At 42.0% G+C, this 144,179-nt stretch overlaps 4 protein-coding genes across 8 annotated transcripts; 2 read left to right on the plus strand and 2 right to left on the minus strand.

Annotated features, from left to right (window-relative positions):
* The first annotated feature begins 2,875 nt into the window (after positions 1 to 2,875).
* Positions 2,876 to 14,179, plus strand: egfl7 (EGF-like-domain, multiple 7). The gene is made up of 9 exons (XM_080047297.1): positions 2,876 to 3,062; positions 6,379 to 6,703; positions 7,567 to 7,689; positions 8,789 to 8,904; positions 9,124 to 9,219; positions 9,350 to 9,529; positions 11,747 to 11,823; positions 12,550 to 12,712; positions 13,619 to 14,179. Exons 1-9 carry the CDS (start codon positions 3,044 to 3,046, stop codon positions 13,636 to 13,638), a joined length of 1,119 nt encoding a protein of 372 aa, XP_079903423.1. The 5' UTR covers positions 2,876 to 3,043; the 3' UTR covers positions 13,639 to 14,179.
* Positions 14,180 to 15,036: 857 nt separating this feature from the next.
* On the minus strand, positions 15,037 to 31,479 carry agpat2 (1-acylglycerol-3-phosphate O-acyltransferase 2 (lysophosphatidic acid acyltransferase, beta)). Its single transcript, XM_080047327.1, has 6 exons — positions 31,064 to 31,479; positions 24,194 to 24,327; positions 21,158 to 21,333; positions 20,028 to 20,123; positions 18,323 to 18,395; positions 15,037 to 17,855 (listed from the first exon to the last, which is right to left on the minus strand). Exons 1-6 carry the CDS (start codon positions 31,243 to 31,245, stop codon positions 17,701 to 17,703), a joined length of 816 nt encoding a protein of 271 aa, XP_079903453.1. The 5' UTR covers positions 31,246 to 31,479; the 3' UTR covers positions 15,037 to 17,700.
* A 5,981-nt stretch (positions 31,480 to 37,460) lies between these two features.
* Positions 37,461 to 99,607, plus strand: fnbp1b (formin binding protein 1b; the record flags this gene model as incomplete). Of its 5 annotated transcripts, XM_080046342.1 has the most annotated exons (17): positions 56,801 to 56,918; positions 58,640 to 58,755; positions 62,929 to 62,985; positions 63,499 to 63,646; positions 72,873 to 72,935; positions 74,645 to 74,749; positions 79,924 to 80,052; positions 80,623 to 80,769; positions 82,179 to 82,373; positions 84,043 to 84,231; positions 90,209 to 90,244; positions 92,138 to 92,247; positions 92,768 to 92,900; positions 93,639 to 93,760; positions 93,946 to 94,109; positions 94,646 to 94,804; positions 96,653 to 99,607. In XM_080046342.1, the coding sequence occupies exons 1-17, from the start codon at positions 56,820 to 56,822 to the stop codon at positions 96,658 to 96,660; spliced, it is 1,980 nt and encodes a 659-aa protein (XP_079902468.1). In that variant the 5' UTR covers positions 56,801 to 56,819. The 5 variants fall into 5 exon arrangements, with proteins under 5 accessions (XP_079902469.1, XP_079902468.1, XP_079902467.1 ...); XM_080046343.1 differs by lacking the exons at positions 56,801 to 56,918; positions 96,653 to 99,607 and adding an exon at positions 37,461 to 37,725 and having other exon boundaries at positions 94,646 to 94,824; XM_080046341.1 differs by lacking the exon at positions 96,653 to 99,607 and having other exon boundaries at positions 94,646 to 94,824.
* A 1,882-nt stretch (positions 99,608 to 101,489) lies between these two features.
* On the minus strand, positions 101,490 to 102,953 carry LOC307265013 (zinc-binding protein A33-like; the record flags this gene model as incomplete). The annotated part of the gene is made up of 1 exon (XM_080046583.1): positions 101,490 to 102,953. One exon carries the CDS (start codon positions 102,951 to 102,953, stop codon positions 101,490 to 101,492), a length of 1,464 nt encoding a protein of 487 aa, XP_079902709.1.
* Between the last annotated feature and the right edge of the window lie 41,226 nt (positions 102,954 to 144,179).

The following is a 144,179-nucleotide window of genomic DNA, read 5'->3' on the forward strand; positions in this document are numbered from 1 at the left end:
ACCCTCTAGCACAGGAACTGCGTCAGCCCTTGTGGTTGAAAGTGTCGCTTATGTACTTGCGCACTGGTGGTGAAACGCAAAAAAACAATCCAATTGGTAATCCAGTTAATGTGTTCCAAAGAAGAGAGAAAAAAAGGTCCCGACTAGACACAAGGCAGTGTTTGGGCTGGTAACATTTAAAAACGATTGTTGTCGCACCGCCCACTGCATCTCTTGGTCTGGCTGAGTGATCCTCTTAATGTCTGATGCACTGAATCAAACCCCAATCCTTCATTTTACAATGCTATTGAGTGTACTTCTTCCATAAGTAAAAAATCTAAAAAATAAATGAATGGATTAAAACAACACGTTTTGCCTCAGCTGCTGCATCTGGATGCACTGGGGGTTAGGGTGACTACTATACTTAAATATGAGTTTATCTACAAACTTTATGCCAGACCAAAGTTACGTTTGACAAAAGTAGTGGCTGACTAAAGTAGCATGACTACTGCTGCTGACGGCATACACAGTTCTGAGGCCGTGGCCAAAGTATTGGTTCTGCTTTCACACTGTGCTGTGGGTGTACTACCTCTACCTAGCTTGTAAAAAAAAGGTAGTCATTATAGTCCCTGGAAAAGGAACTAAATAACTTCATAAAATAATTTTATCTTAATGAAATTGTATTTTCTTGCCGTAGCATAGGAGTTAAGATAGATGTTGACGAGGACGTCTCAACCAAAGAATGTGAGATATCAATGCACAGGGGGGTGCTTTACCAAAAGAAATTAAGAAAAAAAGGGTGTGACCAAATCATGAGACCAGTGGAATTTTTTTGCCATTAGCCCTGTGTATTGTGTCCCCTACCTTTCCCTTTCATATTATTTCTGCAGCTTTCATTCTAGTCATAAAACATAACTGAATTGTTTAAAGTTTGGACTTTGAGCACCTATCAACACAGTAATGACTTGAAATCTATGTGTTTAAATGTAATGCATGAACTAATTATCTTGTATTTTTTAAGAGTTGTTGTTGGGCACAGCTGCCCTCTTGTTCATGCCCCATCCAGGGTCACTGCTACTGCCCTTTAGCAAAATCTGTCAGGCCCTCTTTGACGCAAATCCGTTTCCTGTCAAAGTGAGATTTTTATTGTTCCAAGGGAGCAGGCTCCAGAATCTTTCTCCCCCAGCCTTTTCCTGTTTCCTCTCAAAGAGGAAGTGCTGCTTTGCTTCATTTTCTTCCACCCCACCTCCCTCCTCCCTCCTCCCTCCTCCCTCCTCCCGCATCTTCTCTGGGACAAATCTGGAACACCGAATGCAAAACTTTGCTTGTGTCCGCCAAGTCTTGATCTCAAAGAATGAAAAGAGTTCCTTAAAAAGAGGATCACCCCTCCCACTTCGGCCTTTCTTACACAAACACAAATACACACACACACACACACACACAAATACATGCCGGCAAATTAACAAGCAAGACCGCACTGATTTTTGCATCCTATATTCTAACGTGCCTCCTGACAGCGATCAGCCTTGATGGTGTGTGGTCACCTGCGACCCCGAAGTGAAGCTTTCCCATGGTGCTTCAGCACGTAGCCTCTTTGTTACCACAGAAAAAAAAAGTTCTTTGTGTGCAGGGTGGGTCAGATCATACATTTAGAAAGCACTGACCCTCAAATGAAGACTGACAGAACACCAAACACTACTTACCCTTTAGCCATATCAATGTTTAAAAGATAACCTGAGCGTTAAGGTCATTTCTCACAAATCACAACTTTAAGTAGCTGAGAAGGAGTGTGTGTGTGTGTGTGTGTGGGTGGGTGCACGTACGACTACACGATTCAGTTCTGTACACACTTAGAATGACAAATGAGGCCTCAGATTGTTATGCTCGGCCTAAAGGCAGAGGAGGAGCAGCCTGTCAGTCAATAATACATGATGTCAGACACGACTACTGAAAAAGCTTTTCAGGTTCACATTAGTCTGAATCCATGGCACGACCCTGTCCGAACAAAATCTAGAACCCTTACAATGGTGAATGTGAAGAAAAAAAGTTCTTGATAGACGAAATTCGACGTTTCAAATAAATTAGCACATCCAAGTTTCTACTAAGTTATTGAACTCTTGTTGACAGGTGTGTCTGATCAAAAAAAGGAATTTGTTTGGTCCTTTTACCACTGAACCAACCAAGGTTCAAAAGTTAGTTTCATAAAATGTGTTACATGGCTTATATCAGGATCAACACAAAAACCCTGTAAGGCTTGATTGTGGCTTTTACATTTCAACAAACTGATTACATAATGGATGGATTTCTACCATGCACTGAGCTGCACTATGAGCACACCATCAGAAGCAGGAAAAAGAAACTTCTTTCTTATCATGCAACAGTTTGGCTTTAACAAGCTGCAATTTGACAGATTTGATCTCACAGTGACCTTAACCATGTAAACACGAGCCTATGTGAGCTCCCAGTGAGCCATTTGCTACAAAGTTACATATATATATAAAAAAAGTTGTGTTGTATTAATTAAGGAATATGAAAAATAACAAATAGCCCTCTAGTACTGATGATTCCTGTGTTTTCTGTGGACTGTAAAGAAGAAGGCCATAAGGTGAGAAGGCTATAGGCAGTTAGGCACTTGCCACCCCTTCAAGATGTCTCCACCAAATTGAGAGGGGGAGGGGGGGGGGGGGTTTGAAGAGAAAAAATGCTTCAAAATCAGATTCGCAAAGCGGTTTAGGCAGGATGGAGAGTGTTTGTGCAGGAGAGGGGTTTTATCAGCGGCAAACACTCACAGGAAGTCCGGTTTGGGATTGTCCGTCCAATTCCTGCGTTCCACAGGAAGCTCTGCATAAAAAGCAACTGAAAAACGCCCGAAGACATTTCATTTGTCGCCAGTCGACTCACGGGGAGCACCGAACATTAACCGCGAGGGTCTTTGATTTTGCAAACCACCAGAAAAACCCCGAGCTTTAAAAAGCAACCGGCACCATGGAAGAGTCTTCTAATCCACTGCTACGGCGGCTCGCGCCCATGGCCGCCGCTCAGCCTGCGCGCGCACTAGCACCTGATGACCCCATACTGCGAGGGTAAGAATGTATTGTTTGTTTGTTTGCCTATTTAACACATTTACACAGTGCTGTCTTCATTTTCAGGCAAGTAGTTAATATTTAACCATGTTTTTTTCAAATTAAATCAATTTTGTAGCTTTTTTTTAACTAGGCCTATTACACAGTAGTAGTAGTAGGCTGTCTGCATCTAGTTGTAATTTAGAGGGCATGGTATGAGAATAATATTTTTAATTTCTATCTTTGGCTTTGTAGGCTACTATATGTATTCATCATATTAGGCAAGTCAGTTCATTCATTCATTTGTATTGGACATATGCTTCAGAGTTAAGGGTCAGTAGACGACAACAATCCATCAAATATAAAAACACAATTAAAGTTCTAAATTGCAGTTATTTCTAATTAACTTGTTTTTTTCTTTTTGCAAAAGACACTAGTTACATTTAACAAGACAAGGAAAGCCTAAATCAACGTTTGGTTTTCCTGTTTGACTTTGTGGCTGCGGCTTTTGTTCACATTTCTCCTTTGATAGTGCAATAAAGAATAGTTTCACAATTTTTTTAAGGGCAGTTTTAAACAATGTCTGCATCATATGAAAATAGAAACTGGTTGTGTTTGCTTCTAGACTATATACTGGCCATTATGAGATATTGCACTTTGGTGACGGGGGAAATAAAATCCACGGTCCTTGTTGCAAAGATTGTCTAGCTGATATGAGGGCTCAACAGTCTGCATTAGCCAAAACAAGTAGATATCTTGTTCAGATAGTTTTTGTATTTTATATAAAAATAAACGCTGTGTGTTTCAATCCTTCACACTGAACACTGTCCAAATAACACAGGGTGGTTTTCACACTATACAAGACAGTTGCCTCACTTTGGAAGACACTCACAATTTGACAAACTCTGGCTCACACATTTAATCCTCCATCACTCACATTGGAAGTGTGTTAGAATTTTAGCGCCCAACAGGACAACTGATTACAATCCCTTAAATCTCTCTCAACTTCCATATGTTGTTTTAAGGCAGCCTTTAAAATATGTTGAACCTACCCTTTAATCACACCAGCCTTCGAGCTTGGGGAGGGGGTGTCAATGGGTTATGATTTGAATGAAAGAGCTAACGTTTTTTGTAGTTATTTTTTCCCCCAATTTTTTTTTTCTCAAAGTTTTGGGTAGTTACGTAGTTATGTGGCTCGTGCGGTGACGTCACGCGCGGTCACCCAGCGTTTAGGCAGCGTTCGCTCCGGGACACCCAGGCTGGAGGAGTGGGGAGGAGGTCCCTACCATCACCCCCCCGTGCTCTCTCCCTCTGACAGTCTCAGCTCCAAAGAGAAACCTGACTGCTATAGCGGAGTTTGTATTATCACTGGACTTTGAACTCACCATCGGAATATAACGGGGACTTTAACTTTGTTGTTTGCTTCGCTTCACTACAGGCTTCTTCCTGCGGTTTAGGACCGTGTGTGATTTTGCGTTTTTCTATTTTGTATTTTTTTTTTCTTGTGTGGGGAATATTTTTTAGGAAAAGCTGAAGGCTCATTCCACGGGTTTGTGATTATTTTTGTATCCATGCATGCGCCCTTTATTTATACTGGCTTCTAATGGCTCGTGCGTGCGTGTCCAGCATCATCCACCACCACTGTGCGCGCTTGTCGTTCCGTGTAGGATTGTGGTATCTCTTTATTTGTGGAGTCGTCCGTTTTTAATGCGTGAGCGCCTAATAATAACGCCGCGTGTGTGTGTGTGTGTGTGTGTGTGTGTGTGTGTGTGTGTGTGAGAGAGAGAGAGGGAGAGTATTGAAATGTTGCTGTGCATGAAGGATGTTGCTCCTAAAACAGCGATATCCAGAGCTGCACACTGCTGTAAAACAGCGCCCTCTCATGGCGATTGTACGAAAGGCGTCTGTTCCAGCAACTACCTAATGTGTCAGTAGGTCAGCACTTATTACATGCTCTGAGTCCTGTGATCACAGATACTCACCTGGATGATTGCAAACACCCTTTTCTATAAACTATATTTTCTTGAAAGTGCTGCTTTTGGCACAAAAACTAACCTCTAGATTTAAACTTGTGCACCCATGAATCACTTCATCTTTGCAGAGGGTCTTGGATATCAATTGTGTAGAATAATTGGTAATGTACTTTATGCATCCCAAAGGAAGGATAAGTCTTTCATATTTTGATAGCCATAACATCATAATCATAAAGCTATTTTCCAGTCGCTAGTATAAAGTTTTTTTGCCCTGCAGCATCCTCACTCACTGCCAATGGTATGATGCTTCATTGTCACACATGTGCACACACACACACACACACACACACACACACACACACACACACACACACATATGTTGCTGCGCGACACACTCTCCGCTGTGCTTTGTGAATGAACCCCTGGCTTTAGATGTTGCGTGTCCCGTCTCCGGGCGTGGGGCCAGCCGGGGATCAGTGCAGACATGCAAGATGTCAGCCGAGGCTTTAGCATCACCCGCATGACGACCGAAGAATCTCCCCCTGCGTTGCTACTGGCATCAGTCCCGTAACCTGCGATCGCACCCGGCTGGCTTTAAGGCCCTGTTTAGAGATTTCCCAAGGGTTTAGTAGGCCTATCTGGTCTGTAAAAAAAAAGAAAAAAAGCACTCTGAAACCACTGCCAAGTCTTCCTCACAGATTCCTCAGTTCTTCTTCTAATCCTGTACAGTATGTAATAATCCAAAATGGTGTGTGAACATTTCTGGGAAGGGAGAGTTATCTGTCCTTTGTGTTGTTATCTCAGTCCATACAGGTGCAGGTCAGAGAGAGAGAGTGAAACTTGCCTTGCCCACAGAAACTTGGGCTATATAATGCATTGTTGGCTACCTGTGTGGCGGTTTGTGGGCTTGTGTGTGTGTGGGCTTCATGTGGCTCAGTGTGAGGTCACAAGTTCAGCCTGAGAACCACTAAAAACCAGTCCAGGTCGACAGTTTCACTTTGCCAGTTGCCGGCCCCGACCATGCACTGTAGACATCTGCCTAGCAACATGCTATCTACTGGGAGTCCAGCATCTCTTTAAAAAAAAGAGAGAAAAAAGCTTTCTGTGTTGTAGGGGGACATTAACTTCACATCCATAGTCAAGCTTCTTCACTGCACAAACTATACACACAGGTCACGTCTTTCAGCTGATCATAAAAACGTTGTAGGCTTTTTGAAATCATTCGCCCACAAAATGATAGTCAGGAATGTGAAGATTAAGTAACCATTTTACTCATGCCAAACTTTAGAAAAAGACTAAAGAAGTTATAACATTGTAAAAGCATTGTATTAATACATTATTATATCTGTATTCTCTCTATACAGGTAGCTGGTGTCGCCCCTCCCCAGAGAGGAAAAACGTAGACATTCAGCGCGAGGAGGCGGCTTTGGCTGGGATCCACACGACCTTTCGTCCCCCCTCTCCTTCCCTCCCTCCCTTCTCCTCCTCCTCCCCCCTTCTTCATCCTCCTCTCCTCTTCCCTCTGCCTGGCACAGAGACGAGTGTGAGAGAGAGAGAGACAGAGAGAGAGAGAGAGACGGAGAGAGAGAACGTGGGAAAGCTGAAGACCATGTACCAAACGCTGCTCCTCTCCTCTTCCCTCTTCATCCTCCACGTGATGGGCACGCCGCAGTTCTCCGCTCACCACGGGTAACTAGCTCACTTAACGCTTTATTCCTGTGTTAATTATGGCCTGCTTCAAAAGGTTTATAAATATATGTTTTTGCAAGTTGAATAAATTGAGCACTTGAGTAAATTGAGCCAAAAAAAGCACTTCATCAAATACAAATACAAAAAAAAAAAAAACATTTGCTCACTTAGTGCTCCTCTTCCTGTGTTTATTATGACCTGTCTTGTTAGCGGTGACCACCACTTTCAGCCGTCACTCAGACCTGTTTGTTTTTTAAGCTGACCCCGTTCACTGGATTGGACATTCTCACCCCAACTGTGAATGTATACAAATTGGTCAAATGACATTTAAAACGTTTAGGAGTTGCACTCTCTCAGGGCCCAAAGAGTAACCCCCCCCCCCTTGTGTCCTAGATTATAAGAGGTGGTGGAGGGGGGAAAAGGGGGGGGGACTTTAGACTCATCTAGTCATTTTCACTTGATTTGCTACAAAAGACCAAAAATAAACTGAGAAAAGCCAAACGAAAAAAAAAGGTCAAGTGAAGAGGTCAGAGATCAACGCTCAACTCTTGACACGTTTTTAAAGAGTGATTGCGCGGTTCAGTCAGTAGCGATTAGACTGCACGCCAACTTTGGGTGACAAACCGAAAAAACTTTGAGGCTCCAAATCTGGAGTTTTTCCAGCTTTTCTGGACCATATGGAAGCCACTAAAGGGCCTTAATAGCTTTTTTTATTCTTCTTCTGAAAATGGACTTTTAAGCACTAAAAAAAACCTACTCGGCTCAAAAACAATTTGTCTTCCTATTCGGACACTCTTTGAAGCCTGAACATTCTTTAGTTTTAGTCGGTGGTTTAATGTTTGGATTCTCTCTCCTCAACACAGGAGGAGGGTGTGCGGCCGGGAGCTCCGTCACGGCGTCGTCATGGCAACGGAGTCCTACGTCCAGCCGGTGCACAAGCCCTACATCACCCTGTGTCAGGGGCATCGACTCTGCAGCACATACAAGTGAGTCACACACACACACACACACACACACACACACACACACACACACACACACACACACTCCTTAACTACTAACTATAACACAACGAAATGTTAATGTTGAAATGTCAATTGAACCGCAAAGTCAGTCAGCATTCACATGGACTACTGGGTTTATAGCTGTGTGTTTTAATTAAGCCGTCACAAGAGGGTTTATTTAGTGAAGGGGGGAGGGGGGGGGGGGGGGGTTGACAATGCTCAACATGTTTTGGGAAGAGGGAGGGTTTGAAGTAGGGTCATAAATAGATTTCGACTCTCTCCCACACACCCACACAAACGCGCACACATACACATACACACACAGTCAGAGTCACACACAAATACACACACAGTTTTACTCAGAACTGGGTCATGGTGGCACATATTTGGGTGTAATCTAAATATCGAGTACTTTGTGTAACTACGGGAAATGAACTGCCAGCCCACAGAGACCGCGGCCATGTTTATTTTGGACTACATCTCCCTCACTACTTACAAACTCTCAACCCCCCCTTCACATTCCCTCCTCTTTAATCTTTTTCTTTTTTTTTCTTATTAACTCTTCCCTCACCACCAAAAGTCATTTTCAATTTTGGATAATTTAAAAGAAAAAAAAATCTTTTGACCCTTGTGTGGGCCTTTTTTTTCTTTTTATCCCACAGCATTTCTCCTTTTTACTTTTTGATTAAATGATTTGATCCTGCTGTTTTCAGACAACACGCTCTCACTTTTCTTCCACTTTGTGTTCTAACTTTTCACTTATCACTGTGTGTATCCCTCCTTTACAAACCAAACATACCAGAGACTCAGCAGACTACAGCCAAACCTCACACAACTCAGATCTTCAGACTCATGCATGTCTTCTCCTCGCCCCTCCCTCCTAATCTCATCTCTGACACGCTCTTGGACGTCAGTGGTCCGTGGTTTCGATATGCCACAGTAATTCTCTCGCTGGCATTCTTTCACTATGACAGAACATGGAAAGTACCCCTAAACCCTAACCCAAACCACCACGCACATGATGGCATTGCTAAGCAGGAATCCCTAACTGTAAGTTTTCTGTCTTGTGTTCTTCCCAAAGGACTGTGTACTCGGTGGTGTACCGGCAGGTGAGCAGAGCAGCAGCAGCTCCATCACATGTCTACCCAGAGTGCTGCCCGGGATGGAGGAGATTTCACTCCCACAACTGCAACCAAGGTAACCATGAGGGCTACAGTGTGTACCTCAGTTACCTGTATCTGTTCAAATGGAGACACTTCTAAAATGTTAAAAGAAAACTTTTACTTGATGATTTGGTACAAATGGAATATAATATTCACATGTATGTTTTACTTAGTGTATACTTGCTTGAAAACAAATAAGATAAAATGTGTTACCCTCACCATTAAACACCAGCCCTCTTAATGTCTCTGACAGCTGTGTGTGGACAATCCTGTGAGAATGGAGGCACCTGCTTACGACCAAACCAGTGTGCTTGTCCGCTGGGCTGGACGGGTCACCAATGCCAAACAGGTACACACACACGCACGCAGGCAGGCAGGCACACACACACACACACACACACACACATACACTAATTTACCTGCACAGCCTCACACTTCTTCACATGTAAACACATTTCTTTGTTTATTCTTTCAATCAGATGTGGATGAGTGCAGCGAGCAGCGACCGTGTGCCCAGCAGTGTATGAACACAGCCGGCAGCTATCGATGCGCGTGCGGCGATGGCTTCAAGCTCGACAAAGACGGCCGATCCTGTCAAAGCCTTCCCTCTCCTCCTCCTCCTCCCTCGACCACCCAGACCAGCCAGGCTACAGATGCAGGTAAATAAGAAGCACAGGTCAGGTGTATGTGTGTGTGTGTGTGTGCGTTCGCCTCGTATCATTTTGTGTCCTGCAGCCGCAAAGTGTCTGGGGAAGAGAAGATAAAGAACCTAGCCAGCTTCACGGTCCATTATTACTTTTGGTACGCGCTATGCCACTCTCAACTCGTACCGTGAGTAATAATGCACTGCGACTGGTGCCCACTGCAGACAGACATCTTGTGCTCCACTTGCTCTTTGACAGTCCTGCTGTGAGTAAAGCAAACATCTGACTCTGCTGCTCCCATGATGGTAATACAGAAATATTTGTATCCTGCACGCTCCATTAGTTCCCTTGAAAAATGTTGCAACGTTTTCTCTCCATACCGAGGGGAAAAAAAAGTTGACTTTCACTTGTGTGTGTGTTTTCCGGTATCCAGGCAACAGAATAATACAAACCCTCCTCCTCCATGTCCACAACCGTGGCCGTTGACCCCAGGATGGTTCTTTTCTGTGTCAGCGTTATTGTTGCTTTAATGCAACTTGAAACCTTAAAAGACTCGAGATTTGTCTTGTTTTTTTCTCCTAAATCTTTCCACTTTTGGGGATTTTTAGTCTGAGTCACCCCCTACTGTAAATCTTTTAAGGGGGTTACAGTCTCATGTACATGTCAAATAGGAAATTAAAGAACACCATGTAAATGTCAGATTGCCAAATTTGTCTCAGGGCTCTATTCCAAACTCCCTTCTATTTATCAGCGTCTATGTGCAGAAAAAAGACTTCAATTCCACACACAGGATGGAAGTCCTCAGCTAAAACGAGAGAGCGTTCACTCCTGCGCATCGACTCCACTTGAGCGTTGGTGTGCGAGAGAGAGCGTTGCTGAGTCGGCAGAAAAGACTACGAGAGGAAACGCACGAAAAAAACAGGGATGAAAAAAAAAAAATAAGACAAAAATATGGCAGATCCTTCCGCGTGGTGAAAGCGATTGGGGGTTATTATATGTGTGATAGTTCCAAGGCCAAGCTAAGAGACTGTGTTCCATTCTTTGGCTAATTTTCGTATCATGTCAGTGCCACGTTTGATGGAGGTTTAAATGCTCAAATAGTAGAAAGGCTGTGACTCTGCCAAGCTGCCGTGGAGGAGTGCTGGACTACATTTGTTTATCTCCATCTTCCTTTTCAAAATCACTTTTCTTTCTTTTTTCCACTGTGCTCTTGGCCCGCACTTGTGTTCTCATTCCAGCTCCATCAAATCCTGTCTGCTGGGGGTCATCGCCAGACTCCCCCTCCCCCCCACCACCACCACTACACACACACACACACACACACACACACACACACACACACACACACACACACACCTCCTTCTCCTCACCCTGTTTCTCAACTCTCGTTCTTGTCTCAGTAATGGAGCACATCTGGGAGAGATTGAGCCGCGCTAAGTCTGTCTACTAGAAAGCACGAGTCGGGGTCCCTGTTTTATTTTTTTTTGCATCCCAGGGACAATCCCCCCGGGTGGAGCTAAGCCAGACAGACACTTCCCCATAGCCCCCCGATCCCCTGATGCGCGTTTTTGAATGAGCGCTCGTCTATTTCTGGTGACCTCTCCTTCAGCTCGTGTGTCAGCTTTTTTGGTCCGTTCCCATATCCACAAAAATTACCCCCCCCCCAGCCTTTCCCTTGTGCCCTAAATTCCGCAAATCTCCTCCCAGCTCTTCTTCTGCCCTCTTCCTCTTCTTGGTTTGTAGTTTGTAGACACGGCGGCCATGAATCATCTTAGAGAGGGGGCAATGACCGGGGCAAGGGATCTCCTGAGAAATAAAACCTGAGAAGGGATTAAACACACACACATCATTCTTCACCCTCTGATCTATCTGTGTCCTAACCCGTCTCTCTGTCTCTCTTCTTCTTTTTTTTTTCTTTTACAGATTTGAGCTTTTTTTTGTATTTTTTGTTTGTTGTGAATTGGTCTGTCTCTCTTTGTGCTTTTATTGTAAAGTTTTCGACTGCTTTTGCTCTAGATATTTATGTTTTCTTTGCAACCCATTGTTTGATATTGTAAATTGTTTTGTATTCTGTATTCTATGTACACATTCATTTTAATACGCCTGTGTACCATGTAAAGCACTTTTGTAACGGTTTGTTTTTAAAGTGCTATATAAATGAAAAACTAACTTAGGTAGTTTCCACAAAATTCCGACGCATCAACTCACCATCCTTCTATTTGGTCTCTACAGGTGGAAGGTTCGGCCTGGCGGAGAACGTGACGGAAGAGGTTCAGATCCTGAGGAACAGAGTGGAGCTGCTGGAAAAGGTACCAGCCAGAAACACACATGTTCAAACACACACACAATGCACACGCTAATAAAAAAAGCCACCACCTACCCAGATACCTCCCAGCACCACTCAACAGGAACACCTCTATTCCTCGTATGACGGCATGGTTTAAATATCTGAGCCGCTAATTAATGTCCTAGCCAAGGATTCTTTGAAATGCCAGACCTAGTAGTACACGGCGGCTTTTTCTTCTTAATTCTTTATGGATTTTATTAGAGTTTAGTGTAAAGCAGACGGATACTTGAAGATTAGGCGTTGATATAATTAAGAACACAGATTTCTTTGGGTTTGTTTACGAGGTGATTGATAGTCGCCTTAAACTGCTAAACTTCCTGCGCTACTTAGGAAGACTGCAGGAAGTTTAGAAGTCGAAACATGTAACGGTACTAAAAGTTAATACAAGTCTGTATACAAGAACAAACAATCAAGTTAATGTATTTATCATGTTAGCCTAAATGAACCTTTTTGTATTAAAGGAGAAGTAAGTGATATGGTCCTTTTTAGCTAACTTCCTGTCAGTGACTGCATAAAAATGAGAGGGATACTCTAAATTTTATCTGCCAATTACTGCAAAGCTGAATGACTGCGAGACCTTTGTTTTGAACTGTGAATAGAGTTTAAGTGATTGCTGTATGAATATAGAGTGATATCAGAAATATCACTTACTTCTCCTTCACTTTATTTCCTTCTATCTCTTGTGCAGAAGCTGCAGTTGGTGTTGGAGCCGTTCAGCAGTTACTTCCCTCTGTCTCTGGACGAGGGCTTGTCGGAGAAAACCACCTTGCTGTCTCACTCCTTCCAGCAGCTAGACCGCATCGACTCCCTCAGCGAGCAGATTGGCTTCCTGGAGGAACGCCTCGGCACATGTGAGTGACCCACAGACTCTATATAAGGAGTGACCACAGCCTAACAGGGCCATTGTTTAAAGTTCAGAGGAGTATGCATACAAAGGAGAGAATCTATTTTTTTGTTGAACACCATTTGTGTCCCCCGGGAAACCAGGAACAGTCAAAACGTCTTCAAAACAATCCGATTAGTAAAAGCCCAAATGTAAAACAATTGACCATAATGTAATAAAAATGAAACGCATCACATACCATGTTAATAAATAGCTTAAACCCAATAAAATAATGAAATCTTTCGGCCTGAAATGTAATAATCTTTTTGGCTAGGACATAAAAAGTTGAGTGATACAGTCTATGTGGATCAAATTGTAACAATTTTTTCTTTTCTTTTTTCTTTTTATATTTAACCCAATAAAGAAATGAATTATCACAAAGGTAATGAGTAGGCCTACTTTACCACTGTGTTGCTTTGAGCTAAATGCTAACGTCTGCTCCCTGTGCACCTTCAATCATCTACGGTAAATTGGCATTCATAGTTTAACGCTGGGACGTGTCAATTGTATGCCACATGATCATCTGCTGTGATTATTAATACACTTGTCACAAATTTGAGTTTTTCATATGTTTCTACTCTACTTTTCAGGGGCTCTAAATTTCATTAGATATATAATGGACGTCCCAACCCATAACTCCACTTTGTATTATGAGATTTGTATTATGTCATGAGCTTTAACCCATTTGCTTTTATTACATTATGGTCAATCATTTTATTTTGGGATTCCAGATCATGAGGCTGCAACTATGAATATCTTAAAACAACAATGTTTTGGATTTGCAAAATTCCCCTCAGTTGTGGACAACGCATTGTAATAACCATAGATAGTATATAATGTAATAACTAACTATTCCCACTCTTCTCCCCTCTAGGTTCTTGCCAGGAGAATTAGCCAGCGAACAACGTACCCCCCCGCAACAGTACCAGACACCTTGAAGTTAATAATAAACCCAAACCTGCATCCTGAGATTGTACGCACCAAGATTGATGCCGTTTTGTAATGAAAGCAGAAACACTGCCTCATATTTTCTTTGTTTTACTGTGACGCAATCATCGCACAAATCATCTGTTATTTTGACTGTTCCCAACGGCACCATTAACCTTTCTTACTGGATCACTGTCAAATTCTTGATTTTGTAACCGTACCTGTGGCAAGGGCAGTTTCACCATTACATCATCCCTGTAACATCTGAATGGACCCCCCCCCCCCAACCCCTAGAGGGGTCAGAAGGTCAAATTGGCCACTTTGTTTTCTGTGTTTGTTTTGCATCAGTGCAGCTGTGTCCGTGGCTTTGTACCAAGCCGATACTGCCCCGAGGCATATGTGGACATCTGTATTTATCTATTTAAGTTATGATTTACGTTTAGTTATTTCTCAGTGCTCCAATAGAAATTTTTACCTAGTTTTGTAACATTTTGTAATAAAAAAAAGTCTTAATCGAATACACCTTGTGTGCTCACTATTATGAAATGATGACTGAATGTGTGTATAGATTATGTTCTGTATTGGTGTGTGAGTAAGGAAAAACTCAAAATGGGATTTCTTCAGTTTTCCTCCACTATATACGTATAGTAATCAGTGGTGGACAGAGTATTCTCATATTTAAATTATTAAAGTACATCTGATTAAGGTAGAGCTGATTTTAGCTAAGTTAAATGATAATTGTATTGTTTTTCTTAAAATAAGTTTAGTAAAAAAGTTGGTCTATTCTAGTGTTTTCCAAGAGAAATAAACTTCAACAGCTTTTTGGAAATGAGTGCGATCAACTTTAAAGTAAAGTGTCACCTAGGTTTTTTTGTCACTCGCTTGAAGAAAAAATTACTTTTAGTACTCCATAAGACACAAATGACCTTGTAAGACGATTTTCTGCCGTTTATGCACTTTGCAAAGTGAATCAAAAATAAGCCATCAGATAAGAAGTATAGTGGAATTAAAAAAGTACAATAATTATCTTTGAAATAAGTTTATAAAGTAGCCAAAAGTGGGAAACTAAAGAGAGCTACAATTATCTCAACCAGAGGAAGGCAGAGCAGGTTCTTTAGCCAATTTAGAAAAAAAACAGGAGTATTTATTTATTCTGTTACAAGGCATTCACGTGTACCCAGAAAGGGTGAAGTTAGGAACACTACATCATCATTAATGACTATAATGGGCGTCTATAGCATGTGTGCGTATTTACACACATACAGTAAAGGGACCACACACACACAAGGCTCCGCAGGATGTCAGCTCTTGTTTTTCCACTGTTCCACCTAAAGCTAAATTACTCTTTAATATCATTGGTGAAAATCAGAGAAAACTTGAAAGTCCTTTTTATTTATTTTCCCACCTAAACTCAGCATGAAAAGTGCTTTATTAAGGTTCAGAATACTTTGAATCTTTTCCAAATATCTTACATATTAGTTCGTAAACAAAAAAAACAATCAACCGGCAGGGTTGTTGCTGAAGCTTATGACACAAGAGATTACAAATCACACGTTTGTATTACAAAAATATGCAAGAAGAACCGAACAGGAAAATACATGGCTTAAAAACACTCTATTGGCAAAATGTATATGGTATAAGTTCATATTTTTTTGGATGAAATCAATTTGGTACTTTTTTTGGAACATTCAAACCACTCGCTGCAAAAGGTGGACTCAACTTTTACAGAGAAGAAGAAAAAAGTAAATACCTATATTCAAATTAAGAGAAAAAATATATAATTATAATTTGATTAATTAGTTATTAGTAGGAGCATATATTCCACACTGGCCTTGAACATAAACTTAAAAAACCCTGACCACCAAGTACATGTACATGAGCCCAGCAGGTTATCACTAGTAACTACTGTTGCACTCAACTATGAACAGCTGTGTACAGGCTGAGTGCACTCCTCAAACAGGTTGGCCTTAATTAGAAACATTAAATGGTCAAATAAATAAAGTTTCCTAGATCTTATGTCAAACTGTATGCAAGACAACATCCCACTAAAGAATTACTTTTAGAACAAATAAAAAAATAAGCAGTACAATAAGCAGTACACACACATATCCTGAATGCTGATATCCTGAATGCTGAAATACATTCTCAGATGGTGTTTCCATGAGCAAAATGAGCGTAAAGGCAGTGAGCGATGACGTGAAATGTAAGACCTGAATGTAAACTAAAATAAAAATTTAAAAAATAAAATAGTTCAGTCAGTTCTGGTTGGAAGCCGTTGTCACTATGTATTACAACAAAAAAAAACATGAATTGATCATAAGCAAAAATAGCCGAACAATCCAAAGAGGATCAACAACAACCACCACAAATCAAACTTAAGGCCAAAATGTCCAAATAATATTATGTCCATTAAATGACTTCCACTTAAATAAAGTAGTACTGCTATGAAGTTACCTGGATCTGGACATCACAACTGAAACAATGTTTTTCACTTTGATTTTTTTCACAGTGATACATTAAAAAAACAGGAACAACCCTTAAGCTCCTTTGAGATGTAGACTTTCCTCAGCCATGTGTGTTGGTTAATTAGTAAATCGTCAAGTTAATCCAAACAAATAAAAATCAGAACAAATCAAAAAAACATGCTTCAGATCTTAATTCTTTTTTTCTTCTTCTTTTCTTTTACATTTCTACACAAATTGTACCCTCTTCCCTACAGCGGGAACTGCCTTAGATCATTGGTAAAGTGAAATCCGTCACATGGACGACTGATTTAGCGCAGTGAGATAATAATATACAGGCTTTCATTGGAAACTCACCAAGAACACTTTGTCATGGCACAGCAGGTAGCTTGCACTTTGGAACATTAAATGATGAAACCGATTCTACATTGCACAGTATGAGATCACCCTTTTTGACACTTTTTATTTTTTTTCAAAAATAGTTTTGCTTGTGAGTTCTATCAGAGGAGCAAAAAACCTGTGATCACTCTTTAACATAAAAGCTAAAAAAAAGAGATCATTTGATGTAAAATAAATAAAGATACAGCGTAAAGACACTTGCTGCTCAAAAGCTGCACGCAGGTTATTTCTAATCTTCTTTCTAGTGAGTGACAAACTTAAAAAAGAATGCACAATGATACACTGGCAAAAAACTGAAAACTGATCGGTCCTCCTTGGGTCCACTAAATCAGTACAGATGGGCGCCATTGTTACACACTGCATGTCGTAACCTTGTAACCTTGAAATTGCCCTTTGCTTTCTGACATCATGAATCATGTCATGGAGCGCTTGGCCGTTGAGTTGAAGAGTCAATGGCGGATATGGAGCTGAATTCGTAGCGACAGAACTAAAAAGAAAGTCCGCGGCCGACAGGTGCCGACCTCTCACCTCCACACGCTCCGACGCTCGCGCAGACAGTTTCCTTTTGTCTTTAGGCAAAGAGACTGGAATGCAGAAACGGGGGGGAAGAGACACTCAAAAGGAGAAGAAAGAAGGAGATGGGAGTACTTTGAGTGAATGTGTGTGTGTCTCTGTGGATTGAAAGATAATTAAAAGAAAGGCAGCATGAGATATCAACTTATTTGAGAAAAATTCAAAGGCTTATCAGAAAAATGAGGAGGAGAAAAAGGCTAAACCAAAAAAATTCAAGGTACAAAATGGTGATTAAGTAAACAATAATAAGACCCTTATAAAGCCATAGAACAAAGCAAGATTGAAGGTGGACAGGGCCATCCCTAAAAAAGGCATGCATGAAGAAGAGCAACACACATCCATACTGTCCGGCTTGCCGTCCGTCACTCCGCTCACGTCCCCTTGCAGAGGCACAGTGAGGGTCAGGACTGACTGTCAGACTGTGCTGTATGGTTTAGGCCAATGGCGAACTTGAGATTTGATGACATCACAGCTGTGTCATGTTGTTTCCTATAGGCCAGGTAATAATGTGGGGGCAACCTTTGGGAGAGCGGGGAGCGCGCAGACAGAGACATAGGAGGAAGTAGTACAGAGGCTGGATTTAGCAGTATGTGTTTCAGTGCTTGGCGGGCCCATTGCTATGGGTATACGGTGAGATATCTTTGAAGGCGGAGAGCATCACGTCAAAGGATTTGTCAAGGACGGAAGATATATCGTCCGACGTCATCCCCTTGGTGTCGATCTTTGGGAGGATCTTCACTCGGATGGTCCCTGAGGACGCACAAAACATCTCTGTCAGAACACTCAAGTGGCTAATTGCACGCAGAAACAATACTAGTCAGAAGTTATAGAAAAACTGTTAATTGTTACAGTTTGTATTGTAATTTATGCAGTTTAATGTCTCTGTGTATGCTTATAGTAAAATGATCTATCTAATCTTATCGAACAGTGGGGAGTTGGGACACCCGTACAAATAGTTGGCATTTGATTTCAAGACATAATTTAAAAAGCTGGGAGTAGCGAAACAATTCTTTTTTTAGCTAAAAAAAAAACCTTCTAGAGAACTCTGACATTTATATTATTTTTACATTGTTGGTAACCTAAGCTTTTTCTTTAACCTCTGGCAAGTTAACTACGTTTTCAATAATACTGAAAGAATGTTGTTGTTCTTTTTAAATCTTTTGATTGGTAGTCTCCTGATGTAAAACCTTATGGCAAAACTAAGAAAGGTGATTTACCCGAGTTGAACTGCTTCTCTTTCCGTAGGTAGAAGTTGCTGTAGGAGGAGAAAACGATGGGGATGATGGGGACCTGAAGAACAAGGAGAGATCAAACACACTTATCACATCTTACTCTTTCAGGTTTAGCACGGCAGCACAAACCAAATCTAAAGTAATCTCACAAAACTTTACATTTGACCATTTAAGGCCAAATAAGGAGAACCGAACAAAAATGCTTGACTGAGCAAAAAATCACATTCTCTCTCACACAAACACACACACACACACACACAATCAGCAAAGCACGACATGAGCAATCTCCATCTCCTCCTCTGCTGCTAATAGAGGCCTATAGTTGCTCTCCCGGGGCCCAGAGTGGCCCTTTAACGGGGCTGACTGAGCCAAACGTGGCGCCCCCAGGGGTCTGTCCTGCTTCCACTCACTGGCCTGCTGGATACCAATGGAACAGCAGCGCTATAACTCAGCAGAAGCAAACACACAGGGAGATAGGAATACTCCATGTTCACACAGGAACAGTCTCCAGTGTAAGGCAAGGCCAAACAGGGAGGGAAAAACCAAAACAGATTTGTATTCGCCAGGCCTCAAACAAAGTTATTCCACGACATGACGCCAACACACACACACACACAAAGCAAATTACAAATTGAGTGAGTCTGTTAACATCCAAACACTATTTGTAAAACATATAAGCACATGTAAGCAGCCTCTGAACTGCAGAGCCAAATACAGCCGCCTATAGAAATATTAATAATGAAGAACGTAATAAGAAACAGCAGGGCTTTATTTGTGTAGCCTCTCTTGCCTCAGCGCATATCTGAACCAAACTGATATTAATCTTTAGCTGCAAGGATACAAAAAAAGGACTCACACACACAAGCGCACAAACGCAGAGCGCGCACACACAAACGCCCCCTTACATTTCATCCTGGGGGGGAACCCAAGTTGCGGTTTCTGGCTGACGATGCTTCTTTTTTTCTTTTCTTTTTTTCCTTCTTTTTTTAATTCATTCCACCTGTCTGACCCTGACTGGCGCTACGCAACATCAAGTCAAGTACAGAGACCTCCCACCTGCACGCATGCAGAGATAGAACTCATAAACGCACACAGGCCGAGCTGCCAATTACGCTGGAGTCACTGTGCCTCTGCTCTCCCATTAGATTCATTGGATGGCAAGGAGAAGTTACATCACACACACACACCACACGACCGAGAGCAATTTAACGGGGAAGAAGCGAAACAGAAATATCACGGTGAAAGTGCTCATGTGTGAAACTATTTTTATTTTTTTTATCATTTCCAAAGCATTCCTGGCTAACAACTCTGGCTGGTTGAGCGCTGTGTGGATGCGTGCCATCATCCGTGTATTGGATATGGTAAAATCATTAAGTTTCCTTGTGCCATGTAAGGATGATGGCTCCCCCATGTGTCTGGAATCAGCATCTCCCCCCTCTCACTCTCACTCTCTCTGAGGAACAAAAGTTGGCACAAATCTCCTGGAACACAGCCAGTATTGTCACAGGCATTTCTTTCTTTTCTACCAGATGGGTTAAGTGAATGAACAGGAGGGGGGTTTGCATTACAGTATATTAAATGTTGACCCAATTCAGCTGAATAAAAGTATATGGATTACATAGTTCACAGGTGCTCTATTGAGCATACAGTAAGGGAAGGAAAGTGAGATGTGATGAGATGAGATACTTACTTGCGCCTGCACTGCCAGGTGAAAAGCTCCTTTTTTGAAGGGCAGCAGGTCACCCTTCTGGTTCCGCGTTCCTTCTGGGAAAACCCACAGACGAAGCTGTACAGGTGAAAAGAACAAGGGGTTGACTTAAATAGACATTTAGTCAAACAATGATTAGCAATCAGACACAAACATAACTTTGGGAAAGATTAAGTACAAAGTATCCCCAGGGATCTCCAAGTTAAATTTAAGACTTTTTAAATGCTACTTAAAATGAGCCATACTGGCAAACGTATTCTGACGCAGTTTAAGGTACTTTTAATGAAGAAAAATATTATAGACTCAAATTAATACTGCAACTATAGCTTTGTGAAGTGTGTATACTCTTAATAACGAAATATAAAAGTGCTTATTTGTCACACAACAACCTTTCTCCAAGTAATTATTTCATCCTACAAAACAGCAATCAAAAAATGTAAGACCTTTGGAAAGGACGTTCAATACTTTGTCGGTGAAATTCAGAACCTTTAATGCCTTTGTAGTGAGAAAATGAGATCATAAGGCTGTAATAATCAAGCAAAGAGTATTTAATCAAACAACAGATGCTTCATGTTCTTGGATCCTGTAAGAACATGGAGGTCCATCCAGAACTCCCCCTGCTATATCTTCAAACTGTCCCCCCTACTGCCCCCCCCCCCCCCCTCACATGACCAATTGAGAGCATTGCATTGTTGTTATGGTGAACTGAAGCCATTGTTGTTACCAGGATAAGACACCTGAGCCCTGTACTGTTCCTTGCCATTCTTCTCAGAAAGCCACCGTGGGGCTTCCTGGATCGGGAGGACCTCCATGTTCTTACAGGATCCAAGACTTCTGTTGTTTGATTAAATACTCTTTGCTTGATTATTACAGCCTTATGATCTCATTTTCTCACTGCACCTCATTTTGAGAATATTAAATCCAATGCTTTTTTTCCAATGCTCTTAAGACTCCGCCGGGTACAGAAAACCCACGACTAACAGATTTAAATGTCATATAATCTACCCTCAATAAAACAACAAGGTGAATGTCAGCACTGTAAAACCATTTGGATCGCCACATGAACGTCAAAAAACTGTTGTTGTACTGTATCCTATGTTGACCAGTATTACGTTTTCGTCCAACATGGTTTTGGCGGCTTCCACCATGACACTCTTGGCGTCGCTGGTCTTCTTGCGGTTGATGAAGACGATGCCGCCCAGCCAGCAGATGATCCCCACGGTGCCACAGTACATCAACTCCTTCTTGGCGATCATGGTGCAGCGGTCTGGTAGGATCTCCATCAGGCCTGAGAGAGAGAGAGACGCATAGGGAGGAGACAGCAAGCTCAGTCACCCGGATATATCAATTATAGTCAGTTTGAGCAACGGTTTATAATATATACTGTGCTATTAGTTTAACAGTAGTGATAATTTTTTTAAACATAACCGAAGAACCATGATTTTCAAATACTTGTAGCTAAAAGGCTCCAAGTCAAGTCAGGTCTGCCACTCTCCACGAGAAGGAAGACTCAATTAATGAATATTTTAGTCTTCTATAATAATGTGAGTTAAAAGTAGCAGCAAAAGGAAATACATTTAGGTGCTTTGTATATAAAAATAATCCTTTTTTTATCTGGAAAAATTGCAAGACAAATAATACAAATCTAGGAGCATCGTAACTTAACAAGTGACATAAAATAAAAGCTATAAACAAATGGGATTCACCGTGTGTGTATGGTTTGGTTTCTACGATAAACAGTAGCCAAACAAATGACTACATGTAACCTCTATGGGGTGACTTTGGGTTGTGCTTTGGCCTCTACATCTTATCTCTCTATGAACTCATTTAAACCTGGATATCACCAGGTTTAAAAATACATTTTCACTTTATGGGCGTTATCTCCATTAATAGTGCATCCATTATGAAATCAGACGCATTTAGTTCATCTTCATCCACAGCCAGCTTACACACACACACACACACACACACACACACACACACACACACACACACACACACACACACACACACACACACACACACACACACACACACACACACTGAATGGCAGAGCAAATACTGTATACGTTTATATGGGTGAGAAGGACAGAGTAGACAGATCCAAAATGACATCAGAGAGTGCTTAACACAGTGGTAGCTGTCGAAGCCTCATCACGTCAGCTATTAATGGCTAGGTGTAGCAGTTGGCATGGAAACTTGGATGCCCAATCAGACACATGCTGAGTTTTCTCAGCTCTAATTAGATGCCTACATCTCCCCCTGCTGTCAGTAACCTGGCTCCAGCCTCCAGCCTGCACTCCCCAGCAGAAAAATACTTTCTCCCAGGCACTGATGGAGAGATTAGCATACCTCTGCTAACTAAGTGTCCTTAAGTCTCAGATTTAGGATCAAGAATGAGGCAATGCTAAAAAAAAAGGCCCTCAAGACACTAAATCAGAAGGCTAGTAGATAAGACAAGAGTCAGACAACGTGCTCAGTCTACCCATTTTTAAAGGGTATCCAGGATTTTCTTTTATGGTTCTGTGAGGCCAGTAGTGTAAGAAACAAACTGATCAAACGGTTGTTATTTTATCGTCCAGGCCAAATCAAAACAAGGCCTGATGTTAAAATTATTTCTGCAAACGGCTGCCAATCATTCTTCATTTCGTTAAACACTCTTCAAGAGATTCAAGAGATATTTATCGTCATATGTGTAGTAACCAAGCAGTTGCACTGTACAATGACGAGCGCACACACACACACACACACACACACACACACACACACTCTCTCTCTAACTATGACTTACAGCCACAGTCTGCTCTCTGTGATCACAAATACTGTCAAATTTACAATATAGTTGTGCTCTTCTACAAAGGAACCAGTGAACGGTAACAGGATACTTTATTGCGGCTCATAAATACTATGCTGACCTGCAGTCGTTTCAGAGCTGCTGAGCTGCAGATAAAATGATCATGAATCCAGACAAAATAGGAGAAGAAAGGTACAGGTAAATGACAACAGCTGTGCTTGTAAATTGGCTATTCAGTTGAAATGAACGATCATATCTATAACAGTCGATAGGCATCTGCTACCAGATGTAAATGAGCAAAAAACATGAAAAAAAGGGAAGCAGTGAGTATACCCTGCTGGGCCTTTTCTAAATGATGGACTCTGAAACCTGAAGTTAGTTCCGTAGCTTTGAAGTTACCATGAAGAAAGGTAATATCAACACAAGAAATGGTTAAGTCTTTAACTGAATAAGTCGACTGAGGACGTTGTCTGAGTTGGAGCAGGTCAGGGGCGTGTCAGGGCCTATCAGCCCTACAGTTAAAGATATTGAGGTCATCAGCCAGTTGTTAATTGTCTTCAGTGTAAGAAAATGTGTCACATGGTCAGTGAGCTCCTCCATTAAAATCCTCCAGGATCCTGATGAGGGAGTGAAGACACTAGACAGGCTCAGTTGGTCTCACAAGCTTGAGTTAGGATAACAACACTGAGCTAAAGTGAGCTGCCTTCTCAACTCCTGAGGTGATAAAACAAGCAAAAATAAACTTAAAAAAAGTCTTCCACATTGAACATCTACAAAAGCAGATTATACCTCTCCATGTTCTCTCTGATGGCACAAATGCATACTATCCTGGAAAAACTTTTCATAGCCAGGTTGTCATGAAGCACTGACAGGGCAGCAGAAATGATCCCTGGTAGTTCCATTGAACAGTCGCAGCGTGTTCACTTTATATGCCAGGGAGTGGAGCCAGGCCACATGTATATTCGGGAGGGAGCGGACTCACAACTCTCCACTGGCGGGGCCTAACCAGCGCAACAATACACTTCTTTCATCTCCGACTCCTGCATCTACTGCAGAGGACTGCTGCTCGGACGTTCAACTAAAAGTCCCAGAGTGACTCAAATTGTGTGTCAAATGGCTCAGGGTGAACTGCTGAAAGTACAATCTGTACTAACAGTGCAGCATGGCAATAATAAGACAAAGAAAACAATATATACCCTCAAATTAAAGCTGCAAAACTTGGCTGCAAATTCACCGTTTTCATTTGGACTTCATGCAAAGTACGTTTTCTGGAAGCTGAAGAGGGTAAAAATGACAGCTGTTGTATTGAGATGGAAAAACATCTTCATACATACAAGTTAATACAGTCACTCACCCAAGACATCCAGGGAGCTCTGGTGGTTGGAGACGATGACATAGGGTCCCTTTGTCTGCAGATGCTCCAAACCGCTCACTTCATACCGAACACCAAGGTAGTATTTCACATGGCGAACCACGGCACGGATAACCCTGAGGAGAAAAAGGTGGATTACAGTAGGTATAGGGAACCATTCACAGTAATGTGGCTGCAGTATGTAGGCTGGGGTATTATTAAACAGACCCCTATGTTGGAAGTTTAAAAAGGTAACACTGGAACGTATAAAGCCTTTGAAAGGGTAAGTTATTACAGGAAATTATAAGAAAACAAGCTTGGATATTTTTGATTCCACCAAAAATCGGACAATATAGTCTTGAATTTGTCTTCAAAATTCAAGAGATGTGGTAAATAAACCAGGTGCAACATCCTAATTAGAATTGTTTGTTTTTTCGGTTGGCTGAATAATTGCCTGTGGTTAGTACTACAACGCTCCAATAAGCTTTGAGAAAGTGCGACCATCTGCCTCTGAAGAACACCAAACACAACAGCAAAGACTGGCTAGATCTGACAATGTGATTTCACACTGCCCATCCGGGGATTTATCAGCTCTAATCAATCCTTTGATTTGTATGGAACTGAACTATCAAAAAGTGGGATCACAAGGCAGCATTTGGTTCCTTGAACAGGTCCACTTCTACTACAGTGGATGTAAATGTACATTTGGTAAATAAAACATGTTTCAAAACATCTAAAATAGGAAAACATTTCTGATATAGATATAAGGGCTGACAAAAAACGTTTTTTTTCATAATCGATCTATATTTTGTTTTCTCGATTTCGATATCGTTCTACCTAGAAAATGTCAGAAAATAGTGAAAATGTCTACCGTACATACATTTCAAGGTGATGTCTTCTAATGTCTTATTTTATTCAACGAGTAGTTCAAATTACAAAGATATTAAGTATCAGATCCTCATTTGCCCACTTATACATTTAGCAATCATGAAGCCGCAAAAGCATTACAGTGTTGTATTTCAGTTACCTGGCAAAGTTAAGTCAAATATTTATCTTTCTAGCTCTGTTAAGGTCTCTGAATCAACATCTGATTTTTTTATGATTCCAGATAAAACATCGATGTGATTAAATGTCAAGATCGAGTTACTTAACAAAGCATTGAGAAATGTGCTCTGATTTAAGTTAAATATTAATAAAACCTGATGAAGATACATCACCTCATCCCAACTGACGTTTCCCATTAACACTTTCTGTTCAAGGTTTATCTTTTGGGACATATAAAACTCAACCTTTAAAAGAGACGGATCAGATAACAGCTCTTAACTCTGTTAGGACTTATCTAAATTGACCTCGGCCCCAACTTGTAAATTTCAGTGTAATCCCAAACAACCAGCTCCGGGGTGAGACTCGTGTCCCAACATGATAACGCAACTATTCCTGGTTTGTGTTCACATCTAAGACGATCCTTACTCACATTTCGATTTTAGTGGGGAAGGAATTATATTTCCCCTTTGCTCCAATAGCACTTTTTAAAAAAAATGCTTTGTCCACAACCAATACACTTTCTCACCTCAAACTCTCTCTGTAGTATAACAGCCAACTGCATATTTAAACAAGATCTGGTGTTGATGTGCAATGCTGGAAAGAGAGCTTTTGAATTTTATGTCCAGGCCAATTTCACACTATAATCAGGTACTAAGCGCTCCATTCCAAGCCATTATCTGATCATGATCTTATCAAGACGGACCTCTCTTCCCACTTGGAGCCAAAGGCAGCAGTATATACTAGCAACAAAGTAAAGACACAGTGAAATAAAATGAAGAACAACTTAAACTGGGAGAAGGGCGAATTATGTAAATGATGAGTTCATTGCAAATCTGTGCTGAACATTTAACTGAATTTGCATTTGTCTAATCCAATGGGGTCACGAGGTCTGCAGAGAAAGAGGCTGCCTGACACAAATCGCTGGGCCGCCTAACCCTCCCCAGGTTCTGTTGCGTTATTCCTCACAGAAATGTTCAGCTGGTCATCTTTTGTGTTAGAAGCATTTGTAGTTTGGATGGACATTATCAAAGCTGAAGTTATAAAAGGTCTCAAAGACAGATCCCCAGAGACAATATTTGCATTATTACCCTACCAGCAAAGGCAGAGGGCAGCAATACATTGGCTTTCATTTGATCTTAATTTGCTAAATGGTTTTCCAGGTTTGGTGAGAAATTGGAAGTAAGAAATGGGACTCCACTTCATTGGCCCAGAACACAGCACGGTACGGGGGCAAATTCTACACAGACCTACACCAGCTCCTGAAATCCTCCAGAGACACAGGATACACTGGAGAGATAGTTTATCTAATTTAGTTTGGGATGGAACCCCCTGGGATTCCCCACAGGAGTAGCTGGAAAACGTTGCTGGGTAGAGGGATGTCTGGAATACTTGGCTTAGTCTGCTGCCACAGATACGTGGCAGAAAATGGATGGATGAGATCTAACTGCATTATGTTCTATATAGTGCAGACTGAGATGCTCAAAAAGGAACTGTTCATATGGGATTACTTAAGATTTAGGAATCTCAACAAACTAACTGAAATATAGAGATCCTAAAATAAACATTTTATATGAAAATAACTTTACCGTGCCGCAATAGCCTCATGATGAACAACTTTTGGATAACAGAAGACCTTCCCTCTCAGGGAATAGCAACAGAGTCAATCTTCATCTTCTGTCTTATACCTCATGTACTTTCTAATCATTGAATTATAGCTCCTCAGACTTCTTCCATTTTTATTCTCCTAAAATATCCTCATTTTGAAAATGTCTTCCAACAATCTCCTTTGAAAATGTAAAATGAACAGATAAAATGATCAAACAATTCAAATCATATTTTCCACCATCTTGTTCCAAAAAGTAAAAAGTAAATTAACTTATCAATGCTCTTGCGGACGTAATTCTGTACGGCTACGCTCTCTGCAATAATAGGATTGAAAGCAGCAAAGATGCAATTAGTCCATTTTAATAGCTTTCATTTCACCCAGATGTCAGAGCCGCTTCTCTCGTTACCCATTCACTGAAGATGGAAAGGAACATAAAACACTTTTGCAAAGGCAGCTGAAAATGATTTGCCGTCTTATCTGCCACTGTTTGGGTCACATGAGTCTGATTGGTCACAAATGCACAAATCCCTCATGGATTTAAAAAAATAAAATAATTTTAGTTTTGATCTAGGAAAGAAGATGTCTTCAAACATTTTTTAATCCCGGTAAAGGGTTTTTTACTGGGAGTTTTTTCTCAGCCGAGCTAAGGGTGTAAGGGCAGGGTGTCATATTGTATCATATTGTATGGAATGTAAAGACCACTGAGGCAAATGTCAATTTGTGATATTGGGCTGTACAAATAAAACTGATTTGATTTGATTTGGATGTTGCCATTACTGTAAAGAATGATAATCGAGACTACGAAAAAAAAAGATCCAGGTTGTTGAAAAAAAAATATATAATTTCCTGTGCATTCATGTGTTACATATAGGCTTGTTTTGGGTGTGTTTTGTTCTTTTCCCCCCTCTTAGGCCGTGTCTGAACTGCCATACTAACGTCCTACTCATACTCATTTTGACTTCAATTTGAGTATGTGACGGTTGGGTATGCGAGTTTGGGTATGTGAGAAATTCCCGGATGAGTACTAACTTCCGGGAAGATTTTGGGTATGAATCGATCGTATACTTTTCCTACTCAACCGCCCCACAATGCACTGGGTCAATTCTACCCGCCCAGGAAAATGAAATATTTTCGAGCAAGTTGCTAGGCAACAACATTGTTTGGGGTTCCGCGATCTGACAACTGTACGTGCAGTCATTCATACACTCTTACAATAGATAAGAGATGAAGATAAATACCTAACAACATTAGAGTCACTAAGTGAAATGAGTGTTGTGAGTCTGATAGTGGAGAGAGATCAGAACAGATCGCTGTTCCACACGCCGCGGCTCGTCCAGCTCAACTCACAGACAGCTGAGTGCTGATGAGCCGGACAGAGCGTCGGAGGGATCCTCCGCCTCAAAACATCATTATTATAAAACAAGAGGTCTAAAACACAGATGATGAACACAGGACTGTAAAAATCTAGTTCAATATCTAACCTGTAGAGGGCGGTTATAAGCTTAACAGTGTCTAAACTGCCTGAATCTTATAAGAAGAAGAAGAAATTCTTCATTGCTTGAGTATACTTCAACTGAGAACGTTTCAGACGCAGCTCGCATACACAATCGATCTTTGAGTAGAGAGTATGCAGTATATAGATGGTGAGTATGTAGGATGTAGGACGCTAGTATGGCAGTTCAGACACGGCCTCTATTTGCCACTGATTGAGTGAGCAGGTGTGCTGCCTCACTCAATCACGCTCAGGTGTTTAATCAGTGAGCAGCATAAAATCAGGAGAACCTCAGTCTCCAACGTCATGCTTTAACAATAACCCTACTAACTCTAGCCAAGCTTTCACTTCTGTACTCTTTGTAAAATGGGCTGGGCTATGATGAACCAGCAAAAAGGAAATTGCCTTTGTAGTTGTGGTAACGAACTCAAAAGGGAATTTAACCGCCATGTCAAAAAAAAATAAAAAATAAAAAATAAATCACAATGTTGCAATAATCAAAAGAAACAAAAGAAACGAAAAAGCTCTTAAACTCATCAGTTGTGATCAGTATCCTGCGTGTAAACCTAATGTAATCATCTCACTCTACTGGCTAACTTGATGCCAAGTCCGCCTTGCACATACGTATACGTTTGACTGCTATACGACAGTTAATAACTTTGACCTTTACACAGGAACCCAGTCTTTGGGTTAACTTACAACACAGTGGTATGGCGATAACACAGTGCAAAAGCAACTGGTTATGCAACGACTCTGTCGATGTTGCGGCAATGCATTTGGTTCAATAAGTGACCTTTAAGTGGAGGTCGTTCATATCTTGTAAGTCAGCTGTGAAGCAAGCAGTCAACCAAAGGATTGACGTGTTTGAACCCGGTCTGTGACTCACTGCCCTGTCATCAAGGAATCAGAGAACTCTTCCTGCCAGAGCTGCCAAGTGTGTCAAAATGTGCACCCAAAACTCTGTCCACTGTCTGTGCAAGGTCTGACCCCCGATACAGTCCCTTTGTCACAATCAACAGGTCAAGATAACCTTTGAGTTGACTAAATGGTGGTGCAACATGAAACCTGTACACCACACCACCACCACCGTGGCTAATGTGACTGTGAAACAGTTATTCCTAGGGCAGCGAGGCAGGAAAAGGGCTGCTGTGAGGTTGCATTATGGATGGATCTCCAAACTACTCAGTGGGCGAACTCATAATCAGACAGAACTTGCCATATGGCAACCGTCTCTGCAAGGTAATTAATGACTGGCATGCAGTCATGTGTGTCCCCCCAGTGACAGAGACACAGAAATACATTTATATCCTAACAGGCATCACCTGATTTGGTCAGTGTGTCAAGGTTCCTAGCTTAAGGAAAGTCAGATTTTTTATAATGCTACTTCGAATACAAATTCAGATCAATTTTACTACAACCAAAATTGTAGAAAGAAGCAGCTTCAACAATTTTGCCCAAATGATGTCATTGTTAAATAAAACGTGACTGATTTGTTTAGTGAAGAGGTTTAATGATCTAAGTGTTGCTTAAATTACCCGAAGGACCCAATGTCCCAAAGTGACCATATCGGATCATGCCACGCTGATATGTGTGACGTTGCATCAGATAAAATAGATGATGCTACCTAATATGTGGAGATTTCTAATTGCAACATAAGAAATTATTCATAAAACAATACTTCTCATGTTGAAGCATTTTTTGAGGCGATTGGAAAGATACGTTTAAGATTTCTATACACATCAAGGTACATTTTTAAAGAATTTAAAATACTTTTTTTAAGGATCTGCATTCTGAACCCTGGTGAGTGTGTTTAGTAAAAAAAAAAAATACTGTCCAGGGTGTTATTATTCCCTGCTGCATCCAGTAAACTACTGACTTATTGTTAGTGGTGTTGGATTACAATGTGTTGTTTCCATCAACTTACCATACATATAATATGTTAATACAGGTTGACCAGATATTAGAAACACCCTTTTTAGAATACAATTTAAAACCACAAGCAAGCTAGCCTACTAAAATTGCCTCAAACCCCTTATTTCACACACTTTCAACGAAACACTGGACATTAAAAGCTTAATAAAGATTTATTTGAGGGTTACTGTGCTGGAGTGCACACAGGTAACGGTCATCTCAGTGTGTGGTTACCTTCCACTATCAGTGGCATTATAAAAATATGTTGAACCGATTTGGCCGGCGTTGTTTTCTACAACTTTTTAAACAATTAATTTATTTTAAATGTAGCCTAATTAAAGCAGATCTGATACAAAACACAATGTGAATTATTTTTACCTTGTAACTTGGAAAAAATAAGTTAAATAGCATATTTTTAGATACTGTAAGAAAGATAATTGTCTATATCTAAGGCTTGGAATTCCTATAGTCATGTAAGTAAACATGAACGCCGGTTAGCCTACGCCACGTTAAATGTTAGCATTCCTACACATACTGACAATGTTAGCATATGCATGATTAGAAATGCATTAAGTATTCAGCTTTGTTTTCCTTTATGGTGCCAGACAGTTTGGCAAGCCCATAAGCTCCCCTGTGTCGCGTTGCTGTCGTGTTAAAAAAATCAAAACTTCAATAAGTCTAAGGTAATGTTTTAACTTTTAACATCAACTACTAGGCTGCTATGCCTACTGCTAGCCTGCCAACCCCGGCTAGCAGGCTAACGTGGGCTAGCTGTCACAAGGCTACATGTATTATGCAAAAACAAAAATCAAAAACTCACCTCATGTTTTCAACGTCTCTGCCTCCGCTTTTCACTATGCACATAGGGATGGTCACTAGAGCCAAGCACATCATGTAGCCCACGTACCAGCACTTTTTGAAATAGTATACAAACGTGCTGCTGATACACAGCAGGAGCGGAATCAACAGCAGTAGCGCTGGCATCATCCACAGCACCTCCATAGCGATACTAGCCCAGAACGGAAAACCCACCACTAGCGACTACAGCACGCGACGCTTTCGGAGGGAGAAGCCACTGAAAACAGTGGCCCAGCTACCGCGCGAGAGGGAAGGCAAGCCTCTGCACCCTGACACACATTCCAGGGACAGTGAGTATTCCCCCAGGGCAACCTCTAGTCTAGTGTTTCAAAATACTTGGCTCTAGCTCTACACAAGGAGCGAACGTGCAACGCTGCTCATCTGTTGCTAAACGGCATCATGAGGTGGAGTCAAGTCGTCAGCGGTGTGTGTGTGGATTTTTTTTTCTATATCCGGTTGCTGAACCACTCTTGAACAAGCTACAGTCATACAGTCCCTCTTTCATTAGGTCCATGCATGGACGTTTTATAGGAGGTCCATGGCTACAGTGAGCCCTGTATGTAACTTTAGCAGCCTATTCAGGATCAGAATCACACTTATACTTTATTGATCCCTTGATACATTAATTTAGGTTACAGTTGCTCCTGCTCGATTACAGAAAATAGAAGTTGGTAAAAAAAGAAAAGAAAAAGAATGTTACAAAACAATAGTCATTATATTTTGATAAATAGCCTAAACAATATGATGTAACAAAAATATGATTAGTAATATAATGGTAATAGTCGTATTAATGTGTAGCCTACATTAGCCTATACTAAAATGTCTAGACTGACAAAAACTAGAAAAGCAACTTGGTTGAAGGACTTCCTGTGACACTCTGAGGTGCATCTTCATTTTATAGTAATTTTTTCCACTATCAGAACTACTTTTTTTTAGGATATTTGAGTATAAGTAAGTTTATTTTCCAGCCTGTTATAATAGGCCTATCCGGATTCACTTAAAATGACACGCGTTTGTCAGCAGATTACAAGAGCAATACGTGTAATTGGATTAGCAGTGATAATCCAATCCTTGGCAATAATCTCTTCACTGCCCAGTAGCCTTGACTGTGAGGCTTCAGCTATGTCAAAGAGCTCTACTTGACATGAGTTAGAAGATTAGGATCAAGCTCAATTTGATATGTGCACTGCTCCTTATCATTGGATGGCTCTAAACTTGGCATCCGTTCGCACAGCAAGACGGGTAGTATTTTGACACGGAAGCAAATTATAAAATTCAGTATCTGGATGGATGGATAGATAGATAGATAGATAGATAGATAGATAGATAGATAGATAGATAGATAGATAGATAACGTAAAATGTAAATGACTATCGATGTGGGCAAGAATTACCTAAGGTTCCGGTCCTATTTCTAGCATACAGAACTGAATCAATCTGCTGTTACGACCAGAGTTTTGTAAGGGATGTGTAGTGTGGTCTATTAAATTGAGCAGCTTGTGCAATATCCTTGCAGTACTCCCTGGTACTGCAGGATGACCACATATCATGGTGTTTTTATTCAACCTAAAGGGTTGCAGTAGTGGATCGTTAAAACTTTAATGGCATAACTTGGTCCACATTTCATACAATAACTTCCTTCCCCGAAATCTTTATGGCCACAGCTCTGAGTTGAGCTCAAGTTGCATCGATCGCAAGAGGAGACAGACCTGTCAAAACAACAAGGCACAGACTGTCCTCTATAAGGCAAAGGTCAACACAAAGTTGGGAAGCCTTTAAAGTAGTATGGCAAGATGGTGCCTGAGGTGGAGTTCAAGTCAACAAACTGGAGCCTAGGGTGTTTGAAGTGTTAAGCACAACCCACTGCGTCAATATTTGTTGTCCTGTAACACTCAGTAATTAGCCTGGTCCAACCAGACCATCGTACTTAATTTAATTTGTACAGAAGGGAAAATGAAATTTGAGCTGAAGTAGGTAGGCGGGCGGAGCCAGTCTACTCAGTAATGTTGGTAGCCTACAAAGTGTACAGATATCTGCATAGAATAATATGAAATGGCTCCTGTTTGCTCCCCATTATCTAAAGTAGTTCTTTAGTTAAGGCCCATTCACTCTTCCAAGAGTAAATGCCTTTGATGACTTTTCACCCACAGTCTCTTGGGTAATCTTTTTCTTTTTCCAATCTGGGATTTCACCTTTTGTGTGCAACAAATTCTTAGAAACTAGCTATCGTCTACGTTTTCATCTGGCTAAAGTGTTTACTGTTGAATAAAACAAATGTTAATGGCTTGTGTTGTGCTCTGCTGTCTAAAGACGATTGAATAAGCTTTGGGATAGCTGCAGGGTGTAGGAAGATGATGTGCAGTGCTACGTGCTGCTATAAAAAACAATGTTTGGTCATATTAGACAGCCTTCTCATTTGGAGTCGCTTCAGGAGGTGGTTGACCAGAGTGGGGACAAAGAGACAATTGTACCTTGCAATGTCGTCTCTTTTATTTCTGGCTCAGACCATATTAGATTGGTCTCCGGACACAAGGCTTTTGGGAAATGCTTTTAGTACCACAATGCATTGTCAGAAATAAAATACAACCTCCCTTTTGCTTGACTGAAGAGGGTAAAGCCACAGTAAAAATGCTTTGTTTAGGAAAACAACACAGTTTCACACAATGATTTAACTGATATCCAGTGCAGTCAGTGCCCAAAAATGCATATATACTGTACATAATATATATTAGGCTTAAGAGATGATAATGTCTCACATACTTTGTGCCTTGTAACTCAAGTGTCATAAGATATGATATGTGGGAAAAGGAGAAAACTCAGGCAAATATACCGTAAACTGATTTCTAACAAAGCCTTGTATTGTTTGCGTAAGTGTGTTTGTCCTATGGTTAGACACATGGGTGTGTTTTCACTATACGGTGGTTGTGGTATTTTTGCACTTCAGCCTGTTTGTGTCTTGTGGTTGGGAGTTAAGGGGAACAATGCACCCATTTGTTCTGTATACATTTATATGTGAATTTTAGAAAATCACAGAAAAAAGGGGCAATAAAGGTTCGAGGGTTCAAACAAATCATATTAATGTGTTGTGATGTGGCATCCACCCATGTCACCACAAATATATACAAATATAAATTTGGAGAAAATCTGATCCAAGTTGCTGTTTCCTCTTCTTCTTACTTTCCAACTACATGCAAGCTGCTGAATAACTTCTGCTTATTTTAAACAAATCTACTACCAGCAAAAAACTGACAGCTTGGCAAAGTGTAAAAGCAAGCTATTCAGGGAAAGTTTCCGAAATTAGGATATACATGCTCGTTTCAATTAGCATAAATCGTTTGTTTTTCCTGCTTTGCTCTGTAGACCGAAGATTTACTATCGAACTTGGGGAGCATTTAAGCCACATGATGAATTTAGGGAGTTGAAACAGGAACAGCTCTGCATCCAAGCCCTGATATGCTTCAAACTTTGGAAATCCCATGTAGCAACAAAGGTGAGAGTCAGCAGTGAGGGTACAGTGGAAATTGGAAAACCTGGCCACTGTCTGGGGGGGGGGGGGGGGGGGGGGGGAACCAGACATTGTATGATAGATTGAGAGGTTGGGGTTGCATCCAGGCTTTTGATTCAAACTCCTCCATCTGGATAGTTTAAAAATCTAGTTCAGAGTTCCCTGCAACCTTCAATGTCCATGTTGGAACCTATACCGTTAAACCTTTGAGGATGAGAAACAGAGAGTATGTTGTTATTGGACATCAGTGCAGGCCATCAATCGTTCAAGCTAAACATCAACCCGAAACACAAAAGGATTCACTAACGTCGATGGTATGAGAACACTTGGTGCCAAAGGAGGATGTTGAATTGGGAGTTGTTGTTTTTTGATCAGACCTGTGCACTTGAATGAATGAGGAGGCTAAAGTGTCAACTGATCACCATCTGCTGGTGTGTTGTTGGATCAGAGGAAAAGCGGAGACTCCTGTGATCTCATCTGGTAAATCACAAGCAGGAGGGGAAAGCTGTTGATGCAATGTAAAGTACCTCATCACTCGCTCTCCTTTTTAAGTCGTGCCAGGGGGGAAAAAAGAAAAAGATTTCAGTAGTTTGTTATTTGCAGATTGGTGGATGGCATTTACAGTGATAGACCTTTGGCGCCCCCTGTAGGTGAAACTAAACACACAATCTCAGTAAACCACGTATTAAAATAACAAAAAGAGTTGCTTGGAAACTGCAGTGACTATAAAATGGATTGACTAGTATTTTAATACATGGACTTTTACTAGACAACAAAGATGGTTTCTAATTCTGCTAAATGTTTGTTGTTGCTTTATTCCAGTAATATTTGTTTAAGAAAATTACGAAACATGCCTATAATCTAAATCTGGAACAATTAAGAGGTAGGAAAATGGTAAAATATTCAATTATATGGACAAATAAACCTGCTAATCCAAAATACACTACTCTTGTTTTGTTTTGTATTGCATGCACCGGCATGTGCACTCCAGATGCTCTCACTGCAGTAAGCCCAACAGTTACATCATATTGTTTTGTTTTCTTTGCCTCTGCTATCTCCAGAGCAGATACTGTAGCTAGGTAGTTCATCAAAGATAAACAGGCTAAATGGAATCCAGACTTATTTAAGTATAGTAGAACAATATGGTATCCGAAACTGTCAACCTTTTTTTAAACTCGTTACCCAGTCAAGTTTTTATTGTGTCGTAGTGGAACTGTAAGTACAGTGGTTTGAAATCCCTGCACAACAAAAATGTGACTTTAATAACACTTAAATATGTTCATTGTGATAGCAAGTTGTGGGGGATACCTTAAAATATTCCAAAATAATATCAGATACTAGTATGTTTCAACCCCTTTTATTTATAAGCATAACCAAGAAAAAAATCTAAGATGGTATCTATTTTGTTCCCTATGTCCTTTTTGATGTTTTTAACAACAGACGCTTTCACTTGATGTCACTGTAGCAAAAGTACAGGTGCAACTAATTACAGTGTCTAATTAAGCCAGGCAAACTCCCCGGACACACCTGGAGCTAGAATAACGACATAGCTAATTAATGTTATTTATTACACCCGTGTTAAACAAGTAAAAATGTGTGCTGTGAGAACGGTCCATATATTACAGAGGCTTCAATAGGCCCTCACTGAGAAAGGCCTAGTTTTTCGTTCACCCCAGTGGTCTCACTCTGTTGTTCAATTCCAACCACTAGGTGGCAGTGTTGTTATAGTAATACTGCAGAGGCTTGATTATTAAACTAATTCGCATGAATGATGGCAGTTATCATTATCATGAGGAACATGATAATGATAATTGCTGATATGCTGAATTATGTATGTCTGAATGAGCTGTAGGTCAGGCAGTTTATTTTGTGATAAACCCCACCAGATACCTCAGTACTAAGTAACGCGTTACCGGCATCACTGTCTATAATAAACCTTGCTTGACACTATTGAACGCGTCATTTCCTTTTCCTTCATACTTCTTGGAAAGAGTCGTTGAGTCGGAAATCTAATTTTCAAGAGAAAAGGTGGAGACTGTTGCACAAACACCATTAACAGACTAAGACACCTGTAACGCACTGCAAAATAGTTTACACAACATCCAGTAAATATAGACAACATCCGCTTTTGTTTATTCTCCAGACCAAATCTACAGTCCACACGAGGAATAAAGAGAGATGTAGGCTACAAATGTATTCTGAACTTGATACTTAAAGCTTTCATAACAAAATCACTAAATCAGGATATAAATATGATCAAGATGATTTTTGATTGCTCCACTTGTGTCTTCTGATTCTTGGTGTGTCAAAGTTTCTCAAACTCTGCCAGTCAACGTAACATCCTGTGTGTGCAAAGTATAGGCAGAAGCTTGTGGCTGCTGTTGGGGCAAGAGTTAAGTAAATGTAGGGTGTTGTCAAACTGGCACGCATGGTTTAGGGTCTTAGAAGAGAGACAAAGAAAGAAAGAGAAGAAAGAAGAAGACGGGTTGGTTGGCCAGAGGTTAGCCTAGTATTAAGCCCTGCAGGGGGTATTCAATGAAACATCTGCCATGAGTGGTGACCTTTGTTGAACCCCTCGACCCCCCACCTCCTTTCAAACCTCCATTTTTCCTTCATAGCATTCACTTCATTTCAAATCAAGCCTTCTCATCAGCTCAAACGTGAGCGAGCACCGATATTTGTAAAGACTTTGTTGGACACCGCTGCAGGGACACCCCCCACCAACCTTTCTCTCTCTCTCTCCCTCTTTCTCTCTCTCTCCCTCGCTCGTTCGCCTGTGCGCGCGCAGGAGCAGCTGTCACATTGGGTCGAGAGCGGGTACCCGCGCGCGCTGCATATAGCGAGACTATCCTGTTTGAAGATTATGCTGCAGCTCTTGGCCATCTTGTATTAGACAGGATGAGACGTTAAAATAATAACATATATATAAAGGCGAATATTAAAAAAATATCAGTATAGGAGGCGCCCTTTTCTTTCTACGGTTCGTTGACAGTCCGAGCAACCGCAAAGGCGAAAACATCACGACTGCCTGCCACTGTGTGTGCGCTGAAAACACAGACGAGTTGTGGATTATTCCGAGGACATCGTACTGAAACCATGAGCTGGGGGGCCGAGCTATGGGTGAGTCTCCAGTGCACTTGTACCGTGTGTTTTTTTAATGAGCGCGTGAGCTCGGACCTAACGGTTTCTCACATAAAGCGAACGTGCGCCAGTGGCCCACTATCATACACAACATGTTTGCCGCTTAAACGACGTTAAAGTATGCACTGCTTTGCGGCTGCTGCTGCTGCTGAGCCTCTGTGACGCGAGAAGGCTAATTTGTAGCTAATTACTGACGCTTATGTCATATTTTTTGCTACATTTCGTTTCCATATCAGTTTGACGTGATGTAGCGAGCTGGCATAGGAGTGCAACCGTGAAAAAACCCGAGCTGGCTAACACAACCATCCATTTTAGTTGACATTTTTCAGCATTTCAACACCACGCTTTGCACACACCCCCTCACATTATTACATAGCTGTATGCCCAGCTGTTAAGGCTCTACGTCCACGGTGCAATGTTTTGTTTTTGCTTTGTTAGGCTACATGTTTATTTGTATCTTTATTCATTTGTAAATGTGTAACAAGCAGGCTGCCATTTACAGGCTGAAGCATCACGTAACAGTTGGCTAGAGGAAGTATGATGAGGTTAACTTCTCTAATATTGATCTGCTAACAATAGGCTACTGTTCAATGAAACACACTGCTGGAATGGTTATTGCACCCAAACAACAAATAATGAAATAACTACCTTTTTTTTAAATTATTAATTTTATGCACACTTTTTTGTATATGTTGCTACTATTTGCAAACACAAAGGGATATTATTTTGATTGGTTATTTCTAGTCAAATCGCATTTTATTTCACTGAGTAACCAGAACCCCTAAGGTTTCACTATTGTCTCAAAATCAGGGTGACTAGGAATACCCCACATCTTTCTAGTGTTTGATTTGCTTCATCATTCCTTGTGAGCAACAAAAGAAGACAAAGGAGAAGCCCAGTGACCTTACTACTATAAATTCCTTTGCAATGATGTCACTTCTCATCCCAATTAAACTCACTTTTAAGAATAGCCGAACCTCTTACAAACTGGTTACACATATTCAGACACACAAGATACCCACACATTAAGGGCAATGCTTTGTAAATGACACCATGGGCATAAGGGAGATTACAGGACTGTGTCGAGGCATTTTTTTACGACTTGATAATAAGCAGTTGCGGTGAGGAGTGTAATTCCAGTTGTCAAGAGTTTTGTTTGAGCGGCTCGTGTTGTCATTTTGTTGTGGAAATGATCCGGTGCAAGAAGCTGTCATGTCCGCTGTCTGTGTGTGCGCTGACAAATTGCCTGGCAGACAGTGTCTCTGGCCTGTTGTTACACGATTCCTTCTACATTTAGCTTGAATGGTTTGGTATGTTTTCATGTGTGCTTATTTGTCAAACATGCACCAGTGTATGCTTGGTGCAAGTTACTACTTGGAGTTGGCATTTGAACCTGCGAAGAAGGGTCACATTGTATTGACTTAAACTCACTTTGCACCCCGTTGTAATGTCAGTGTATGACAACAACTTTTATTGACGTGAATTGTTTGTTTAAAGTGATCACTCTTGGCTCAATTTGGAGTTATAGGCCAATGGTTCTTCTCAACACCACCTGATAACAATTCCTTCAGTGTGGGGCACCTTTTTCCCCTTTCCTCTGATCAAACTGTATGCCAAAGTCAATATTATGATTTTGTCTCTCCCTCTCTGACAACAGCAAAGTGGTCTGGAGATAGTTAAATCTGGGATGTGTTTTCCTTTTCTGAGAAAAAAGGGAGAGGGACGGCACTCCCCCCCCCAAATTCTCCAGTAATTTACCTGGTCCAAAGTTCACGCTGAAAACCAGCAGTTCTCCACATTCTTTGCATTTTCCCAGTGATGTAAGTCTATTTTTACATAACTTACTACTCGTTTGACCAACAAATACTGCTGATAGACATACAAAGCCTGAAGGTATATTCTACAGGTTTTCACGTCTACCATATAAGCTTGGAAAACATTTCAACCCTTGCTTAAACAGAGACTGAGTTTTTTGCAGAGAATCATGTATTACAACCAGATGCTCGCCCCCCCCCCCCCCCCCCATAGCGGTCTGAATGGAATCCAGACACTTGCTCCTTTAATCTTGGCCCCTGCATTGTGGCGGCAGACAAGAGCACAGCAATGCTCTACAGGTGGCTGCTGTTGTCAACGGTGACTGCACACAGCTTTATTTTCTTGTCCCAAACCAGATCAAACAGTGAAACAAACATTATAACACCAGCGCTGTTGCTATAGCAGCAGACGCACATTTATATAGAGCAAGGGCAGGATGTTGTGGGTTTGGCTACGAGTCCCATTTAGTTTGTTGAAGGGCCTGCAACTAGATTATTGTCATCATCTATTAATCCGACAGTTAGTTTCTTAATAACATCCATTTCGTCTATGGCTATGCAATGCCAAAAAATAGTGAAAAGTTGTTCATTTTGTCCAGAGTCCAAGGTGATGTCTTCTTAAGTCGGTCATTTTAACAGTACAAAAGATAATCAGAGATAAAAAGGCAAATTCTCACATTTGAAGGGCGGACATTTTTTGAATTTTTTGCATTAAATTACTTTCTTAAATTTTATGCTCCTCAACAAATCGATTCATTGACCTGATTATTAAAACATATCTGATTAATCAAATTAAAATACAAGTAAACATCCAAAATTTTGGCTTCCACTCTTGTTATTTTTAAGGAGAAGATCCCATATTTGGTCATCAAACTGATTTTTCTGTAGCCACGATTTCTCTCTCTCTCTAAGAGATTATTAAGGCAAAAAAGATGAAGGAGGAAGGATGAGGCCCCTCACGCGCTGCACTCGATTATCATGCTCTCATCCTGTCGCTCAGAACAGAACAGGAAAGAAAACGATGATTTCAGGAAGTGAAGTCACAGTCGTGCACGATTTCTCAACCGCTCACCAACACGAATGTTCTCTGGTGAGGTAGTGTGTAAGAAACAGGCCTTTGCTGTAGTATATTCCCCCATTACTGGTATAGAAGCAGAGCTGCACTGTCAATGTTGGGCAGGTTATAGGTTTGAATGTCTATCCTTTAGGCTTTGTTAGTCATCAAGCATACAGTACGTACACTCAGTTGGTCAGACTAGACGAAATGTCGAATGCCTTTGGTGCAACATCACCCAACTGATTATAGTCTTCTTTGCCGTAAAGACAGGCTCCGGGAATGTTTGCCGCCATGAAAATTATGACCATCACTGGCCCCATGTCCTTGTAAAATTACCGACGAGATACCAACAGAAGTGGTAGACAAGCATTGTTTTCTTAGAAAGACTTGTGTGCTGCAGAGAAGAGTCCAGCGGTGTGCACCGACATATTGAAACCAGACAGGGTTCACTAGCATTAAACCGTACTATATTTTTTGAGATGTGCCGAGTAATGAAATGTACTGGAAGATGAGATGGTATTGTTAAAATCAAATGTTTAAGAAATTCTAAGTAGTTTTTCTATTTGTGAAAAGATAGAATTAAATTCATGTATCAGAATGACATGCAGGCACAGTTAAGACACCACAAGTATACAAATTTAAACGCAACCAAGGAAGAGGGAAGTCAAAATGTGAAGAAACTAGACTAGTTTTTCAGTGAAACAAGGGTCAGAAAAAAATTATAAACAACCATGGTTTAAGTATCTATAGAGGCGTTACACTCTCAATAACCCGTCTAAATCAAGTTTGCTGTGCTTGTAGAATGGTTTGCAAGAAAAGTGAGACCGCAGCATTTCACACGTATTTCCTCTTGGGGCCATAGGTGTCATTGCTAGACACACTGGCACTCTAAGCAGCAGAGGTGCCACTAGCCAGGCTAAAGTTATCTTGCATTGCAACATTGAACACCGCACACACACGTCATTCACAGACTTAATAACAGCATACAATGTAGCTTAAATGAAGACAAAAAATGTAATCTCGTCCTCTGGTCTCTACTTCGAACAAAGGGATTTCGACTATGAGAAACCTTGAATGTTTCACTTCTCTGGTGTGGTTAATTTGGGAACTGGATCTAAGCTACTTTTCTCTCAGTTGCACTCAGGAGTCGGTTAAATATTCTCCCAGTCTGTAGGGTGTATGAGCATATTCTCCTGTCAACTCATTTATTGATGAGGCAACATGGACAAGGTTGAAACTCTTCTCAAAGAGCAGCAGCTTAAGGTGAGTTGAATTGCACAGGGGTCCTCAGCATTGGCTTTAGGGTTAGGGTTAGTTTTGCCTGTAGCATAGTTCAATCGGTGCGTTACTTTGTCAAATATGCGTCCGTCTAGACCTGTATATGTCTGTTGTCATCTTGCCTGGACAAAGGAATGCTCTATTGTGTGTCTGGTATTTTATCATTCTATGCACATGCCTATCTGTTTGCGATCGCTCTTATTGTCATTGAGACGTAAAAGTGGCTATTGTCTGGGGAGGCCCTTTTTAAAAGTCTCTTGTTTTTTTCTCTGATGCCGTTAAGCAGTGCTCCAGACTTTTCCAGAGGGGCTCACACACTTTCAAAAGTTCAGTCGAATACTCAACGTCTGTTTTTTTTGCGGATTTCAGTCATGCATTCACAGCAGTGCACATTAGGTCTCATCTCTCATTTTGAAACTTCCAAAAGCAGCGTGGTGTTACCCTGACAAAGAAAAGTACAGTCAGCCAAGGCCCGTTTTCCTACTATGTAATATGCAGTGAATATGTGGAAAAACCATGTATTTTACAGGTATTTGATCATCTCTGGTTCCCTATAGCTCTAATAAAAACTTGCTAGACTATTCATCATCCGAGCATGATGTCTGCAGCGCTGCTTGAATGTCCTGCCCCCTGCCAGCGACTGCTAGAGGTGGCTGGCAGCGCTATAGGCCTATTTGACACTTTTGGTGTGTGAACCCAGGGTTAGACTGAGATTCCGTCTCTGTTTACTTGTTGTTGTGTCTCATGTTTAGACCTTGGCCTCCCCTTGGGTCCAGCCTGTTGACTTGACATCCAGAGCACTTCCAGGGATTGAAACTTGAGCTAGTTTGTTTCTCTGCTGTCACTGTGCTGGACCCAGGGGAGGTCAGAGACAGACTACCCATGACACCCCTCTTCAACCCCCATCCCCCTCATTAAATCTTACACTCATCGCCACCCACCTGCTGACTCAGTGATACCACCCCCAGCCAATTCACTCTTCACCTCTTTCTTTGAACCTTCTTAGACAGTTAAACTAGTGATGAATGGATCCACATCTGAACTGTATAGGGCCTAGGCTGCACCCCATGGTGTCAGGAGCAGAAAGGAAGGAGGACAACAGGGGGGTATTCAAACACATTCAAGCATGTAGCACATGCAGATTTGACACTTTGTTTGGATATCCTTAAATGCTAGGGGTGTGCGGAGACGTCATTATCTGTATCTGTATCTGTATCTGTTCAACCAACAAAATTATCTGTATCTGTATCTGTATCCGGATACACAACAAGAAGTGGGCGTGGCGTATACCGGAAGTTTCTTTTACATTAGCCTACATTAAAGGAAGTAACACCTAAATTGATTTTCTAAACTAATATTCATTGTCAATGCAATTGTTGTCCCTTCAAAGCATCACATTGATGTAATGTTGACATATAAGTCAAAAAGTCAGATATATTTCTACCTTTTCATCTCTCTCTCTCTCTTCTTTGTTGTCAGAATACGAAGAAATTCAGGGAACGAAAATATTGATAAATAACAGCCCAAATCTGTGCATAGGCTACTCACTGTTAGTAAATGAGGGCCAGTGTTTTACTTTGGGCCAGTGTTAACTTAATTAAGGTATCCCTTTAACTGGGGGAAATACAGCTGTATTTCATGATTATTTTTTTATCTCTATCTCTCCCCCTCCCTCTTTTTTTACTTTTGTTTTACTAAACTAAGATTTAGGAACAATATTTATCAACATACCAATCTCATAAACCCTAAATAATATGTTAGCCTTTCCACAAAGCCACATGTGATTTTAATGAGTCAAGTTTGCAGTTTCCGATTTTATTGTATAGGTCCTGAAGTAGGCCTAGCCGTATACGCATTGATTGACAGCTGAAAAAGAACAGGTCCTAAGCATCAGTTTGATGGAAACGTTGTGGTGTTTGAAAGAGTTTAAGCAGTAGGCCTAGTAAATGTAAATACATCGGGGAAGGGCTGACGGTGACTCGGGGTGCAGCATATTCCATCGGTTCGTCTCTTCTCCGCCACGGCAGCGGCCGGGTTACGAGGAAACTCACATAAAAACGGCAGCAAATGCGATCGGTAGAACCCTCTATTCAAGGGAAAGGGCGAACGCGCTGCGTTTATCAGTGGATAAAAAGAGAGAGACCGCGGGCCACGGGACGCGCCCGGTCCTCTCATGTCCACCGCAGAACAGCTGTTAGTGTAATTCTACCTGTTGTGTCATTGAGGCGGAACGCGCTGCGTCAATTAGGCGCATAATATTTAAAAAAAAATCCCCGAATAATAACGGGACTATTCGGAAATTATCCGTATCCGTATCTAACTCATTATCCGTGCTTATCCGAATACATATTCGGATTCGGGCTCATCCCTATTAAATGCTCCCTCTTGCTTTTCAATTTGGCTGGAAATACTATCCTACGAACAAGGCTTGGTGCAGGGATGGGACTTTACAAATGTTAGCCTATAGTGTGTCCTTCAAGGAAAATAAGCTATTTACCAAAGATGGCATCATGCACCACTGCCTCAAGTCTTTCCACAATATCAAGTGATGAGGTGAAGATGTATTTAGTTATTTATTCTACAACAGTACTTATTCTTCGTCTTCCAACAGGTGCATATCAGGTGGACACTGACTATATATAAATGCTTAATGCCGTTAAAAAATAGCAATCATTTGACAACTTCTTCAGTTTGTGAATTGAATGCGATTTCTTATCTTAACATTTTAAAAAATCCAATATCTTCAGGTTTCAGAGTGTTGGTCAGACAAAACAAAATATTAGAAAATATTTCCTTGGCTTCAAGGAAACTCTGACTCCTCCACAAAATTTTAAAGTGTTATACTTCCAAAGATGAATTGATGTCCTTCCCGTGGTGTTTTCTGACCGCAAATGTTGTCGCTTCCTTGGAACCGAACAACAGAGGTCGGGGGCTACAGTGTTTTGTCATTGTGTCCGAGAAGAAGTGACTCAGTCCTTCCCACCACAGACTGCTATGGCCTCTAATCTTTTGTCGCCGCCTCTTCTGTTATTTGTAAAGTCAGCCTCTAATCACTGCCGTGGACAGTGGGAATTGTACTGCTTTAGGGTCTCGGTCACATGAGCGCTGACATATATTGTCACCTGAGCCTCATAGCACCACTCCATGTTCTCCTAATTACTGCTATATTGCACTATACACACATTTGTTCTTCGGGCTGTGGGAGCATTTAGATTCCGTCAATAGAACAACACTGGCACAGAGGGATTGCTGCACCGTTTTCTGTTTTTTTTTTACGACTACACAAGGTGAAGGATGGGCAACATAGGGCTTCAATCACTTCTCTCTGCTACTTACTGTACATATCCATTTAAAATGCAAACGCTTTTAAGCCTAAGTGTGCCTCGTTGAGTTGTTGTAGGCCAAACTATGGAGCTCATAAACAAGTAGTGATAGCATGTGTATAGAAAGAAAAAAGATTACAGTGTCCAGCTATCCCCCACACATATTTTAGCAGCAGGCACATAGTCTCCTAATGGGAAAAAGAGAGATTTGGTCATGCAATTTTGAAGATAAGAAATATTCCTTGATTTTGGAATATGTTAATAGCTTCGTGTACACAACAATTTACAAGAAACATCAGTATGCATTGGTGCAGATTTCACCTCAGGAGTGCATGCCAAGTCTGTTTTTATTAGCCCCAAGAAGCAGATGGATTTGACGGCAGAAGTGTTCGCTACAGCAAGCATTGCTAGCATGCACACACGTCAACTGCATAGTGTATGTTTTATTGGCTCTCTTATCTCAGTTCTCAATTTTTTTTTATTTCTAAGGAAAACCAGATGCGGCACACACACACACACACACACACAGACACACACACACACACACACACACACACACACACACACACACACACACACACACACACACACACACACACACACACACACACACACACACACACACACACACACACACACACACCTTTTAAGCCGTTACTTTATGACTGCTTAAAGTTTAATGATTCAAAGCCATGATGAAAACGGGCTACTGCAGCCATGCAGGTACCACACATTTGTCTCCATCTGCTTGAATTCAAACGGATAGAAATTGGTCCAGCTTTAACTCCAACTCCCACTCCTGCATTGTTCTTTTTTTTCTTCTTCTTCTCCTTTTTTCTCATTAGCTCTGTTGTTCTTTTCTTCTCTGTGTGCTTTTATCTCGCTGACCCATTGGCTTTTCCCTCTCATGTAATTGCCTTTGTGAAACCAATGCTAATGAACACAACACAATCATGTTTGTTTCTGCAAAATAAAGCTTGTTTGCGATACCAGTGGTGGTTTAAGGGCTGTGAAATAATTAACCACAATTTGGCTGTGTGTGGGCTTAAGGAGTGCTCCTGGCAAGATGGTGCATCATTGTTTGTGGTCTGTTACTGATCTCAAATCTGAAGGAAGCTGTATTAAAACCATTTTATGCTTCAGATGAAATATCATGATTCATTTAGGAGTTATTTATTATTATAGGGCAGTATGTGGGGCATGTGGACATTGATTTAAGTACACATTGCCAGAGAGAAAGGATGGAGGGGGTCATAAAGCATTCTGGTGAATATTTTTGGCTGTATATGTCATTTGAAATTGTATCCATCCCTTATTCTAGAGTGTTCTGGCTTCATTCAATGACAAAGACATATTTTTTCACAAACTTAATAAGATGCCATGCCTCCCTGGGTCGTTATTTCCCTTCAGTATATTGCACATTAGTGCAGAAAACACCAGGGTGCTACTGTCACGCATACAAGAAGTGTATTAAACCCACTGAGAGATCCTAGTCTTCACAGGATGAACAAGCAGCTTGCCATGTCAGGCATTCTTTGAGGCGCTGCCATCTTTACTCATTTCCTGAGATGAGACATGACAGGGCGGAGTGAAAGTGCTGCCACACAATTTACAGAATAAGCCTGAAAGACTGTTAGCGATGCCAGGCAGCAAGAAACCCACCACACTGAGATTTCAGCTCATTGTCATGATACATTGAAAGCACTTATGTATCTCAAGTCCTCTGAGGCCCCCCTTTTACCTCCTTTTAAAAGGAACTGTAAATATTCTAGCATCAGCATAAAACCCTCTGTTGTTTGAAAACCGCAGAATGAATCTGCATTGTCATAGTCCTTGTGGGCTGTTAGCAGGTTGTGCTAGTTGGCTTTTAATCTAATGGAACAAAAGCAGCTTATGGTTGCTCAGACAGCAAACTCTGCGTGTGGTGTGTAAGAGGAGGAGATGTAGGAGATGCCACATAATATCTCCCATCTCTAGAGCCTCTTACCTTCTTACCATCTGTGGTGTCAAGAGTTTTCTTATACTACTAAATCATTTTATTTGGAGTTCATTATTTTTCGGTTAATGTGAGTGAGTGCATGTCCAATACACTGCTGATTCTTAATACAAAAAAAGGAGAACCATCAACCACAGCAGCTATATGTACGTACTGTATGTCTATCTACAATTGCATCAGCAGACCAGTCCAGTCAAAAATACAATGCTCAGGCTTTAAATGACAACTCAGCTAGCAATGTTAGCTAATATATCCACGCTTATATCATATAGCTATACCATACCATTCAAGTGGTCTGAGTCTAGATAACTGAAATATGGTTGGCACTTGGCATATAGCCGTATGGGGTGCTACGGACTGCGGTATGATTTGATCTTCAAGGGGGATATCTGACTCTTCCTCATCTGAAGTTAGTGACATGTCGCTGTAGTAAGTGAGGAGCAGAACGGCCAAAAGGACAGCACGTCACACAGATCTATTTATGAACTGAAACTGTGAGATAGACTTATGGTCTGGTCTAAGTGTAAAACCAATATGTTGAATCTAGTCTCTCATTTGCTCCCGTCATATTTGCCAGCACACTTAATTATATGCTGTGGCTTTTTTTATTTCGTAAGATCCACAGTAGCTACAGTATGATTAAGTTTAAAGACTGACACATATTGGCAAGGAAGTATAGTAATCTTAAAGGTGATATTTTCACCCACTGCAATACAACATGTAGTTATTATGTTGAGATCATGGGTCGTTAATGGAGCAGAAAAAGGTCTGCGTGAGACATGTCATGGCAGTACATAGTTTAAGTGCCAAACCAGAGATTCACCTGAACCATGTATAGCATCCATACTATGAGTGGACAGCTGGGCAGGGGTGTCATTTACAGGAAGTCACTGTTAACTCACTGCTTTTGCCCCTTAACACGCTTCATGCCATGTGTAAATGTTTACCCACTGGACAACAAGAACATGGAAGAATGAACTGATATTGCTAATGAGATATTGGCGGATATATATATTTTTTTATACATTAACACATATCATAAACAGACAATCTTGATATACGAATCCTGTAGATTTGTTTTTTAAAGAATTGTGACCAAGATACGTATACTGATGCTGGAGTTTTACTTATGAAAAATACTATTGTTTCTAAATGAACTGAAACCCATTCAACCAATATGAAATCTATGCATTCTAACCTAATATTTGGCATAATTAGCATAGGTTTGAAAACTTAACTTCATCAACTTAGATATTAAAGTCGAATTGTCGGCCATTTTGATGTCTGCAAACACAGGAAGGATACTGGGATAAGAGAAGGGCTCCCTGAGGAAAATCTTAGCTCCTGTGAAGTTGAACCAAAGCCATGATCTTGGCAAGTTTAGTATCTAAAGTGTCATTGAGGTTCCCCCTTATGGCACATATTCTAAAGATCAGAGTTCTCCTTAATTCTGAATAATGTGTTTGTGTTACATAAGTGTTAAAGAGCTTTATTCTTCCAAAAAGTACAAAAACAGCTCAGCCAGAACAAAGGCTAATGTGTGTTTGCTGGCCTACTGGGCCTAATCCACTGAAAAACGGCGTCCCATTGGTGGGTTCAGGTAGTTAAAGGGGAGCTTTGCTAATCAGATTAATAACAGCTTAATTTAATCAAGTCCAGTGCTGGTGACAACATTTCTCTTGTTCTTTCTTGTTCTGCCGGTATTCAGTGTGCTTCGATCGCTGAATCTGCTCTCGGTTCAGGCATTCCCAGGATATATGTTTGGATTCAATCTTTGCATTATTACACTAAGGATCTAAAAATCTATTACCACTTGACCGGGACTATTTTGAAAGAGTTTTTTAAAAATAAATATTACTTGACTCTTTTGACATGGATTAACATCATTTTCGGCTCCTTTTTTTTTTTGGTTACCTTGTTGTCTCATGGCTGCGACCATGTTGCGCAGGAGAAGTGAGTTTTACGTTTTCCTGGACAGTGTTCGGTCTTTGAATGTGGAAAAGGAAGAACCCAAAGAGGAGCACCCGCCCAGCCCTTGTGAAGAGTACTTGCAGATGCTACTAGAGATGAAGGTGACCAGCGCCGTAAGTTAGCACAGAAGGTTAAATGCTTCTTGCTGAATTATTCTCACCATTCAAACACACAGAATAATTTAGTCAAGCAATACCAGCAACTACGGCTGAGTGCCAGCCAGGCCAGTCATGTATAGCATTGTTTGATATGACAAGAAAAGAGTTTCCGCTTTGTCAAATTAAGAATGTGTTAGACTCCACCTTTTGGACTTTTTCAAGGGCACTGTCTAAAAGAAATCTCCAAACAGTACAAGTTCCTTTTTGGTGTCCATGAATGAGTGGACCACCCTTCCAGTTACAATGACTCACAATTGACAGGCAACAATTTCCGGTTGCTTAACTGCCACATTAAGGGGTTAGTATTTCCCCATACATTTTACTGGTCGAGACTGTTAAGTGACACGGACAGTGGTAGAGTGATTTAGTAGCAACTGGGCCCGGCGCAGAGAATACAAAGTTTCATTGGCAGGAGCATGGTACGCGTGTGCATACAGCAACACACATTCTTAAATTTCAGACCAGCATAGGGGTTGTTTCTATAATTACCTACATGGCATGCAAACAAGAGCTCTCACACATAAGGTCACCCACTGCACCACACAGCTGTTCATATTTTGCAGAAAGTTTGTGAGTGTGTGTCTGTGTGTGTTGTGGGGGGAGGGGGGGGGGGTCTATTCATTTGCATATTCCTCAACGGGAAAGTGTTTTGTTTTGTTTTTTCCGTGGCATGTTTTGCATAGATGTGATCCAACATCGAACTGTTGATATGAAAAGTCTCTTTGTGAAGGTCAACTCAGAAATGAGTGATTGGCCTGTATTTAGCTCAATGACTATCCAGGCCTTGAAATGCATTTTGCAGCTAGTTCTATTGATTCAACTTGATTTTTACATGTTTTTACACTTGTGCAGATTGTCGGAGCCTGTCAGATAAAGAAATAATTAGTTTGCATTCATGTGTCAACCTCATTTAGGCTGGGTGGGCAGGGGGGGCTGACAAAACCCCTTCCCAAACTTTAATGACCCAAAGAGAAATAGCTGAGGGCAGCTATTCAGTGAGTGGAGCACATGATCATCAGCCTTTGTTTACAGTAACTATGTGTATGCACGAGTGGTGTTTGTGTGTGTGAGGCTACTGTCCCTATTTTCCTGTGACTCCTCTCTCGGACATCAGGGGTTACACCGGGCTATGGACGCATTGTTCCGCCTCGCTTTCTTGCACAAAGCGCGATGTGTGTTTGAGAGAGGGTTTGGCATCTCCCCCCCAAATATTTGTTCTTGCGTTGCTGGTCGCCCACCATCACCGGCCAGACACAGCAAAGGGCTGCACGGACCAACTCATGAGCCACTGTAGATTTCAGTGGCTCTCTCTTTACACTCTAAATCATCTCCTCTGGTGTGTTTGATCTGTTATGGACTTTATTGAACTGGACACACTGCCTTTGGATAATCACTAGAGCTTCAGAGCATCATATTTTCTGCCCCCTTTGCTTCATTCTAAGAGGCAGGGGCTAGTTTTGCTAGAACAATCGGGCTATTTGTTTATTATTTGAATGGGCAGGATCCTCACAGCCTAATGAACAGTTATGGATGAATGCATCTTCTTCCTGGCCCTTCTCATTCCCACCGTGGTTCGGGGTTCGTTAGCTAACAAGGCTCCCAGAATAACTCATTCATGTTTACCGTAATAGTTCTAATAGACAAGAGCATGATTTCAACAGTTGTCTAAACTAGTTATCTGTCATACAGATAACAAACCAGACCAAGTCGGTCAAACACCTCTTCAAACATTAAGCAGTGTTAAAACATTCTAAATAAAAAATTAGTATGTCCTCAAAACTTGAAGTTACATTTCATATGAATAAGTTATCTCAACAATAGATCATTAGTTGGGTCAAATGGGCAGTTTTTCCTGAAAACGTAAGCGTTTTAGTTGGCCTCAAAATTCATAAAACTAGAATGACAGTTGCCTTTAAAATTTGAGTTTTTCTAACTTTTAAATTTTACAGTGTAAGGACTCCAGATCAGTACATGCTCTCCATGGGATAGTGAGGTGATACAGGACACGAGCCCATACCCACCAACCTAATCTACTGTCCTTGCTCAACACATTGAACCATAAAAAAGACCAAAGCATCTATAGGCCTCTAGATCCATTGTCCTTCTCCCATGGGGTGGGGGCACCTTTATCCCCTCAGCCTATGTGGATTCCCCCCTCATTCTGGCATGACGTCTGCTTTTCTTTGTCCCAACATGTTTCCTTTCAGGGGCTGTAGACTCATGTAGATACCAGTGACACAATCTGAAAGCTACATGCTGGTTTTTCTTTCATTTTTGTAAAGGTTCAAGATATTTCCGTCCTTGTCTAAATCTAATGATTTTAATACTTGCGGGGATTAACAATTATGTGAGATGAATTCTTTCGGTAATGTTTATTTTCTGCTTTCTATAATTACCAATTTTACAGTTGACAAATTCTGATTAAAAGAACATATTTGATAAATCAACAGTAACATTTCCTATTACATGAAAAAAGTTACTTTTGATCAATTTGAATGCATTCAAAGCATATGTTAATTGTAGGTTTTTTTCTTTGGAAGGCTGAATCACACCTGCATTTACATATTTTAAATGTAGTCAGCAATTTCCTGTTGCCTGTCCATTCCCCCCAGTCTACCAATGAGTCCCCTTCTCTTGTGTTTTAACGGACCATTGACTTTAGCTGTGTGATCATCGGAGCAGCAAACCGACCTCTGTAGAGGTGCTATGGCTGTAATAAAACAAGAAGTGTCCCTAGGAGCTTTTGTCCTAAGGTTTGCAAAACAGTACAGTCCGATTACTAGTCCTATTAGTCATCACCAACCTTGCTTTAAAGTCTTTCCACTCACTCTCTTTGTGTCTGAAAACGTAACACTGGCTCTGTCTTTTTCTGAAATCCACTAACTCATTATCTTGCCTGTACCCTCCACGGAAACAAGAGATGACCATGATAAATTGTTACTTTTCAGTGTTGTCTGCATTCCTACATCCAGAGTCAGCTGGCTTCTGAAGTCGTGAGGTGCATTATTATCTGAAAAACCTATGTTTGCTTAGAGGAAACTTGTGGTCAGGTTGTCACAAAACAGTTCTACCACATGCTCCATTTAGTCCACACTTTGTGTCTTTGAACTGGGTGCAATTGGGTATCATTCTAAAGACAAAGTTTTTTTCGTGATATAAGAATGTAGGCGGGGGGTTGTTCTGATTGTTCATTTGTTATTATTAGTTATAAATGGAATACTTTGTCAATACTGTCTGTTTCCTACAATATTCATGCCAATAAAGCTTTTGGAATTGAATTTAATTAAAGCATCAAGAGAAGTATCAGTACAGCTCCTTAATGTGTCAGAGATGGGGATTTTTTCACCAAGTCGATTTTGTGATTGTGTCATCCTCATTCATTTACTCAAAGATCAGAATCATTATAATAAATGATGCTGTCATTACCCTCTACTGCCTCCTGTGGTAGAACAGCAGAAAAAAAACAGAAGCTAAACGAAACCTTAAAATGACCTGCTTTTAATGTGGTACTCACACATTTGGTGTCAAACCTCCCCAGGCTGTTAAGGATTCTGCCTTTATCATACTTGAGAAGAAATTAAAAGAGAAAGGAAGTTTCATTTAAATCAGATTCTGTAAATAGTAAAATATTCATAGCAAAACAACACAGTGGGATAAATGTATTATTTAGAATGATCACTGTAGGTATTCTGTAGTGAGATCATGATCTGATATTCTTTCAAGATTCAGATATTTACAGCTTTTTCTTTGCTTTTATATGAGACGTCCAGCACATATGATACAAATCCTCTGTGTCATTAGGATGCAGGTCAAAGGACCATCCATGTGGGGGTAGAGAGGGCCAAGAGATCTGAGCTGGAATGGAGTCTAAATAACAAGCATTAGTTCAGATTAACTGGCACAGTGTAATACATTAAAATGCATCATAATCTCTCCGTATCCAGTTGGGAGGAGTTGGAGGTCGGAGAAGCTGATCCCGAAACAATCCTGTGTTTGTTGTCCTACAGCATATGGGCCACCTACATATATTTAGTAGCCGTTAAGTGTCTCCTTTTTTGTTCTCAGCTTGAACCTGTTTCCCATTTCCTGGACGATAGAAAAATATTTAGCTACGCAGTGAATATTTATTTGTCTTTCATGTACTGCCACAATAGTACATGGGGACCGTGTCCTGAAATAACAAGCAGAGAAACGGGGAAGGGTTGGTTTCCTGGAGGGATCCCCCACTTACTCCCTCCTGAAGGGAACAAGGTCAGGTGTCAGAGAGGCCGCACATGACAGAATGGAAGTTAGTTTGAAGTTAGATCAGGAGTTATTGGTCTCCAGTATAGGGGCCATAGCAAGAGGTTTAACCAAGAAATTCCTCATGTTTGAATATAAGCTTAGTAACTGTTTAGCCTACTTTGACAGAAGAGCTGATGCTGTGTAATTTGAATGCAATGCACACGTGAACTTAAACCTCCTACAAGGAACTTTTCTTATGTTTATGAAACAGTCAATGTTTTGCTCTGATGATCATAAATGGCCTGTAACAGCAAACTGAGATCATCAGCTAGAATTTGTATGTAGTTATTGTGTATGCCTTTACAGGTCTGATTTCCCCACCAACTCAGACAAAATGATTTATGGCAGGCAGACCCGAACATCCTGTGTTTCCTGAACGGTACTCAATCAAAGTTTAATCTAATCACCATTGTCATTTACTGTTATTAGTCTGACATGGTCACCTTTAAATGCATTACCTCATCGCGGTGCATCCTGCTGTCTCTCTTTCGGCGCAGCGCCGGCAAGTGCTTGGGGACTGGTGTCGTAAAAACACTATCACTTTTGTCCAAAGGAGTTGCTAGAATCAACAACAACTGAAAGTTCCCTGTAGTCACTTAAACCCAGTATTGTGTTCATTTTATTGACCCACACTTGGTTAAAATGTCTGTTTTCTGTGTCACAGTGCAAAAATAATTTACAAAATGTATAAAACATACAGTGCTAGACTTTTTACAGGTTGAAATGGCAGTGGGTTGATGTAACAACACAAAGACTACAAGGCTGTGTACTTGTGTCTGACACACTTTCACATAATGTCAGGGTTCGACATAACGTATAGCCCGATGGCCCGGGGCCAGTAAAATCATATGCAGGGCAAGTTGATTGGCCAGTCACTGTCCCGCCCGGGCCAGTGACTGGCCAATCACAGTTCAGTATCTTTTTGTAGACTACATCATGGTTCATTGAAATGCGCGTTCTGAGTCGTAATGAAAGCAGTGTTTATTTAAGACTCAATATAATAAACCTAATATAAAATATATTTTTTAATGAAAGGCCAGTGGACAACCGATGCGTGGGCGTTTTGACAGGCACCGTTGGCAGAGCTGCCTACCGTCCGCCTGCGAGTCGACAAATCAATCGACTTACTCTGCCCCCTTTCTTTCTTCCCACAGCAGAGGTTGAGGCGCAGAAAATGATAACTGCGCTTTTCCTTTATCTGCCGCCGTAATGTTACAATATTTGCATCTAAGCCCCAATGGTAATACAAATGAGAGGCGTTATTTAAACGCTGTGAATGCGTCTCCGGTGATTGTGTCGGTTGTAGACAGAAACGAACGGAGGGACTCCGCTCACTGTACAGTTCCTATAGTCGCGCAGTTTGGCACTGTGTTTTCAGGCTCGAGACATTCAATCAGATCGCGGAAGTCTTTCCCATTGAAATCGCTAACGGGGAGAATATCCCCGGTTATTATTTTAGCCACAAACCACAGTTCATCTGCGCGGCGGCTCACTCGCTGGCGAGATCACACGGTGAAACGCTGCTGTGATCGGACGAAGGCATTGTGTGTTTCTAAGGTGATTTAACGTCATAGTCTTAGACGAGCGTTTAACTTATGCTGCATATTTTGCGCTGCATTGTTTTTTATCAATAGTTTGAAAAAATGGTCCCACACCGGACTCTTATGTGAAGCTGACACTTCATGGAGAAGTGACACTCCTGCAGCGCGCTCACGACCAGACGTGAACTCACATACACGGTGAAATCTCCCATTAAAAAAACGGCATAACCCACTGATTTTCGGATTTCTATTCTATTTTTAAAGTCAACTTGAGCGAAAGTGGAAAACCGGTCATTCGGTCGACACATTCACATCCCTAATGCATATAGAGAAAGTAATAAAAACAGCCTACCACACCACAAAGAATGATCAGACCTTCATCTCTTATTTATTTTTTATGTTTGAACATGACTTCTGCAGGTGAACTATTCATTAAACTGCCCAAATTCAAGAATAAAAACAACCATCAAACTACTGGACTTTAAAATACTGGCCGACTCTTTCAACATACTTTCAGTTGTAGGCTTCTAATTCAATATGTTTGCCTGGTTTTATATTATGTGTATGAGCAATATCAACATTTCATATAATTAACTAAAAGAAAAATAACCAAATCTAAAGGGAATATCTATACTGTTACAGTATAGATATTCCCTTTAGATCTGGTTATCTTTCTTTATTTTTCTAATACAGGTATTATAATTATTGACACTAAATTATGAAGAAAAAAAAAGTGTGTGCAGGGCCAGTGAAAATATACAAGGGGCCAGTAAAACTCGGATCCACTGGCCCGGCGGGCCAGTAGGAAAAAAAAGTTATGTTGAACCCTGAATGTGTTGTCGTCTTCGATTGTTCATTCATAATTTATTCATCTGCTCTTTCTCTCGGAGCTGTAGAATTGCTTCGTCAATGACTTTTCCATTTTAAGTCGAGCGACTGCCTTTTCCATCCCAGATATCATACCAGCAAATATTCCAGAGCTCAGAGTGAGTCGTCAAAATGCAGATTATATCATTTATTTTACATTAATTCAGTCAGATAAAGGAGTCAATGAGGTCCCGGTGGAGTACAGTCCCCCATTTTCCCAATTTTAAATCCCCTCCCATGTAATCCCGCCTCTTCTGTCATTTCTACTCCTTTCAAGCCCCCCTTCCCTCCCCCCTTTCGCCCTCCCTCTGTTTTTCCGCTCTCTCTCTCTCTCTCTCTCTCTCACACACACACTATCCTCCTATCCCATCCCACTTACTTCACCTTACGCCTGATGGAGCATTGAGCCTGAATGCTGTGGGCAGCCGTGGCCTCACATTCAGAGTGTGTGTGTCTGTGTGTGTGAACCAGCTCTGCATCGGTTCCTCTACTGCTTTCCCTGGAATTCTCTTTTTTTTCTCCTTCCAGACAATCGAAAGGGATTACTTACCACAACTGTGCGGTTTTCTTTGTTATTGTGTGGGAGCCGGGTCAGCGGACATTGTTCCCAGACACAAGGCACGCTCTCACTAGTCTTCTGCTGCACTTGCTACGTTTTTTTTTGTGGAGGATACCTTGGAAATGGTCTCGTGGATGCCTACTCCTTAACCTGACCTCAGCTGGGGTTTGTTTGTGTGTGCTGCTTTGAGAGAGGTCAGGGGAGAGGGGGGGGGGGGCCGGTTGGATGTACATTTTTCCTGGATTTGGATATTTCAAAAGGGTTCCACACATTCCACACGGAGACACGCTGGATAAGATGGTGCCCTTGCAGAAAAGGATAAATGTGAGTAATGCGTTCTAGAGGAGCGTGTCTTAGAGAGAGGAGGGTTTTACGTGCACGCTGTGGCTGCAAGGACCTGTGCTATATGTGTGTCTGTCTGTTTTCTTCTATAGTGATAATGAAGTACAAGCTCTGGTGTGATTGGTTTAAGGCTGTTGAATAGTGGGAACATTTGAACTTATATCATCATGAATCTTTGTCAGTTGATTACTTACATTCAAACAATACTTTTTTGTATTACAATTTTCAGACATGTTTGAAATAATGTGCAAATTTTGCAATATCTAACTGATTGCACATTAGCAAAATAGCCAAAATTCTAGGGAGACTGTTGTTATGTTAACGTGTCCTACCAAAGATGAGTATTTCAGTGAAATGACTAATTGCTTGGTTTAATCTTGTCATTCTCCTGTTGAGTGGCTTGCTGATGAACGATCGCTCATTGAAACCGACGAACAATGCAGTCTGGAAAGTCCCTCTCCCTCAAAGTGCTCTCTATTGTTTCCCTTCTGAAGGCTTCACTTTGGACTTTAATTTGTGAATGGTGATTAAAAGATTTTAATCACGCTTAATACGACAAAACAACACACACACACACACACACACATATATATATATAGTCCCGAATCTTCACAATGCTGTAATTCTAACGACAAACACAGTAATACTTAAAGATAGCTCAAGGTGCTGAATGGCTGTGTAGGCTTTACCTCTCCAACTTTGTGTTACCACCACAACCGCTTCCTGTGATCCGAAAAAATAGCTTTCAGTGCAGTTATGCAGCGAGCAGCCATTGAGCACATTGCATGGTTCACACGCTTTTAGTGTGTGGTGCGAGACAGAGCAACTCTCAGCTGGACTCTGGAAGACCCCAGACATGGTGGAGGAGAGGATGGGGGGCTGTTGGAGCTACACCAAGGTTGATTTTTATCTAAAATGTTTTGGTTCATCTTAAAACTGACTCCTATTCTTTTGTTAGAAGTTTGGATGTAGCCATATAATCAGTCAGTAAATATTAGCTGCAGTTTTATGTGTGTGTGTGTGTGTTTATACCCCAGATGGAGTGCTCTCTTTTTCTGAGCTGATATATTTCAGGATGTAACCTCAGCCAAGTCGAGGTCTCATTTTTTCCTCAGAAGAAGTCATGAAACAAATGGTGAATAATGAGTTTAGCCCGAACAGCTGTATTTGGTTATCAGTAGTGAAGGCTTGTGAGTGCCTGTTTTCACAATGAAGTAAGTAACACTTACCCTCCGTGACAGACCTCACTTTAAGACGATACTAGGGATATTAATGGGAGCCTCGGTTGAAATAATCATAGAGAAGAGAGTGCGTAGCCATGCGAGTTGGTCTGATGCTTTTACATGAGCAGTGGCTGTAAACAAACACATTGACTGACACACATATGCTTCTTTTACTTTGGTTGAGTGGAGATTGGAGACATGCACAATATCCCCACAACATATGAAGCACAAGGCTGAGTTTAGGTTGGATTTTTTGGAGAAATCTGTATTGGCTGTGCTCATACACTAAGATCGATACTTGGTAACATTTGACGCAACCTGGCATTGCTACAATATTTACCATACAATGCCCTCATCAAGTTGATTAAGGCTTTCCATCATGCCTGATTTTGCATATGCGATAACGATAGTTCCTGATGTCCTTTGTATTTAAATGATTGAATCATTAACGTCTTTTTTCACCTTCCTTCCTATCTGCAGGATCAGTTTGACAACTTGGAGAAGCATACACAGTGGGGGATCGAATATGCCGAGAAGTACACCAAATTTGTCAAGGAGAGATCGGAGATTGAGACCAACTATGCAAAACAAATCAGGTGAGTGATAGTCATAGCTGGTTTATGACCCATATTTTTTTGCAATTTGCAGGGCTGTAATTGGGGTGGCCGATTTCCACCCAGGTGGCTTAGATAAAGACCCCCCCCCCCCATTCTCCCTTCTATTGGACCTACTGAAGTGTCCTTGAAACAGGAGACTGGATCCTTTAGCGGCTTGTTATATAGTCGACCCTGACCTCTGACCTCACCTCCCTGTAGAGGAGGAAACTGAAACCACAATTCCCAAATGGGAAGTCATGCATTACTAGCTGTAGTTTAATTATCAAATAAATCGACTTATTTGTTTCTCTGCCTAATTTCTTCATGCAAAAAAAAGAGAGCGAACTGAAGAATTTTTCAATTATTTTGAAGTGTTTCTGCGCCTGCCTCTCTGTCACTCTCTCGTGCCGTCATGCTAGCTGTCAGCTGTTGTAGCATGGCTTCGGCTTCAGGCTAAAGGAAGTCAGGTTGTGGTGGGGGTGGAGGGGTGGAGCTTGTGTTTCCATGGAGACCAGTAGGTATCAGCATTATCAACCCCATGTCTGACCCAGATTTTTCTCTCTCTCCTCCAACCACAAGTGTCGCCTCCCCTCTCCCTCCCTCCCTCCCTCTTCCTCCTAACACACAAACAGTCAGTGATTTTCAAAGGCAGTAGTAGCAGCATTAGCAGTCCTTCACTGAGAGGATCTATCTTCCTAAGGCCCCCAACCCCCCCACCCTGCATCACAACACAGTAGGAGATATCCCTCTCACAAATCCACAATCCTTATCTTTAAAGAGGCCCGGCAATCTGGCTAATGCCCTAAGTATTGACTTTAACGCCCCCCTGATATAGAGTGACCAGCCAATACCGATGCAGTATTCAGCCAGGCAGCCCCCTGTAACATATCCTCTACAGACCATAATACCTCATCCTCCTCTCTTTCGGAGAATAAAGTCAGCTTGAGATAATAGGACTAGTTGTCTGTGTTTACATGAGATCATTCCCAAAGCAGCACAGCCCAGCACCCATACACTTTTCACATTTAGAAGACGGACACATATCATAAAGAAATTTATATATTTATTCCATTTTGGCTAGCAAACTCTTAAAGTATACCAATTTTATCGCATGTGACGTCAGTACGCTCAGCTTTATTTGCATGAATGTATTTAGAGCACTTAAGATAATTCGATTGTACAATCAGATGAACAATTGCTATGTTTTAATCATGTGTAAAACTTCAGGGTAGGGCATTATTTAATCCACACTATACAACATTTAAGCCAAATTAACAGTGCTTTTTAAACATATGCAGCCCCCCCCCAAAAACATATGCACTCACAGGTTTGCACGTGCATTTGAACACCCACAGATATCCAATAATTCAATTAGTCAGCATCTGTGCATCTGTCTACAGTATGTCTGACAAAAGGAACGGGCTGCGCTCATCTTGCCACAACGGCCGCTCGCTCGGCTTTTATTGAACTTCAGGCTCCACACAGATGGTGCGGATGTTTTCAGTCACTGTGCTTATTCAGAGGGCAGCTGTCAAACTGGGTCTCTTTTATCAACACACACACACACACACACACACACACACACACACACACACACACACACACACACACACACACACACACACACACACACACACACACACACACACACACACTGGCTAAAATAAGGAAATGAGGTTGCAAGGACAGGATAGCTTGAGTCATAGAGTTTTCCTGTGTTTTTCAGCACATTGTGCTTCTTTTGTCATGGCGCCTCTCAGCCTCACCACAGGGCTAATTATCCTTTGTAATCAACTTAACTCATGAAATCAAGGTTAATCTAACAAGCACGCTCAACACAGGCCTCTTAGATCTAATAAAGTGATTGAATCGGTCCCCTTTATCTTGTCCTCTTTCCTCTCATCTGTGTTGCTGGGGAGATTATTCCCTCCTACTTCCTTTCCCTAAGAGGGGAAAACAGGTGCTAGACATTTTGGCATGTCATAACAAGTCAGACACACAGGTGCACTTCACACCTCTGGCTTTGCTCATGCTGGCTCATTAAGACACTATCAACAAGTCCAGATAATCAGGAACTATTTTGACAATCTACAAAGGGATTAAGTAATTTTTTTTTCAAAGGAAAAACGTCAAAACATTTTTGCTTTGGAAATTTCAATGGTGAGGATTTGCTGCTTGGATTTGTCTCTATAAATGTAAATGAAATGTCTTTGGGTTTTGGTCTGTCAATTAGACAAAACAAGCAATTTCAAGACATGACTCTGGCCACTGAAAAGACATGACTGAATTTTTATCGTCCAAATGATTCATGGACATTTAGACAATAGTACATATTGATCTGAAGCCATAGAAGTGCAGTTTAGCACTTTGTTTTTTTTACAATATGAAATAACCTTCATTCCAATCCTCATCCATTTCCAATAGCCATTACACTTTGTACCAATTCTATCACCATACCAACCTCAGGCTGCATTTACTAATCCATGATTAATCCTCTTCAACTGCATTGGTGTAAACATGCACAATGCCTCAGTCCAGTCATTGCAGGCCAGGGCAATGGGGCAATGCAGTAATGCCTCCTCCCCCAAATTCCCTTCTGGAATAATCCATAACACAGTGGGAATAAGGTCGTGCTAACACTGGAGACTGGGTGAGGCTGAAAAAAAAAAACGCTTATAGTATCACCCAGTATGCTGCAGCCATGTGCTGTCCTGCCATATCATCTTCCAGACAGATACACACTTAATACACATACAGACATAGCTAGACACATATGCAGTAACATACACTCGAGCATGTGTGTGTATTTATCCTAATTAAATGCTGGTTGCTTTCGCTAATTTTGAGAAGTTTGTGAAATTCCATATTGAGGTGAGCAGCCGGCAAAATGCAATCTGACATTTGACATCCGGCCGTGAGTGAATGGACGAGTCAGTGTGGAACCAGCGCTATAATTAGAGATGGGGAGAGAGGGAGAGAGATGGACAGATATACAGTATATCTGCCTAGCAACAGTGCAAACAGCGCCGGGGAGGAGGAGAGAGGCGTGGGGGGGGCATGTCTGCAGAGCAAGCTGGATGGAGTGCAGACACACGGAAAACATGTGCTTTTTTTCTCCTTTTTTTACATGCATTATTTATTTGAGCTGGCATTTTTAATGCTCTTTAATATCATGTAGCTACATACTGAGGCATTTAGATTCCATCAGCCCTATAATCTCAAAACAAGGGCAGAGACCACCGTCAACAGATATATCCGCTATTTCAAAGCAATTACCTTCGATTTACAGTTATAGAATTTGTCTCAAATTACATTTCTAATAGGCAGCGGACTGACTTGTAAGACATAAGTATAATTGATAAGAGAATTAAAGGATAGTTCCTATTTAGCTTCTATTTTGGAAAATGATTTGCTGTGTTTTGTGAAATAGACATACAAATAAACACCACTTTGGTTGTTCCTTTTTTTAGCTCAACAACAGTGGCTCTTGAATGGGTCAAAGGAACCCGAAAGGCATACGCAAACAACGTGCAGCCAAATCCATAGTGCCTGTTATTATGTTGTGCTGACGGAGTTTCCATCAAACACAGCACCAGCGCAGAAGGGTGCTGAATGTATCACACTGTCATGATGGAGCGAGACGTGACATGATTTACCGTTGCTGTGCCTGTCAAAGCAACACAACAGTTGCTAGGGTGACAAAGGGACATTGAAAAACCATAATAAGGGTTGTTATCTCTCTGCAGCCTATTCCCGACAACACCCCATTCACCTGGAGTGAGCACATTGACATATTTTCTTTTCATGTCATTTTTTTACTCTCCTCCTTTACGCTGGTGCACTCCTCTCGTGCCACTCCGAGTCAAAACAAGGGCAATGGCCGCATTAAGGAAAAAGCATGCTTGTTTCTGGTGACTGGCTCTGCTTCATGCTTACGTCCCGGGGGGGTAATGATTTACGACCATTAGAGATGAAGAGGGGATAGTAGTAACAAGAGCAGAAAAAGCACTCTGCTGGATTGAATGGTGTACTGTATACTGGATGACCCTTAGGTTGGTCCTTAAAGGCAGAGTGTGTCATTGAAATATAATGGGAATGGCACAGTACGCTGCGTTCTTAAGATAGATACTGTTAAAGAAATATCTGACCAGGCTGCACTCTTTGTCCCCACAGAAATCTATCAAAGAAGTATCAACCCAAGAAGAACTCACGGGAAGAGGAGGAGAGCAAGTAAGTTAAATAATATTTCTTAGAAATTAAAGGAATATTTATATATTTTGGAAAATACAAACATAGATATTTACTTTCTGGTTGTGTGATATAGTCCGGCACACATAACATAAATCTAAAAACCTCAAATTGATGTTCTTACATGTTGGTTTGTGTATAATTAAAAAAAAGAAGAGAAATAATGTGGATAAGTGTGCTTCAGAGGTGTTGGTAGGCAGAACCTGTTATCGTTGGACAGGTTCAGGTTTGCTGCCTCTTGTCTTTAAGTTAAGCTAAGCTAACTGGATCCTAACTATAGCTTTGTAGTTGATATGACAGATATGAGAGAGGTATTAATCTTCTCAGCCTTACATCTCCAGCAGAAAACAAATAAGTGTATTTCCCAACATGTAAAACCTTCAAAATGCTTTTGAAACTATATTCAAACCTACAATACTATTAACATCTATTTTATTAATGATTTGACTGTGGCATCATTTCTTTCCTCTGACGTTGATTCCTGTCCTTCTCCAGGTACAGCTTCTGTCGAGCCTTCTTGACGACGCTCAACGAGTTAAACGACTACGCGGGTCAACACGAGGTCATAGCGGAGAACCTGTCGTCTCAAATCATCACCGAGCTCTCGCGCTACCTGCAGGAGGTCAAAGCCGAGAGAAAATCGGTCAGTGGCACACTCTTTCTGTATCCCGGTTTATTTCAAATTTATCATTTCAATTTTGTCCACACATCATCTTGATATTCTCCCCCCATACCAATGCTTTTAAATGCAACATTTCCTTCCAGACAGTAAGACAGGGATTTCCGTGACAGGAAACAGACACCACTGCCCCCCACAAGATTAATTAAGCAGCCCATTCATTTTGTATAATCTATTTTGCACAAACTTAGATCATCGCAGTTTCGCAGAGTAAATATAAATACGCCGAAAGACCAGAACGTGACCTGACTTGAGCCACGAGTTCCTTTTTATAGAAAGAAGAAAGTCAGTCTCTCTTTCATTACAGGCCTATTTCATCCTCTTAAACCAACTTACGAAATAATAGTTTCACCCAGCGCTATTCTTAAACGCTCAAGTCACTTTCTTCTTTCGCCAATGTAAAGCGATTTGAAAGTGCAGTTGACCTGCAAGCGCTTGAATCAGAGATAACAACAACGTGGTGCCTATTAAAACCATAGAGTCGGTAGAGGAGCAGACAGATAGAGAGAGAGAGAGAGAAAGAAAGAGAGAGAGAGAGCTACCCAGCTGGAAAAAAAGCACTTTTTGAAAAATCTGCCATGGACTCTTGTCACGGAAGTCCAGCTGAGGGAAGTGGAGTGGAAAAACCAAAAAACCAGAAGGCTGCTCAGAGGCAAAGTGACCCCTTTATAGACTATACTGTATGTTCCCGTGCACTGGTGTTGCCTCATGCTCTACTCTAATGAAATACAGGAAGCTGTGGGTCATTTAATTAGTGATCAGTTTTGAACTTTGTTTTTGATTTTTTTTTTTATAAATTACAAATATTTTTTGGGTGATATAAACTTTTTTTCAACATACCAAGCATAGAGTTGAAATGGGTAGAGAGAAGTGGGAAGACGTGCAGTATTGGTCCCGGGTGGGAGTTGAACCTGGGTCATCTGCGACAAGAACTTCTGCCCAAATGGTACATGCTCTACCAGTGAGCCACCGGGGCACTCCCAAGTTCTGAATTTTAACTTTTATTTTAATTGCAGCTAATATAGAAATAAAGAGAATTTCCAGTGCATCTGAAGGGGGAATCATACACCCACTCAAAGCCTGTTTTACTCTTTTAGTTTTTAGCGTTTAGCTTGGTTTGGTTTGACTTGGCCGGGGCATTCGTCTCTCCAGTGTCCAGATGGAACGTCCTTGGAGAATGCCCGGCTTCCCCCGTGGCTGCAGGATGTCACTCTGACAACACTCTTCCTCTTTATTTCTCTGACCGTTTCCTTTTCTTTTCCTCCCTTGTATTTATAAATCTCTGTTGCTCTCCATTCTGTCAATATCATTATCCATCTCCCCATGGAGTCTCCAACACAATCTTTGACCCCTCCAATGGATTCTCAGTGTACTCAGCATCTTGTATTATGAATAGTTTGTCATGTGTCTGCCTCTCTAGACTAAATAACTTGTGTCTTTATTTGGACAGTGTTCGGGGGGGGGTTTCCCTTTCATAGCACAAGCCTATCATTTACAGTATCTCTTCCAAACAGAGGATCACTTCATCTAAAGGCAATGAGCAAATCTTTTCTTAATTGCATTCAGAACAGTGTCCTTGTCCTCATGAATGTAGCCTTTATTTATTTATAACTCAGAAGCACTCTTGAAAGGGAAAGGGACTTTCATCAAAATTGGCTCTTAGACTTGACAGGAAAACATTCATGAATTCCTAGTAAGTCTGTCATTTACACTATTAGAGTGTTTCTTATCAGGGGGATTCGATCATAGCTATGATTAGTTATATTCTGAAGATCACTTTGCAAAGCAGTGACTTTCCCAGCCAGCTTCCCACCTTCCTGCTCTCTGGTTTCATTCACATGAATTTTTCAGCAGCACTCTGCGTCCTCTTTGTTGTAGCAGTTTGATTTGTTTCTGTGTCAGACAAAGCTGTACAGGCCGACCCAGACAGTGGGATTAGGTGAGAGTCAGGGCCCGCCCCTTTCCCTGGGTTTATACAGGGAGCTTATTGGACAGGTAGAATCCACACTGCAAAACCATAAGGAGAAAAACAATTCAAATACCTCATTAGTTTCTCATGTGGGGCTGTTTTGTTACTCTGGTTTCCCAGAGAGGACCTCTTGCTAAGCTCAGCTTGGGGTGGCACGGGAGGCGAGGCCAAGAATGTTGTCTGGAGGGATTTTATTCAAGGGCTGGAACCTGTTTTTGTCTCTTTCTGGGTCAGACTACTCGATTTAATGTGTTGTGGAAAAAAAATTCATACAATGTTAAAATGAAAAATTTAGGAAGATTTCAACGCAACTGTCAGCACAACATTTTTGAGTTTTGAAGCTAAACTAAATCCCTTCCATTTTAAGGTAAATTGCCTACATTTGAACCAACTCGTTTTGTTTAGATAACTCATTCATATGTAATACAAATCCATCTTTCATATGTTTATTTAAAACTTCAATACTTCAACAATAAAAGTTGTGCCAACTCCTTCTATGTCATACAAATAACAAACCAGACCAAGTCGGTCAACCCGTCAAACATTAAACGGTGGTCAAACTGTCTGCAAAACTTTCTGAACGTTTACTTTTTAGAATTTTTTGTATATAGAACCCACACCTTTTAAGTTACATTAGTGTACATAATACATATAAATGATAAGATATCTCAATGCAGGCAGGTTTCCTTAGAACCTATGTGTTTAAATTCGCCCTAAAACACAGTTGCCTTGAACATTTTAGTTTTTCCTAACTTTTTCATTTTTACCATGTACATTTGATGTCAAAATATAAAGGCACATAAGAAGAAATGTCCTGATACATATAATGACCTGATAGTTTTAATTGGCCAGGCGTTGCTTGTTTGTGGCTTAATAGCATAACAGGCAATGATGGAGGGCAGGGTTAATATGGGATGAGGAGCCTTAAGTCTCACTGTGCTGCGATTGTGCTGAAGAAGCATAGAGCTGACCTCACCAGGCCAGGTGTCCTCTCTAATGAGGACATATAAAGACCCTTAAACGCTCCTCCAGAGACTGCACATTCACTGTTACACTTGTAACATTTATTAACATCACTATTCTATACTCGCTGTATACATCCACATTAATGGGTTAGTTCAGAGTGTGCCCCTTCAACCAGCTGGAAAAAAAAATTAAAAGAACACATCTTATTCTATATAAAATAGGCATTATATTAAGCTCAGTCAGCCCAAAAAAAGAATACGCCTTAAATCATCTTTAGGTGTTACTGTCCCCATTTCTCTCTTGGAGGTGGAGAGGAGAGTGTAAAGGCAATGTGTCTCTGCGGAGTGGCCTCACATACCTTCTGGTGTTGAGTGGAATGACACACAGGCAGGAGGGAGGGCCACTTGAGCCAGAAAGCAATATCTTCCCCTCTGTTTGAACCAGGGCCTAATGGTCTGAACAGAATACAGGTCTCAGTGGAGCTTTTCACGAGGTTTGATCATCTCTCTCTCTCTCTCTCTCTCTCTCTCTCTCTCTCTCTCCAATGACTTGTGGCTATATTTTCTAGTGCCTGATGATTATATATGTGTTGACAAGTGTTCAGGACTGCAGGTGCACATTCCTGTGAACCAAGTCACGTCAATGAGCGACTACACACATCAGTCTGTATGTGCACACAGATGTACGGAACATGTGCCTCAGTCGTTTCACATGAGCACACTCATAAAAAGATATAATTCAAGTGGTGGAGCGGAGTTTTTTTTTATGTCTCTTATTCGTCCCACAAGCAAATGGTGTTTTCCCTTCAGGTTTTGTTTTGATCAAAAGTGTAGTTTATGAATATATACAGGTCCTTCTCATATAATTAGCATATTGTGATAAAGTTGATTATTTTCCATAATGTAATGATAATAATTGAACTTTCATATATTTTAGATTCAATGCACACCAACTGAAATATTTCAGGTCTTTTGTTGTTTTAATACTGATGATTTTGGCATACAGCTCATGAAAACCCCAAATTCCTATCTCAAAAAATTTGCATATTTCATCCGACCAATAAAAGAAAAGTGTTTTTAATACAAAAAAGTCAACCTTCAAATAATTATGTTCAGTTATGCACTCAATACTTGGTCGGGAATCCTTTCGCAGAAATGACTGCTTCAATGCGGCGTGGCATGGAGGCAATCAGCCTGTGGCACTGCTGAGGTGTTATGGAGGCCCAGGATGCTTCGATAGCGGCCTTAAGCTCATCCACAGTGTTGGGTCTGGTGTCTCTCAACTTCCTCTTCACAATATCCCACAGATTCTCTATGGGGTTCAGGTCAGGAGAGTTGGCAGGCCAATTGAGCACAGTAATACCATGGTCAGTAAACCATTTACCAGTGGTTTTGGCACTGTGAGCAGGTGCCAGGTCTTGTTGAAAAATGAAATCTTCATCTCCATAAAGCTTTTCAGCAGATGGAAGCATGAAGTGCTCCAAAATCTCCTGATAGCTAGCTGCATTGACCCTGCCTTTGATAAAACACAGTGGACCAACACCAGCAGCTGACATGGCACCCCAGACCATCACTGACTGTGGGTACTTGACACTGGACTTCAGGCATTTTGGCATTTCCTTCTCCCCAGTCTTCCTCCAGACTCCGAATGACATGCAAAATTTGCTTTCATCCGAAAAAAGTACTTTGGACCACTGAGCAACAGTCCAGTGCTGCTTCTCTGTAGCCCAGGTCAGGCGCTTCTGCCGCTGTTTCTGGTTCAAAAGTGGCTTGACCTGGGGAATGCGGCACCTGTAGCCCATTTCCTGCACACGCCTGTGCACGGTGGCTCTGGATGTTTCTACTCCAGACTCAGTCCACTGCTTCCGCAGGTCCCCCAAGGTCTGGAATCGGCCCTTCTCCACAATCCCCCTCAGGGTCCGGTCACCTCTTCTGGTTGTGCAGCGTTTTCTGCCACACTTTTTCCTTCCCACAGACTTCCCACTGAGGTGCCTTGATACAGCACTCTGGGAACAGCCTATTCGCTCCGAAATTTCTTTCTGTGTCTTACCCTCTTAATTGAGGGTGTCAATGATGGCCTTCTGGACAGCAATCAGGTCGGCAGTCTTACCCATGATTGCGGTTTTGAGTAATGAACCAGGCTGGGAGTTTTTAAAAGCCTCAGGAATCTTTTGCAGGTGTTTAGAGTTAATTAGTTGATTCAGATGATTAGGTTAAGAGCTCGTTTAGAGTACCTTTTCATGATATGCTAATTTTTTGAGATAGGAATTTGGGGTTTTCATGAGCTGTATGCCAAAATCATCAGTATTAAAACAACAAAAGACCTGAAATATTTCAGTTGGTGTGCAATGAATCTAAAATATATGAAAGTTCAATTATTATCATTACATTATGGAAAATAATCAACTTTATCACAATATGCTAATTATATGAGAAGGACCTGTATATGTAGTAGTTACAGCTTGTGGTTGTAATGCCACACGCAGCCCCATCAAAAGTGTGTCTGGATCACCTCAACTTAGTATGGTACGAGGGGTAGACTAGAAAGTAGAGAGGCTGGTAAAGTAGATAGCAGTTGGTAGCCATTGTAGTTTTTGCATGCAACACCCACACACGCCTGTTAAAGTAGTAGTAGTGTGTGTGTGTGTGTGTGTGTGTGTGTGTGTGTGTGTGTGTGTGTGTGTACAGAGAAAGAATATCAATTAACCTCATTATATTATTATCATTTATTTCAGTTTTTTCATTAATGTCTGGTTTTGTGTTATGGTACCTGGAGGGAGTCCAGTGGTCTGTGTTGTACATAAGAGCAGGAATTCCTTTGTTATTAAATGGTAGTCATAGCGCAGCAGGGAGCCGCCCCTGTGTCACATTTTTCAGTAAATATTAATACTACTGTTTCTCATCTACTGTGCAGGGACGGTTTGTGATCATATTTTCCAATCCCACTTAACAGTACATGGTATATATTATAAAGATAAAGAATTTGTAAGCGTGTTAAGTCCAGCTTTCCTTCTTTTGTCTCCGTCTCTGTCTCTTTCCCTTTGTCTCTCTCTGTCTCTCTCTCTCTCTCTCTCTCTCTCTCTCTCTCTCTCTCTCTCTGTCTCTCTCTCACTGTGTCTTTCAAATGACTGTGGTAAACTGAGAGTGGCAGCTTCAGGTCACGGACCTGTTGAAGTACCCCAGATGTCCCTGACAGGGCCAGCAGCAGTCACATGCTGTTACTGAGAGGGACGTGTGGGAGGAAAATGTTGTGTGTGTGTGTGTGTGTTTGCTAGTGATGCACCAATCCACTGTTTTTCAGTTCCTATCCGATTCCGATATTTGGCGATGTCGGCCGATTCCAATACTGTCCGATGTCATTATACTTTTTTTTTTGGTGCTGATATTATATGTAAGGTCATACAGGCTGTGTGTGTGTGTGTGTGTGTGTGTGTGTGTGTGTGTGTGTGTGTATGTGTGTGTGTGTGTGTGTGCTGCTCATGAGGGCTGGCAGCTTATCTCTGCAGTCACACAGAGATACACTTCAGAACATCTGCCTGGATGAGCAGCATTGACACCTGCATCAATACAAATTTGCTTTAGTCATAAACAAGAATGCGGTCCTTTTTATATATCGTGTTTGAAGCCATCATGTTTGAAAGCGAAATAGCAAAAGGCAAACATTGGCGTGGTGTCATCCCCCCAGCCGGATCCTGTGAATCTGACGAAGATGTTTGGAGAACGGGTGTCAGGCGTGGTTTGTGTTATCTCTGCAGTGATGGAAGATTTGTTGATGCAGCAGAAGGCTTTTTTTTGTTGCTATTTTCTCAGATATGTTGTTATGGAGACAAATATTTGGTGTAGAGAATGCTAGTCCACAGCAACAGTGACGTCAGCCTGTCTGTTGGTGTGTGTGTGTGTGTGTGTGTGTGTGTGTGTGTGTGTGTGTGAAAAAAGGCTTCAAGGTATCTTTCCCTGTATCTTATCGTCATTTCAGTGAGACATACTTTCAAATTTCATCACTGAATACATTTTGTTTTTATCAAAGAGGAATTTGAAGGTCAGGGTCAGTTACAAAACGGTTGATTATGCATCAGTTCCAAAAAGACTTGAGCCCCACCCCCCCCCCCCCCCCCACACACACACACACAATGTCCCCTTTTTCTGTTAGAGCTCAAATACTTCCTCTGAAACACTGGAGCACTTCCTTAATTCTCCTCAGCTTCCCTCCAAACTGAAGAAGTGCGACTACCTGAGGTGAACCAGGGCGCATTCTCACTAACTAATCTCTCACGTCCACCGTCATTCAGGTGAGGCGTGAGATTCACCTTTTAAAGGCCCTCCTGCGTCAGTGTTAATTCCACATCTCTAGCTTGGGTTGAGTTAGGAATTCAAGAGAAGTACAACAAGGCTTTCTGTTCTGTGTAATGGCCCGGGCCCGTTTATTGAAAGCCATGCATCGATATTCAGCTCAGCTACTGATCCTTGGCTCCCGCAGTAACCATGGGGACACCTCATTGATAGTCAAGTCTCTGAGTCATTTTCATTTCATTGTTTTTTTGGGATTCTTTGGCGGATTCTAGTCACCGCAGGCAATCGAGGAATTATGTGTACGCTTTATAAGTGATCACAATCTAATTTAAAAACAAAAAAAGGTTTAGGAATGGTGTCCAATGTTTCCAGGGGAGATGGCAGTCATCCACAAACAGAGAGCTGTGGAGAGATGTGATCCGCCTCCTGGCCAAGTGTCCCTGTCTCCCTGGAGGGACACAGGCCAAGTGAGGACATTAACTAAACCACACAGTGTATGTGTATGTGCTGCTGTGTGGGTTCAGAGCAGCAGCTGCCACCTAGCCTAGTCTGATACGCCCCACTCTACTTGGCACTGCCAAAATCCATTGAGACATGTCTGCCTCCCACTGAGATTAACTGGCTCCTCGTATACGCTTGTTTTTATCTCTTGGTATGTTCACTGTTGCAAGTCCAGTCATTGTTCTAACTTTTATCATTTCGCCTTTTCCTGCTTCTTTTTCTACCTTCTCATCTAACAGTTGTTACTGTTATATTCTGGATATTTTTGGCCAATAATAACAAACTTATAAAACTAAACTATTAATATTTGTTTCAGTAGAACGGTCAGTTATTCTGACAGTATTAAAGTCACAGTACATGTGTGTTCTTTCTTCAACAATAGAGCTAAATGCTGACAATGACTATGTTAACATCCTGATGTAAAAACATGTGTATTGTTCAACTCATTGCAGTGGGCTGACATGCTAACATTTGCTAATAAGCGCAAAAAACAAAAGTAAAGCTCCAGCATTTGTTTTGCTCTACTGAAGAGAGACTGCCTCTCTTCAGTCATTTCCTGTAGTCCTGCCTGTGACACACTAACAATGACTTGCTTGCAAACAGTACAAATCTACTGAGATGTGGAACACTGTGTCATCTGGTATTTAATTACCTACTCTCATCGACATTAGATCAACTGATATTTCAGTTTAAATGTCTATGTCTCTGGTCATAAAGCAGAGAATTTGATGAAAAGTGAATTTTTTTCTTTCTAAATATTACTTCTTAAAGAATTTAGACATCTCCTGTACTGAGATTATGTAATCAGTGCACCCTTAATGTATGCATGGAGGCCCGCCAAGCACAGGGGATGGTTTCATTTAACAACACAAACCTTGCCTTTGGCACTTTGCTCTTTATATAACATGTGACTTTGCTGCTTTATAACAAAAAACATTGTCTGTTTGGCCTTACCACACTGTTATTGTTCCCTTGGTTGTCATTGTCTCTTGATCTACAGAATGTTTAACCTTTTACATGTATGCATTTAACTTAGTATAAAGCCTTCATTCAGTTCATTTCTAGACAGAAATAGTAACATGTATGTCTAGAGCTGTGTTGGTGCACCTGTGTTGAACTGGTGGTTGATCTTTAATCAAATAGACGTAAAGCCATATGCTGGAGCTTGTACAAATCTCCTGTGGGGGTTATGTGGTCATCATTTTTGAATGTAGCTACAGTATAGTGTCTATTTGGATTTGCCCTACTTTCCCAGTTCACACTAATACCTCCCTGTCAGCGTGAGTAATATTCATAGGGTTTAATGGTATGGTCGGGAGTCTCGGTCCGACCGTTTCTAATTTATGATCCATGCTACTACTTCAAGGTCACTTCCACCTGTTTTTAAATCCCCTAAGCTTGTGAATAGCATGATACTATTTCTAATGTTTTTTTTTCTCCCCCTTTTCCCCAACTCTTCCGACAGCACTTCCATGATGGGCGTAAGGCACAGCAGCACATTGAGAGCTCGTGGAAACAGCTGGAAGGCGTAAGTAACCCTTATTAATGTGCAGCACGACCACAGTTGTTCATTAGTAGAAACTAGGACATGATAAACCGAATTTAAAATAATTCATGACTTACTTCTTCACTTAAGCTCCTCTGCAACTTCATATCTATAATAATTATTAAAAAACAAAAAACATGTAACTGTAGCAGTTAAGTTTTTAAATTGATCTAGATAATTAGATTGAAAATTGTGTTTATGGGTATTTTTTATTTGTATTTTTTCAGCATTTTTTTAATAAACAAATATACATATGCGTCAATGTTCATAATAGCTTTAAAGCCAAAAAATCAGTCGTCAACATCAGTGCCACATGATTCTGAAGCACATGCTGCAGTGGACACTTAAGCAGAGGCTGTGTGACTATGAAGTACATCATCATTAACACCGTGGGATCAAATTGGACTGTGTTTCTAAATGAAAAAAGCCCTGAGGGACCTGCTGTTCGCTCTCCACCAGAAGAACCCTCAATGTGCCATTTCTTGTTGTTAAAAACAAGGCAGCGGTTAGAAGTGTGGTATGAGTACACAGGAAAAAACTTGAACACCAAGATGGAATGATCATAGAAAAATATTGGTGGTTTAAAACTTACTGGCGCCTTAAATGAACTTATAATTGCATGATTTTATGTTATTTTCAGACAGAAAATACTGAAGTAGAGATAGGAATACAAAAGTAAGTTTCACTTGACCATCAGTTGTGCATCCTCCATAGTCGATAGTAGGCCAGGACTAACATTCATTTAATACACTTATCTTTTTAGAGGCCTACAGTAGATTTGAGCAAATCCAGGAGTGTCTGTTACATTCGTTGTATAGCGAAGGAACTGTAAAAGTGAGATTGCACAGAAAACCACTCCTTATCTCTGCCTGGCCCCTTTCGGCGGGGGAGAGTGTGTGCGAAATGAGTGTGTGAGCGAGAGAGATGCATAACATCCTTGTCCTCCTCAAAAAAACTTCTCTGAGCGTTCAATGATCCCATTGTGTGTGAGGCAGATAGGCGCAGTTCAGAGTGCACGGCTGGCCCAACAAACAGTGATTGTTCCGATAGAAGGGGTCGACAGAGGGGTTGGATGAATGCTTGTTTTTCCGTACACAAATGGCCACTATGAATATTTGTTTAATCTGCAGGCTGCAGACTGTTTAACTGCCCCCGGTGCTGTGTCAAATGGCATAAACTGACCCACAGTCACACACACACAATGCGCTGCCTGAAACCTATATGACGTATGTGTACATGTTATGACGTCCATTACTCATGCATAGCAGGAATTGTACTGATGCAACGTCCATGATTATATTAAAGGTGCACTGCACAGTTTCAAGGGAAGAGGATTTGTTTACATTTTCAAGGCTTGCAGGTGGTTTACAAAACTTATTTTCTCTACATGTAATTATTAGTATTGAAAAATTATATAATCTTAAATCAAAACAATTATTTTGAGGCACCTGGAACCAAATTTAAGAATAGAATATGTCTGTAAACAAAACAGTGCTGTTAACAACAATAGCGTAACAGTTACCTTTAAGGTTGCTTTCTAACTTAAAACAGCCTTCCATGGATCAAATTTACTAGTGAGGGAGGTTTGTTTATTCAGTTATAAGAAAATACTTTAGAAAATGTTCACTTCTCTGACATACCCAAAGTTACATGGTGCACCTTTTTAAATGTGTCTCTCTTTCTTTTTTCAGTGTAAAAGAAGGTTTGAGAGGGACTGCAAAGAGGCGGACAGAGCGCAGCAATACTTTGAGAAGATGGACGCTGACATTAACGTGACTAAGGCTGACGTGGAAAAGGTATGTGTCATCTCACTCCAGTGCAGCGGCCACCAATCACGCCAGCTTGTCTTGTGCACACAATCGCCTGGTCTTTTCTCACCCTCTCACCCAGCACCCTCCCCTTTCTCTCGCCATTTTCCTTTACATTTTATTCCCCCCTTTCAATGCCCCCTAAGCCCTGACTCCTCATTCCTCCGAGAGTTGGAAAACACAGTAAAAGATTGAGTGACCATGAGTTGGATGCCAGGGACTGCGTGTAAAAGCTGGCATTGTCTGGGCAGCACAGTGATCCGCTGCCTAACAAAGCTGATAGCAGCGCCCGGTCCTCATTATCATTGTAGAGCAGCACCAAACATTCTGCTGTGCTGTAACGGCCTCGGCAACAGAGAGGACTGTGTGTCCATGTTGGTGTGTATGTGTGTGTATGTGTGTGTGTCTGTCTGTACTGTATGTGTGTTGTGGTATGTACATACAGCTTTGCTTTATTTTTTTCATAGTTAAGAATCTTACAGGTGGAGTCAGCTATTCTGGTGAACCCTTGTCAAAATCACTTTGTCAAAATATCTCTTCACTATCCGCTACTGTGTGTGTGCGCTGAAAAAATCCAGTGTTAATCCGCAGCCTAGGCTCTGTAAACAGCACAAAAGTGATTTTGACAACAAGCGTTCTACAGAATGGCTGACTCCACCTTTTATGTAGTTTTTGTGATTAAACTGTACGTCCTCAACACATGCAGCCATCGTCTGCTTCTCAGGACTTGTATACCAGAGCCCCTTGGGCCATGTCGCTGATGTCATTTCCTGTTGTCACGACCAATTAAAAGAGCCCCTGAACAATTCCAGCCTCTAGCCCACACAGCTCCCACGCCCGCAAGGCATCATGGGTCAGCAGCAGCGCGTGCTCCTGCTGCAAACATCAGCTGCTGGAGCAGAGCTGGGGCTTCACAGTCGACACAGTTCAGAGCCGATTATTATGCAAATATAGGCCGGAATATAAAGAGCCTTTCTGCACTGTGGCCAGAGGGCTACAATAGGCTTAGGCTAACACTGAACCCAACTGGAAGGAACCCGGCACAGCAGCTTAAGAAACTACTGTCAAAAACAAGAGCGGCGTTGTGTCCCATTTTACAGTTGTTTCATTTATGGAAGAATGAAAGACTCTTTTAGCATTACACGGAATTCAGCGCTGTTTCTTTTTGCTCTTGTTTAGGTCGTATCGCTTGTTTGTGTAAAGCGATAATGTATAGAATGAGATTCTTCAACATGTTCCCACTCAACTCTAAAGGACAAATGAACGTATACATTTTTACTGAAAAAACAACAACAACAACAACAACTCTATTGACTTGAAGTTTCCATTCATGCCACAGAAATATAATTCAATTCAGTCCCAGTTGGTGCTTTAAGGATGCCTTGACAATTAAGACTTGTTGGAAAATACAGCAATTATCCTTGACGGTTAGATTTTCTGACAACATAGCTGTTGAATGTGAGGCTTTCAAATGATCTCACTCCCACAGCAAACTGAGTTTTCATGAGAACTCAATGTTTAGGAAGCATATCAAATGTACCATACTTTTTTTTTGAGCAAAGATATACAGTCCCTACAAGTTGATTTTCAAGCTGTAGTGCAATAAATGAAAGCTCATAGCAATGAAAATAGGAAATAAATCTATATGCCTTTAATGTTAACAGTAATGTGAACTATATGATAATTGTAGCAAACAGGCTTACACACACAAAACCATCCTTTAACTCAAAACCCTTAGATCACTCCCTGTTTGTTCTTAAAGCAGCACATACAATAGGACGCTATGGTAAACACTAACAATGTTTATAATGTAAGGAAAATCATAATAAATAAACACTTTTCACTTCAGTATCTCCCCCTGCTTGCCAATGTATAGATCCAAGCAAAAAAAAAATATCTTTCTCATTTGTTCCTTTCTGTGTGGGTTTGTCTGACCGGCCTCAGCTCTCTCTTCACCTACTCACATTTCCATGTTCATAAATGAAGAACTTATTATAGAAAAAGACTGATGTATTTCAGTCCCTGTCTCTGTGCAGGGTTATTGGATTTTCTTCCTACACATACACATCTTCCTATCTGTGTATATCTAACATTGGCTATTGGCACTGTATGTTTTTTCACATATTGTGTCTGTGGTATCAGGTCTGTGAATTATGACATTGTAACAAGAAATATAGAAATAGTTTGTCGGTGCAGATGCATGAAAAAGAGACAAAGGGATTGTGTGTTGGTGTGTGTGTGTGTGTGTGTGTGGGTGTATGTGTCGGTGTGTGACTGTGTTATTTCTGTATTGTCAGTTTTAAGTGTCTGTGGTTAAGACATGCGACGTGTGACACCTCACGTCTTTTTCACCTTTCTGGTGTCAAGATGTCTGTATATTTATATACTACTCATAATGAAAGTAAAGAAAAAGTTAAAGTGCTAAGTGTGGATTTTAGAAAAATATTTGGTCGTAAAACTTCCGTAAAAAGCCCCAGAAAAAGAACAGATCATGTCTCTCAATAGGTTTTACTTTCCTTTTTTTCAGAGGCATATTCTCTTCATTATTTAGAAGGGCCTCTGAGTGTATATCACCAGAAGGGACAGTTCACAACCTCAGCCTTGTTTGTGTTGTGGGTTTGAGTCATAGCTTAAGCCTTGGGGTGTAAGTAGGTCTGAACAGATTCATGATGAGAGCAGAGAAAGTGTCTGGACCGATGCATAGTTTGTGTCTGTGTACATCAGTATTCTGCAGCTAAAGGCCACCTGAGGATTTAATATTAACTTTCTCAGTTCAGTTACTTGACTGTAACAATAATCTGTCAATGTTTGACATGAATATATTTTGTCAAGCTCTGAGCTGTGATGTGAGGTCTCACTGGGATGTTGAAAAGCTGCCGTTTGTTGAGCTGAGGTATTGTGGTTTTCACTCTCACTCAAAACCTCCTCCTCTCCCTTATTCTGGCAAACCAATCCTACAATTTGGGGTTTGGAATCACAGCCCAGATATCCACAAAGCTTGCTTAACAGTTCTTTAAGGGGACCCCCCCCATTCTTACTACATAGTACTACTCACTCATAGACTTCCCCTTTTTTATGGGAATCCCCAATCGTAAATGAATTAGAAAAATAACAGCCTACACTAAAATTTCTGTTCTGCCTACATCTAGCATAAGTTTAATACACCAGCGTTTCCGTGGCAATTGCATTTGTTTACCCTGACACCAACTTCCCCTTTTCTGAGCGATGACACGCTTGATGGTCCAGGAAGTGCATCTATGGCAACTTCTTGTTTGGCTGGAAACGGTTAACGATCCTTTTTTTGTTTGTTGTTCGTGTCTTTGTGTTTGTTTATCTATTTTATTCCATGCCTTGAAGCGAAGTTCGCACAAGGTAGGTGTAGCGGAAAGAGATCCTGTTATATCTGTGGGAACACACACGCACGCACGCACACACACACACACACACACACATACACACACACACACACACACACACACACACACACACACACACACACGCACGCACACACACACACACACACACACACACACACACTGTCTCTTGATAAACACACAAGTCTGACACAAAGGCCTTGATCAGGTCACCGGTAAAACGTCCTGTCCTGTCTGACTGTGATCCGCTACTGCTGTTTCTATGTGTGATGTAAGAAAACTTAAATGAAAGAAATGCTCAATATGATGCATAAGGCAACTTCCATTTTTGTAATTCTGCTTAAGAAAAGTATTATATAGATAGATAGATAGATAGATAGATAGATAGATAGATAGATAGATAGATAGATAGATAGATAGATAGATAGATAGATAGATAGATAGATAGAGTTCCGAGAGTGTCAAATTTATTTCCCAAAAATGACAACAGGATATGATGTGTCTGCAGCTCCTAACGGGGTTTCATCATCTGCCCAGTCACCAAGGCGACAATGTGTACCCTTGTCATTTCCACAACACTTTGAGCATGCACTCTGCATGCACCGACACCAGCGCAGCACACTTCCACATCCACAAACACAACCTCGCAGGCCCACACATTGATTTTTAACAGCTGGACTTTCACATGTGCTTTTTAGCTTAATTCTCACATTCCTTTTCTTTAAAGGGCTGTGACTACTATTTTCCACCAAAGTATAAACTGTCATCCCTCCTGCGCTGGAAATACCGTACCTTTGTGTCTGAAGAGTGTCTCCGCTCCGATGTCCTCCTTTTTCTTCTGTTATGTCATCTATTGCTTACCCGTGTGTGTGTGTGTGTGTGTGTGTGTGTGTGTGTGTGTGTGTGTGTGTGTGTGAGAGAGACTCAGCTCTTGCCTCTGATTGGTGCGTGGGTGAAGAACTGGACTCAGTCTTTTAAATGTTTCCCATAGGAGGACTATGACAGATCAGGGTTATGTTCCCTCTACTGCCCGACACTACTATGACTGCAGCTTTTTGGTTTGCATCTATTTGACCAAATACAATCAAAGCCTTCATCTTTGTTTTTGATGAAGCTATTTATGTGTTGACAGGCCTCAGATCCAATGGAAAGAGGAAACAGATATGAGTATTTAACTACATGAACAAACACACACACACAACGCTTGCTCACACACAAACAGTACACACACACACACACACACACCACATGCCGTCTAGCTGAGATAATCTCATCTCCATCTGCTTGCCTTGGGTCCGTAATAGGCTGCTCCCACTGCGTTTCTGACTGCCTGCCCTCCCTCCCCGAGACCAAACTCGCTTAGAATAATCAACATTATCGACGGCACAGATAGGCCAGACTGTCAGGGCAATAGAAAGACTAAATCCCTCCACTATGCAGCCAATGCAGGCTGTCGTGTCTCTTTTTTTGATATGTTTGTCCTGGCCTACATACAGCAGAGTCTAGTGCCAATGGCTGTTTTTGTTGTTGTTGCTTCTTGGATTTGCACCTGTGACCGTGCGTCCACGAGCTCTATGTTTATGTGTGTACGTGTGCATGCAGGAACACTCGTATGCACAAATGTGTCAACTCATGCAGGTTCTAATTCTCTGACTGTGTGTGTGTGTGTGTGTGTGTGTGTGTGTGTGTGTGTGTGTAACCCATATGTCTGTGTTAATCAGCAGACACTGAGGTTTAATGATGAAAGCGGGTCTGATGTTTTAGTTTTTCTCTCTCTCTCTCCTTCAGGCTCGACAGCAAGCCGACATGAGGCACAAGATGGCTGCCGACAGTAAGAGTGAATACTCCAACTACCTGCAGAAGTTCAACCAGGAGCAGAATGAACATTACTTTACAGTCATCCCCAACATATTCCAGGTCAATATAACAGCACCACCACATCACACGGCCTATTGGGTTAATTGCTGTCGCAGATGATTGCAATTGAAAGTTCTAGGTTTACTTAAATATGTAATCATCCATCCAAAAATATATGCACATAAAAGTGCTGACGGATTGAAAAGTCTGCCAGAATGGTGCATTCATAGTTATCTTGTGAATTCAATGCCGTTTGTCTCTTGCCACCTTCATTCCCCTCTGGGTCAACTACGAAAAATATGCAGGAAACACAGAGGGTAACTGTGGGTTATTTTGTACAAACTATCTAAGTTGTGTTACTGTACATCTTGACAGACTGTGGGAATCAAAGTCAAATTTAAAATACAAAAATGAGGCACTCCACATATTCACAATCTTTGAGTTTTCACTTCTATATTCAAAAATATGGAAATTGCCGGAGTGATTTCCCAGATGGTATTCGTCAAATTGGTATTTTTTATGCTTAATCAAAGGACAGCTCTCACAAGCCTTCCTCACTGTACTCTCCCATAAGAAACGCTAGTAAAGCTTTTAATAACATATGAATGTGTCTGAATTCTTTTCACACAGAAACTTCAAGACATGGAGGAGAAAAGGATTGAGAGGATAGGAGTGTGCATGAAGACGTTTGCAGACGTGGACCGTCAAGTGCTGCCCATCGTGGGGAAGTGTTTAGACGGCATGACCACAGCTGCTGAGTCCATAGAGCCTAAGACTGTGAGTATATGGAAAAACATATCAATATACTACTTCTGTACATACAAACCAATATATGGGAAATATTACTGACTATAAGCATCAATCACAACCCACACATTGCTGTATAGGCTTTCATTTAGGCAGCAAATGTACCTTAAGTTTGTACTCTTGGGGGGGGAACGAAAATAAAAACTGCCCACCTGTGAACAACAAAGTGCTGTGGGAGGACAGTGTTGTGACCGGGAGAATAGCTGAACAAAATGATTTGAATTATGTGTTGGCCTCCGCTTTTATAGTAAGAAAACCAATGGGATACAAGCGCACACAATGTAGTCCCCTCTTTTAGAGCTTTGTGTCGCCTAAAAGTACATTCCATAATCCCCCTCAACATTAAATGACATAAAAGTTTCTTCTGAACACACAGGAATTACATAGTATGTGTGTGTCAGTGTGTGTGTGTGTGTGTGTGTGTGTGTGTGTGTGTGTGTGGCCAAGCTCCAGGGAGATCACTCCAGCCTTTTGACTGGCTGCTGCAGTAAACAACGACAAAGAATAACACATCACATGATCCTTGCCTCCCTCTGTCTCTCTTCCTCTCACCGTCTTCTATCTCCCACACACAAACGGACAAACACATGCACGCACACACGCACGCAGGCAGGCAGGCAGGCAGGCACACGCACACACACACACACACACACACACACACACACACACACACACACACACACGCACACACACGCACACATGCACTCATCCTAACTCCAACCAGACCCCACTGTCTTTATCAGCTCAGATATAGGCCCGATACACACTGACTGCGCTTGATTAATGTTCCTCTTCCTGTGTCTGAGGAGCCTGGCTGTGTCCCCGACCTCAGTGTTTCTGTCATAACTCTCGCCTGACAGATTGGGGTCTTTTCCTGTTTCTTCTGTGGCCCCCACAAACTCAATAACGACATGTCTCCCTCTCTCTCTCTTTCTCTCCTTTCATGACATGCTCATAGACTATTATCAGCCCCACAGCTACTATAAACAAGAGAGTCACCAGGCCACTATTGTGTTGCATCTTATCTACCAGACCTGCTGATTAGCTGGACCGTTTAAACAAACAGAGACCCCCACAACCATCCTTTTTTAAGTCATTGCTTAGCATTTAATTTTGTATTAGGAAATTCTTATTACATCACATCCACTGACAACACAAATGGACCCTTCATTATAGACAGAAGAGCTGTCTAAAGCCGAGAGTATAGGATTTGTAAAAGAAAATGTACCAAAAGCAGTGTCTCTCAGCCTTGTGTCCATTTCTTTTAAATGAGATGATATGGCTATAAAGAAAAACCCACAACCAACCCAGAGAAGAGGAAGAAAATGTAATAAATTAGATTCTGAGTAAAGGGCTGATTCTCTCTCTACTCCCACTAGGATTCAAAGCAGGTGGTGGAGTCCTATAAGTCAGGGTTTGAGCCCCCGGGTGATGTGGAGTTTGAGGACTATGGCCAGGCCATGAAGAGGACGGCTTCAGACACCAGCCTGACCAACAGCAGAGAGTCCAAACAGGAGAGGCCCACTGGCAAGAGCAAGGGCAAACTCTGGCCTTTCATTAAGAACAAGAACAAGGTAACACATGAATGCACACTTCCATAAAAACGCAGGGCTACATTTAGACCCCGGGCGTACTGTACAGCAAACGCCTCGCTGGGTTTTAATGCATTTCATTTTACCTCACTCGGAGGTCACTTTGGGGAGATTCTTTTTTTGGGAAGTGGGGTGGAGGGATATTTATGGTTGTATCATGTTATATATTTGTTCTGTGGCCTTATGTGTTCAATGTCACATTTTGTAGTATTTGTTAAATTTCCTAGCACTGGTTGTGTATATAATTTCATTTTTTGTGTAGATTCTTTGATTTTTTTCGTTAACGTTTGTTAAGCTCAAAAAGAGATTTTGTTGCTCTTTTATTGTTCCTACTGCAATTTTGGTTGTTATTATTATTCGCCACCCGTTTCCCCTTCCCCTCTCCCTGGCAATCACCCTCACCGATTTGGGAGCCTCCCCTTGTGTAACACGCACTAATGCATTTCTATCCTAGTCCTGTGGACGGACTCAACTGGCCAATATTAACTTGATCCAAAATAACTGTTTTTCCACTGACCGGTGATCAACCTTTGGTTTCCTGCTTCTAAAACAGCAAAACTGATCTCTGACTTGTCATATGGGCTGGTGGCACTGTTGGTGTTGAATTAAACCAAAGCATGAGTGAGCAATTGGGTGTGTGTGTGTGCGATATGGAAAGGCTGGAAGCAAGTGTGCACCATGCTAAATGAGAAACCCTAGTGACTGTGTGTGTACAGAAAATGGTGTTTTCAACTATCCAAACCATGGCACACTTATTCAGAACAGTATGTTTCTATTATATTGGCTTTGACAGCCGTACAGAGAGGTATTTCTACTGGACTTGCACACATGCATGCAAGCATAACATGCAAAATACACACAAATGATATTGATAATTCAGTCTCAAAGCACCATCATTGCCTCACAGAATAAGGTTGTTGTTCACTCTGGTTGTGTTTTGAAAGAAGGGGTTTCTGGGACACTTGCCCATGCATGCGCATTGTGTGGTGTCTTAGAGCTCATCACTGCTTCACTCTCTAACTCCTCCACTTGCCGGATGATGAATTATGCAGTCAGATGTTCCAGGACAGCGTTAAGCAATTAGATTTCTCCATCGCTGACCTCATACTCAGCTGCTGATATCCCCGGGGGGATGTGGGGAATTATTTTTCTTCCATTCACTAGCTGGCATGTGATGATGAGGCTGAGAAAAACAAATGAAAAAAAGTCAACTAATTAGGGAAGAAGATTTCCTAAATCAAGAAAGTCCTGCATGCGCTTTGTCTGACACTCTTTGCTGTTTGCTATCGTTGCAGCCGCCCCGCTTTAACACATTGTACGCTTCCTACTCACTCTGGTTTATTTTCCTTTCTTTTTTAACATTATTTGTTTTAAATATTGTTTTATATGTTTGACATTATTTACCACGACATAACAACTGAGACACTAGGTTTTTTTGGTCGTCTCGTTTACGTTTCTGTTTGGGTTTTTCTGTTGTGTGTTTGTTTAATTTCTTAATATTCGTCGGAGGCTTATATTTATTTCGTTTTGTGTTCCCTCCTCCTCCTTTTTTTCGTTTTTTCCTTCTTTATCTTCTTCTTCTTCCATGTTTTTTCTCTCCTCTCTCCTCCTCTCCTCTCCTCCGTCACGGCTCCCCCTCTCTTACTGGTAGCTTATGTCCCTGTTAACGTCCCCCCACCAGCCCCCACCTGCCCCCCCAGCCTCATCCCCGCCCTCACCCTCTGCTGTTCCCAACGACCCCCAGTCTCCCAAGCAGCAAAAGGAGCCCCTCTCCCACCGCCTCAACGACTTCATGACCTCCAAGCCCAAAATGCACTGCCTCCGGAGCCTGAGGCGAGGGGTAAGTGTGTGTGCGTGCCTGTGTGTGTCCAGCAAGCTTTGAAGCATGTGTGTGTGTGTTTGTCTGTCTGTACGTACACCTGTAACTGAAGCTTGTGTACCTGCTACACTGTATGGGTGAAGTAATACAAAAGGTAGCATATTTTTATTTGTGGCTTAAGGTCATAATGCCTACATGGTATCGCCACAAAGCAGGCAATGAACCTGAAAGCAGCAATTGAGGCTTTTCCATTACATGGTACATACTCTAATCTACTCTACTTGTCTTTGATGGTTTTCCACTATGTAAAAGCAGCCTACCTGGTTCCTACTTTTTTGGTCCCTACTACGTTGAGGTTCCAAAAAAGTAGGTCCGAGGTACTTGACAGTGATTGGTCTAAGATCATCGCGTGCCAGATACCAAAGGCCAGTAGAGTACAGTATAGTAGAGTATAGAGGAGCCGGTACCATGTAATGGAAAAGAAACTCATCTGACCTCGAATTATAAATAACAGTGCTCACATTGGACCATAACCAGCTTTCAATTGCACATGTTGCTGTTCAAAACTACCTTCCAAATTGGTGCTATTATTGCTACTATGATATAATCAGTGAAAAAAAGCAGTAGCCTAACATAGGCCTCTTCACTTCACTCATACAGTGCTCAGCCTTTTTGCTTCCCTGGCATGCTAATAGCGCCTAACTCTGAATCCATGGTACTTGTCTGACTCACCATCATTCTCCATCTTGTCCCTTCATTCTTCACGTTAACTCCCGTGCTCACAGCGACAGTCCCTCTTACTCACCTTCCCCCCTATGACAGACAGTTAGCCAGGCGCCTGAGCAGTCTCGGCAGCAGCATGGAGACTGCACTATCCGCTATCCTGCGCACTTCCCTGCAGCCTATATGCTGGAAGCGGATTTATTTTGTTTTTGTGTTTTATTTTTTTTGCACATGATTTAAAGGTGGAGTCAGTGATTCTGGAGAACGCTTTCTTGTCACAATCAGTGAATATCTCCTCCGATCTGCTACCTGTATCCATACTGTGTGCTGAAAAAAAATGTTAATCCAGTGTTCATACACAAAGGATATGTAAACAAAGGTAGCTAGCAACATGCCCGTTTCCAGAGCCTAAGCTGTGTATTAACACTGGATTTTTTTTCAGCACACATACATTATAGATAGATAGACAGCAGATTGTGAGGAGATATTCACTGATTTTGACAAACGTGATTCTGACAACAAGCATTCTCCAGAATCGCTGACTCCCCCTTAAAGGAAAAGAACATATAATAGAGGAGAGGGTTCTCAGTATGAACACAGTAATGGGTTGTGGATATGGCAGCAGGCCGACTGAGTCATCTCCATGTGGAGTGGAAAAGGCCAGAGGAGTAATTTTAGAAGGCTTCCTGGATGGTGGCTTTATCAGCACCAGCCCAGGGTCTACGTGGGTGTCATTACCAGTTACTGTTCTAATACCCAGTGTGTGTGTGTTTGTAGTCGGGGCAGGTCATTGCACACCTTCCCACAATGCCCTTCACCCAGCCAGCTCTCCCTGACCTCAGGAATTGGGCGGCAACTCACGTGTTCCTTCCGGAGAGCCCACAAATACATTTTTTATTTTGTTTACGCTTGTATTTTTGAAAGGGCAGCAAGCTACTTAAAAGCAAAAAAAAAGATTTGTTTGAATTGGCGTTAACATGACGTCTGAAAAGGCTTAAAGAACAATCGTTTGCTACGGTGCTGTCCTGCGAGCGTATCGTAGAGGAAATGATTGAAGGTCAGCAGAAAAAAAATAGGGAAGTGTGTGTTTTTTCTAGCGCCGGACAGATCCAGCAGGAAGCGCACGTTTCTGAAAGCGGAAGTGCTGAAACAGCTCTCCAGAAGAGAGATAAAACAAATGAATGTACTGAGTCAATTCAGATGCATTGTGTTTAAAGTACACACAGATTTAAAAGATTGAAGTTTGACCTTACTGTAACATTTCATGACACAAGAAACAGGTTGAATGAAGTCGTTGAGGCTCTGACAGGGTAGAAACTCTATCAGTAAAAAGCCCTTAAATTAAACTTTACTTTTTCCATATCTCATTGCAATACATTTAAATACTTTGTACCCATTTCCATGTCCCATGGCAGTCACTGTTCATGCTTTTCATGTATATAGATGTTGTTTGATTTAGAGTACACTTTTACAATATGTTAAAAAAATATATATATAGGCCTATATATAAATTAGCATATTAAAGATTATGAAAATGAAACAGAAGGCACATGGTTAATCTAGTCAAAGTATTTTAGGGACACCAGCCCCATTGCCTCACTGACACAGACAGTTTGGGCTAATGCCCTATTATCAGCTGCTGGTAGAGAGTCAGGCCTACATCCATGTACTCAAATTAAGCTAGTAACCCTTTATCACCAGTATCTGTGCTCAATTTGAGCTGGAGGGCTTATTTTTAACAGGGTATCTCCATAATATTTTGAAAATACTTGGAAACCTTTCAATTCAGTTTCCTGAAGAAAATACATCTGCATTTTAAATTCCCTATAGTCTTATCATAATTTTGAAATATTTTCTATTTCTTACTGTAGGTTTGTATTCCCTTCTGTAACACTTATCCTAGTCCAACTCCTATTTATCATCACACCAGCTCACATACTCCCTACTGGTTTTGTGTTATGTTTTTCATATTTCCGTCCGATAGGATGATGAAACAGGAATTTATTTGCCTTCCTGTTTATTTAAAAGTTGTACTTTTATCTAGGTGAATCCTGCAGAATCCCTGTTCAAATATTTGACATAGCAAAATCAAGATTTACTAAGAACAGAAAAATAATATGTTATTTCTGTTCCATGTCTTGCAATAAGAGCATAGTATCACATTAGGGATTATAGTAATTGTGCCAGTAGAGTCGGGCTGTTGTGTCTCTCTGCACAGTGGAGGGATGTCTACCCCTGCAGGAGAGCCTCTGTGTGGTGCATATTAGCTGTCTGATCCATCTACATTAACTGTGTATGTGTTTTGTTCGGGAGGAAAATGAGCACGCGCCTGTGTTTCGGGAGTCCAAATAAGGCCGTATATGCAGTATAAGAGGTTTAAGACATCAGTGTTGTTATTTTGAGATCACATTGACGAAGCTGTATTCTCTCCGACAACCACCACAGCAGCAATCCCCGCGCTCGCTCATTTGTAACAAAGAGCTTATGAAGAGGAATCTTGGCCTGCCCACATATGCTTTCGAAGCAAGGCAATATGTTGTAAGTGTGTGTGTGTGTGTGTGTGTGTGTGTGTGTGTGTGTGTGTGTGTGTGTGTGTGTGTGTGTGTGTGTGTGTGTGTGTGTGTGTGTGTGTGTGTGTGTGTGTGTGTGTGAGACGGGCACCAGTGAACATCAGCGGAGTGTGTGTGTGTGTGTGTGTGTGCGCGTGTGTTTCTGTGAGCAGTTAGAGATTGGAATAAAAGTGTGAATGAATATGAAATGTGCACGGATGTGTGTGATCAGTAAAAAGCCATATACACCACACACAGTAGCCTCCACGCTAACGATTGGTTGTGTCAATTTCGTCATAATTAATGAGGCTAAATTCCCCCTCAGAGGAGGCTAGTGTGTGTGCCTGGCTCTGTATTGATCACATGGGGCTGTGGTGGACATGTGTGGGAGCCGGGCGAATGGTCGGAGAAGAAGATGACGTCATCCCACATCACATGTATCAGCTTGAGGTTTCTCGTTGCTTGTCGTACCGCGGATGGTTCGAGGGATTTGCCTAGCGAACATCTACAAAAGGGTCAATTCACAAAGTGTCACAAGCACCTGAGGCTATGGAGGGTTAAATGGGCCATTCATCTACCCAGCTATAACCCCCCTCCTCACTAATTAAATGTCACTCTCAAGGGAATGTAATATTAGGCAAGGGTGCTGGTCACACTTTGTGCCTGGGTTCAGCCTACGTTACCCAGAATTCACCCCTCCAGGGCTTTCTTTGTGCTCGTGTCCCATACTGCAGCGATGTAATCTGTGTGTAAGGGCCGCTATATACCTGTATATCTATGTCTGTCTGCGTGGTTGGAACAAGTTCAGATAGATCTGTGGACCAGAGCCCGTATTTATCAAACTTCTAAGAGTAAGCTAGCAGAGAAACAGCCAATCAGGGACAAGTATTTACCGTGCATCTACCCCATTGTTTTATTGTTTATGCTTTAACAAAACACATTTTATACCAGTGGTTATTCATTAAAAACACATGTGATTTACATTTATGAATTAGATTTATCTGTAATATCTGACCCACTAGAAACAGAAAACTAGATCCTATGCTACATATTTTTTTCCTCGGTGCAAGTTAGGTATTTGTCTGGTATTGTAAGAAATGTAAGATATAATACTGTATAACTGCAGGGAGGCGAGAGTGAGTATCACAAGGTAGAGAAACCTTAACAGGCCATTCCAGGTGGATGACTTGATTAGTGGACTAAAGTGAGTAGAGCTGTGCACCGGCCTGTGAGCCGTTAACAGGATTACAAGTCATCTGCTCCAGCTCTGCCAGCCAATGGGTGTTAACCTGCTCGCTGCTCTGTTCTGTGTCTTCAAAACACAAAAAAAAATAATCCTCAGCAAATGGTCTAAAGCAGCTTTTAAAGGCATTTGTTTTTGTAGTTTCTACTCTACTTTCCTTTACTATTATTTGCCTTATGCCTTTATTCAACTTCTTTCATTTGAGATGCATACTTTAAACCTGGGTATGTGTAGGTTTTTCGTCGTAACAAGTGCTGTTAGACAGTTTTGGTCTCTCCAGCTTGTCTGTTTACAGTACGAGCCTCCATGTCAATGTGTGGGTCTGCTGCTATAATGTGTTACATGCTTTTGGCGCCCTCTGCTGTCACTCCACATAGTAATGGCAGCAGAGACGGATCAAGAAGAAGTGAAGGAGCCATTTGTCCCTGTCGCAGTCACTATTCCTCCTACTTCTCTCTTCTACATTTATTTTCATCTGTCTGTCTGACCCTTAATTCTAGTACTTTACCTCATGCTTGTGCAGTAGGTTGGCCTTTGCTGCCGACCTATTTCTCATCTTTTCATTAATCCATCGTATTAGGAATGTTAAACTTCACCACATTAGAAAAGAGTGTTAAGTCACGTCAACTGTATTGTCACTTTCTGTAATATGTGACAGACATACAGAGGAATCCAAAATACTGTTTCCCTCCAAACCCAAGGTGCAATGAAAAACATGAGTTATAAATACAGTGCAAAAAGTAATACAAAACCAAACGGTATGGAAAACTAAAGACATTGAGTGTGTGCAACATAAATAACATTATTTACAATATGTGCAGGAATTATAAATGTACAATATAAGGGCTTAACAATGTGCAGACTAGAGGGTTTATAGCTGAAACAGTTAGTGAAAGAGCTTTTTTATGGCATAGCGACCATATACATCCTTCAGCCTTTAAGCACCATATATACCCTCTTTTCCTTTAATGGTGAAGTTTGGCAGAGCGAAACGTTTTCATTCAAATACATGTAAACTGTTCTTTTTTTTTTAAGGAAAATGAAGCAAATGGCTGTGATATTCTGCTGATGTTGACATTTGTTTCTGTTGTTTCTTTCCCTCTCTCCCGCTCTTCGCCATTTTCTCTCTCTTCTTGCCTCCTCCATGAAGCTTTCTCTCAAGCTGGTAAGCATGACCGTTTATAACCGCACAACTGTAGCGGCATGATCATAGCACGCATGTCACGTCCCCCCCACGCCCCCAGTAACACACTGTTAATAACGTTTTGTACTCCGTTTATTTTCCCTATGTGCTCTTATTTGTTTTATTAAGTTTTGGATTTACATTTATTTTTGGTGTGACACAACGATGGACCTCAGCCTCTCATGTCGTCATGTCTTAATTTACATGTTATTTTTGTTGTTTGTTGGTGTTTGTTTTTTATGTCATGGTTTTGTGTTTTTTCGTCATGTCTTCTCCCAACACGTTTTGTGTGTGGTGCAGATCACACTCAATTCCCACGTCCGGAATCTCATTGAGGTGATCACATTTACTCTGTTCATGTATGTCGTCACTTCTAGTCACGTCTGGTAGTCCTTTCTTGTCGCTACCAACATTGTACGTCCTCGTGTAACATATACTAATCTGATCTTATGTAGCGGTTTCTCACTCATGTCCTTACACTGCATGCCGATATGTATTATGTTTATAGAAAGATGTTCTGTAAAGATAACATATTGTAGAAGAACTGCATGATGAACTATGATCTCCACAGAATATTAAACATTTGATCAGAACGAGATGTCCTTTGAAGATTAAAGTCAAGGCAGTTTCATTTTGATTCATATCGTCCAAAATCACAAATCATTTTTTGGCTTAGAGGCCTTTGGAAATAGACTACCTACTGTACATATTTTGGATCATAAACTTAGCCCTTTTCTTGCTGAATATTAAAAGAAAAGGATGATTGATACCAATCTCATACTGTATCTACCATCAGCATGCTTAGTTTAGCTTAGCATTAGGACTGGAAATCTGCTAATCTATACCTGATGAAATGCAAAACAATTACTTGTTTACCTTATCCATCCCTAATGTATCGCACTACAATCAACAAATGATATAATGTCTGCCTGAAGTTTTCTCTTGGTCTTTTAGAAAGTAGTTTTTGTTCATTTGTCTTGGAATGCATAGACAGTATAAACACTAATACAATACAGGACTTCTGGAACTGTTACTATTCATTTGGAAAAGTGCATGTCTACTGCATGATGATTGACATATCTTTTGTTATTTTGCATGTCTGGTAAGTGTTGCGTGCTGATAGAGGGAGAAAGGGTAAGGTTGGCATGGTAACCCAGCTGCTGTGTTAGCCCCCCCCCCCCTGGCTCATGTGCAGTGAATCCTGACTACCAGAGTCTGTAGCTCCAGAAGCTTTATATCCTGTGGTGTCGCTGTGACCCATCTCAATGAGATCAAACCCAGCCTTCCACCTACTCAGTACAAGCATGTGTTTATTCATTGACAGGAGTTAAAAGCAACATTGCACAGACACAATTTTCCACTTTTATTTTTTAACACTCAAAGACTTAACAGTTTTGGGGTCCCAAAGAGTTCAATATTGAATAGATAAATGAGTTGAAATATTTGAAATCAACTTGCATGATAGATAGATAGATAGATAGATAGATAGATAGATAGATAGATAGATAGATAGATAGATAGATAGATAGATAGATAGATAGATAGATAGATGTAATTATTTATTTAGTACTACTTGGAGACTAGGCTAAGCATGATCCAGAATACTGATACATTACGTCCAAAGAAAGTTTCCAATGCTGTCGAGAAGCATGAGTCATCGTTCTGTGTTACAGACTTGATTCCTTCTCATCAGGAAATATGACCCTTGGCCATAAAAATAAAAAATAAATCTCTCACAACCTCCATTTCAGAATACACAGTCCTGTCAAGTCCACATTAGCCAGCTCACACTGAAACTCAATATGAGCAATAATAGGATGTACTTACACTACATTACATTTCCCATGCATTCACCAAAAGCACTAGACTAGTCTCTGCAACTGAATAGGTGAAAGGCCTGGAGTCTACACACAGACCAACATCCCAAACTGTCAGCCAGTGTGTGTTATCCAGCGGCTGCAGTATCTTCTCCGTGAGGTGAATTACATGGTTAGAACATAACAAGAGCTCCATTTGTGGAGCTGTTATCCATTTATCCCTGAGTCACGGCTCACAGGGTTTACAGCTACAGCAAAGAGAGATACTGCACCTCACTAGAAACAAAAGATCCCTGTGAAAACAGCAACACAACCAATAATGAATTATAAACGTTGTTTTTTCTTTGTCTTATGGTTTCTCTCCATTTAGTTTCCCGTTTTTTCTTTTTATTCCCTAACTTGTTTCTCGCAGGGCTCTGGACCGGAGGACTTCAGCCACCTGCCACCAGAGCAGAGGAGGAAGAAGCTGCAGGGCAAGCTGGATGATCTGAACAAGGACATTCAGAAAGAGATGGACCAGAGGTAGGCATTTGGCATTCAAGACATGACAGTGACTATGTTAACATACACAGCATATTCTGATTAATGTCAATCAGCATATACTGTGTAGACCAGCGACATCCACTGGTAGTGGCGGAAGCATCATGACGTTGGCCTGTTCTTTTCCGTCAATAATTACTGTCCCATCCAAGGGAAATTAACACTATTTCATTTCATTGTTGCATTGCGTTGTTTTGTCACCTGAAAATTACTCTTCTTTGAAAGGGTCATGTTGCATGTTTACCCAAGCTACTTTAACAGCCATAAACCAGGACATGCGTTGCAAACTATAGTAGGAGTAGTAGGAATATTTACTGTGATTAAGGTGTATACATGACTCAATGATGCGACTAAGATCGGAACACTCCAGCCGTCTTTATGCGCTTATTGCTTCCTCTGAATATGACCTTATTCTGATTAAGATGATCAAAAACTGCTGTTTACATGGCGATGTCTCATTCAGACATAGACTTGTGCTAACTTAATTCATTTTCTTTCCCAGGGACGCTCTTACTAAGATGAAAGACGTGTACCTGAAGAACCCTCAGATGGGCGACCCTGCCAGCGTGGACCCACGGCTAACAGAGTACGGGCAGAACATCGAGAAGCTCCAGTTTGAAGTTCAGAAGTTTGAGGTGAGGTCATGTTGCCAGGCTGCGCTCTCATCTCTGCCTGAGTGTTAGTGTTAGTGTTGGCCAAAGCTTTGGTGTTTGGTTTATGTGGGACAGTAAATAATGAGGAGTTCAAACAACTGGTCTGCAGCTGGGGTAAGTTCCAAAGACGCCCGTCCGCTCGTCCATATTAGGAGAAGATGTGAAGCAGCTGGAAGGGGCTGGCTGCTTCCAGGGGAGTCCCGGAACAACGGCCTGGTTTAACCCTGTCAATACATGGCACACACACACCAGAGTGTTATGCAGAGGCGTTACCCCGGTGATGGTTCTTGCCAACTTTAAACATCCTCAGATTCACTGTTTTTTTTAAAAATCCACAGTGCTTGATATACATTTTCTAATAGAACACACATTAATTAAACATGAGCACTAGAGCCCATCATGTAAATGTGCCAGATTTAGCCATACTGGCTCATTTTCATCTCCAGTCCCTAACAGGTTGATGGCTTTAAAGAAAACATTAAAAAGAATACAATACATACACATAAAACATACATACATGACATGAGCATACACAAATACAATGAAACAACCACTATTCCAGATGATGACAGCTGCCAGGTTGATGGCATGTGAAGACAAAACACAAGTAGCATTTAGATACAGATCAAACCACATTAACATATAAAACATTAAAACACAAAAGCATTTTAACACAGATACAGATGTACAGCACATAACTTATAAATATATGTGTTCCAGGGCTGGTTAGCAGAGGTGGAAGAAAGGATGCCATCCAAGAGTGACAACCGGAGAAGTGGACTCTATGAGACCCAGAACAACACAGCCGTGAGCAGCAACAACTGTGCACAGGACAGAGAGAGGTATGGTATACTCAGACAAACATCCACATCAAACTGACATCACTCAATTCAATTCCACAAAACCTTCACCCCCCATTCCCCCCCTCCACCCCCCCAGAGTTCATTGCACACCTCATTCTTTCGGAAGAAAACTCTGTATGTTTTCACAGTATATTTACTGTGTGTGTGTGTTGGCCCTTGAGCAGCCCGGATGGCAGCTACACGGAGGAGCAGAATTCAGAGACTCAGGTCAAGGCCACCATCAACCCGAGCATCCCCACCACCTCCACGCCGGAGTTCGACGACGAATTCGATGACGAGGAGACGCTGCCCACCATCGGCACCTGCAAGGCCTTGTATCCGTTTGAAGGTACAGTAGCAACAAATAATCAAAAACCCCTTTACAACAATGTTCTGCTGCTACCTTTTTAATATTCCAAAAGTACAATACATTTGCCTTTTGTTGGTCGACCTCAGCTGCTATTTGTGGAAACAACAGGTAGAACTCCTACGAATGCAGTGCAGTGAATAATTTGATTACTCCAAATGAGGAGGAGTAGGGTTGTGACCTTTCTGAGGAAATGTGTGGAGGAGGGTGGATATATATATAGTCATTTCTCTAGAACATTATCTTTTAAATCTTCAAAAGGCTGTTGACTAAAGCGCTGGTGTAAATATGGCCCCCGATCGCTGGAAAATAAAGCAGTGCTGCAGCAGATGATTCAAAATAACAGATATACCCTTTACACTTTTATATTACAAAATTAGCTGATGTGGCAACCATACATGATGCAAACTTCCTTCAAGTGCAAAGGGGGACAAATGTCAAAATCACTCTAGTCATGCTCTTATCTTATGACAATTTTGCTTTTACATTTCCCTTTTCGTTTCCCTTTCCCTTGGCAGGTCATAACGAGGGCACTATAGCCGTGGCAGAGGGCGAGCTGTTATACGTCATAGAGGAAGACAAAGGAGACGGCTGGACACGAGTGAGAAGGAACGAGGATGAGGAGGGATATGTCCCCACCTCCTACGTCGAGGTCTTTTTGGAAACAAACGCCAAAGGTGCTATGACATACATTTAACTCCAGCAATGTGATTTTCTTTTGTCAGCATGTTGTTTCTATTCAACGCTGTATCAGTGGGGGCAAGTTATGGAGATTATAGATTGTTACTGGTAGCTCAGATAAGAGAATACAACACACACACAGACACCCACTTCCTGTCTCTCCCAAGAGGGAAAGGACCAATCTTGATTTGTCCATTGTGCCTCGGACAGTCGTGTCAGAGTGTGTGACAGTGTGTGTGTGTCACGTTTGATAATGTTTTAGGAAATGACACTGAATGCAAGCTGAGCCAGCCGGATGTTTTTTTATTTTTGTTGTGTATCTCTGTGTATGTGTATGTGTGTGTGTGTGTGTGTGTGTGTGTGTGTGTGTGTGTGTGTGTGTGTGTGTGTGTGTGTGTGTAAAAAGAAGCTTCTAGTTCCTCACCTCCCATTCACTGCAGTGCCACCTAGTGGTCATACAAGTATAGAACATGACACCCATCACTCTGACAATGACTTCAAATGTAAAAATGTTTTTAAAAACACTGTACTTGTACTTTTGTTTTTTATTGTTTTGTTTTAAATTACGGTTTAAAGCTTCGGATAACTTTATTCCACTTGAATCAACATGCTTTAAATCAAGAGTTGTATGGACAACCTGGGTCTAATATCTGAGTCTGTATAGTAATAGCCGACTGAATGTAAGCTCCATCTGAAGTGACAATGAACATCCAGTTAAGGTTGAATTGCTGCGGAAGTTACTGTGTTTTGGTGACTTGTTGTACCTGAAAGGAAAGCATGCACGACATGCAATCAGAATGTAATTTACATCTTCTGTAAAATATGGTTACATATGAAAAAAGATATTTTTGTAGGCTAAACAGAAAAAAGCTAATAAAAACTACACCACCCAACCCCCTCTCATATATTGCATGCTGTAGGTTTAATCAAAGTGCTGTAACAACATGAACACGTTGTGTAGGTAATCAAATTAGTAACAGTAGTAGCCCCCTTAAGATGTGTTTTTTTCTTTTCTCTTTTGATCCACCTTTTGATAATGATAGTGTTGGGCTGTTCTGGTCCTTTCTTCCAGGCTATTGGTAAAAAGGACTGAGAATTAGCTGTACTGGGCTATATGGTGAGACTGGGCTGGAGACATGACTTTAAAGCTTTGTGGTTTTTCTGCATGGGTCTAGGTGCATTTCCTGTAAAATGCATGGTGTGTGTGTGTGTGTGTGAGTGTTTGGCCTCTGTGTCATTTCACGTCACTGCAACAAGAAAAGAAATTCTGTGCTACTTTTTCCACATGGACTCAGAAAATCATGTCTTTCGTAACTCATTACATGAAGACTTTATTCAACTTTTTTCACTTTTTTTCATCAACTTCGAAGGCTTGTTAGTGACATGGCATGGGGTTTTTTCATAAGCAGGTGTCATTTTACATCAGTGCTGTAAATAAAAATGTCATGCCTCCTGTAATTGTAATTGAAGAGTATTTGAAATGCGTTGCATGAGGCAGCATTTGTGGGATTTTGACACGACTTCAGCATGTTGCGATAAGCTTAAGTGGCTGCTTTCTAAAAAACTAAAGTAGAATCAGCTGAAAAGTCCTTAGTTAAACGGATACATCTTTATTTCGGGTCTTTTCCCACAAACACTATGTGCAGATAACATTCATGCTGACATCCTTTTAGGTTTCAAAGTAGTTTCATACACTCAACGACTATTTTCTTGCTCCTCTCCATGTCTGAATGTGTGGGTTGCTGTCTTTGACTCGGAGTTTCCTTTAGATCCATCTAACTTTTCTTTTTGTCGTTTTTTTTTATGTTTGTTTGTTTGTTTGTACATTTTTGTTTGAATTGCAGATTCCTAAAAGTGTGGTTCTGGCTGAGGAATGGCAGGGCAAGCAGCCTGGGAGCGACCACCACGTTTCCTCACACGCTCACAGAGTCAGAGAGAGAAAGTGAAAAGACGTCCTGAATCTAAAAGAGAGAGAGAACCGGCCGATTACAAACGCATCTCTATTTTTCAAACCATTACGAAAAATAAAAACACAAACAAAACAACAACTTATCGGCACTGAACGTGAAGCAACGATAAGAGAAATCCATCTAAATTTGTAGCGCTCTTTAACCTTTTCCATTCTTAACATCCATACAGCAGTCACAACCACAGTAGAACACAGTTTACTTTTTGCTGTTTTGCTTCTTTGCTTCTTAATGTAACTAACTCCGCTTGACCCGCGCGCGGTTCATGAACGCGGCTGTTGGCTTCCTCGCTCTGAACACTCCTGCCCCTCCCCTTTTTTCCCCTTACCTTTGCCCCTGTTCACACACACACACACACACACACACACACACACACACACACACACACACACACACACACACACACACACACACACACACACACACACACACACACACACAAGGTCAGTGGGTATGGTCAGAGACAGGACGGAGTCCTGCGGGAACTTACGGACAACAAATGGGTCCACCTTCATCCAGCATTGTATGGATGTGTGAGATTCAGTTTGAGACAGAATAACCCCGGACTCCTCTGCCTACATCAGTGGTGGCTTTAAAAAAATTCTCATATCCAACTCTCACTCCCACTAAATCAGCTCCATCTTTGCAGGTGTTTGCCTACTGAAAAGGAAGTGTTGGTGCTAATCTATCTGTATGTTACTGTATGTGCTTCTGGTTCATGTCATGTGTGTTTGTTTGATGCGAATGCCTGTATGTAAGTGCTTGTTGTCATGTGATGTCCCATTTTTCTACACAACACCGTCACACCCTTCACCCCCTCACACACCTGTCTGTAAGGAAAGAGACATGGATGATGATGATGGTGTTCATTGGTCGTCACTCATCTCTCTCTTGTCATGTTCTTTTCACTATATATTCACTTATACGTTATTGTCCCCTTGTCACTGGTGTCTGTTCCTCTCTCTGACCACCTCCCACCCAAACTCACCCCCAAGGCCCTTCCCTAATCCACAGCCGGCTTAGGCTATGTCCCTTGGCTGCTTTGAGCCCCTTACCCAACCCCACCAACCTCCTTATTATAATTTTTTTATTATTGCAACAGCTCTAGGCGGGTGGCCTCTCAGCGTTGTGGCGTGCTGCATGCTTGCCCTGTCTTCCTGCTGGCAACCCATTGGAGGTGGTTGGGGGTGCTTTGGTCAGTTTACGCACCCCACAACCCCTCCCTTTGCCTCCAGCCTTTCTGTTCAAGTAACCCTCATTGCCTGGTCGTACTGTTCGAATTAACCTGAATGCTACTGTTTGGGTTCAGTGCCTGTGGTTATTCTTTTAATTTCTTTTTAATTTTTCTTTCGTTGGTCCAGAAAGCATGTTTTTTTCACATTTTAACAGTGAGTGAGTGATCTCCTTCTCCCTTAATTCCCCATCCCCAGTTTAATCAACAAAACTGTCAGAGTAAAGGACGATAGGGACCCGCAAATGTTTGTTTTCTGAATGATCTTTTTGCATAGGTAGGTCATGGATGTCTTGTGCGTTTGTTTTACTGTTAAATACACAGTACAGGATGTATGTAAAAGTTTAGTATTGTACGTGTTGATCAGAGTGTCTAACGCAAGTTGGTGTTAGTTTACAGTTCAAAACGCCCTGTGGATAATGTCTCCACTCGGTCCAAGCAACAGTTTACCCATCCCCAAAAAATACAACCTACAATGACATGATTTTACACATTACATTTAGGTTGTTCCACTTAACTGTCTACTGTATATGAAAATATACTGTGATCCACACAGAGTTTGTGACTGAAATGTGACCTAGTATCACCTGCTTTTGGGCCTTGACTGGGTTTTTTTTTTCTGAAAGAAGTTGAATGATGCTGATGGTAGCTGTGGTATGGAGAATGGAGTAAGATGTGATTATTTCAAAAGTTTGGGGGGCAAATTTTGAGAGTTTTTCTGATCAAGACGAGAAGAAATGATGTCCACTGATTCACACCCCCCTTTCTCATGGCACATAATGTACGTGATTTTAACATTTCTGTTTTATATTTGATGATGTTGAGTTATGATTCAGCTTCTTTTTTTTTTCCTTTTTCTTTTTTTAAAGCTGGAAATCTATGTTGTAGCTTATTCTGCCTAAATGGGACTTTAAAATCCCTTAACTGCAAGTACGAGTAACAATTGCATTGTTTTGGATGAAGCCATTCTTAAATATTCATCCGACACAGCATATGCATAACATGAACTCTTGTGAAATGGAGGAGTGATCAACGTTATTGACCATTTGGACTCTTGATTGAAGGACCGATCAAAAAACCCCGTGCAGAATCAAGCTTAAAAAGTACTATGTTTGCTTTTCACCACCCGTTGTCGTTCGATTTGTTTGAGATATCAAACAAGACGCTTTTGTTTGTCAAATTGTTTTCAGTGATAATTGATGAGATAAATCTGATCTCACCACTTTGAGGGCAGAGGTAGCTGTTACAGCATCCGTCTGCCTGCCCTGTGCTCCGCAAATGAGACCACAAACGTTTTAGTCCATGCCCCCCCCGGAATAACCTGCCTGTACAGTGGAAAAATGGCACGATGGAATTAGAGAGAATATATATGAATATTATAAATAAAGTTTAAAAAGGAAAAACATCTATTTTAACTATTGAGAGTCTTACCATTACTTTATCTGCTTCGCAAAGTAAGACTTCTTTTTTCCTTTGTGAGGTTTACCAAATGGTGTGTTTTGCACTTTTTCGTTTGTGTTCCATTTGGTAGCCCATGCTTGTGTTTCGGAGCACTGAATACTTTGTATTGTGTTTACTGTGCCAATTAAATATGCCTGGAAAGTTAACGACGGGGTGTTAGTGTCTTTGTTTTCTTTCCCTTGGGGAATTTAGACAAAATCAACAACCACAACAGCAACTGAGAGAATTATAATCTGCACTAATTCTGTTTTCTAAGAACATGTGTGTTTGTTTGTATATATTATTTACAAATAAGTATTTATGAATAAATTAGATTAATATATTAGTTAAATCACAGAACTAGCCCAACTCATTGTGATTTGTACTAAATGTTTTACTTGTTTAGACTATGATGAATTCCTGAAGTCCTGATAGCCCAAGCCCTGATAACAACTTTCAATGTATGATTTGTCCATCCAACAGTCTTAAACTCAAAAATATTCATTTCAAAACAAGATGAAACACAGGAAAGCAGTTAAAGAAGCTGGAGCCACGAAAAGTTAGCAACTTTTTCTCGATTTAACATTTCTAATAATTAATGAACTAACACAAATGTATGCATTGTTGATAGGTGAAATAATGCATCCTCTATTCTTAGGATGAAAAGGCTAACCTTGATGTTTACAGTAGCCTAATGTATGGGGTCTAAATAAGTCATGCATGAACTCTTCATCAGTCAAGTTTTAAAACATCTTGCCAAAGGAATGCAGTTGAAAATCACCCAACTGGCTAATTTATGTGGAGAACCGAAAACTACCAAAATGAAAGGTAAATCAAGAAATGACTAAATAAAAAAAAAATGTAATGCACCCAAAATAATATGAATATTCGTATTAGAATAAATGCAAGCATTAATACATTCTTAAAGATACATCTTTGAAGACGAAGATTTCATTTTAAACCTAAATAAACCTTGATGTAGCCAATTGTATAGTTGAAGAAGGTTCCAAGCTGTGGACCAACGGACCAACATGACTTAGCTGCAATTCCCATGTTGGCCACCAGGTGGTAGTCATGTTCCACCAAACGTTCTGACTCTTCAGAGGAGCATAACGTTTTTTTTTCTTTGTCCCCCATCATTTTTAACATCACTAGTTTTTCACTGGCAACACAGCTCTAGATCAGGGACTGACATGAAAATACCAGAGGTTATTATTGAATTATACAAACTGCACCTCGAAATTTTTGGGTGGATTTGTGTTGGCCTTTATTTAACTCTCCTTTGTTGGCATTTCAATTCATCTCTTACACTCAATAAAGGTCCCCTCTGAAAATATCTTCCTAATACACACTGTCACTAATGTAACTAACTGCTCTACTGTTGTTATACTCAATTTGACCGTGAGACACCACAGCAGCCTCATGTATTGATCTGATTCTGGCCCATGCACGGACAGTTCTGGATTGCCAATTGATTCTTTCCCTGTTGAGCTACAGCTGTGTTGGGTCCCAGTAGTCCCCCTGTGGAAATATGCAGGCGCATGCTGTGCGGCAGATGCAGCATTCACCTCTTCCAAACAACTTCAAACATCTTAATTGGCCTTTGGCTCCCTGGGACCCAATGAGCTTCCCTTTGCGCTGTGGTTAAAGAAAATGAATTGCTTCGGTTAATCCTGCAGGGAGACTGCAAGCTGCCCTTTCCAACATGATTCACAGACATTTTCACTTCTCTGCTCTCTTTATTGGTGTATTTGGCAAAGACAGTCTCCTCATCCATTCACATTACTGTGTTTGCAGGTTTGAGCCTAAAATTACACATCTGCATCTGTTGTAAGAACAGTGTGAAATGAGTATTTAAAATGTATAATACAGTTTGCAGTAGTTAAAGATGCATGATGAAGAGACGCTTGGAAACATTTTCATCTACTATAGACCCCAAAGCGATGAAACAGACACGCATGAGATAAGTAACAAAGTTGGAAGATACAACACATTACTTCCAAACAGGCATTTAAACTGGCAGAATGAATACACTTTTTGGTCCTAAAACTTGAGCCGTTTGGTAGCTACTTTGTTGCTCCACTTTTCCACTGTCACACAGACCTTCAGTGGTGATATCTTCAGAGGTTCCTCCTTAAGACTAAAGTATGGAAACACCCTCTCATTGAAAGTGTGTGTGAAGGTGTGAATGTGTGCGTTAGTATCAGCATCAAATAATGACAGCTTTCCTCTGTTCCAGTCCAGAGTCACTCTGATCCTCTGGAACTTCTTCTGGGGATAAGTGTTCAGATCTAATGGTGAACATGCATATGCATTGCATCCCATAACAGTGACTGGCTCTGATGGTGACTGTGCATAGTAGCTCCCTACAGAGAGCTCTATTCCCCATGATCCAGACTGTATGTCTCTCTTCCTACTGGCAGAATCTTGAAACACAACCAGTTCCCAGCCGGTGTTGTCTCCAACCTGGACATCCCAGCTGTGAGTCCCTGAGTCAAAGCCCTCAGAGCTCAGGACATAAAAGTAATAACCAAACCTCTCTGGATTATCCAGAAGCGGCTGTTGTTCTCCTGGTCTCACACTGGTCAGATCTTCAGACAGGATGAGTCTTATACCAGCAGAGTTTGGGTCCAGAATCAGAGGAGTGTAGGAGACCATGTCCTTCATCTTGTTCCAGATGTTGAAGGTCAGGTTGCCCAGGTGTTTGGCCTCGTCTATCAGAGCTCCTGAGAGCAGCTCTGGATCGGCCGGCAGGGGTTGCTGCCGGGCTCCTTCCGCCGCAGCCTTGTAGTTCTGCAGGAATGGGATGTCTTCAGCTCTCAGCTGCTCCTCTGTGGCTCTGCCTGTGTCTGAAAGAGCTGCTATCTCTCTGCTCAGAGCCTCAATCTTCTCCTTCATCATCTGACTCTTCTGCTCCTCTTCCTCCCTCAGTGCAGCCACCCTGGCCTCCTCCTCCTCTTCTAGAAACTGGTGAAGCCTCTTAAACTGTTCCTTAATCTGTGTCTCTGTGCGTCTGGCCTGGACCTTCATGTGTTCTGCTGTTTGATCAGAACTCACTTTAACTTGTTTAAAAAGCCTGAAGTTCCTCTTTAACGGCTCCAGAGTTTCTTCAAGTTCCTTCTTGTGTTGTTGTGCAGCTTCTTCGATGGGTCTGAATCTGTGGTCGCTGTGTATTTCTGAATCTCTGCAGACGAGACAAACCAGCTGCTGATGGTCCAGACAGAAGAGTTTGAGTTTCTCAGAGTGCAGACTGCAGAGAGCCTCTGAAGGTGTCTGATCTCTCTCCAGTACGAAGGCCTCACACAGGTTCTTTAACACCAGGTTACAAGGAGGTTCTGCACTCGAAGATCTTCTCTTACAAAGTGGACACTCATGTGTTGGTTTCTCTCTCCACCAGTTCTTCAGACATTCTTTACAGAAGCTGTGGCTACAGGACAGTAGTACAGGATATCTAAAGACACCATGACAGACGGGACAGCAGAGATCCTCCTCTAATCTGGACGCCATTTTGTCTAAAACACAGCAAACAGAAAGTAAAAGTCAGGCCTGGCTCCCCCTCCCTCCTCTACTTACGTCTCTGAGATGAACTTTTCTCTGAGTCCGTTTTTAATCAAACCCACCGTCAGTGTGTGGAGTGTCAGAAGGTGGAAGCAGCAGAATGGAAGTTTTTCAGAGGAAGTTGTTAGTTTGGTCAGAAGGTGAATCTGATCGTCTTCAGTGCGTATGTCTCTTAAGTGAGAAAGGAAAGTAAACTGTTTCCTGGTTTGTCTGAGGTCAGTCATGCGAGGGGTAGAGTTCCTCCTCTGCTGAAGGCACACGGTGTGTTAGCTGAGTATTTCAATTGTTTGAAGGGAAGAAAAAATCTGAAAAAAGTCCAACGATGTCCGGAAAGAGCTGGACACTTTGACAGCTGAATGGTTAAAATTGCTTAAGATTTGAAGGAGTAACAGTGAGCCAAAAATGTTTACAGAATAAATATAACTAGAAAATTCCGCAGAGATTTTGAAAGTACGGGCCGCCCATGTAAATTAGGGAAGAAAAAAAATCATGGCTGACCCCTATGGTCCAAGAGGCTTTATTGTAGAGCAACATGAGCTGTATATGTCTAACAAATAATAAGTAAATCAGAGTCAGGGGGAAAGGGGCGTGGCCTGTCACACATTGCATTGGTGAATTATGTTTTTCGCTTTTGTGGCGCCACAAATGCGATAACTATAATTGGAACCACGTTAGACTCCTCCCCTTTACCACAGTAGACTCCTCCCCTTTACCACAGTAGGCTCCTCCCCTTTACAATGTTAGACTCCTCCCCTTTATCATGTTAGGCTCCTCCCCTTTACATCATTAGACTCCTCCCCTTTACCATGTTAGGCCCCTCCCCTTTACATCATTAGGCTCCTCCCCTTTACCATGTTAGACTCCTCCCCTTTACAGCATTAGGCTCCTCCCCTTTACCATGTTAGACTCCTCCCCTTTACAACATTAGGCTCCTCCTCTTTACCGTGTTAGACTCCTCCCCTTTACCGTGTTAGGCCCCTCCCATTTACAGCATTTGGCTCCTCCTCTTCACAGTGTTAGGCTCCTCCCCTTTACCACGTTAGACTCCTCCCCTTGACCGGGTTAGGCTCCTCCCCTTTACAGCATTAGGCTCCTCCCCTTTACCATGTTAGGCTCCTCCCCTTTACAGCATTAGGCTCCTCCCCTTTACCGTGTTAGGCCCCTCCCCTTTACATCATTTGGCTCCTCCCCTTCACCATGTTAGGCTCCTCCCCTTTAACACGTTAGGCCCCTCCCCTCTACCGTGTTAGGCCCCTCCCCTTCACAGCATTAGGCTCCTCCCATTTACCATGTTAGCCCCACTCCCCTTTACCATATTAGACTCCTCCCCTTTACAGCATTAGGCTCCTCCCCTTACCACATTAAGATCCTCCCCTTTACAGCATTAGGCTCCTCCCCTTACCACATTAAGCTCCTCCCCTTTACCTTTATAGCCTCTCGGACCATAGGGGTCAGCCATGATTATTTTTTTCGCCGCCATAGCCCAAAATGTTTACGCAGGGCTTATTAACAAATTGGCCATAACTCCTTAACCATAGGTCCTATCATCATCAAACTTGCTGGGTATGTGCAGAAGTCATGTGGTAGCATGTCCCTCAAAGCTTATCGAGATTAACCCATAGGGGGCGCCACAAATGCCGCCTGACTCTGATTGACCTGTATAACACTTGTACAGCTCATGGTGCTCTACAATATAGCCTCTCGGACAGTTTTTTGAATTTCCGCTAGGAAAGCCCCGACTGAAGAAAGTTTGAGAGGCCACGCCCCGCACACCGTAAGTCCGATTGACTTGAAATTTCTCCCACAGGTGTATTTTAGGGTGCTCTACAAAAAAGCCTCTTGGATCATTAAAGTCAACCTGGAAATATTTTCGGCTAATTAGCATAAACTGAAAAACAGGGTTTTATCCACAACTTTGTCAAGTTTTACTTTATCAACACCAAATGTCTCACGAAGCCCCGGGGGACTATGACGCACGTCTCCGAAAAATATTAGTAGGATAGCTTGGAAAACATGGCCGCCATTGACTAAAACGTTTATGCAGGGGCAGGGCTTAATAACAAATTGGCCATAACTAATTGACCATAGGTCCTATCATCATGAAACTTGCAGGATATGTGCAGAAGACATGTGGTAGCATGGCCCTCTAAGCTTGTCGAGATTAACCCATAGGGGGCGCCACAAATGCGAAAACCATCATTCAAAAATGCAATGTTTGACAGGCCACGCCCCTCGCCCCCTGACTCTGATTGACTTGACATTTCTTACACATGTACAGCTCATGGTGCTCTACAATAAAGCCTCTTGGACCATAGGGGTCAGCCATTATTTTCTTTCTTCCCTAACTTACATGACCTGAAATACAGTGAAGTCACATTCACTCTGTGGATTTCCAACCTATCATCACCAAATTGTATACACAGCATCAGGGGACGGCCACAACTCGGGACTGGAGTTCGGAAAGCCCGCGGCGGCGGTTCGTAGAAGCGTTCTGGCCCGGCCGACGGGCGGGGCGCCGCCGAAGCGGGGATTGGCGGCCTGCGCAGGGCTGCCCGTACTTTCAAAATCTCTGCAGGATTTTCTAGTTTAGTTTTATTCTTCATGTTTATGCACTTTTTTAAAGATCCCCATTTAGATCCCTGTAAAAATCCTTTCACACTTGCTTTGTGGTGAGGGTCTACATGAATACACCTTACCTGGGTTCATCTGAGATTTTCTTTTTGCACTTTACATTATGTAACTTTGATACATGACACAGCTGCCAGAGGTGTGGACTGTTGCCAACTTAAGAATATCAGAATCAGGTTTATTTGGTCAATGCACCGTTACAGAACAATGAAATTTGCCTTCCAGTTCACACCTCTCCAAGAAACATATAATGACAGTGACAATAACATGGGTGGACAGGAGAGAGTGTAACTGTAGTCTGAGTGTAGTCTGACTCTTCACTAGGACCTAGGCCTGTAGATTTAAAATGATTCTCATACCAATATTGGAGGGATCTCGATTGGACAAGTAGCAAATTCAGACAGATCATTTCCTTTAGACAGATCATTTCCTTTTTCACTACTAACAGAAGCCCAAACTAAAGGAAATCATGAGCATTTATGTGTTTTAGACTTAAAAGGCTTAATTTGATCTAGCTTCAGTTAGCATTTCTAAAATATCCTCCACAAGAAATTCCAATAGACTCCAAACCCATTTTTTCGGGTTGAAATAAAGTGTTACCGGTAGTGAACACTGCATGCTACTGTTTCATTGTTCATCTTTTTTTTCAGGGAATTATTGAAAGTGTTTTAAGTTGTAATAAGTTGTTGGCTGGTCACCGTGGTGTGTTTTACCTGCTGGTTTCAGTCTGTTCCATTACTGGTATGTTCCTGTCTGGCCTGTCTGGTGTGAGAGCAGGCAGCCTGATGGGGAAAGCACACCTCTGGATATCAGCCCAGTCTGCCCCGTCATTAAGGGCCGGTGGGGGCCGGCGTCTGTCTGTGAAACGCATCATGGCCGCCACCTCATGCCCAGAACGTGTGTGTGTGTGTGTGTGTGTGTGTGTGTGTGTGTGTGTGTGTGTGTGTAATGCTAGAACAGCACTGTATGCAACTAGTTATTAATTTCCTGGACTGAATTTTAGATCAAGTTTCACAGTGTTGCTGAATTTTTGAACTATGTTAAAGCTATTCTGATGCCTTTGGGCAATTTATACCACAAGTGGATTACATGTAGTGTGGTGATAAGTAGTCACTGCATCTAATCAAACATTAGAATTGATTATATTTAATAAGATTCCATGTTGTTCGTGTCCTTCAAGCAGTGTTAGCCAGTAGACCCTGAGGGCCTCCTGGACCCCTTTTCCAGTTTTTCAAATGAAGTTCCAGCATCAATACAATACAGGTGTGCGGGGAGGGGGGAGGTTATTATTCACGGCCTTTGTGATGGCAATGTCAAACCAAGCCTGGAATGAGTAAACATCTTCTAACACTTTACAGCACTCAGCTGCTGCTGTGCCTCTAGGAGCTACGTGGTCTCAGGCTCCACTGGAAGATCTTCAACTTTGGTGAAAATATTTTCCGAGCCAAAATATGTTGAATCCATCCGCAGAGGATGAGAACTGTGGGAACGGGGGACGCAAACCACCAGTCAACAAAAAAGACACTGTGATTTATCATATTTTTTATTTTATTTTTTTACATCACAGACATAAAGAGACGTGCCATAAATACTTGGTAGTTTCATATCAGAGACTAACACGTTGGCGTTCACGATGACATTTCCTAACATGAAAGACCAGACATTTTGCCAGTGCAACAAAGAAGGTCTGTGAAAACCAAGAAAAATGAAAAATGTGAAGAAGAAAAAAAAAAGAATGGAGAGGGAAGCTGGTTCCTCCATCTGGAATAGATATGTAGTCAGCAGGCAGGGTCCTGAGCAGAGCTGAGATAATACTTGGACCGTGGCCTCAGTTTTTCTATGATATTCTGCAACTTCAACACACTGACAACTCAGCACTGTACAATCCACTCACAAACAACATGCCGACCCCTGTTGGGGCTGCCAACTGGCAATAAGTCCCCATCAACAAATGTCTTATTTAAAAAGGCTTTAAGGATAACAACGTTCGGTTATAAGGGAGTAGAAAAGTAAGCTTTGGGCTCAGATCGAATGCCTTTCAATAGATTCACGGCACGTATCAATTTATGCAGTCATAACTTACTCGGAGCCGTAACAGCAGGGGGATTGAGGCTCCACTGACGTGTGCTGTGCTGTGTGTTTACACTGGCCCTGGGGGCGTTTCCAAAGACACTTTTCACTTTCCCCAAGCGCCACCCATCCCGCTCTTTAATTAGCTTTCTGCTAATTAGAGGCGAGCACGTACAAGTGGGTCAGAGTCCATAAAACACCTCGCAATCTACCAGAAAATCTCTCCTGCTCTCTTTGCCCCCTCCATACAGCTTTCTCATTCCTTTTTATTTGTTCTCTCCAGGCATCAGCAAAATTATGATGGATCCCATTTTTTTTCCTTGGCTCAAGAATGGAAAATGTGCCTCTGCCACTAAGTGGGGGGGGGAGAACTTGAGCTATAAAAGCTCCCTACCAGAGTGGCAAGCTCAGCACTGCTGCATTTGTGTTCACAGGACAAACTCTATTAACAGAAGCTTTGACTTATTGATCCACAAAAAGAAAGAGCTCCCTGTGCCATCATTTTTCTGGTTTTGATAGATTTCAGATGTTTATCTGGGGCACTGACCTGATGATCTCCATAAATCTATCCATAGCTCAGTGCACGTTTAAGGCTCCTCATTGTTTGCTTTTGGAAATAGTAGTGTTTGAGAGAAGCTGTGAGGAAGAAGACGACTGTCACCTCTAAAGAAACTCCCTACCAACCATAAGAAGAAACCAAATACAAAAACAAGACTGACCCACAATACAATTCCTTTTCTGACCTCACACCTTGAGTTGTAATTTGGTTTAAAAAGTGTCTCGAAGCTTGCAGATTTTGGCGTGACATTTAGTTATTCATTCAGGGGCAGTTCATATGTCAGTGTCACCATCCTCTTTTTGGGTCCCACGGTAAATCAAACACACATGCAAAAACACACACACACACACATACATGCACGCACCGCTATGGAAAATGACATTTGGAAAAGAAACCCTGCGCATATCCACAGTGAATACCACAGCGTATGAGTGTAAGGAATGCCTTCACCGCAGGACAAAGGACCGTCTGTTGCTCCAGCCGCTCTTTGTGATCGTTGGACAATTTCATAAGGTCGTTTTCTACCCGTTGCGACTGCAGCTGTGGCAAGCCTCCAGACCATTCTGACCACCCCCTGACTCCATGCAGCCGTACCACAGAGGACTCATCTCCCCAACCAGAGATGGTCTGAACCGCGCTGTGTGTGTGGAGCCAGCAGCCGACCCCAGGGTAATTAAGTGCAAAGATCCTCCCCAACCCTCTGAAACCATGAGGACAAAAAACCCTAATGGAGATGAGACTTGTGTACAAAGCTCTTCTCCTCTCCTTCTCGAGTGTTTATCCTTCATCACGTACTTCATATTATCCCAAATTAAGATACGGAAAATGAAATCAAAAACGTCGATTTAGAAGCTTCACTAGATTGGATTAGCTTGTTTTAAAGCTATAGTGCGTAACATTTTCATATGAAACAATGACAGTAACATTTAAGCCATTGACCTCCAGAAAAGACAAAAAAGTTGATTAAGCCTATCAGCTCCACAAAACTCTCTCTGTATTGCTCTTTATGGCAGTTTTTACAAACTGGTGTCGTCCCCCCTGACACTGGTGCAAGAGCTCAGAAAAATCCGTAGAAGCCCCAAGAAATGTTTCAGTTGTTGATTCTACTGCGAAGAAAAAACCTTGTAACAGCAGAAGGATAAAATCCTTGCGTGATCACAAAAGGCTTACCTCATGTAGATACGCCAACAGTGTTGTTGTAATAACTCAAAATTCCTCATGGGGGCTACAGGAGTTATGCACTATAGCTTTAAACTGCATTTTTAGCTTTCAGCTAACTTGTCTCTGATGTTATTTCTTTCAACGTTGTTTTGCGATGATATTCCTTTCCATTCCCAAGGAAATAGTTAACAAAACTTTGGGGTGGACAAAGTCCTGTATTCAGGAGTCTCATGGGAAATTAAAAACTAGCAACAAAAATAATAAAAGAAGTCAAAGTGACCAAATAGGTGGTTTTAGAGATGACTCAGGGTTGCTGTTATGAATCATGCACTAAGACTGGATTTTGGTCCAGCTTCTGAGGTAGTCCCTGTCTACATAGTGAGAAATGTCCTCCACCCTGGATGACCCAAACACACCATTTAATTAAGAGGCCCAGTCACCAATAAAATCCCAGGGTGCCTGTAGGACAGGAGGTCTCATTGCTTCGCCAGTTAATTCATGAGACGACTCTCACAGCTGGGTTTGTCTCACTTCTGAACTGATTACCAATCACACAATGGGTTCCCTCAGGTTCCACTAATGAAAATCTGGCTGGAAGCAAATGGAGTACGAGCATTTAAATGAGAGATTAATTATTTTCTATTACTGGTTACCCTCAGAGAATCAAAGACAAGGAAGGGCTGGATATAAGTTTAAAAAAAAAATCAAATGTGATATATTTTGGAGCAAAGAAACACTCTAATGTAGGTGAGCTTCTTGATCCACAGCTCTTCTTTGACAGTCACCTAAAGGCAAAATTCAAAACAAGTACATAAATCCTCCCGGGAAGTGTCTCTGGGATTATATATATGTTTTCTCTTCTTTGGCAGTCTTTTGTATGTCAGAAATGTCAGGTCTAGTCAAGATTTAGCAGCATTGCGTGATTACTCAACAGTGCAGCAAACATGAGCACACAGCCCTCCTGTCACGGCCTCAGGAAGTATTTCATCAGTGGGTTATACGACAAACATCACAACTTGTCTTCCACCTCATGAACCAGCAGTCTTGGGGTGTTTATGTCCTCACCCAAACATGAGGACATAAACCACAGTGTGTGTGGACAAGCTAACAGAGAAAACTGATCAGGAGAAGAGGTTACAATGGTTAACAAATGGTGATACACATTCCGTCGTTCACGATTTATTTAAGAAAATGTATCAAGTTAGCAATTTAGCTTGACAGATATAGGTTAATATGGCTAATTAATTGAGCAGCAGGAGTGTTTTTGACGTCATAACAACAGCCATTTTCAAATTTTGAAGGAACACTGCTATGTTTCATTTCTGCGACCAGCGGCATATCGTAAAGCCATCGGCAGGAATGTTTAGCACGTTTGCCACGTACTTGTGCATCTGAGTGAGCGTCCAAGTGCGTGTGCACAAGATACACAAACACACTAAAATATAAGTTACTTTAAAGCATATACAGTATGATGTGAATACTTAACAGGCTACAAAAAGTTAACCCCCTGGTAAAAATGGTTCTAACATTGGAGTGTTAGCATTCATGAATACCCCCCAGTGTAACACTCCAATATGTGGTTCATTCTATTCAAGTGGAAATTCAACATTGTGAGTGAAAAGAGTGCAATGTGAGTAATACAAATGTTTGTAATTGGAATTGCTTTTTGGAGAAGTACGAAAAAAAAGTATTCCCGCATGTCCTGGCCTATTGGAAAAAGTTAATATGTGAACTATTGATATTGGCCCATGTCTTGAAACTGTCGAAACCAAAATGGCTGGCTTCTTATTTTACAAATTATTTTTTTTCTTTCTCCCCTCTGAAAACACAGGCAAGTGTTATTAAATGGAGCAAGACTGGCTACTTGAGAACGTTTGGAAGCGTTTCAAATGGCCGCTCAATAATCTTTCACTCACATGGAGCTTGCTGTGATTGTGTTTTCTTAAATGAATCATGGTGAATGTGCCCCGGTGGTTCTCCGCCCTTTTGTTTGATGCAATCGCTCGTGTAGTAGTGTTTGACTCAGTCTCCTGCCTTCATGAGGTTTGGAACTTCAAAAGGCAGATTTTGGCCAGTGACTGAATTCACTATTGACTATACCACAGGAAACTAGAGCCGGGCGTGAGTCTGTGAAACGTTGAACGATAACCATCATGTCAGAGGAACCGGAGATTATAATGTTTAAATCAATTGAATACAAGGACGTCATTTGATTCTGAGCTGCGGCTGAGAATAACAGAGCGCCCTAAGGTGCCACACAGATCAGGACAGATTAGCCTGAGCTGGGAGATCCGTCACACTGCCTTTGTAGTGAAACCACCCAGCAGAGAAAAACAGAGTGGGTTTAGATTTGAGGGGAGTAAAGACAAGATTTGGTCTCATTTTTTAAAATCATAAAATAAAAGAGAATCAAAAAAAGCAATTGTTTGTGGGCTGCTTGGAACATTTTCTCTGAATTCTGTGTTCATCATAAGATCTATTCATGGAAAAAGAGAAGGCTTTCCGATAGAGTCCGAGTCTTTATTTTTTTTTACCTTTATTTATACAGGTATATCCCATTGAGACCGAAGACTCTTTTGCAAGGGAGTCTGTATGTGGGTGGGCTTTAGGGACCTAGGCTCCGTGGCTAAAGTGAAGTAATCTGATTAAAGTTAGTGATTAGCTGCTAAACTGATCTACTGAGCTGTTGTAAACACAACAGAAAAGAGTCACGTGTCAATGCTACATAAACTGATACAGAATTTAATTCCCTCACAAACTTCATGATGGGAACGCTTGGCTGTTATTGAGATTGAAGAGATTAAACAGTCAGCAGCATGGTCAGCAGGGTTTCCTTCATGGCAGAGTCACAGGTGGAACAAATGACATTAATGATCCCACTGTTCCATGTCACACCAGTGAGTCATCATGCACAACACCAAAGCCCTGGAACTGAAATACTGAAATCAAGGCTGCATTCATGCGGTGTCGGAATAATTGGGGACATGAGTTTGACTTGGAAAAATTCACGTGAACGGTCAGAACTCAAAGTAAGTGTTTGGTTGATGGTAAGAAACTTTTTATTTAATCACATATTGTGCATATTTTTTGCTCTCATGTATTTTACAATATGGACTTTCTGCCTGATGAAGGTCGTTTTACCGAAACGTTGCTTCCTTTCGATTCAGTTATTATCAGCGAAAAAACTACAGTTTTCTCCTACAATAATATGGAATTACAAAATCGTTTTGTATCATTAGTTATTGTCTACGTAGAGTGCCTTTTTAAAAAGTTATTTATTTTCCTCAACCCCGATTGCTCTTTGTTGTCATGCAAATACTGGAAACTTTGTAGCATCCACGTTGTTTCTACACTACGACCAACAACACACGAAAACACCAACATTACTTGACAACTCCGAAAGTTGGACCATAGGAGCATGTGAACTACAGCCATTGTTAATGGTTTTAGGTCCAATCATTAGGTGGTCCAAATTCCATACTACATACTATTTGTATAGTGTGTGATACATACTATTTGTCATACTATACTGTGTTTGCTATTAGAATATTTATTTTAAGTGGCTTCAAACGAGTGACCACTTCCATATAACACATCTAATTTGATCCATACAATATTGAATAGTGCAGCTTTAAAAGTCAAGCATTAGCCTTTTGAATATGTTTACTGACTTTCTGTTTTGTTTGTTTTGTCGCATTATAAACTCATTACATACTCAACACTTGCTTCCGATTTATTTAGTAGTGTGGAGCAAAACCAAATATGTAAGTGGATTTGTTTCCTCCATTAAGAAGTTATGTAATCCAACGTCAAGTTCTATTTATTTCACATACTATACGTTTTCAGTATTTTCTCTGATGTCCTCCTTTTTCAGTTGTCAAACGTGACTTGAAACCATTTTTTCCCCTTCCCTTCTGGAGTTCTTGATAGAGTGTGACAGGGTGGTAGGTGAGTTCCTTCCTTCCAGCTGGTGTCTGAGGCCCAAATTCCAGTCCAGCTGGGGTGTGTAACAAGGTTATGGACAGCTCATGTTATCCCCCACCACCAGTCATCCCCTCTTTTCACAATGCCCCAAAGACCTAAGACAGGCCTCATGCTGACGACCACAGTTTACATGGCCTTTTTTTTCTTTTTCTTGCAATTTATTTACACTGCAGTTGTTTAGCAACCACCACAACACTTGCCAACTCCTCCTCCTATACTCTCTGTGTCATCGGTAGTTAACCCCCATTCTGAACCAAATAAAGTCACATCTGCTGAGGAGTGATGTACAGTCCCCTCCATAAGTATCGGAACAGTGAGGCCAATTCCTTTATTTTTGCTGTCGACTGGAAACATTTGGGTTTGACACCAAAATACGAATATGAGACAATAGATCAAAATTTCAGCTTTCATTTCCAGGTACTCACATCTGGATCTGATACACAACTGAGAAGATAGCATTATTTGTAAAGGAACACCACATTTTTAGGTGAGAAAAAGTATTGGAACAGATAGACTTAAAATAAATTAAAATGAATAAGACTTAATATTTTGTTGCAAAGCCTTCGCTCGCAACGACTGCATCAAGCCTGTGACCCATTGACATCACAAAACTTTTGAATACTCCTTTTTTATGCTTTTCCAGGCTTTCACCGCAGCCTTATTCAGTTGCTGTTTGTTTACTCTCTTCACTCTCCTCTTTAGCAGGTAAAATGCTTGCTCTATAAGGTTCAAGTCTGGAGATTGACTTGACCAGTCTAAAACCTTCCATTTCTTGACCCTGATTAACTACTTTGTTGTTTTTGCTGTGTGTTTTGGGTCATCTTGCTGCATTATGAAGGATCTTCCAATCAGTTTGGTTGCATCTTTCTTTAACCCTTTCACGCATAGTGGTCACTACAGTGGACAGCTATTCAAATGCTGTTTTCTTGAATATGCATGGGTGTAGATCGCCTAGTTGCATATCAGCCACTACAGTGGACTCTTGTGTGTCATCCAATGCATTGCCAACCAGTGGCCAACCATTGTAAGAGCAGCCACAATTAGTCAAAACCAAGATGGCCGACAGGGAGCAGAAAAGTTGTGTAGCTCAGGAATATCCTGTAAATACTTCAAAAATAGCAGACTCTGGCAGGTAAAAAAAATATGGCAACATTAAGTAACATCTTAGGAGTCATATAGTTGTTCAAATTTCCAATTATTGATTTTACATTGGGAGGAAATTATGTTTAATCACCTGTCCACTAAATTGGACATCATGCATCACGGACTTCAATAAATACTATGACTGCAGATGTGTTGTGCTTGAAAAAGCTTACTTTGCTGCAACTTTTTGGTTTTAAATCAATTGATTTGTTATTAGAATGCAACTTGAAGTATTTGTGTAAAAAAAAAAAAAAAAAATCCAGACCATTCCATTATGTGTAAAACAGTTGGTGTCACTATGATGCCAATTTTCATATTAAAATAGCTTTGATGATGTGATGTACAAGTCAGTAGGCTATACTGCAAAATGACATCTGAAAAAGAGAAATGGGAAAACCAAGGAAAAAGTTATCTGTTATTTTTATAGAAATTTTTGATTGAAAAAATTATTCCACACTTTTGCATTAGATTGAGGGATTGGAATATGTTAATATATGTGAACAGGCATTGAAAATATATATTATTTTATAGTTTTCAGATATATATAATTTTTCTCACTGTTTTGTTAAATAAATAAGTGCAAAGTTGAGAAGTCAAAACGCATGGAGTCCACCCGAGTGGACATGTGTAAAACTCTCTGAAAAATGTGTGTTTTAAAAAAATTAAGTTATATTTTTTCTTTTCATGCCTAAAGAAGTATAAAATCACTTAAGAAAAAAATTCAGACTAAGGATATCATAATTCATGCATGAAAGGGTTAAATTGGCAGACAAAATGTTTGTGTAAACTTCTGAGTTCATTTAGCTGTTGCCATCATGTGTTACATCATAAATGAAGATTAATGATCCCATCCGAGAAGAAGCCATGCAAGCCCAAGCCATGACATTGCCTCCACCGTGTTTCACAGATCAGCTTGTATGCTTGGGGTCATGAGCAGATCCTTTCTTTCTCCAAACTTCAGCCTTTCCATCACTTTGGTAAAGGTTCATCTTGACAACAACACAGTAACACATGATGGCAGCAGCAAAATGAACTTAGAAGTCTACAGAAACAATATGTCTGCCAATTTAAAGAAAGATGCAACCAAACTGATGGGAAGATCCTTCATCATGCAGCAAGGTAATGACCCTAAAAAACTGCAAAAACAACAAAGGAGTTCATCAGGGGCATGAAATGGAAAGTTTTAGACTGGCCAAGTCAATCTCCAGACTTAAACCCTATAGAGCATGCATTTTACCTGCTAAAGAGGAGACCTAAGGGTGTAACCCCCCAAAACAAACAGCAACTGAATGAGGCTGCGGTAAAGGCCTGGAAAAGCATCACAAAATAAGAATGCAAAAGTTTTGTTGCTATCTTCTCAGTTGTGTATCAGATCCAGAAGTAAATACCTGGAAATGCAAGCTTAAATGTTGATCTATTGTCTCATATTCATATTTTGGTGCCAAACCCAAATGTTTCCAGTCTACAGCAAAAATAAAGGAATTGGCCTCACTGTTCCGATACTTATGGAGGGGACTGTATATGTTTGGGATGACCAGGTACCATTGGTAGTGCAGGGGTGTGATATGTGTAGAAAAATGTAAGGAATACACACGCGGACACACTTTTCCAGATGCTAAAGGGTCATGTGGTTTGTAGAACCCCGGTGGAGTTCAATGACAAACAGTCTGTGAGTCAGAAAAACCCACCCACTGGCCTAATCAGAGGGAGATTAAACGTTGTAAACTCACAATGTTGTCTGGGAACTTATCAACGCTCTCTCTCTCTCTTCCGCCTCGTGCTCCATCGTCTGCGATGAATTTTTTCTAGAGAGAGAGAGAGAGAGAGAGAGAGGAGATCAGAGTCCAATGCCTCCGGTCTGCCATGACATCATCCCCGCACACATCTGGAACCGCTAGAGCCGTGTGTGTGTGTGTGTGTGTGTGTGTGTGTGTGTGTGTGTGTGTGTGTGTGTGTGTATGGGAAAGGGGAGCTGCAGAAGAATAGGGGGGCTGGTGACACATCAGCAGTATGGAGAAAAAAGGGGGAAGAGCTAAATAAATGTGAGGGAAAAGACTGTTTATCTGAGGAACATAGACAAAAATGAGATGTATAACCAATTTGTGTAAACAGCATTTTCTACAACGGCACTAATAAGTCAGAAAGCATGGCCAAGGCACAGCCACACACTGGTTCATGGTTTATTTGAAAATAAAAAGAAGAAAAAAAGAAAGAAAACCACACACACACACACACACAAGGAAACACTTGAGGGGAGTTTAAAAATGTAATTTATTTCCGAGCTGATCTATTGTTCTTTTTAAAAGATGTTGCCCTCGAGTTACACGTTGTCAGATTTACTGGTTTAGTCTTGTTGCTGTTTGTTGAAGCTGGATCACGTTGCTTGATATCTCTTAAGACATTTTGCTTCTGGAGATCCTGCGATGGGGCGGGTGATATGAATGAGATTTGGACACCATCATGATTTCCCATTCTCACCACCAGGGGGGGACACTTAACTTATTGTGATATCCAGAAGGTGATCTGAAATCATATGGGTAACTGGTGCCTGGCAAATTACGAGAACCGAAGTCTTTGACTGTTATAAAAGTGCTAAATAAAAAGAATCATAATGTTGATCAGACGTCTTGATTTATGCTGTCCTCGTGTAGTATTTAATAAGAGGACATTTATGGGCTCATAGAGAATCTGGTGATGGACTGTACATACACAGTTAAACAAGATCTCAACTTCCACTTAACGTTCACACAGAACTGTAATGTTAAAAGCTTGAAAGAAAGGAAATAAGAAGAGAAGGGAGAGTCAAAGGCTAGGGGGATGTGGACAAAGCTGTTTGCCAGATGTTTGTTCCTACAGAGCAACATGCTCTGGCAAACAAAATGTGAGCGTAACCTCTCATTTAGTATTTTATGATCAACTTACACTCTCCCTGGATGCAAATCACTCGAACTGACTTCAAAACTATCGAAAGATCTTCCGTCCGGTCCGAAACTTTATTTTGCGAACTCTGAACCCAGCAATTGTTCAGTTTTAGGCTACATGTTCATGATAGATAGATAGATAGATAGACACTTTATTGATCCCTTGGGAGTGTTCCTTCAGGGAAATTCAAAAATCCAGCAGCAGCTGTAGTACATACAACAAAAACACAAGCAAGTCACTAAATGCATCAATATACATGGTAAAAAAGTAAAAAGCAGATTTATATTTATAAATACATTTTAAAAAGAAGCAGCAGCAGATGTTAGCAACAGTTATTCATTTATATCTCTGTTTGACCTTAGTGTGTTTTAATAAATAAATAAATAAATAAATAGATTATGCAAGCTGTTGCGGTTATGTTCCATCAGCCACCCCCCTCCTCCCTCCATGTGTGGAGTTGTGGAGTGTGATGGCACGATGGACAAATGAGTTTTTTAGTCTGTTGGTTCTGCATCTGGGGAGGAGCAGCCTGTCGCTGAAGGAGCTTTTCTGGTTGCTGATGACAGTGTGCAGAGGGTGGCCGGTGTCTTCCAGGATGGCCAGAAGTTTCCTTGCAGTTCTCTTCTCTGCCACTGTCACCAGACCATCCAGCTTCATGCCGACCACAGAGCCGGCCCGCTTGATTAGTTTGTCCAGCCTGGAGGAGTCCCTCTTGGTTGTGCTGCCTCCCCAACACACCACAGCGTAGAAGAGGATGCTGGCGACCACCGACTGGTAAAACATAAGCAGAAGTTTGCTGCAGATGTTGAAAGATCGCAGCCTCCTTAAAAAGTATAATCTGCTTTGGCCTTTTTTGTACAGATGGTCTGTATTTATTGCCCAGTCCAGCTTCTTGTCCAGCCACACTCCCAGGTATTTGTAGCTGCCCACAGTTTCCACCTCTACCCCATCGATTTCCACTGCTTGGGGGCGTGGCCTTGCCTTCCCAAAGTCAATCACCAGCTCTTTGGTTTTTGTTATATTGAGCTGCAGGTGGTTTGCATGGCTCCAGGTGACAAAGTCACTCACTAGAGTACGGTACTCCTCCTCTTGGTCCCCCCTTATACACCCCATGATGGCTGTGTCGTCAGCAAACTTCTGGACATGGCATGATGCAGAGTTGTGGCTGAAGTCGGAGGTGTATAAGGTGAAGAGAAGAGGGGCCAGCACAGTCCCCTGAGGCGCCCCAGTGCTGCTGGTTAAGATGTCCGATGTGGTGTCCTTTAATCGAACGAACTGTGGTCTGTCTGTGAGGTAGTTAGTGATCCAAGTTATCAGGTGGGGGTCCACATGCATGGCTGACAGTTTGTTTTGCAGAATAAGGGGATGGATTGTGTTGAAGGCACTAGAGAAGTCTAGGAAAAGAATCCTGACTGTGCCCGCCCCCTTGTCCAGATGTGAGTGGGCCCGGTGTAGGAGATACAGGATGGCATCCTCCACACCAGCCCCTGTCCGGTAGGCAAACTGTAGAGGGTCTTGAGCGTGCTGCACCTGAGGCCTGAGGTGTCTGAGAAGGAGGAGCCGCTCCAGGGTCTTCATCAGATGTGATGTGAGTGCCACCGGTCGGAAGTCATTCAGCTCGCTAGGTCGGGTTTTCTTTGGAACCGGAACTATGCAAGATGTCTTCCAGAGGGTGGGCACTCTCCCTAGTTGTAGGCTGAGGTTGAAGACGTGTTGCAGCGGCTCCCCAAGTTCAGCAGCGCAGGTCTTCAGTAGGCGTGGGCACACGTTATCCGGGCCCGCTGCTTTCTTTGGGCGAAGCTTCCTCAGTTCTCCTCTGACCTGGTCAGCAGTAATAATGCAGGGAGGAGGGTCCACTGGGGTGTTAGAGGAGAGATCGGTAAGAGGGGGATGGAGAGCGGTGTCCAGTGGTGAGGGGAAGGGGGGATCACATGACGGTGATGAAGGTGAGGGTGCCATTATGTTGGTGCCTTGGCTGGGTGGGAAGGGGGGTGGTTGGTCAAACCTGTTGAAAAAGATGTTAAGCTGGTTTGCCCTCTCCACAGTCCCCCCCTCTGTGCTGTTTTTAGCTTTGTGGCCTGTGATGATTTTCACACCATCCCAGACCTCCCTCACATTGTTCTCCATCAGTTTGTGCTCCACCTTTCTCCTGTAGCTCTCCTTCGCCTCCTTCAAGCACTGTTTCAGCTCACGCTGTGCTGTCTTCATGGACTCCTTGTCTCTGCTCCTGAAGGCTGCCTTCTTCTTATTAAGGACAGTTTTGACGTCACACGTCACCCAAGGCTTGTTGTTTGGATAGCAGCGAACAGTCCGAGTAGGGGCGACTACATCTGCGCAGAAGTTCAGATAGTCTGTCAGGCAGTGTGTCAGCCCTTCTATGTCCTCACCGTGCGGGCTCTGTAGTACACTCCAGTCTGTGGTTTGGAAGCAGTCTCTGAGGGCATCCTCCGCTTCAGGAGACCATCTCCTAAAGGAGCGTGTTGTGACAGACTGCCTCTGCACTAGGGGGGTGTATTGTGGCTGCAGGTAAACCAGGTTGTGGTCCGAATTCCCAAGTGGGGGGAGGGGGGTGACCCTGTATGCATCCCTCACATTTGCATACAGGAGGTCAATTGTCCTGTTCTTTCTAGTTTCATGACTTGAAATGGAGGGAGGAGAGAGATAAAGTTAAGTTGATGTGAGAAGGTTGGGGGGTGGGGGGGTGCTAAGCAGCAAGTTGTAGAAGGGTGTCCAAATATGTGACGCAAGGGAGAACTGAATGGAAGGTCAGAGAAAGAGAAAGGAGGGAGGGAGGGAGAACATGTTGCTTTCATGGCAGTCTCCAGAGCCTGCCCCGTGCTTACTGTAACTTCAGGAGATGATGGAGGAGCTTTGTGTCTGAAGCTGTAGTGTAGCGTGAGCCACTAACTCAGCCCCAGCAGCCTGTTGTCTCCAGCAGGGCCCGCGGAGCACAGCGGACCGCAGCAGAGCTCCCAGAACCCCTATCCTGAACTCTGCTGAGTTAGGAGGATGCATTACCCACCAGAGCCATGCCTCATCATAACCAGTCTATCTGTGTCTCACTCTCTCCTTTTCCTCCTTTTCTCTTCATCTTTCTCCTCCTCCTCCTACCCTTGTTTTGGGTTGGATGAGATCACTGCTTAATTGAACATCATGACCAACTTGACTACAATGTTCCTGTGCAACAGCAGTTTTGCGCTCCCAATTTTTTCCGTCATCTGCCCCCACTTGGTCATGAATCTCTCCGGGGGGGGGGGTTGAATAAGCCAACTCCCACCATCCATGCAACAGTCAGAACAAGGCCTGCCTCCACCCCCATGTGGGTTATCCTTCCTTTAGTCTGGAAAAGTGGAAAAAGGTCTGACTCACAGGGTGATAAATTCCTTTCCTATGTTGACGGATTCCCCAAGGAAACCATTACTGGCACTTAAAGTTGCCAGAATTGATGAGCTAATACAAATGCAACTTGGCTTTAATGCCATAACTAAAGAATTGACAACTGTCAGCTAATAATCTTTGTTTTAGAAGTGTCAAATGTGTTTCTACTTTGTGGTTTTAGTGCCCAAAGAACATTGTTTGATATGGCACAAAAAAACGTGTGTGCTTTTTTTTTGTTGTATACCTCCTGTTTTAGATTTTTCTTTCTCACATTTTCCATGTTATTGGATTTAATTGTTGATTTATTAAAAGAACTTGTCAGAGCTTGGCTCCATAGATGCTTTACACCGTTATGTCATGCTAGACTTAGGGGCAAGATTATTCATGTTGTTTGGCTTGAACGTTCACTGTGAGCCTTGTCTTGATGGCAACTGACAACTGCTACCAATGCAGTTAATGGCAACTGCATTGGTAGCTGCACATTACTGTATTTATCCACGGCTTTTCTTTTTGTAATTGCCCCTTTTTTTGTGATTTAACAAATAATATCTTGAATATAACAGTGCTCTGTCCATCAAACAAGAAACAGGTCCAACGGACATCAAGTTATACACACAGCTGTGAGTTTATAAATCATCTCTGAGAATATCAGCAATGACAGAGGGGGAAAAAATTATTCCCAGCTGCAGGATTAAGTCAGCCTTGCTTCATCTATCCTCAAAACATCATGGTAATGGTGAAGACCAACAAGCTGCTTTCAATCAAACAACACAATCCGCACCATGCCTCCACCTTTCTGCTATTTCCTGCCATTTTCCACTACTCCATTCGAATGGGGGGAATGTGAGTTGTAAAGAGAAAAAAAATACATTTTGTTGTTGATGAAGGGAGAAAATGTGCAGACTGTCTAGTGTTGAAGGCTGAGTAATGCCCAGATTCAGTACCAGGAGAGGGGAGTCTGCTGAGACTCATGAGGTGGTGTAATAAGGTTTGGCAGAAAGGACTATAGGTGTTAAGGTCTGTCTACGCCTTTCGACCAAGATCTCTTCAATCATGGAGGAGGATATCTGAAAACTGGACACCTTTTTGTCTTTGTCTATGTCTCTCCTTTAATGTTCTCCACAGATATTGATAACAGCATGGTACCATATCCTTTTGGATCAAAACTATACGTGAGATTGCTAATTAAAGGGAACAAAGTGTGATGATTGTGCATTAAGAACATGTAAAGTTATGATCAAATGACAGAGGTTGTTTCAGCTGTACAGTTACAGCCTTAGTACTCCAGTTAAGATCTAGTAGATGGCAGGGAAGGGACCATCTACGAAAAGTATATTAACGTAGAAAACTAGTAAGACAGAAACATTGTTGGTAACAGGTAGTTGGCATAGTGACTTTGACTCTGTCCAAAACAGCTGCAATTTTAGAGCAGTGGTAATAAAAGTTTCCCTTTATTCATCTAAGACAGACAGATGCTGTCCTGAAGAACAGTGTTCTTCCGACGCCACCATTGTCTAAAAGAACCTCCTACGGATTGTATCAGTATCAACAGTCAGTGACCACATCCTGGAGGAACTCTGTAGACACTCCAGACCATTGGTTTTCAATCCTGGTATTCAGGGCCCAGGCCAAAGCCCTTATGGTTTTGATTACAAACATCACATCAGGGACTGATTTAGACCTGGGATACATATACAGATAGAAAACAGCAGTTTTTTTGGTTTCAATAACAAAGGTTGAGTACCGGCATTAAAAATATGATCTGTTGTCTAGGCAGGTTGACCCCATTAAAATAAATCTGGCAAGTTCGTGCCAAATGAGAAACTTGAATCACCCTGACTGAAACACATTCGTAGTTTTCAAAATATTTTCATATTTTTCTTGTAGACAAACAAACCACAGAAATATTAAGTGTGTATGTAAATCTGGGTGTCATCAGCATATAAATACAAATGTATCATACCTGTAAAGTATTCTGGAAAGAGGTGGTATGTTAACAGAAAGTATGAGAAGGGCCTTGCATGTTACGGTTAGACGATGCAGGACCCAAGAGCAGACAGAGGCGAAGTAGGATTAACATAAAAAGGTTTATTTAACGAGGTGGGGAGCAGGTGGTGAATGGGGAAGCCAGGGGTAGTGCAGCAGGTAGGTAGACTGGAGGTGGTGATCCGGGTAACTGCAGGCAGAGGAAAAACAGCGTAAGATAAAGTCACAAAAAGCTACTAGGGGTGAGAAAATACAGCAAGGTAATAATAACAACTGGAGCCAGGCGTGAATAGTTACCACTGTGGTGAATGGTAACGATCTGGCGACGACAGCAGGGAAGCCAGAGGTTAAGTAGGTGAGTTGATTAGTGATGAGAACCAGGTGTGGAGACAGACAGGGGGAGTGGGAGTGGCAGAAGGAGGAGGAGCGCACAGCAGCCAGCTGTGATCACGACAGTACCCCCTCCTCAATGGACGCCTCTTGGCGGCCTAGGCCAATCTGGATGGGCCCGGTCTCCTTGACCACCTGGGGAAGAGGTACAGGCTCAGGGTCCGTCACTGGAAACGAGGGCTCGGAATCCCAGACAGGAAACTGGAGACGAGGCTCTTGGTCCTTGACCACTTGGGGACGAGGCTCCGAGTCCTTGACCACCTGGGGATGAGGCTCTGGCTCATAGAGGGGAAACTGGGAATACACAGGGGGCCCCACGGGCACAGGGGAATCGTCGGACACAGCGGGCTCCACGGGCACAGGGGAATCGTCGGACACCTGGGGATGAGGCTCTGTGCCCCAGAGGGGAATCGGAGAATATGGTTTATGCTCCAAGAGGGGATGAGGCGCCGGCTTCTGGACGGGATACTGCGGATAAGGCACAGGGCGCTGGACGGGATACTGCGGATAAGGCACAGGGCGCTGGACGGGCACATGGAGATCAGGTAAAGGCTCCTGGAAGGAATACTGGGGATGAAGTACAGGGTGCTTGAAAGGCACGTGGGGACGAACTGTGTGGCCATTAGAGGCCCGAGCATCAACCGTGCAGGCCAGCTTGGGGCAGGAAGGAGAGAGGATAGTGTCAGGGAGGACCGGTGTGTTCCCAGCGGTGAATTGACGAGAGAGGGCGTCAGGCTTGACGTTGCGGGACCCGGGCCGGTAGATGAGGGTGAAATTGAACCGCCTAAAAAACAGGGACCACCGGGCTTGGCGGGAACGTAAGCGCTTAGCTGACTGGATGTAAGACAAATTCTTGTGGTCGGTCCAAACCACGAACGGCTGTTCTGCCCCCACAAGCCAGTGCCGCCATTCCTCCAACGCCAGTTTAGCAGCCAGCAGTTCTCTGTCACCCACCTCGTAGTTACGCTCAGCAGGAACCAGCCGGCGAGAGAAAAAAGCGCAGGGGTGAATCTTCCCATCAGAAGCTGAGCGCTGGGACAGGACCGCCCCCACACCAGTGTCAGATGCATCCACCTCCACGATGAACTGCCTGGAGGGGTCCGGTTGGATAAGGATGGGAGCAGACGAGAAAAGCCCTTTAAGGTCAGAGAAGGCAGCGTCCGCCTCAGGCGTCCAGGCAAATGGGAGGGCAGGAGAGGTGAGACGGGTGAGAGGGGCTGCAACCCTGCTGTAGTCACAGATGAACCTCCGGAAAAAATTGGCAAATCCCAGAAACTGCTGCAGTTTCTTGCGGGAATCAGGGATGGGCCAGTCTGTCACTGCCCTGACCTTCTCCATGTCCTCCCTCTCAGGACGGGACAAGTTAAACAGGTGACTACTGGGCAAAGGGGCGCCGGGGAGGAGATCAGTGGCACAGTCATAGGAGCGATGAGGAGGCAAGGTGAGCGCACAACACTTACTAAACACCTCTCCCCGGTCATGATAATGTGAGGGAACCACGGAGAGATCGGGGGGTTCCTGTGGCAACGGAACACCTTCCTCTGCTGGAGACAGAGCAGATTGTAAGCAGGTGGAATGGCAAAAAGTGCTCCAACTCACCACCTTGCCAGAAGACCAGTCAAATTGGGGATTGTGCCGCATGAGCCAGGGGTGACCCAGCACCAGGGGAGTGAGGGGAGACAGGATGACAAGAAACTGAAGCATCTCGTGGTGATTACCAGAAACAATTAACTCAAGGGGCTTGGTACGGTGAGTAATAAGGGCCAGGTGGCGGCCATCTAAGGCGTTAACAGTTAAGGGAGAGGGTAATTGTTCCAAACTCATGCCAACCTGAGACGCGAAACCGGCGTCAATGAAGTTCTCCTCCGCTCCAGAATCCACCAGGGCTGACACAGGAAAGGGATGACCGAGGGACAGGAGAGTGGCATCCAGCAGTGAGCGAGAACAGTGAGGAACGGGAACGGAGGAGGCGTGGCACAGCAGGGCCCCGAGTCTCACGGCAGAGCCCTGTCCCTCGGGCAGTGACGGACAGGTGGAGATGAGATGCCCGGGCAGCGCACAGTACAGACACACTCCGGTCTTAATCCGATGAAGCCGCTCTGCCTGGGTGAGACGTGTGCGCCCCAGCTGCATGGGTTCCTCTTCAGTGACAGCATGCGTCACGGGAGCAGAGAGGGCAGTTTCAGGGAAGTGTGGAGAATGGGAAGCGGCGGATGCCGGGGGCACGGAGCTGACTGTCTTCTCCCTACGCCGCTCGCGTAGGCGATTATCCAGCCGGATAGAGAGGGAAATCATTTCATCGAGAGTGTCCGCTTCCTCCCTAGTAGCCAGCTCATCCTTGATTGTCTCCCTGAGACCGGAAAGAAAAAGCCCACGTAGTGACTTGTCGTTCCAGCCCGACCTGGCTGCATAGGTCCTGAACTCGACGGAGAACTCAGCTACACTGCGGGAGCCCTGACGTAATGAAATAAGCCGCTTGGCGGCGTCCCCCCCCTCTACTGGGTGATCAAAAACCTTCCTCATTTCAGCTACAAAAAGGTCAAAATTGTCATTAACTGGGGAATCACTGACCCATAATGCTGAAGCCCACGCTAGTGCATTACCCTTAAGTGACCCCATAATGTAAGCGATCTTCGCCTTTTCAGTGGGGTAGGTGAGAGGCTGCTGACTGAAAACTAGGGAACACTGGATCAAAAAAGCTCTGCACGTACCCATGTCCCCAGCGTAGCGCTCCGGCGCAGGAATGAAAGGCTCACGAGCTCGTGGCAGGTGTGACGGGAGAGTGGGAGCAGGCGGAGGTGCCGTGATGTGGGAGGCCAGTAAGTCCAAGTGCACATCCATCTGTGAGACTCGGGTAGCGAGATTCATAAAGGCCTCCCTAGTGTCCCGGAGGGCTTGGCTGAGCTCAGCCACCTGAGTGCCTTGGGCGGCGAGAGCGCCGCGGATGCTGTCCATGTCCGCTGGGTCCATCTTGGCCAGATCGTTCTGTTACGGTTAGACGATGCAGGACCCAAGAGCAGACAGAGGCGAAGTAGGATTAACATAAAAAGGTTTATTTAACGAGGTGGGGAGCAGGTGGTGAATGGGGAAGCCAGGGGTAGTGCAGCAGGTAGGTAGACTGGAGGTGGTGATCCGGGTAACTGCAGGCAGAGGAAAAACAGCGTAAGATAAAGTCACAAAAAGCTACTAGGGGTGAGAAAATACAGCAAGGTAATAATAACAACTGGAGCCAGGCGTGAATAGTTACCACTGTGGTGAATGGTAACGATCTGGCGACGACAGCAGGGAAGCCAGAGGTTAAGTAGGTGAGTTGATTAGTGATGAGAACCAGGTGTGGAGACAGACAGGGGGAGTGGGAGTGGCAGAAGGAGGAGGAGCGCACAGCAGCCAGCTGTGATCACGACATTGCACTGCAGTAACAGAAAGTAAAGCCCCTTTCAGACACATTCAATTTACGTATCATAATTTATGCAATTTAACATGGAATAATAATAGAAATAATTTCTTCTTAAAAGCCATGATAGTGGTCTTACTCGGTTGGGCGTAGAAATGTTTCTGTGTCACTTTATTGTATCAAATCAATCTGTATCAACGAAGAAGCTGAATGCAAAATTCCATGTCTTAAAAGAGCTTTAGATGAAAAAGCATTTCTGACTTGGAAAAGTTGGGTGTCGTCATCGAATGTGAAGATTGACAACAAGACAAAGCCTTTTTGGCAAGATAAATATACAGATACAAATACAGCTCTGAGATCAATTAGAATCAAATGGGAAGAACAAATGGAACAATGAACTTGGATCCATTTACCATAAGTGAAAGGGCAGTATCATGCTATGGAAACTTGATTGCAGCAGTTCAAATAGACTATTGGTGGAAAATAACCAGGACTCCTCTTTCCAGGACTTTAGAAATGAAGGGAAAGTTTAGACTCTAATCGTTAAAGATATCAGGATCAAGGAAAATCTTTTTGAGCAAAGCTATAATCAGTATCCCCTTTATACGATCACCAGAGAGAGGGGGGCCTAGAGGTTTTCCTAACAGATTATTTCATTTGGCAGGCCATATGCAAATCTCAAACCCCTGCCAGTTTGACTTTATGTTAACTGTACAAAGGTGTTCAGCTTTCAACAAGTGGACAAGTGTGCATGTGTTTCCAAGGTGCCAAAAAGTGAATGCTCCTGCTCTGATGAGGTTAACTTTCAGGATTAAACGAAGTTGTTCGGTAGTAAATGCAACACTTAAGGACAGATGATTGCTTTAATTCTCTTTTTGGAGCAGTGCATACAGTAGATTTTGAATGTATACTCAACCAATCTCAGTCAACCACCTCTGTACAGTGCCCAGTTTGCCATAGAAATACAGATGGCAGCAATTACCAATCAACAAACGTTAAAGGGAACATAATCCTGTAGGCAGCCAAAGTTTTTTAAAATTACCCATCTCCTGTGTTCCGGCGACTTTTGTTTTTCTTTTCTACACCTACCCCCCCCCCCCCCCCCCCCCCGCGAATCTGTTGGACCTCTCAGCTCAGTGACATCTGAACCAATGTTTTGAGCCTTTCAATGACCACTTTTCTTTTGGATTTGATTTCTCTTGAAAATAAACAAAAGCACAGTATACCCATTCTTAAAGGAGAACCACCATTTTATCTTTCTTGTCGTCCTACAATCACAGGTCCCTTGTGTAACTTTAAACTGTTTGGGTCGGCAGTTAGATAGCATGTCATTCAACTCGTATGTGTTATTACAGCAAATGATGAAGGGTGTGTTTGTTTGAATGTGGTGCATGCCTGAGTGTGGATTAGAAAGACATAAAAGCAAGGGGAGAATGTGGAGTAATGGGCATGCTCACTTTCTTTCGACTGAGATTAAAGGCAGTTTAAGGATCTCAGCGCTTTCTCATTACCCGCTGATTTTGGTAAATGCTTGTCATTCACCCCCCCCCCCATCCCTACTTTACCCTCAACCATCCACATTTCACTTGACAGCATGGATCCCTGACCCCTCGCAATCCAGGAGCTCAGGCGAAAACAAATGAGCTCACCCTTTTTCCCTTCTTCCATACTACTACGGTTTGGGGTTAGTGTGTAAAGAGAGGTTCAAGTTACCTCAGATATCAGCCAGGCAATCTGAACCATACTATCCCTGACCCTTTAACCCACGAAAACACATCATCTTCAACCCCCCCACATACACACACTGGAAATAAATGCCCTAATAGCCCTTCCTCTAGGCTCCTCAAAGTCTGCTAAACCCCACTGTGCTTGGACCCAAAGCATCTTGCACTTGACTGAGGTGTGTGTGAACCTTTCTTGTCCACAACACTTCCCCTTTGGATGATAAGCTTCTCCGGCGTTGATGTATCAATTTTTTTTCCGGAAATCCCGTGTCCTGACCTCACCGAGTTGCCACATCACAGATTCATGAACATGCTCGTCCTGTCCAAAACTTAATCGAAACCATTTCATGACATTTAGAATGGACCACAGAACAAGCAGCGGTATTTTCTTGTTTTTTTTCACCCACTCTCCCACAGTATTGCAGGGATAATGTTATTCTGATTGCCTCTGCCCGGCAGCTGTGGGATGGCCTCTCGTCAGGATTAGTCAGTGTCTGTGCTTTGAGTCCATATTGGTGATTACTGGGGGTGATGGACTGTTAAAACCCACAATGAGGGAAATGTTCCCCTAAGTACCCGATGACTCATTCCTCTTCAGTCATGCTGTACTGTATGTCTCTATTCTATGTCTCATTGTGGCTGTAATTCTGCCGTTTCTCCATTTGTGTGTGTGTGTGTGTGTGTGTGTGTGTGCTGAACGGAATGACAAGGACTTATCCTACTTCTAATAAAGTAAGCAAACTGGCCGCCTGGACTTTCCAAGTGCTAACAAACGTAGACGGTCAACACTCTCCAGGTCTAGTCTCTGACGACTGCTCAGCTCAGCTGTGAGGATTTGAACGTCATTTGCAGGCACGTGTTGCTGCTAGTGAACGTGCGTGAGCGACAGCAAAATGGCATTTTCTGTGATCTGAACGAGCATTCACACTCTCTCGCTCCTCCATCCTCCAGTCTTTCCACTCTGACCACATCTATCTCTTCCAACCCCCTCCTCTTTATCCTGTGTCTTGTGTTTTAGCTGGCAGACATAAATCAAGCGTCTGGAATGGAAACACTCACGTTTCTGGTGTGCCACATATGTTTATATTTAAAGCCCCCTTTCCTCTCTTTTTATTTTTTTTTCTCCTGTTAACTCCTTTGCAGCGACGGCACCTGAAAAACACAGGAGGGGGAAACCGCTGGAAAGTGTGATTCAATCGAAAATGTCTTCAGCCCACTACCCCCCACGTCTGAGGCTCCCCACTAGAGCAACGCAGACCAGTGTATTAACCAGGAGAGAGAGAGAGAGAGAGAGAGAGAGAGAGGGAGAGAGAGAGAGAGAGGAGTATGGTTCTGCTTGACCCACGAGGCCGACAGAGGTGGAAAGAATGTGCTGTCCAGCCGGTGAACACGTTAACATAGAGGGGTTGGGGGCTATGGGGGAGTTAAACTTCCTACAAGCAGCTTTCCCACCATCCCAAACCCCCCCTTCACTCACCATTTACACATGGAGAAAAGGACCGAAGAGGAGGAGTGGAAGCGGATGGGGAGGAGGGGAATGAAAATGCAAACGGTAGAGAAATGGAAAAGGTATTGAATGGCAAAGAAATTACAGAATGATAGGAAGAAAGTGGGTGACAAGAAAAATAAATAAATAATGTAAAAAATGCATTCTAGTATGCGTCATAAAGATACATGAACAATTTAATTCATTGGATTCTGCGAGTCCAACAGTATTCTGCAGTAATGTGGCAGCCAGGTGGCATGAGTCAACTCACCAATGACCCAAGACACAAGGAATTCTGTAAAACTTTAAGGGAACAGGACGACCTTTTCGGTTATACAGTTTTTCGCCTCCTTGCCAAGAGTTCAATGAGAAGAACCATTTACATTTTAATATTGTTTTGCGCCGGGATAAAGTTAGACAGAGACGGTTAGCTTAGCTTAGCATAGTATAAAAAATGGAAACCGGGGGAAACAGCTGGAGTGGCTATGTCCAATGGTTAAAAAACAAATCTGTCTACCAGCACCCCTGAGACTCACTAAATTACACGTGTTGTTTGTGTTATCAGTACAAAAATGGGGGGTGAAAAGGGGAAGCAAATGAGAATAATACTTCCCTTCTCTTCCCTTACAGACAAGAATAAAGCTGGTGATAATCTATCTACCCACGGAGGTGATCAAGTTCAGTGTTAGTACAGATTTCATCAACTCAGATAATTTTAGAAATTTTAGAAATTTCAAATATTTTAACAGTTTCTCCTCCTCAATTAATTCTTGATTTCCAAAACAGGATTACTAATTCTATGACATGTGGTCTCTTTGCAAGTATTGTATAACTGAAACAAATAACCATCAAAGTATTGACAGACAAATTCCTACGACAGTTGGACATACAGTAACCACATCATATCATTGTCGTGATATACAGTTATCTCAAGTCCAAAAAAAGGTTTTTAGATATGAAAAGATGTGTCCAGGAGACGGTTTCTCTATGTTGCATTGAGTCATTGGATTACTGTCAAGGGGGTTAATCTCAATAACTGCGCACACACCATCCCGTGTGTTCATAATCGCATTCATTCGTATCGACTAATTGTACAACAATGTGGAACAAAAGGGGAAACATTGCAGAACATAATGCAGATCACCATAACACCACTAACAGCTGCAGTTCAAATAAACTTGTGCTCATTTTGCAAACCCCTACAAGTTCTGCTTAAGCTCTAAGCTAGTACAATGCTAAGTGACAGAGCAAAAGCCCCAACTATAGTTTGCAACAACAAGTGTATTTGTTCAGTACTATTTTCAGCTGTGGATGTGTTGATCAATGGCAGCAGAAGGGTGTACGTGAGATTCACGCTGTGTTTGTGTTCATAGTAATAAAAGTAAGACGTCATTCAATGATGAGGCTCATTATGTGTGTCTTAATAGTTTTTGGACAACAGTGGAGTTTCATGGGAAAGAGAAATAAACAATGTGAGGCTTTGGATACAGGTTGTTAAAACGGATCATGTCAGTGTTGGGTTTGGCCATTTTGTGGGATTTTGTTGATAATAAGAAAAAACTAAGAATATCAACACACTTATCCTTTAAAGGACTATAACAGCATGTTTGTAACTTTAAGTACTGAACTGACAATCATGAATACACAACTCAGGGGCTAATTTCAAGAGTCTGCTAAATGATTTTTATCCCTGAGGGTAATGAATGGAAGTCAATGGCTGCTTGAAAATCTTAAAGTTCTAAACTATAACAGCTAGGTTTGCAAAAATGCTGAGTTGCAATATAAAGTATACTATACTGTATATGATTTGTAGTAGCTAAATAGGCTAACAAGTGCAAAATGAACAATATGTCCTTAAAATTATAATAGCATATGACTTCAAAGTGGAAATATCTGCACACATCACATTCTTCACATACATAAGGTATATTCACATGCACTTCATGCCAGCAAAATATGCATTCTTTAAGATTTTATTCCAGAGAAAGTGACAGATTTATTGCAACCTGAAAAAGAAATGCCGTAGGTTGGAGGAAGTCTTCTGCACACAGCTTTAGGGGCCTTTTTGCAGATGGAAAAAACGTCTGCCTGCCAATACTTTAAAGGGTCACTGAGGTTTCGATGGATGAGTTCCAAGCGATGGGGACACTGTAGCTGGAAAGATCCTTTGGAATTATTAGATTTGATTTTGCAACGCATCGAGAGCTATCTGCATTACTGGGGGAGCGCTCAGTAAGTGAAAAAGTGTGTTTGGGATTGTTATTTGAGTGCACTGTCTCTTTAAAAGTGAAGCTTACACAAAAAGGACAGAAAGCAGCAAGACGTTGAACTGAAAAAGTAGTAACAAACAATCAGAATGCTGACGTGTTGACAGCCGTGATGTTTCCTGTTGTTTTAGTAAACAGCAGGCCCACCCAGTTAGCCTTGTGTGTGTGTGTGTGTGTGTGTGTGTGTGTGTGTGTGTGTGTGTGTGTGTGTGTGTGTAAAGTGCTAGAGTGTGTGTGTCCACGGTAACACATATGTGTAGGTGTCAGGCCTCCTCTGGGGGTCTCTGGGCCTGTTAGCGGCAGTTTATGGAGAACAGACGCACACCTGTCTGCAAGCAATGGTCGGCCTCCATCTCCCAGAGAGGAGACCCTCTTTAGTTCCACACAGAGCCTTTTTCCTGCTGGGGGGAAGGGGAAAGGGGGGGCAACTCTTCGTCATGATTTGGGGATGACCTCCCAGGGGGGGTGGCATCCAGAGTATCAGCTATACAGTCCCCCTGGAAACATGGTGTAAATCTAATGCAGAGAGGAGGAAGCCTGGGGGAGAACCTGGGAGGGGTCAGAGGGGCCCAGCCTGCCCAGGATATGGCTCCCTCTGCCTGGGATGACTCAACCGCCAAGCATCTCTTTCCAAGGCAAAACATCCACGTCAGCACTCTCCCACAACCTTATTGGGTCTTTTAATTATGGTCTGGACTGAATGTCCTTATCTAAAAGACTCATTTAATCCATATCTAGGAATTGTATGTTCTTGTACTGTGTATGTGTGCTTAGAAATGCCTTTAATATTGGTGAAACATGTCCAGTCAATCTGCTAATGGGACTTTTTCTTGTCTGTGAGTGTGTAAGAGCATTCATTTGAGTTGGCATAATTCTAAATATGCATGAATGTTCCTGGGTGTGCTGATAGCCGAGGGAAGAGGGCCTTGATATGTTTAGCAGACTGGATTTGGTAAACAGGACCTTTCAGCCCTGCACCCCACTACCAGCTTCCTGTCCTCCTGTGGGACCCTCTATTATTACTATCCCCCCTTTCTTACAAACTCATCCCTAAATCATGACTACTTAGGGAGGCAAAAGATGTTCAAACTTTTCTAAAGACAACACTTTTCTCCCTGTATGTACACTGCACAGCATTTCTTTATCCCCAAACTGTGTTCATGTATATTAATAGTCTGACACTCTGGCGCCTTGATCTTTCGCTGCGATTGCTCGGTTTGTATCCCAATATATCCAAACCCGGCCCAGAAAAACCACAATGCATTTAAAATATGTTAGAGGCTGTGTGTTAAGAGGATGCTGTTTAAGGCAATGTGAACTACAAGCCATAAAGTCCATGGAATCTTTTGTCCATAAACGACAGGCTTTTACGACTCTCGAAAGTCCCCATCCAGGCGCTTATTGTATCCTTCTTTGAGACAATTGCAAGCCAAACTACAAAAATGCAAAATTCACATTACAAACTTATCCACTTGAATGTTCACTCACTCATACTGTAATGTCGGCGAATGAAGCACATTCAGACAACCCCAATTGAGATGTCAGACCTTGTTGCACACTTATAATGACTTGTCCATGCACTAATTCTTCACCTTTGACTGTCCAATTTTAATTTTTTTTTCACAACTAAAAAACTGAAATAAATGACAGTAAATACACCGGTCTGTTGTGAATAGCTACACTGAAATAGAGAGTTGAGGTATAGACAAAAAAAGATCCCCATCCTGCAGAGACCAAGAACATTGTTCATCCATATTTGTCCAAAACCAGACGTTACCAATAAGATGAAGATATTGAATAAATGGTTTCGTTATAATTTATTTGTAGACAGTGAACTTTAAACTAGATGACTTGAAACCGTCAGTGTGGAGTGGACTCTAGTTTGACAGAATCTCCACGTTACTTTGTTATTGTGGACATTGTAACAAACAAACTTCCCTTTCTTTGTTATCCGGTAAGAAGATTCAAAACCCCACATGTTTTCATGAGAAAAGACACTAATGATGTATTTCTTGTCTTTACGGCTGGCTGTTAAAAGGCAGCTGAGGTGAGGCTTGTTAGGAGGTGCTAAAGACTATGCCCTGGAGCTTGGGAGAACTTCATAATGAAAAGAAAACATGACTTTGACAATCCACATCACACAATTGAAGAATGGAGGAAATGTATAGCTGCAAGATGCCTATCAGTGTAAGTCAGAAGGAGCAAAAAACTGCACTGCAAATGTTTAACATTTGTCAGGATTGTGGGGGATTCAAGTGAGGGCATAATTGCATAAGCCATTACAGACTGAGATAACTTCCACTTGACTCATTCATTTTATTGAAAAGTTGTACGTGACATAGACTGGATCGTTAATGGAGAAGTACCAGCTTTCTGAATCATGGAAGAAACTTTGTTGCAGGGTAATATTACCCTTCAGGAGAGTTTGCCACTAAGTACAGCACGGCTTCTGGAGAAAATCTCAAGTTTTCACGAGTTTTGAAACATACAAACATATTTACTTTTGTACGAACTGTAAGAAAAGAAAGGGAAAAGATATGGCCTTAAGGTCATTTCTGTTGATTTTTACGGGGGTACCAGACACTTTTGACTTAACTGCCTTATGAAAACAACACTATAGGCTTTGGTGGGTATAGGTGCACACAGCAGAGGAAGGTTGGGATGGCAAGGTGAGGCTAATGTGAAAACTTTATACCTCAGGAGACCTGCCGTGCTCTGCCTTGACCTGAGGCTTTGTAAGGGCAAAACAAGATAGCACAGACAAGCACAGAAATCCAAACATCCACCTCAGCTCAGGCATTGTAGGAGAAAAGGAGAGTCCCTTGACACATACAAATTAAATCCACTCTCTCACGGCTTCAACAGTGAAGAGACTATCACACAGTATTTTTTAAAGCTGTGGTCAGACCCACTTAAATAGAAATGTTCTTGGCAGAACCAGTGTTTGCATAAGTCAACTTTAATTGGATATCACCTGACACCTAAATTGTGTGTCACCTACCAAAAGGTCCATCTCACAAGCAAACAGGCGAGATCCTGGCCACATCCATCCACCCTGACCACAGTTTCAGAACAGTGTTAAAGATGAGCATCCAAAAAAGCATGATTTACAGTACAGTAATGTTTGACTCCAGAAGCTAAAAGTAATTAAGCCTTAACCTTGGGGTGTTCCCCTGTCATTTGATTTAAAAACTGTCCCTAAATAGATCATGGGTTGTTGATCTTTCTGATCAAAGATGGAGATGCTTAAAGCCCGGTTTCTTAACTTAGTCCTTCCCACCTAAAACCTGTGAGAAAAGCAGATACATAAACACGAAAAGAAAAAAAAGTTGCAAGCGAAATAACCGAAACTGTTCTAACTTTGGTAGAAAATAGTATGTTCATGTGGGACCTCATCATTCATTCAAAGAATGTATAAGAGACCTTTCAAGAGACATGCAACTAAGTAAAATTGCATGTTTTTTTCAGTCTGCCATACAGCATACATATCTGCTCTGTAAATTACACGTCATATGTTCTGCAACAAAGGGAGAAACATATGTTTTATATTTTCTGGTTTCATGATGGCCAAGAGTGAAACACAACAAGTAAAAAGAGGACAAGATGAGATGAGAGAATATCATCGGCCACAGTACAGAATGTGACGAGCTGAAAGAACTTGAAGCAGCTGTGCGGAAATAGGCCTATAAACCATCAGCCAATTTGTTCATTTCTATATGACCTTTGAATTCCAATTGTTCATACTCATTCAGGCATAATGGTGCTCAAGTCAGGCAAAAATATGTTCAGCCAGTGGCGACAGGCAGACCATCTGTAAATGGCTTATATGGGAGGTCTGGACCAATCAGACAGTTTGTTCATACCAAAGCAGAAAATTCTAATGATAAGAATATTGGGAATCTCCACAAAGTCTCTTAAATCCCTCGAATGTGCTGCTTAGGAACAAATGTTGGTACAAATCGTTCCTGTATTATGCTCATTATCTGGTCATGGCTTCCAGGCAACAACTTGACCTCTGGTTCCCCTGATGGGGCTCACCCTGCAAACTGCTGTCAATCACATACAGCTCTCCAAAAGCTGCAAGGAAAATTTGCCTATTTTTTCTTTTAATAAATGCGACATTATTCTGACCCACATGCCAACTTCATTTTTTTTACAGCATCAGTGAATATGGGAATTTTTCTTTTTAGCTCCACACTTAACTTCATTGAGAGGAAGTCTTGAGAAAATAATGACCCACTCTTGTAAAATGCTGCTGTTTACATTCCCCCCTGGAACATGCGGAGGGCACGTCTGTTTTTTATCCCAGAGACTAGAGTCATCCTCCCTTTTTTAGTGAACACCCACCCAGCCAAAGTATACACTCATGAGACTAACCCAAAAGAAAATGCGCCGCCAATGAGCTATCTCAGCCATAACTGTGACAGGCGCTACTATAACTGACTGAAGATCTTTTGGTCTCTTTATGATTGTCTGTCCCAATTGTCTATTCTGAATGTTGATATCCATCCCCTCCCTGTTTTTCCTTTTGGAGGAACAGTCACACCACGCTTCACCCTGATTGGTTTAAATCATGCTGACAGCAGTAGATTGGATCATGGTCACAGTTAATGACAACTTGGTCGTCCAAGACAAAAATGGAGGCAAAACCAACCGTTAGGATGGGTTTACAGAGTGGGACTGAGAAAGGAAAGGGTCATAAAGTACAGGAAGAGAAAAGAGCTTTTGAGAGTAGTATGGAGAGAGGGATGGAAGGAGGGATGGATGGGAGGAGGGAGGGAGGGAGGGAGGAGAAAAAAAATGACGGAAAGAGAAAACGTGGGAGCTGTGAGAATGTGAGGCAGACGGAGCTGTGAGTGATGCAAAAGGGTGGGATGGAATTTGCTCAAAAGAAAGAGCCAAGGCAAATGCGCAGCTGTCATGGAGTTTTGTTCTCTTTAAAAACATATTTCTCTCTTTGTGCGACTTGTCTCAACACACACTAGGCAATGCTCGAAAATGGAAGGAATGGAAGAAGTGAGACGACAAGAAAAGATTACTAAACAGCAAAATGGAGAATGATCTAAAAGGAATGCGTCGGGCGAGTAGAAAATTAAAAGCAGAGAAGCAGAAGTGCGGATCAGCAAGTCAACAAGCTAGGACTGGGGAATGTGGGGAATACGGTGCACAGGTCAAATGAGAAAAAGAACAACACAGCAGATAGAAAACTAAAGGAAAATGGAAGGAAAAAAGGAAAGGGGGAGAAGAATTAATAGTATTTTTTCAGTGCACCATGTATCCCTCTCCCTCCCTGTGGACCCAGGGCCTGCGCACATGTCAGCACACCAGTGCGCATATGTTTCTACTATTACATGATAGGCTGTGGAGAAAATATAGGAAAACCGTATCTGTGTGTGCATTGGGAGGGGGCAGGGAGAGAAGGGGGTGGAGTGATACTGACAAAGCTGCCTTTCCAACAATGAGCTCCACCTTCGTCTAGTGTATCTGTACGCCTGAAGTTTTCCAGTCATAGCTCGGGAGCACCGCCTTCTCCCACCCCCTCTCTGTCTCCCCTATTGCTTCTTCTTCTCTTACTGAACAATGACAGTATAACCTAAGAGTGAGCCCGACACATCAGCAGCATTATCTCCTTTTTCGGTTCTACGTCACAACAGCTGTCTTCCACCTGGCCAGACCTAAAGATTCAGTAAAAGCTATAGTGCGTAACCTTTTCAAATAAATTAATGACGGTTGCATTCAAGCTATTGCCAAAAGAGTGGACACACAGTTGATGAAGCTTATCAGCTCCACAGAACTCTCTCTGTGTTTCTCAGTATGGCAGTGTTTACAAACTGGTGTCACCCCCTGACACTAGACAGGAGCAGAAAAATTCCAAGAAGTGCCCAAAAAAATGTTCAGGTAAAAAACATGGACGTACAGCAGGTATAAAATCCATCACCAAAGGCTTACCTCATGCACCGAAAGTGTTATTGTAATTACTCAGAATTTCTCATGGGGACGACAGAAGTTACATACAATAGCTTTAAAGGAATATTTCTAATATTTTAATAACATTTGAGCATTGTGGCAGTGACTACACATGTTACTACGCTGTAGTCAAAGCTGCACGAGAATCACACATGATGAGGGTGAGGACAGCATGGTGATGTCATATGTCATGACATGAAAGGCTGTCTGGTATGTAGCCGCTGTGTCATTCATCTGTAAGTCCCATGATGCTGATGTTTGGCAGAGCCGGGTTTGGTAGAGTATGTTGTGGTAGCAGGAAGGAAAGGGGCTCACCAAGGTGCCCCTGTGATGTCATCCCATGAGGTCATGTATGACCATATGGGATGGTTTAACAATTGTGTAATTGGGGCGACCAAGTGGTTGAAAGCCACACATACCTACCGTGAATGCAAACCGGCGGGTGGGGTGGGGGTCCAAGCCCAGGAACTTTGTTGCATGTCATTATGTCTTATTTCCTGTCACCTCTCTGCTGTCTCTACACCTTCAATCACGTTATGCCATCTTATTTCATGTGGAAGCAAGACCCCTTCTCCACCAACGCAAACCTGGTTCTAGTTCTGGGATAGGGCTAGTTTCGGTTTGCTGTTGGTTCATCCTGAAAAACATCTAAGAAGCATCTAAGGTTTGCTTTTCCATGGGCTACAGAGCCATTTCATTACGTCACTCGATTCGCTATGAATCCCAAGTTGCTCCTGATGGCTGCTGCCATCATTGCGTGAATGGGTGTGAACGGGGTGAATGCTACAAAAAGTGTAAAGCGCTTTGAGTTGTCAAGTACGACTAGACAAGCGCCATACACCATTTACAAAGTTGAAGTTGGTCTGCTGTTCTTGGTTGTAGCGGCTTTGGCTCTTACATTGGTATTCCAACCCCTTGGAAACGGTTCTTGGTTCTAGACCAGCAAAGGGTTGGTGGAGGTCTTGAACCAGTTTTCCTGGCCTAGAGACGGTTATTTTGCCGTTAAAACTAATATAACTGATTCTCAATTAGGCACTAGGTCTGAGCTAGCAATCAAATTGATGGAAATGGAGTATATACCTGTAATAATGGCATATGCTAAAATGTGGTGTAACCATAGAAAAATCAGAAAAGAGTCACAAGAGTCAGTAGACCTATCAGCAATGTGACTAAATAACACCATTATTGCTTTCAAACTTAACTTTTCATTGGTTCACTTACACAAGTGGTAGATAGAAACTTTTGGGAACTTTTTTCACTGAAAACAGTTGCATTGTTTAGCTGACTAAACAATGCTAAGAGAGTGGAAATAGATCAACAGTAAAGTTTTGAGTGGTAAAGCAAAACAAAAAAACTGCTTAAAATAATGCTAAAATACTCCAAAGGGCTGTGGGTAATGGCAGTTGGATGATCATTCTCTGGGAGCACATTTGTAGGCCTATGAGACTACACCATCCATTATTGACATAAAAAAAACATTCATTGGCTTAAGTTAAGATAGAGTTATGATACATTCTTATGTTATGTTATCTTACCACATATCATCTTATCTAGTGGTGTTTGGGTTAGAGCAGCTGCTGATCTCTAAACTGGGAATGTAAATCCTTTACATCCTTGTAATGTTTGAATACCCTATAGGCAAAGGAGAGGAAATACTTTGTTATGTCCACTCGTAGCTGATTGTCTTGTCAAACAAACTGTGTGTGGGACTGAATGTATATGAAAGAGAGAAACAAAAGAGACAGAAAGCAATTCCCCTGCTAATGAGTTTATATGGTCAGATTTAGAGTATTAGTTGCAAAATGTTCATATGTATGTGGAGGCACATAAATAGAGCCTTAAAAAAAGAGCATTTTTCACTGTTTCTCGCTTTCAAATTGCATGGGCTATAAACATACCAAACATTTCTGTGTGTGTGTGTGTGTGTGTGTGTGTGTGTGTGTGTGTGTGTGTGTGTGTGTGTGTGTGTGTGTGTGTGTGTGTGTGTGTGAGTGTGTGTGTGTAAAGTGACAGAAGGACAGTAAAAGGAGAGACAGGTTATGTGTGTCCCATGTCAACAGAGTTTATATTTAGCTAGTGCTTTGTATATATAGACAGTCTATCCTAAATAAATCTGAGCTGACCCGTCTTCCTTTCTTATCCGTCTGTCTTTCGCTGGACAACCAGCTTGCACAGGTGGCCCATAGTGTAAGCTTACAACTCATACAGAATACAGGGATGGTATGGCTGTATAGGGTCTCTGAGTGGTCTGTGATCTTACTTACACACTGCTTTTATTAGGGGGCCAAGCCCGAGTAGGGCTGGGACCGCGTTTTGCAGAGCAACGCGGTTCCCAAGCCCTGCGGGGCAGGGAACCCTATTGTTCTTGTAGGGATTATTATTATTATTCCTATTCTCCGCGAGAAAGTGGTGCTGCAGCCCAAACCGTAAAGGGTTGGGACATGCCACTTGCATGGCTGATCCAGGTCCGTCCAAGGAACGCAGACAAAAAAAATCAGACATGCCGGCCACTAGGTGGCGCTACAACAAAGGAAAATGCTATAACTCCCACACCGAAAGTCCGACAGTCAAAAACTTTATATCCACAGATGCACACAAGTCAGATGCATCTTTTGAGATAGGCCACGCCCATTTGCGTACATATACATTTTTCGCTACATCGCAAAAACTGTGTCAGTCACCAAAACATACTCCTCCTACAGTTTTCGCCCGATTTGGACGAAACCAAAAGCATTACGCTCTCCTGACTCCCACGAGCAAAAGTGGGTCAAATAGTTTTTCTACGACCATCGGAAGACCAAACGGTAGCGCTTTAAAGATTTGCGAAAATCCGTAAAAAAAAAAAAAAAGTGGGATTTTCTTGAAACTCAAGGGAGACTATCATGGGGCATACCTGAGTCTATAAAAAAAATATGGCCAAGAAATTCCTATGTATGCCGGACTTATTAAAAAAAAGAGTTTGTCAATTTTTTTGCCTCTTTTCGCCATTTCCTAAGTCTTTCGGCGGGAAAATGGGAAAATTCAAAAAAGTGTCTTTACAATGGAGAGGTTCACAATTTCATTTTGCTCATAACTCCCCAACCAAACATCGCACATTGAAAAATTCAACATCCACTTGTTCGGTACATTGAGCTGCATCTTTCCATCAAACACAGTTTTGCGAATGTCATCCATAGGGGGCACCAAAACCACAAAAAGCAAAGAAAACGCGTTTGGGGCTATAACTCCCACACCGAACATCGCACATTCAAAAACTTTACATCCCCGGATTCCGTGAAGCGAGGGGCCGGCGCCGCAGACGACGACGCCCGATCCCGAGTCGCGTGGGAGGCTTGGCCCCCGTTCACAACTGCTCGCAGTTCTAGTTTTTCTTAGTCTGCTATAAATTCATATTTTATTCATATATTATTGATCATTTCATATTATTAATCATTTTTCAAATGAAAAACTGTCTGATGCGGCACTCATTGTAGGTGCTTTGAGCTAAATGCTAATGTAGCGTACCAACATACGCAGCAATATCTCAGTTTAGAGTGTAAGCATGCTATTATTTGTTGATTAGTACTTGAAATTCGGCCTACTGCTGAGCATGATGAGAATATCCTTTTTTTTGCAGAAATTTGCTCATAGACCAAAATATTGACCAAAGTCAAATGTAACTTATTAGGGGGCCAAGCCCGAGAAGGGCTGGGACCGCGGAATGCAGAGCACCGCGGTTCCCAAGCCCTGCGGGGCAGGGAACCCTATTGTTTTTGTTGGGCCTTTTATTAGGGGGCCAAGCCCGAGTAGGGCTGGGAACCGCGTTTTGCAGAGCAACGCACCCTATTGTTCTTGTAGGGATTATTAGGGGGCCAAGCCCGAGTAGGGCTGGGACCGCGTTTTGCAGAGCAACGCGGTTCCCAAGCCCTGCGGGGCAGGGAACCCTATTGTTCTTGTAGGGATTATTATTATTCTTTTTCTTCTCCGCGTAAAAGTGGTGCTGCAGCCCAAACCGTAAAGGGTTGGGACATGCCACTTGCAGGGCTTATCCAGGTCCGTGCCTGGTACGCAGACAAAAAAATTCAGACATGCCGACCACTAGGTGGCGCTACAACAAAGGAAAAGGTGTTTTGGGCTATAACTTCCTCACCGAAAGTCCGACAGTCAAAAACTTCACATCCAAAGATGCCCACGAGTCAGCTGCATCTTTTGAGATAGGCCACGCCCATTTGCGTATATATAGATTTTTTGCTACATCGCAAAAACTGTGTCGGTCACCAAAACATACTCCTCCTACAGTTTTTGCCCGATTTGGACGAAACCAAAAGCATTATGCTCTACTGACTCCCACGAGCAAGAGTTGGTCAATTAGTTTTTCTACGACCATCGGAAGACCAAACGGTAGCGCTTTAAAAATTTGCGAAAATCTGTAAAAAAAAAAAAAAAGAGGGATTTTCTTGAAACTCAAGGGAGACTATCATGGGGCATACTTGAGTCTATCAAAAAAATATGGGCAAGAAATTCCTTTGTGGGCCGGACTTATTAAAAAAAAGAGTTTTTCAATTTTTTTGCCTGTTTTCGCCATTTCCTAAGTGTTTTGGCGGGAAATTCAAAAAAGTGTCTTTACAATGGAGAGGTGTACAATTTGATTTTGCTATAACTCCCCAACCGAACATCGCACATTCAAAAACTTGACATCTACTTGTTTGGTACATTAAGCTGCATCTTTCTATCTAACGTTGTTTTGTGAATGTCATCCATAGGGGGCGCCAAAACCACAAAAAGCAAAGAAAACTCGTTTGGGGCTATAACTTCCACACCGAACATCCCACAGTCAAAAACCTTATATCCACAGATGCCCACAAGTCAGCTGCATCTTTTCAGATAGGCCACGCCCATTTGCCTATGGGATTTTTTTTCCCTACATCGCAAAAACTGTGTCAGTCACCAAAACACACTCCTCCTACAGTTTTTGCCCGATTTGGACGAAACCAAAAGCATTATGCTCTACCGACTCCCACGAGCAAAAGTTGTATAAAGAATTTTTCTACGACCATCAGAAGACCAAACGGTAGCGCTTTAAAGATTTGCACATTAGCTACCTTGTACCAAACTGCTCCTAAATCCAAAACGATTCATCCTATTAACACCAAACTTCACAAATGTGTTTATCCTATAGTTCTCAGGTTGTTTCTACTTTTTCCTTAAAGTGCTCCAAAAGGGGGCGCCAAAAACACCCTTGAGCATCTTTCTCTGCGTTTTCTTTGCGTTTTGGTCTATAACTCCCAAACCAAACATCCCACATTCAAAAACTTTACATCCCCGGATTCCGTGAAGCGAGGGGCCGGCACCGCGGACGACGACGCCCGATCCCGAGTCGCGTGGGAGGCTTGGCCCCCGTTCACAACTGCTCGCAGTTCTAGTTCCTATTTTTCTCCGCGTAAAACTGATGCTGCAGCCCAAACCGTAAAGGGTAGGGACATGCCACTTGCATGACTAGATCCAGGTCCATGCCTGGTACGCAGACAAAAAAATTCAGACATGCCGGCCACTAGGTGGCGCTACAAAAAAAGGAAAACGTGTATAACTTCCACACCGAAAGTCCGACAGTCAAAAACTTTATATCCACAGATGCCCACAAGTCAGCTGCATCTTTTGAAATAGGCCACGCCCATTTGCGATAGGATAGATTTTTTGCTACGTCGCAAAAACTGTGTCAGTCAACAAAACATACTCCTCCTACAGTTTTTGCCCGATTTGGACCAAACCAAAAGCATTATGCTCTACCAACTCCCACGAGCAAAAGTTGGTCAAATAATTTTTCTACGACCATCGGAAGACCAAACGCTAGAGCTTTAAAGATTCGATTTTTCGATATTGAACATTTCTTCTACTTTTTATTTGAAATGGTGCTGCAGCCCAAACCGTAAAGGGCTGGGACATGCCACTTGCATGACTAGATCCAGGTCCGTGCCTGGTACACAGACGAAAAAATTCAGACATCCCGGCCACTAGGTGGCGCTACAACAACGGAAAACGCGTTTGAGGCTTTAACTCCCACACAGAACGTCCGACAGTCAAAAACTTTATATCCACAGATGCCCACAAGTCAGCTGCATCTTTTGAGATAGGCCACG

The sequence above is a fragment of the Ammodytes marinus genome (assembly GCF_949987685.1).
Source record: "Ammodytes marinus genome assembly, chromosome: 18".
Classification (NCBI taxonomy): domain Eukaryota; kingdom Metazoa; phylum Chordata; class Actinopteri; order Uranoscopiformes; family Ammodytidae; genus Ammodytes; species Ammodytes marinus.

Bases quoted from the DNA above. Each gene is read 5' to 3' on its own strand.
- egfl7 (XM_080047297.1), top strand. The intron at 9,220-9,349 runs GTACACACACAC...TCTTTCAATCAG, and splicing joins GGGTCACCAATGCCAAACAG to ATGTGGATGAGTGCAGCGAG. The intron at 12,713-13,618 runs GTGAGTGACCCA...TCTCCCCTCTAG, and splicing joins GGAGGAACGCCTCGGCACAT to GTTCTTGCCAGGAGAATTAG.
- agpat2 (XM_080047327.1), bottom strand. From the start codon at position 31,245: ATGGAGGTGCTGTGGATGATGCCAGCGCTACTGCTGTTGATTCCGCTC. The intron at 24,328-31,063 runs GTGAGTTTTTGA...TTTTCTCCTCAG, and splicing joins AGAGACGTTGAAAACATGAG to GGTTATCCGTGCCGTGGTTC. The intron at 18,396-20,027 runs GTAAGTATCTCA...CTTGTTCTTCAG, and splicing joins ACCTGGCAGTGCAGGCGCAA to GTCCCCATCATCCCCATCGT.